The 109,536-nt window shown below is 48.6% G+C and overlaps 7 protein-coding genes across 9 annotated transcripts; 5 read left to right on the forward strand and 2 right to left on the reverse strand.

The window, feature by feature from the left end:
* Nucleotides 1–13,573: 13,573 nt before the first annotated feature.
* On the forward strand, nt 13,574–73,558 carry LOC131207240 (maternal protein pumilio). The gene is made up of 6 exons (XM_058199849.1): nt 13,574–13,705; nt 60,838–61,203; nt 67,098–67,308; nt 71,513–72,673; nt 72,747–72,915; nt 73,048–73,558. The coding sequence occupies exons 1-6, from the start codon at nt 13,574–13,576 to the stop codon at nt 73,556–73,558; spliced, it is 2,550 nt and encodes an 849-aa protein (XP_058055832.1).
* A 9,945-nt stretch (nt 73,559–83,503) lies between these two features.
* On the forward strand, nt 83,504–84,179 carry LOC131210936 (protein SREK1IP1). The gene is made up of 2 exons (XM_058204261.1): nt 83,504–83,647; nt 83,718–84,179. The coding sequence occupies exons 1-2, from the start codon at nt 83,543–83,545 to the stop codon at nt 84,135–84,137; spliced, it is 525 nt and encodes a 174-aa protein (XP_058060244.1). The 5' UTR covers nt 83,504–83,542; the 3' UTR covers nt 84,138–84,179.
* Nucleotides 84,180–84,252: 73 nt separating this feature from the next.
* Nucleotides 84,253–88,340, reverse strand: LOC131208829 (WASH complex subunit 4). The gene is made up of 8 exons (XM_058201732.1): nt 88,319–88,340; nt 87,688–88,250; nt 87,134–87,625; nt 86,497–87,060; nt 85,476–86,426; nt 85,141–85,393; nt 84,654–85,082; nt 84,253–84,587 (listed from the first exon to the last, which is right to left on the reverse strand). Exons 1-8 carry the CDS (start codon nt 88,338–88,340, stop codon nt 84,310–84,312), a joined length of 3,552 nt encoding a protein of 1,183 aa, XP_058057715.1. The 3' UTR covers nt 84,253–84,309.
* Nucleotides 88,341–88,838: 498 nt separating this feature from the next.
* On the forward strand, nt 88,839–90,157 carry LOC131207241 (ADP-ribosylation factor-like protein 13B). The gene is made up of 5 exons (XM_058199851.1): nt 88,839–88,888; nt 88,965–89,095; nt 89,166–89,242; nt 89,308–89,986; nt 90,051–90,157. Exons 1-5 carry the CDS (start codon nt 88,839–88,841, stop codon nt 90,155–90,157), a joined length of 1,044 nt encoding a protein of 347 aa, XP_058055834.1.
* A 1,348-nt stretch (nt 90,158–91,505) lies between these two features.
* Nucleotides 91,506–92,078, forward strand: LOC131212748 (large ribosomal subunit protein mL63). The gene is made up of 2 exons (XM_058206744.1): nt 91,506–91,706; nt 91,782–92,078. Exons 1-2 carry the CDS (start codon nt 91,536–91,538, stop codon nt 91,923–91,925), a joined length of 315 nt encoding a protein of 104 aa, XP_058062727.1. The 5' UTR covers nt 91,506–91,535; the 3' UTR covers nt 91,926–92,078.
* On the reverse strand, nt 91,958–98,095 carry LOC131212747 (apoptosis-inducing factor 3-like). 3 transcript variants are annotated; one of them, XM_058206741.1, is made up of 2 exons: nt 97,877–98,095; nt 91,958–93,760 (listed from the first exon to the last, which is right to left on the reverse strand). In XM_058206741.1, the coding sequence occupies exons 1-2, from the start codon at nt 98,088–98,090 to the stop codon at nt 92,091–92,093; spliced, it is 1,884 nt and encodes a 627-aa protein (XP_058062724.1). In that variant the 5' UTR covers nt 98,091–98,095; the 3' UTR covers nt 91,958–92,090. The 3 variants fall into 3 exon arrangements, with proteins under 3 accessions (XP_058062724.1, XP_058062725.1, XP_058062726.1); XM_058206742.1 differs by lacking the exon at nt 97,877–98,095 and adding an exon at nt 95,746–95,864; XM_058206743.1 differs by lacking the exon at nt 97,877–98,095 and adding an exon at nt 95,746–95,803 and having other exon boundaries at nt 91,958–93,739.
* A 406-nt stretch (nt 98,096–98,501) lies between these two features.
* LOC131210187 (anaphase-promoting complex subunit 7) lies at nt 98,502–100,619 on the forward strand. The gene is made up of 4 exons (XM_058203396.1): nt 98,502–98,635; nt 98,725–99,882; nt 99,960–100,234; nt 100,320–100,619. The coding sequence occupies exons 1-4, from the start codon at nt 98,567–98,569 to the stop codon at nt 100,561–100,563; spliced, it is 1,746 nt and encodes a 581-aa protein (XP_058059379.1). The 5' UTR covers nt 98,502–98,566; the 3' UTR covers nt 100,564–100,619.
* Nucleotides 100,620–109,536: the final 8,917 nt, after the last annotated feature.

Below are 109,536 nucleotides of genomic sequence, written 5' to 3' on the forward strand. Positions count from 1 at the left end.
TCTGGGCGCGTTTATGTTTCCAGCTGGCCGTTTCATGATTTATAAATTTTAATGAATTCAAACCCCAAGAAAATGTTCCGAACCTAGCGGGGGGAGAAATCAATGGCCTCACCGGGGCATTTTTAGAATTCTTTTTTACGTCTACGTGACGCTTCTCAACGTACCGGTTTCCAACCGGCATTATCCGATGCAGGGGAATCGCGCCGGTCTTGAGAACTAAGCAGCCGGTGCACATCGGGCTTCATCGACGATAAGATGGGCCGGACAGATCTGTCCCCGTGGATGATGTGTCACGTTTCCCACAGGGCCCGCCGAGCGTACCTTTGTGAATAAGCTTCATAAAAGATTCATAAACTGCCATTGAACGGAGAGAAGTTCCATCGGAGACCCGGACGTGTACCCCATTTCTTTCAACTAAAACAGCACCAACAAAAAAAAATCCGGATCCGGGTTCTCTCGAGACTAATCGACCGTGATGCCGAGAGGTGCGCACAGATTCTCTAACTTCTTCCAACTTTCTCCCAACCTGAGCCCTAAAATGGCTCCAGTTATTTCCTTTCCATGCTCGTCTTTCGTTCGTTCGCCTCAGAATGGCATGCCTCGGCTCTTTAGGCGGCTATCACGCGATGAATTAGTAATTATGTCCCGATACAATAGTGACCGTGTGTGCAAAGATCCCTGAGACGCGCGCAGGGCCCCCTCTCTTGTGTGGCGTGGCACATTGTGTGGAAATAGTTTTCCCCCGTTTTCCAAATTCAAAGAAGAATTGCTTTAAATGAGTTCGTTTTTACGTTGGAAACGGGTGCCTTTTTTATGAGAAGTTGTTTAAAACGTAGAAATCGCCAGAGTGTGGTCCATGTATGGTCGGTTATGTATGGAAATGAAAATGATTTCAGGTCACAGTTGGGGTTGATTGGAAAGATTGTTGCCTGGCAAAAAAGTTTCGATTGTAATATAAAACTTTGCTTGAGAGTTGCACCGTGTACGTCATTCAGCTTATTGTGTTGTGATAGTCCGCTTTGCGTGTAGTGGCTCTTGATAGTATGATGCCAAGCCCCTCAGGGCTTGTGTGCCTTTGCAAAGAAAACATAAATAACATTCCTCTCTTCCTTGTTTGCGGCTTGGTTGCGGGACCAGCTGAAAAGCGTATCTCAATTTTGTCGTCTTCTGCACAGCAACAGCCTTTACACTCTTGGAGTATCCCTTTCTTTTTACACACTCAAGGAAGGTAGAGTGGTCCAATATCCTATGCCTATGGTGGTGGCATCAGTAAACATGGGTTGGTTGGGGTTAGTGTCCTTCTATGGTCTGAAGCCTTTGTTGTGTCACCAAACAGCAATGAAAGGCAGTGATCGTTTGCGTTAGTTACACAGTGCCGTGTTTAGTATCTAAAATATGTAAAAAATCCTGTCGTTCGCCCTGACTGACAAACAACACATTGACACCGAAAAGGGAAGGACGGAACACCCCGCACAACACAGGAGGGAAGCGCCACACCGAACAAACTATCTGCGGGGATGATGTTGCCTAAGCTTTCCATTAACATCCCATTACGCTTTGGCTTCTGTGTGTTGCTGGAAGTTTCCCAGCCAACAAAAGCTGGATGGTTGACGTGGCAGAGAGTTTGAAGAGCTCCATCAAAATTTATCCATAGTGCATTGCATAAATTATAACACGTTTGATTGAAGATACTGAAAATCCTCCTCCCCGAAATTCACCGTTTCTTGTTCCATACGGAAGGCACTGGAAGTGTTACAATCCACCAGGCGCCTCCATTGCTCATGTATTGAAGAGGAGAAAGAGGAATTGCTATCAATTTTTCGAAAGCTCCCATTATTGGATTAAACCGAATTACCTCTTTCCGGTTGTTGTTTGTTCTAAGTAAGGTTGACTTGATTTGCCTCTAGTTTTACTCGTCCGTCGTACACAATTCTCTCATAGTTGGTGCACGCTACCAGAGTTTTTGAACTGTTTTCCAGCAAATCCATTCCAAATTGCCAATTACAAACTTTGGTGTTGAGAAATCTTCATTCACCCATTCAAATGCCTCGTTGCTTCGGAGCGGGTTTCTACTTCCTCAACTTTCCTAAAGCGGAACCCCACTTTTCGGCGAATCGAAGTTCACCAAACCTTCTTCAGTAACTCTTCTGTCAAAACGTAACATCGCCGGAAAGATGCTTATCACACACCATGCTTCAAGTGACGAAGTATCATTATCTACGGGGGAACTAATTTAGCTTTGGGAACCCATTTTCCGAGCCCACATCTATCGATCGTGGACGGGGCACTCCCTTTGCTAGGGCCGGCGATGATGATGATGATGATGATAGGACTCGCGAAACATCATTCTTATGCGCGCTCCCCAAAAACCTCGCCTCAGGCGGTAGTAGTGCAGTGGCGCGCAGGTGGCGAAGGAGTGTCCCGTTTACGGTGTTATTGGGCCCTGAGTCACGTCGAAATTTGCCTTCCGATTATGGGTTCCGTGAAACAAGGGCGGGCAGCCCGGGTGCTGACAGGGGACCGTTGTTTACTTTTACTCTATAGTTATCGTATAGCCCTGTCGTATTAGCCAACCTGGGTGTGGTGTAGGCCGGAACCTATGGGGCTTTTAAAGACCACCACAGACGGCCACCGTCACGAGAGAGGTAGTCGATAGTTGCCTTTATACCGTCGAAAATTGAACTAGCGAGAAATACAGTTTCCGACAAGGATATTGTCTCAATGTTGTCTCAATTAATGCGCTCAGCATAAACAAAGGAAGAGTTCGAGTTTGGGATGATGTGCCTTTTTTGGACTGCGTAACATTTGAATGTATTACCGGTAATCATTAAATCTTTATTAACTAATTAACTCCAATCCAACCGGAATGGACCCGGCAAATTGAAATCAACCTCCATGCCGTTGATAAGAGCACCGTTAGAGGACAAGAATTGAAATGTACAGCTTTTGGGGACTTTTTTCAACGAAATATGTCCAATTAAAGGTGAGGCTAAGCGACACGACGGTACCCATTCGCTACGGTGAAACGGTGAAATGTGATTCCAGATAAGCGAGCGAGCATACTACGAATCGTCACCCAAAAAAAGTAAGGGTTTCAACCTTCGGTATCCGGGGTCTCTCTGGGGACGACAAAAGCGACCGGAGCGGAAGAGCCATCGACGTAAAAAGGATCTTGCCAAGATAATGATGTGCTGCTCGTTCCCTGCCGCCGCCGCCATCGAACGACGCTGCGTTTTATGCGGCGTGAATTATGTTCAGTCAGTTCGGTGTGTCCTGTATCGCACCCGGAACCTAGATACCGTGTTTCCGCTAACAATTGTACCACCACCGCGCGCTCGGTATTAATGTATTGCCACGATAACGACGGGACGGTGTCTGTGTGGCCGTTGCGCTGGCATATTATCATCGGTACAGACCAAGGGCGGAAAGTAGAGCGACATAATAGGCGACAGGGAAGGAAAGACATCAGCGATGTTCCGATTGTTATTTTGTGGCAATTGATTGGGGACCTGCTGAACCCCTCCTGTGCACCGTGACTCACCGTGTATCGGTCACTCGCACGTGCAAGACGGCCGGACGCTACATAACAATTTTATGATAAAAAAAACCTCGCCAAATTCCCCACCGCACAACCACAGTAACCGGTAACAACACAATAATAATGTGTACGATAAGCCGCGGCGCTTGGGTAAGCCCCGGGATTAGGGCAGAGCTTTGGCCGAATTGCTGCGATGCGACCGCGGCGCTCATCCGGTGGGTTTACGGCGGTCCCCAGTCGTGGGGGCGCGATAAGGGGGCCAACAGGGGACCGAATTTGGTGGTAGGCACACGCAATGTTTGTTGTGGAAAATTGAATCCCTGCGCCGTCGTCGTCGCCGTCGAGTGGAAAATACTCACCGATTTTCCGAGTTGATAGAGCCAACGGTGTTTGTTTATTTTTTTTGTCGCTTGTTTCTGCTTGTTGATCGCGTGGTTCGATGTGTTTATGCAATTATAAACCACCGACGGGTTTTAATGAACCTTTTTTTTACTCGAAAATTATTCTTAATTTATGTCATCAACTTCCGGGGGCGGTCGACGCCACCGTGTGGTCGCGCGCGGCGCATTATTTAAAACGCCGGAAAGCCGTTTTTGCACTTTTATTAACACGCATTAAAAATCGTAAGCCTCCTCCCTGCTACTACGAGCGAGAGCAACCTGTTGATAGTAGTCAAATGATTTCTGCTGGGTCGTGGAACGAAACAAATGCTCAGCCGTGTAGGGCACTGGCACACGCACCACGTGCCCAGGGTAGATTATAATACAGACCCCCTCCCCCCGAGTGAGCTCCTGTTCCACCGAATTGCAGTACAGATCCGGCTTGTTCCCGTTCCCATTGCCCGTTGTGTGTAGCTTACTCCTGTGGGAATGGTGAGGTCCACCGAATAATATCCCTCTGTGATTTACGCGCGGACTCTAACGAGTACTTTAATACCTGGGAGGGGTTGAAATGGGACGGCGCCCCCCCCCCCCCAAACATCGGTGCTTTATGTTTCACTTGCAGCTTGAAAACATAACCACCGAGAAAGAAAATGGCTGCATTCACACGGCTGTCTTTTTTCTCGAATGCCCAAACGGTTGGGCACTGGCCGGAGTATGAGCAACAGTCTCTCGGTGCCATTTTTAGGGTGCACCGAGTGGAGTGAAAATCACAATAATGGCTTTTCCACTTCGCTTCGCCTGCTTTCTCTGGAGAGGATTACCCACCGGCCCTAGGATCTCGTCGTCGCCGGTGTCGTCGTCGTCATGGCCGTCAGCAACAAGTAGCTCGCTGCTGCGCGAGCCTACCAATTCTCCGAACGGACGTACGGAACGAAAAGTTTTCCTGAAGAGGATGAGGATGTTCAGCTGGAGGAAGCCGAATGTTCGACATGCTGCTGTCCTCCGGTGGTTAGGCGACGTCCGAGGCAGTTTAATTCTAGTTTCAAATGTGTGTCGTCCGCGGCTGTGTGTGAGCTTTATTGCAATTGTACTCCTCAATGTTCTACACGCCAAGAAGATATGACTAAACGGCGGGGTTGTGTAACATTCTTTTTCCTGGATGTGTTATGGGCAAGTCTGAATTTTATCTGTTGCAGAGGCCAGTTGACAAATTTTCCAGGCCAGGCAATTGCTTGTAGGAATTAGTGTGTAGCAACATGACGTTTGTCTTTTCGTACCAAGTAGCGATCTTTTTAGCGCATGCTTTTGATGCATGTTCATTTTTATCGAGTGCTGCAGTCGCCAGCACTGCAATTCCTGCTAAGTAAAATTTTTGCATAAATTGTGTGTAGGCATCATAGTGTGATGCTAAACAACTTGTTGCCAATGGGGAGAGTGTTTTATTTCGGAAAACTTGTGAAGGTCCGAAACATCTGGTGATACCACCTCCGCACCAAGATGATGTTACCGCGCTGTTGGTCAACGGATATCGCATTTCCTCCTTGTCGGTGCTTCGCAGTGGACGATGTGTGTCTAGCACATGAAACCCAAGACTGTCTGTTTAGTTACTTCACCACCTATCGTTGGTTCCATCGTTGCTCTTATCTCCCTCCGTGTGCGTGGGGATTTATATTTTGTCTTCAGAATAGTGGCTTATTTTCCCCTGTCGTCCTCGTTTTCAGTTGGGAGCGTAACCAACGTCGCACTTTTCCCTCCCATTGCCAGAGAAATCGGGGCCAAGAAACAACGCGGCGGTGGGCCCTGCAACAACAGATGTGTTGTGTATCGTCGGCGGCGGCTCCGGTGTAGGCGAGTGAAATCGGACCTTCACGTAAAACAGCACACGGACGGGGTGGTGGTAATGGGTATCTAGAGCGCACCTACATATGCTTCACACACATGTGCGCGAGAGCGTAAAGATGTTGCATTCGTTGTGTGAGGCGTTTATGACTGACGTAAATCGGAGCGGAAACGGCCCCGTTGGAACCGTGACCAGAACGAAGCACCAAAACTATGCTGAGCAGCAAAATGTGAACAGAACTAATTTTATTTTGCTCAATCAATCGGAATTTTTTAAATCAATTGCGAACTGCATTCCAATGAGGAATGCTTCTTTTGCATAGCCTATCTTATCGGTTTATCGGTTTAAATTTAATTAACATAACCGACAGCAAGCCACAATGAATACTGGTACGCTCCATTGCTTCTCGGTTCAACTGAATTCATTACCCAAATGGTGCAAATGTAATCTACGGTAGAGTCGTTTGTTTTCTACATAAATTACGCGCCTTCCGTGCGTTGCCAAAGCCGAGTACGCATCAGCGCACAATCCATCTAGCGTGAGATAGGAAAGTTCAATCATCAGCATGAAGACAAGCATCGTAACACGGAACGTTTCGGGTATTTTTTTTTTTTTCATATTTTGGTTCCACGTGGAAACTGTTATGTTTGCGCTCAGCAACAGTAAAGAAGGTTAGTAAAGATCAACACCGACACTGACCGACGTCATGATGAGCGGCGGCTGGCCACTGCCACATGGTGCACCATTTGTGTTGTCTGTTTGGCCCTCAACTACGATTCCGAATTTTCGTGGCTACACAGTTATGGAGGCAGATCTCTTTCTCTTGCTCTCTCTGTGTTCCGGACTTTTTTTAACTTCTTTCGTTGTATTAATCGAGCGAGTTTGGGCTTTTCCTCCTCGTACTTTCTCACCGACTCGCTGGTTTAAGTGATTCTCATGAATATTTTCCTGACCGTGTTTCCACACCGTTCACGGTGCAGCAACTCTCAAGTCCAATCCACTCCACGTGAGCCGTGCGCACTCGGCATGGAATTGAATTAAGTTTGGTGAGCCGGGCAAAGTTTGGTGATTTTTAAATTGGAAAATGAATATCCTGTCACGGTGAAGGGTCGCGCGGAAACCGCCCGGCTGCTGTCGGTAGCACAGAGCGCATAATTTTACGTGAATAGGTGCAGCAATTTGCCGCCTGCCACAGAGCAGCTTGCCGAGTGAGAGCGAGCAAATTGGGACGCATTGAGCCGTGCTAACGGAATTAGCTTTCTTTTTTTCGTTGGAACGGTCAGGATTTTTAGTGAACAGTAAAAAACAAGCAGCCAGCAAAATACGACTGAGATATAAAGTAAAACGAGCTAACAACATCCGACAAAAGTACCGGCGGGGCAGGTCTTCCGTTACAAGCGCACACCGGGAGCGCGCACGGAAAGAAAAATCTTTCTCCGAATCACGCGGTCTCTGGTGGCCAGTGGGGCTGTGCCGGGGCTGTGCCGGGGCTGTGCCGGGGCTGTAGATGGGCAAACCGTGGCAAAATGCATACTCCACCTACTTTGTGTTTGCATTTGCGCAGAGAAGACCCACGGAAGAGCCACGGGTTGTGTTTGCATCGCTGCACCCGCGCTCTGGGAATTTGCTGAGTTGTTTAAACCGGAAAAAACGTCCGTATGCAACGGATGCACTTCAGCGGCAGCAGCTTGGCTGTGGCTGGCTGGCTGGCTGGCCGGCGGACTGGAAGAAGTTAATGAAAATGTCTGAAAGCACTTTTTTCTAGCAAATATAATTATTGAAGTCCGTGCCTTGGTGAGGGCCACCGGGATATTCACGTTGGTCGATGCTGTGGTGTAACGCATACGCCAGATTGGCGCAACGTGGAGTTGATGTTACTCGAAACGAGATTAACGTAGTTCAACTATTTAATCTTTAACTGCTCGAAAATTTTGCCTACTTTCATTAGATTTCACCCTTAAAAGAGATGAAATTTAGGGAACACGACTTCCTCAGATTTTGACTGATATTCCAAAATGGGACACAGTTCTATTAGCATTCAGCCGTTAGGTCCGTAAGTCGGCAAGAGAGTTGGTCAGTTACTCTCCAGCGTCTTGCTGCCAGCTGATTCTGCGGAGGTCTTGCGGAGAAGCATACTGCCATTTTGTGGTCGTTACCATTCACTGGCCGATGGTGCTGTGTGTCCCCCGTAAGTGCTCAATAGTCGCAGCAGCAGCAAAGAAGATCCCAACAATCGGATCGCACCGGCCAACCGACCCGGAGTCGCCGTTCGGTGTGCAATTATGCCAGGGAAAATTATCGGTACCACCCATCCCCGAACCAATCAACAACTTACCAGCACCAGGACGGGGTTCACTGGAGATGGTCTGTGTTGGCTCTTAGGGTCTGTTTCATGTTCTGCAAGCGGCGGATGGTGGTTTGAAAATCACTACACCAGGCGGTTGCACCCAACTACAACCGGTTTATGCTTCAGTTCCCGACCGTCGGGTTGTTCTTCCCGAAGGAAGACGGCGGCACCGGAGCGAAAGATGTTTCGTGAAAATCATCTCTACCTGACCGCAACCGCGTGCCAGAACCACCCTCCTACCAGACTGCTCAGCCCCCTCAGACGGTGTAAGCTTTTCGTGACCGTGCAGAAATCCAGGAGAGGGAGCGCGCTCCAGGTCGGTCGCGGTAATCTAATCATAGCCAAAGAAGAACTAGCCATGGGAAAAGTCCAATGAACCCACCATCATCATCATCGTCGGCTATGTTTTCTGTTCTTTTGTGCTGTGTGCGCCTGTTCCGTGTCCCAAATGGTAGCTGCTAACCTCCAGAGCAGCTACCTGTTTGCCATCAGAAAGCGGTTCTATTCTGTCTTTGGGGCGGTCGCCACGGCGGAAGATTTTTTTTTCTTCAGTAACTCGAGCCACTTCTGAAGGGGGGGATACCGACAAAAACTGCAACTGAGTCTATCGAGGTCCCCACAAATAGTGGTGTCCTGAAAACGTTGGACGTTATTTGTTTTTTTAAAGAGGACTATTTTGCTATGATTAAGACGAATCGAAGTCTATGTTTTGCGGTCCGAATGGTCCCGGGGGACAGCGCGAAACTGTAAGTCATGATCAAATTGAATTCTGTGTGCCTCTCTTCGCGTTAGCTCTGTCGCCAGCCAGCCAACCAGCCAACCCAGAAGATGGCTATATTCAGAATTACCTGCGGCCATCGTCTGATGCCTTCTCAAAAACATCAATCGTTATTATTGGCCGAAAACGTTTCATCCAACGATTTTTCCGAGTATCCGTTCCGAGAGCTCCATTTTCATTCCTTCATCGTCCCTAACCGTCCACTGTTTTTGCCAACATTCGTCGGAATGCCGTCGTCACTTCATCAATACCTTCGGAGACCAAAGAGACCGCTCCCCCGGGCCACCGGACCGACCGATCAGAGGAGCTTATTTTATGCCCTTACTTTGTCCTCGCCACTCGAGCAGCGAGCGGCAACATAATCGTATCAGCGCCGCTCTTCCCCGAATGTGCTCTACGCAACAGCAACACGGTTTGTCGCGCAAAGCAATCGAGTTTGTCGTCGTAAGTGTTTCGAATACAAAAATGAAACACCGTCCGACGGCACGCAATCAGTAGTGGTGTGAAGATGAGATGGGTCGTAGGGCACAGCGGACATGATCCTGGTCACAACGTGTCGGCAGTCCCTGCCAGGCATACGAGAAAATTCGCAGAAATGGCTCGCGCGCTACCTTTTGATGCTCTCTCATCAAAATGGCAGTATTTATGGTCGTAGCCGTTCTGTTTGTTGCCATGTGGCCAAAGCACGCGCACACGGCGCCACCTTCTGTTCACCTGTTTGGGTGAGTTTTTTTTTTGCTGTGGTAGGACGAGGGAGGATACCTTATAAGCGCTTCGCGTCAGCCAAATTACGGCCATTCGGTTCAGCGAGCTGAAACCATCCGTTACTAACAGGCATCGGTATAATGGTGGCCCTAGTCCGGCGTTCCCTAGCATTGCTTTCCCTGTTGTGTGATGACGTTAGCTTCTATCTGGCTGACGGCAGAGGTTTCTCCGGGTCCGGATGGCCAACGTCTGGTTCGTCTTGGGGTCCGGGGTGTAAGTAATGCCTTTTTGCTGCTTAATTCTGTCCTTTCCTATCCATCCGCGCGCGGAGGTAGCTGTTGACAGCGATGCTCCTAACGGCATCGGGGGACCGCCTTTCAAATTAATGAAACTGGAAATTAATGGAGACAGCTTTCGATTCTGGGCTCTAGGTAACATTAAAAACGATAGGATTTATATTTTTGGCGAACGCAAGAAAACCAATCTGAGAAGTTCTTTTGTTCATGTTCATTAATCATCACAGTATTGATGGAAAATCTGTGCGCAAGGCTTCTGATAGTATCAAAGAAATTCAAGCACCGCAGCAGCAGCACCGATTCCCGGTCGGTCAAGAATGAAAAGACGAACGGAACGACTCGAAAAGGTGTGGACCATTTGCGAGCCGTACGTTGTTCTAACCTAAAGATTTAACATTTTCCAGCACATCCATCGCCCGGGAAAAGCATGTGCTGGGTATAATATGCTCTGTACCTGAGCGCCAGCAACTGACCGCGTCGCACCACAGTCATCCCAGAACGCCTAAAAGGACGAATATCCACCGATATCGCACAACACGACCCGCGCTGGTCAACCATATGCACCAACAAACGCACCCGACCCGTTATCGGGTGTGTATAACCTAAGCGAGAACCGCCGATAAATGTGGCTAAAAAGCACCCAGCAGTCGAAGCAGCTGCGTCCGTCCGTCCAATCGGTCCAGTTGTATGGCTGGACAACATTGAGCACAGATTTGATTGCCTCCAACGTCGTAGAAGTTGTGTTGTAATGACCTATGCTCGATGAGAACGCGCCTCTACGCTCTGCATTTCCCCCCCGTGGTTCGGGAACACCAATCGAGGAGAGTTCGGTGATAAGACCGTGATGATAGGGCATTAAAAATAGCGAAGGAGAGAGAGAGAGAGAGAGCGTGTGTATGTGCAGCCGAGTGGTTCTCGGTTTCGATAAAGAACGGAGCGCTGGTACGACGACGATATCTGCACGCCACAAACACTATCGGCTTCTGGAAGACGGACGACCGCCACCGTTCGGACGTCAACAGGCGACAGCAAAGGGTTGCGGACGCGAGTGCGAAGCAAGAACACCCACAAAATCCCGAAAAATTCCCAGCAGAATCCGAGCGCTGTAACCGCGTTTCCGCTGTCGTTCGTCAGGGAAACATGTGGTCCCGAGAATCGTGCGCATTTACTCAAAAAGGCAGCAAAAATCACTACCCCTTTTAAAGGAGCATCCTATTTAACTCAACCGTTCTAGAGAGAGGGTAATTCCTAAAGCCACCGGAAACTAGAAAAGGCTACCTAAAGATTCGAGATGTTGGCCAATTAATGTAAAGTTAATGGCAACCACAACAACGGCAAAGCCGAAGGGCGATGCTAAACGATGCTGCGTAAGAAGACATCAGTCAAAGCGCACTACACACAACCCCGGCAGGGATCTAAAGAGCTGGGTAAAATCTGGCCCAAAGCCCGCGAGCACCGGGGTGTTGTTGTGCCGGAAGAAGAAATCTCGTCCGTGCGCCGATGGGGGGTCCCGTTTAAACACGACATGGAATTCGTCCACCGTGACGTTACGCGGCGGACGATTACACCTGCATGTCGTCGCGTAGCAGCACCAGGACATCATCGTAATCGCCGAAGGATAATCGGTTTTCAGTATACTGCCGCCGCCGCCATCAGGAGCAGCGGCGAAAGCAGAACTAGAGAAGCCAGGCTCTCAGCAGTGTCCGGACAACTTTCGACAGATTTTGTAATCTATATGCAAAGCGCTGGAGGTACTGTGGAGGAGAGCCCACCCTTAGCCAACAGGGGTGCGCGATGTTGTACAGAGTTGCTGAAAATCTAGGTGCGAGATAAGCGATCTAACATGGCGATTTAAAAGACCCGATAGAGAACGTGTTGTTGGGCGTGTGTTGTTCTCGGCCGGAGGCAGGACTCCCCCCGGTTCTTTGTGTCCTGTAACGACGATGTAAGAATCAGCAGTACATGTTTTGCGATATCACCACCCTGCCGTCCGAAGCCACAATCGTTGCAACTTCGTACACAACACACCCAGATATGGAGGAGAAGGTTGGTGTGGGACGTGCCAGATAACTGCCGGATGTCCCTTGGGCGATCGGCACCATCGTCTCGAAAGTCGGCCCCCTTGTCCACTGTCAGAGGCAGGCACCCCGGAAGTTCCTGACATTTTTTTAACATCGCGACGCCCGCAAAACCCCGGGGCCGCCACCGCGCTCGGCTTCGGTCCGACATGAAGTGGCAGAACTAATAAAAGATAATGAACGGAAAAAAATAATCACTAACACGCAGACACCGCAACGGCGACACGCTCGCTCTCTCTGGTCGACCGACGATAATGGCACGCACTCCTCGCGGGGACAGTTCTCTCTCCAACCCTGGAACCACCGGGAACCGGGACCGGACGACAGTTTGTTGGGAGCAGAACCCGCGCACAGACGTATGGTGACACAGACTTCGGATGCCTTCGGTTCGCCACGTGCCCTGGATACTACAGGACACCGACCCACCGATAAAACAGGACACGCTTCTGCTCCACTGCGCCTCTCTCTGTTACTCCGGTGGTGTGCTTTTTAACAAGGCAGTAGAACTCATCTCGACACACTTCGTCGCCTACTGACTTGCTTGCGTGTGTACGGTGGTGGACACTGGAAAAGGATCTCCATAAAAAACAGTTCAACAGTTTGGACCGTGCATTTGTGTGCGTGTTGGTTGGGACGGCAATCCTAGTTATCCTTGGCGTTTCGGTCTCGAATGATTGGTTGTCCAATCATCTCAGTAGACGACGGCACCTCGAATAGCGCGACACTTTAACGAGGCGGAAGCCTCGGCAAACGAAGGAACGTTCTTCGGCCGCACGCTTTGGGCTATTTGTTTACATTTTATTTCCCGTTTTATATTTTCTCTAGTTTCGGTGATAAAAAACAAAGTGTCGTAAAGCGTCTCTAAATTGTGTGTGCACACTAACGGAGCAGGATTCGCCGTCACCCGAGTCGGTCAATCGTCGTTCGTGTTTGTTAAGGGGGCGTTCGCGATCCGCTAATACTACTCTTCGCGTCAGCTTAACGGTTTCATTTCTCTAACAAAAGCGCTCGCCACGCGATTTGTGGTTTTTCGGCTGTGAAGGAAAGTATCGTTTTGGCGAAGTGTTAACAGTGACGTGGTTAAAACAGGAAAGGAAAAATAGCTTTCAGTTCAAGCAAACAACAGCGGCCTCCTCGGTAGTGCCTCTCTCTATAGTATAGTGTGGAAGATGATGATGTGGTGTAACGGTGGTTAAGTAGTCAAAGCAAGCCTGAAGCAGAGAAGTAGAGTTGTGTGGTGTTAAAAGTGCGTCATCGCCGACGACGACGTCCGTCGCTTACAGTTCCCGATGGTCGTCACTCAAATGTTCATTGTTAAATGTGTGTTGTTTTGACCGGGAAGTAAATAGAGCCGTTATTAGTTTTTTTTGTTAGTCACCTTCCCGTGTTTTGTTGTTCCGGTTCTGCCTGGGAGAGTGAAGTTTTCGTGTTCGTGGGGAAACCACATCCATACGCCGCCGCCAGTCAGTAGTGTGTCTTCGTTGATAGCAAGAAGTTGCAATCCCCATTCTCTATCGTCTAACGGAGTTGGTGTAGAGCGAAAGCGCGCACCGGGCTTCGAGGAAAACGTCGGCCAATCGTACGATGGTTGTACTGGAAGGTGGCGCGATGGGGACATCATTGCTGGGCGGACCGTACGCCCAAGGGGCGCCGGCCCTGAAGATGATGCAGAAGCGCTACGTCGGGTTGCACCAGTGGCTCAGTCCGATCTGCGCCAACAAGGACCTGAAGGAGCATCTAGTAAGTCTGTTAGGGATTCGACGATTCGAGTGTTTGGCCGCCGCCGGGTTCGACATGTTTCAATTAGGGAAATTAACCTGTGTTCGTCTTCCTGGTCTGCTCTGGGTGGGGCCGCTCAAACCGTTTTGATCTCGCTTCGGAAGACACTACCTTGACATTGTGATTATCTGACGACAAATTCGACACCTCAGCACATGGGCGCGCACCATCCGCAGGCGTCCAGCAACTACTATTCCATTAGTGTCAGTGTTTTAATCTCATGTCATCGAGCGTTGCTTCCTTTGCTTCCTCGGTCGGATGATGGATGCGTGTAACTAAAGAGCCACACTCTAATTTAGTTTCAATATATCTTCTCACTCCGCCCATACCCTGCAGCGAGAATGGCGGCCAAGGCCGACGAAATCGTAAATCCTTTTATGGGTGCACTTCTGGAGCACCTTTCCGTCGTTAGTCTCACACTAGTGTCCGGCATCGATCGAAGGTAATGGGCAAAGTTTCAATTGATGAACCAGATTCGCTGCGATAACTTTGAGACGCCAGCCGAGACATGCTGTCGGACAACACGTGCCGACGATGGTCGAATTTTGCCATGGTCTTCCAGATCTAGGAATGCAAGGCCAGACCTATACAGGCAATATGACAGTCAGACAAACAGAACAAAACCACCCGTACCGCAGAAGCTTACCATTTTCTGCTCCGACAAATTGGTTCTCAAATTATAAGGGCGTTTGGAAGGTGGAATGAAATGAAGAAGACCGGTACCACGTGATCAATTTCCTGCCAAGATGCTCCGAGAACCCCACATCGAACCTTTCGAAGCTTCTGTCTTCCGTTCTTCATATACGGAGTTCCGGTGCACGTTGTAATGCTTTCTGTGATGGTTGTGCAAGATATGCTTGGCACAACATCATCCTCTCTGCATCCACCAGCAGAACCCGGAGCTTCTATCCTTTTTCCTACGGTGGAAGTGGACGTACCGAACTCGGGTGTTGTTTACTCGACCTTATGATTTGAACCCCTAGCCGTCTTCTTCGCCGTACGTCGCCGTGGCCATTGGGAAAGAAATCAATTCTCTCTGGTGATGCATGGCTTGGAGGATGTCTCCTTCCTGATGATTCCACTGATAAGACCTGGTGGTGGTTGTTACCTTCAGTACGTGTTCTATTGTCTTGTCTCAAATCAATCGATAGTATATAGTGGGATGTTCTCATCAACTTCCCGGACACAAGAAGAAGGTTACCCTATCGCAAGGAAGGCGCACTGTACACTGTGTTATCGGCCGCGTTCGATGCCGGCCAAGGAAGTGTACGGAGCTGCATAAAAACGTTTGAACGTCCAACGTCGTCTCGTGTATACATCACAGAGGAAAGATCAATTACCGAAAGTGGTTTGCCTACCGTTGTGTGGTGGGTTCACCCTTGATTTTTTACAACACAGATTGTTGTCTCGAAACCCTCTCACTAGTGCTGTGTTATCGGCTGCGCCTGTGTTGTAGATTGTCGTCCCTCGTGCTCGTCTGTGGACACCAAAGTGGCCCGGTGGTTTTTGGATTGCAACCCCTACTAATTGAATGGTTCGCGATAACAATCGCACCTCGAGGCCAGTACCTAGCCTACTTCAAGTGGCGCGCTGTGAGGCGAAGAAACGGACCTCTGATACCTCTGATTGATTTCATGCCCAACTGTCAGTGCGACATTTTTTCAGTTTCATCACATGTTACATGTGACGCGGCATGTCTATCGCTCTACACGCGAGAAACGATACGCGTGTTTCATGGGAAATTTTTAGCCGAGTTTCGTGCTCTGTCCTCTAAAGTAGCTATCGGAGGTCTGGCCATCAAAGATACGGTCGATACGTTCCGCTCGCGCGTACGATGATTTACTCACCGTCGGCATCCATTATCGCAGAGTAAACACCGAACGCCCGAAGAGGGCCCCACTTCTGTTTAATGACTTGATTTTCAAGCCATGTTCGACGTCAAAATGTCGTGGTCCCCAGCTGTTATCAACTCGGACTTGTTGTAGTTCGTTTCCAGCGGTGCACCAAGACTCTGCCGACCGCGACGTGGAAAATATGCCGCCTCTCGGATGTTGTCGCGAAGAGAAATGATATTTTTCTATGCGTTTCGCCCGGCGCATTATCCATGTTCCCAGGACTGTACAGGACTGCGGACTGCTTAATGTGCGGAGAGGAATTAATTCAATTGCTTTCCGTGTTGGCGCCCGGACAGAGGTAGGAGAGTGGACGAAACTCGAGGGCGGGTCTCTTCTCTGCCCAAGTACTTGTGTAACCAGCAGGAGCTCTAAACTGCGCGTAATGCAATAAAATCTTCTCCGAAAAAGAAAAGCAAGGACGATCCGGTCTGGAACTACTTCTCCAGCTAACAGCAACCGAAAACAAGAGTTCCATGAAGAATTTGCCACGGAATCCCGGCATCCAATTGCGTTATAGGTCATAGCAATAAGAAATCTCTGTCCCCACCGTCGGAACTACCCCACCACGCGGTCGTCCGTCGGAGAAGGCAAAAGGAATGTCGCCGAGGACACCAGCGCGCAGGTACTTCAAAACACAAATCTAATTGAATTTCTCTCTCCGATCCCTTGCTCCCCTCCTCTGGATGGGAGTTTGGAGTTGTTTAGGATTGTTGTTGTCTGTCGATCGTTAGCCCGAAGCGGGACTACGTTAGTGTGGGATGCTATGAATTTCACTCGAAGGTGGCCCATTTGTGTCAGCAGAATTGCTGATCTCGCTGCCTCACTAATCGCCGGTGTTTTGACGTGATCTCCTTTCAAATATCTGTGGCATGTGCGGAGCGTAAGCGGTGTTGGTATTCTTTGCGTAGATCTTACATCGAGAATATCGATTCATTGAACGGAAGTCGTCTGAATTCAAAGAGAGAGAACGTGGAAGGTCGTGGCCTCTCTGCGTATTCTCTGCGATAAATATCCGATTCATCCGGATATTACTCGACAAATTGACGCTATTTCTGTGATCTGTGATTCCAGCTTCCCGCGCTGTGTAACGCACTTGGGTCTTCGAAACTTCCACTGCAATTGCATGAAATGGGGGAGTATTGCGCTCTCGTCGACCATCATCCTTGTTCTCGTCCTATTTGCATTTACGCAGCAAGTTTTCATCATTTCACCACAGAGAGAACTTCTGCCCTTGCCCGGATGCACTTCGAAAACTTTCTCTCGGAGAACAAAAAAAACGGTAATAACTATTACTGTGAATGCAAGTCCAAATGAAACCCTCCCCTCAAGAAGGCAGATGAGAGAAGTTATGCTTAGAATTCGCCGTTACACATATGACGCTGAAGTGCAAAAGTTTTTCAATCAAGCGCCTCGACCATTCACCACAATGCGGCTCTGTTCTATGCACCTTGCGTCGATAACTTTTTCCAAGGCTTCTGGTGGTCTTCAGCAACTCTACAGCGCGTGAGGGAATCATAAAGTATCGGGCAAAATGCCATCAAACCCATCACACACCGCTATTCGACCTGTTAGCCTGTCGTCGAGCGTTCGTGTGTGTCGCCACCCCGCTGCCCAGACGGCAATCGGTTTTAATAGCAGCAGGATCGCTGTGCTCACGAGGAGCAGTTCTTTGGACGGCGTCGGACGGCTTGGGGCCAGATGGGGATACCGAAACTATCAGCGCAGCGCGCAAGGCCATTCCGGCGAAGCACTGATTTCAAGTGCTTTTGGGGCCGCCCCATTACTTTCGAAGCAAGAGAGTTGGGCGAAACTTGGGAAGAATGGTTTTTATGGGTTTACTACGACTTGCGCGCCGCGCTCTCATATGTGCGATTATGATGATCCGTTGAAGAAAACGAGAGACTCCCTTGGTTTCTCGGGGTCGGTCGAACTATATGACCGGTGGCACGCAATGTTTGGGTCAAAATGGGCCCGCCCAAGGCACTGGGGATGAGGGACCACCAAACACTGATGACACTTTCGATGCATACAATAAAAACGAGACACACACGACGTTTTTTGCCATTATCATCGCGGCCGCGCGGTCTCCATATGGGCGCCGTCTACTTCTTGGCAGGTTCTTCGCGAAGAAGTCGCGTGTGTAGAACGCGCCGGCCCCGACGATACCCAAAATTCAATTCTCCCGGCAAATCTGGCCGTTCCGGGTGCCTCGGAGGCGCGCGCCCTCTGGCGGGGGCCGCTGGTTATGGTCCGTGCCAAGTATCAACAAACCTAACACATAAAAAGGACGTGGGAAACATGTCCCTGTCTCTACGCTCTGCCTCGATAGCTACGTTCTCTGTCGCCCCATTGTGGATCACACATAAGGCAGAGAGAGGGCGTATGAGTAGTCGACCCCCCCAAGTTGTTATCTGCGCAAATGGAGGGCGCGAAGTTGGTCAGCGGCTGGGGTGGTGTAGTTAGGGGGTGGACGGATGGGGCATGTGTGCCGATATCTCCACGCAGAACTGGTAATATGCTGCATGCATATGCGTTTCCATTTTTTGTTTGTTATCATCGACTGAGAGCTGGGCAACGATTGTGGGGTGGTCTCCTCGCCAACTTCGGTCCTGCCCAGTGCACACCACTTCTTCCTCGCTCTCCCCTAGATCAGCAAGAAGGCCGGGCGGGGGGAATCGTTATGTTATATCAGTTCCCTTCGCTCTTTTTTCTGCCATTTTTTAGAACCTATGCTTCGTTCCAGCAAACAAACGACATGCAGACGGTAGCTGGTTGGGACCGTCCAGGAGCCGGAGCTATACGATTACCATTTTCGATTGGTGTGTACTAAAACCGCCCCTCCCAACCCGAACGCGTGGTCTTGTACAGGGGTGCGGTTTCAAAACTCGGCACGGCTCGGCGTTCTTCGAATGGTGGAGACACACTCCTCGGATAGAGAAAGCCAGTTGCCGCACCAGGGTTGGAATGATGGTGGCGTGGCGGTCGTCTATTGCTTGCTTGGCCTATTATCTGCTCGAAAGTTTATGCTGGTAACGCAAAAATTGTGCTAAAAATCAGAAAATGCGAGCGCATGGCGGTGCGCAAGCAGAGCAGAACAATAGACGGAACGGAAAGAGCGTGTCAGATGACTTCGGCCAGGTCGAGCAAAATATTAGAGTCCATGGTTTTGGGAAGTAGAGGGACCTTAGCTTAGCTGGCAACAACTCGATCTGGGTGCATGATGGTGGAAGTCCTTAAGTAGTATAACGCCACCCGCCCAACGATTGCGTGGGAAGTGAGCTGCGCCTGGCTGGCGTCTCGTGGCGTTTGTCAATGTCCGACAGAATTGTGATATCATGCCTGGTCTGCCGGCCGAGTGTGTATTTCTTCTGGGCTATCGCCGCTACGGCCAAGACTTCTAGGTTTTGTTTCACTCTTATCGGCATTCCGTTTCCGGTGGCCATTTTTTTTATCTTTCATTTGTTCTGCATGTTCTCGGTCGGAGACGGCTAACTACACAACTTGATTTGGAGTATCACTCTTGAACTTACAACGCACATTACGGCGGCCATGATTTCAGTGCGCCCTGCTGCAGAGGTAGCAATAATTATAAAGCAGCACATCGAGAGGCAAACCATGTCCTCTGCAACATTGTGTCCCGGGTTTGAAATGAGCTCTGGAACGACGACCAAACTTTGGTGCCGATATGGTGGTTGGCGGAAAGATGAGTAACACAAGGGGAGGGCGCGCGTTATCAACAGCAATAACGAGGCGGCAATGGTAGTTCCATTAAAATTGACATGATATTGCTTTTCGCGTATCTACCGTGCCGTGGTGGTGGAGGAGAGCCATTGCGGTGTGTGCATTTGCCTGTCCCATTACTGAGGGGACCTCAGTATTCTCCGGGATTTCCGTTTACGATCACCAACCTCTCACCATGAGACCGGCGAAAGTTTTAATTTTGATAAAAATGAGAACCAGCGTCCCAATTTGTAAAAAAGGAATGTTGGCCAACACAGGCCCAAGTTGGATCCCAAGTTCAGCAGATGACGAGGGCGCACACGCGCCCCGCGTTCCGGCTCTTAGTTCCGGTCGATGAAAATCTGTTTTATGGCTCAAAGTTTTTTTTTCAGATTTTTCTGCTCCATGCTCTGGCGCCGCACAGCATAAAAAAGATCACACCCAATCGACGTTATAATGGCACACGATGCTCGGCCTATTAAAATAAAGTAAGACCATATTCGGGCTGCTAAGCTTGGTGAGATGATCGCACACAGCAGATCACACACTCTGACCTGCCCTGGGGGCACGCGCGTTGTAAGTTTAATTGTTTCTGTCCGGGACAAAAAACTTGGTCCTTCCGGTTTCGCGGGAAGCAGCCGATATCGAGTAGCAAGCCGCGGCAAGTTTCAAGCCAAATTTTCCGCTCTTTTCCGGTGGCTGGGCGAAGATAAAACCACCATTCCCCCTCTAAGAAAGGGCGCTTCCTTCCGGCCGGTCGCTCGGTGAAAGTTTGCCAAAATGGGGACACCCAAAGTGACCCAAAGTTTATCAACTCCTCTCTTGTCTCCGCCGGCAATATTATGCTACGGCAGAGAGAGAGACAGAGAGTGAGAGAGACATCAATAATACCGTTTTGTCGAAATTATGTGCAAAGTAGATCGTCGGTCGGTGTCGTACGGAGCGAAGTTTGATAAACGTTGGTCGGATTGCATCCCTCACAATCGCAACCCTTTCCCTCACAGGGATGTTCTAAAGGATTTGTCTTGTACCGTGCGCAGGGAGGCCACAGTGGACGGGCCGGAGGATCCTTGTGGGCAAAGTTGCATCACCAAACCACCGGGGGCCCGCCGACCAACACGAGCAGTAGTTGAACGAGCGACGAGCCTAAACGTTGACATCCATCTTCTTGCGCGACTTTTTAGCAGCGGCGGCAATGTAACGAAACGAGAACAGCCGCCGCCCTGTCGGGCCGAAGGGATAGGACAACCTCCTCCAACGTCAGCCGCCGTTATCCGTCATATCTTCTGCATCCGTAATCCGTTTTATCTGCTGCTGGGCGTGCTTTGGGTGTGGGAGCTGCGCCATCCTGACTTGAAGTTGGAACAAATTGAACTTGCACCACCACCGGTTAGGGAGCGGTTGGGAGGTCCCTGGGAAGCGGCGTGTACGGTGATGTTGTTCGTGGGCGGTGAGCAACTTGTAATGATGTCAACATTTTTTTTCCTTGCTCCTCGCTCTTGCCACCGGCCGGGCGTATGTTTTTAATTTGTTTCACTTTAGTTTACACTTTTTCTTGTTTCGCTCCGCTCCGCTGCGAAATGTTGAATGTTTTATATGCTTTTTCACGTCTGTTATCATGTTTGTTTGGCAGTGTTCGTTTAACTTACTTCTTATGCTATTTATGTTATTTTTTCGCTATTTACATATCTTTTCTAATATTACCATAGCAACATTGCTTTTATAAATAATATCTCACTAATTGCTATTGCCTTTCATTACAACTTTTTACAAATTCAAATCACCGTCAGGAAAGTAAGCCACTCGCAACTTTTTGAAGTAACCCTCACAAAAAATTAACCTCAATTTCATCCACAAACCGAGTTTAAACTTTCAAGCAAACCGAGCCCGGCCCACGTTTCCTCGTCTTAATCTCTCCTCTTCAACATTATTATGCACCCAAAAAAAGCTTATGCTCCACCACCCGGTGGGAGAGACCTGGTCTGGCCGCCCCGGTGGGAGGGTCGCCTCCTCGTCGCCGCTGTGAAAGTATTTGTTTGGGAAAATATGCCGACAGTAAATAGTTAGCAACCAGCTTTTGGCCGCCCCTCGAGGGCCGCGGCGCGGCTTGATTGCGGGGGAATTTAGCCTCAAAACCGCCGTGAAATGCCTCCTCGGTGGTTTCCGGAAGGGCTGCGGAAGAGAGAGTCCCGCCATCGTCGTCTCGTCTCGCTTCCCCATCAAAATGAGGCGAGGAGGAGGAAGTACAGTAAATGAGAGAGCGTCGTGGCCGGCACCCCGAGTCGGGCTAAAGTTTCGCAATCTGTTGATGAAACCCAAACTCGACCATCTCCCGGTCGAGGAAGTTTGATGAGTGTGCCTGTGTGGGAGGGTAGTCTGGGGGGAGGCCTTGACTAGTAGTCCAGGAACTGAACTATTTTTGCATGGTGTGTGTTAGTTAGTGCTTCCGCCGGTTGGCAAATGCCATGGGAGCTTCCTGCTCTTTGGGATTTCTGACCTTTTTGAGTTGAAATAGAGCGAAACTCTAGGAACCAGGAGACGCTGCAGAAGCCCGCTGCAACACGACCTTTGGTCCTAATCATCCTCGTCCTGAATGGCGTATCAATTCGAAAAGATTTGAAACAATTCCTGCTCCCCTGGTTCAGATTGAACTGTCAGTTAAAAAAAAAAAATCCAAAATTTGGTCTCCCAAGAGCTGCGAAAGATTGCGACGAAAGTTGATGTGGATCGCTAAGCGATTCAAATAACATTAACTTCTCCATTTCTGCCTTCTCTCGTTACCATGACCTCTCGCATCGAGATTCCGATTTTGTTGAGGGGCGGCAACCACGCGGGCACCGCTTGTGGAAGTATTTCGTCAAAGTTTTCCAATTACTATCCATCACTTGGTCTTAATTACGCGGAGCACATCGTAACGACTGGGTTTTTCATGTGGACGTTCGTTTATGCTGGTTTATGTAAAATACCGAAAGGAAAAGGGAAACCACCCCCAAATCCTAGTCTCTCTCTTGCTGCGTTAGGTTCGCGATAAAGGAAACGAGGGAAGTCGATAGGATTTTAATGCCACACTGACGCGCCACCATCGATCGGCGATGAAGTGTGTGATGATGCTGTTTGTTCGATTTGCGAAACGAAACTTCGATTTGTGTGTGGTTTGCGATTTGCCAGATCACCATAGACAGCCCGCAACCGCACATAGTTTAGACAAGATCGTGATTTTTACGATAAACCAAGCCCACAGCATCTCCTACACTAAGCCTACGTCATCCCACGTGTTACAGTGGAGTGCGCAAAACTAGAATTAATATGCACTCTTTTGCACTCTCTTTCTTTCATCTTAACTCTCCACGTCGATTTGCTTCCACAATGAGCCTTGATACCTCAGTCGCGCCTCTAGTTTCCTAAGCGATTGACTATTGCTCCCTCACAGCACAGCATCCAGTCGTCGGTCGTCGTCAATCTTTCACATCTCAACGGTTACAATCACACATACACACTCCCGCGTTCGCGTTACGAAACATCAGACGATGCTAAAATTGTTTCGATAAACAAAATCATCGGTTCTTGTGTAAACGGAACAACAGAAAGCGGGTGCGTCTTCTTACATACGGTTGGCGTGGTTGGCTTGGCACATCGAGCGTTTTGCGAAGGCGGGGACACTCTGGACGTCGTCGCCGCCGCCGTATGATCGATCGATGTCTGGCTGGGTGTGTTTGATGTGCTCATTCCATCACCACCATCACACCCGTCAGCCCACAAATACACCTTCAAGCGCTGCTTGCTGGAAAAATCCGTTCGATATTTTGAACACGCTGGCTGATTGGTTCGCGGAAAAATGAGCGCGTCGTTTTTTGGCGGAAAATTACATTACGACGACGCGGGCGAGGACCCAAATGGCGCGGAAATTGCGACAGACTTTACAGCGTTTTTAATTTCGCTCACGTTGGGGAAGAAGACAGACAGTAAGAGAGAGACGACGACGAGCCTTCTTGTCGTTTTACAAGAATCTTCATCGAAAACACATTGCTAGGACGGCGTGGCTTGACGGTGGATAACCTGTGGGGGTCGGGTCAGGGGTCGAGATCGAGATCAAACGGTGTGTTATGTGCCAATTGCCGGTAGAAATGCTGATAGATGAATTGATGCGAGGTATAACTATATTTATGCTGCGCAACGGTTCAATGTTTTCCTCGTTGAAGTGTTCGCGATTCGTTTCACATTTTTCCGCGACTTTCCGATTTCACGAATCACTTGATTTTGTTTGACACTCCTTGTTGCGGATCAAAAGCCCCAGCCCGAGCTGCTGGCTTACCAACAACGGTTTTAAAATTTTATTTTTATGTTTGCTTTACTCTACCGGTCGTTAGTTTGATCTGTCTGTTTTCTTTCGTTTCCTCTGTTGCCTGTTGACATGTGTAAACTTGAGTTCGGTTTTACCATGTTCAATGTTTTCCTGCTTTTCTGCTGTCACGTAGCAATAGAGAAGAGGAACACAGAAAATGGCGCCGGAAATGCTGTGTTTTACCATATGATGCATTAAACATAAAAATGGACGGCCCTCCCCATATGTGTTTACGCGTGTGAGATAAAGGCAGAGCTGTCGGTGTGTCGTTGAGCCGCGCTGAGTGAATCTATTGATTTGCACATTACAAGGTTACGCGTTGTAGTTACATATACGCGTCTGATTGACATTTACGGGGCATCTGCTGCGTGCCCAGACCATCATGATTGTTACTCTTTGACATTTGTCCCCCTGCACAAAACGCATATCGCTATGAAATGTTTTACCACGCCGGAGCTGGCGTGTTGCTAAAGGTCATTTCCGCCCAAGTAGAAACAGAAGCTCTCGTGTACCTCCTCCTTTCAAGAAGCGATTTCCGTTCCCCCCGCCGAGTCAGGCTCTGCGGGTGGTGGTTCAGCAACTTAAGGATGGTCGCACGGAAAACGAGTGTATGAATCAGCTCACCACCACCGAGGCAATAGTTACAGGGCGAATAGTGCAGCGTAGTTGCTGAGGACGCAACAAACAATGGCAACCAAATGTCATTAGCAGAGAAGGGAAGGGTGCCAGTGACATTGCATCATGATGAGGAGCTGCAGTCGCCTGCTGCAGACGCGCAGAGCAATAGAAGGAAGGAAGGTAACCGCCTGAACCCGGCAAAGGTTAAAAGGAAGTTGACGGCAAAATGGTGGGGCGTGTACCATCTGCAAATAGTGTGTCCTGATGGGCTTTTTGTGAACTTTCAATTGACTCATCAAGAGACACTCGCCACTTGCCATCACTGCCTCTCTGCAATTAAGTGTGGAACCTCGAGACCACCCCCGACATCCGACTCTGCTTTAGTGATCGTAACAGCGCACTAACCACGAACCAACACACGGGACGATGACGGGGCCAATATTTTGTGTGCTGCGCCGGCGAAAAGCAACGTCCTTTTATCGACCGGAAATTGAATTATCAAACACACAGCGCTGGCTGGCTGGTTGGTTGTGTGGTGCTGTTATGGTGCGCACAAATTCGTGACTTACGTCCTCTGGGGGCCATGAGTGACATGCTGTCATCCTGATCTTGATTGGAGAGCGTTTTTTTGTGTGTGGGGCGCTTTAACGATCGTCAACAATGTGTCTGGCCTGTAGCAACGCCGCCACCAGAGCGCCTGCCTGTAGGGATGGCGATAACGTTTCGCTTGAGCTCTACCGAAGAAAATCAACCCATAAACCCCTTGAATCCAACAGTGTGATCCCCCTTAGAGTCTCCGTGGAATGGCATCGTCCGGAGCGTCTGGCTGCCAATTACACATAGCTTTTCGCTTGCGTGTGTGCGTGAGTTGATTGACACCGAGCGAGAAACGGCAGCAACAGAAAATTAATGTGTTGCACCCAAAAGCTCCAAGCTCTCTTTTCTTCTGCCTCTCACGAACGGTGGCTGTCCGTGTCAGGTGTTTCGGGGAATTCGATGTGCTTTTGGGGCCGCGAGATTTCCAGTGCCCGCCTATCGTACTTCTTCGAAAAGGAAATTCCCTCACCCGGCCCAGGCTTATTAGAAAATATCTTCAGCAGACAGCTCGCTGTCAAGTTCCAGCTCAGCTGACCACAGCCACCAGAAATAGACAAACTTCAAGCTTCAAAGAGCATTTTCCTCTCAAAACGTGTGCACTAGTTACTAATCGATTCCCTTCTTTTCTTCTCGTTTTAGGTAAGTTCCACTCGGCGACAATACTGCGTAAAATATGGATAACATGAGAAAGCGTAAGGCCCCCGCCGGAAGTTTCTCTATGGCCGAGAAAATGAAGCTGTTTCCCCTGTTAACGAATGAAGAATGACTGCAAAAAGTGAGCTCCTCCCCAAGTGTACGACACAATTCGCGATGCGAACCCCAACGTGGGTCCTTATCACCACGCGGCCCGCGCCAATCCGCGTCATTGGGAAGTCCATTTCCTGCCACGTGCCGGCGGTGTCCGTAACTTCTTCTTCTTGTTGTGACCCTTTCGTGGTCTCCTCGCGCCCCACAACACATATGCCCTTCGGCAGAATATGGAACCTTCTCCGGCGGTAGGAGATTACGTAATTTCCTCTCGTCATTATCCAGTAGTGAGAGTGAAAGAGAAGGCGCGCGTGCATGATCGCGCGCTCTGACGTAGATCCCGGACCCCCGGTTCAACAATGCGAACGGATGATGAGTTTCCGGTTGAAGGATCACATTCACGCATGGCGAAGAAGAAAGGTGGAGCAAAAAAAAACGGAGCCAGCCACCCAGTCTCCTGGACTTGGCTGGACGCGCCCCGAAGAGGAGGAGGGTTGGTCCTTTTTGAGCACACAAAAAATAATCACCAAGGCCCATCACCAGCGCCCGTCGTCATCATGTCGCGCTGGCGATAGTTAGCGTGTGGTTGATGGCGGGTTGTTGATGGCTAAAAAGCGCTGGCCGGCTACATGTGTGTGTTGGTTGTCTACACTGAAACTCGACAGAATCTTGGAGACTCGACAGAAACGTGGAGATGCCCAACCAAGAGAGGTCCTGTGTCGCAAGCTTGGGGCAAGCCCCGCCCCACGCAGACACGCTGCCTCAAGGATAACGATAATGACTGGGGCATGTGTGTGGCTGTGTGTATAATAATGAAATGTCGACGACGATGGGAAAAAGGACCCCGTTGTTGGGCGTTGAATGATGCTATTCACACCCTAAGCGTTACCCCGTTCCTACGCTACGCGTGCCGGCACACCCCGGTGTGGTATCCTTTTTTCATCCTTCCGGTCGCCCCCCCCAAACCCGTTGTTTGTGTGTACCGTGTTTAATTTGTCCAACGGCAAATGGTGGCAGTCATCGTTGGCGCGTATGTTTTTCGTACTGTACATTACGTCAGACTAGTGGCGGCGGAAACGACGGCACGCGTTGTTGTTGCTGTGTCCTGGCTGGTCCCAATACAGACACACACGGGCGGCAGGCAGGGCCGGCAGTCAACTTGTTCGCTTTTTGGCGCACCACGAACACATGCTCCTCCTGTCAGCCACACTCCCAAGTGGCGTGTCGGCGTGGGTCCTGTCATTAGTGATGTCCACTTCTCCATTTAGGATTTGTTTTGTTGCTGCATTCTAATCTATTTCTTCAGACAGAGACACAAAAGTAATATGGGGGCGAGCAGAGAACTGTGACTTGTGGGGTAACAAATCCCGTAAGGGGCGCCGTTTCCTGTCGCTCTGTTAAGATTAAGGAAGCCAAGTCTCATCGTAAGCAGCAGCAGAAGCCCATTGTTGGCTGATGTGCAGCTGACGAACGAAGTCTATGTCTGTGTTCTATGGTCGAACCTGGCCGCGGTGATGTCAAGCGGCATTGAGAGATCCGCGAATGATTGGATTCAGTGGCCCGAAAATTGTGCCCAATTTTCTGCAAACTTTCTTCACCCTCGGTGACGCCCAGATAATGGACCCCTTTTCGTAAGGATATAATTGAATATGGACGTTTTTTTAGCAGCCGATGGATGGCGCTTGGTTTTGGTTTCCTGCTGCGGACGTGTCTCTCACGCTGCATTAGGCGATAACACGCGCTGGGCAACGGAGTACGGAGGAGAAAGGTTATCACGGTCTTCCTTCCGCATATGATGCCGCCCAGGCCTCGACGGCGGCGAACGTGGGCATTATTGTCACGTCCCCGTGTTCCGTGGATTTTAAACGTTACAAATTGGACTTTAATCCGCATCGACGCAAACGAGTAGATCGGGGATGTCCGTCCGAGTTGGGTTGGGATGCTTGCCGTAGCCTTTGGCCGAGAGGCGATTACACTCTCGACGCTATGTGTGTCCTTTTTCCGGTTCCACGGCTTGATAAACAGCGGTCCGGGTTTTCCGGAGGACCGAGACAAGAGTGATGGGGCGACCATTAGTCATAATGTTATCGGAATATTAGCAAGACGGAGGAGGATCGCCGTACAATCCTTGCCCAGGATGCGGTGGCCTATTATTAGGGAGAGATCGTCCCGGTCGTTGGCCCCCCGGAAAAGGATGTGTTTCCGAGCGAATGTAATATTTTCCCATAAAACCGTAATTTTTTCAACCAACCGAAAGGGGCTTTCCTAAGAGAGGGGACTCTCACTACTCCCCACACAGGATATGGGGATGAATTGTTTATTTTCCTTTTCCCGAATGTCATTATTTGCCTTTTTTCCCTTGGATTTGCTGGATGCTTGTGGTTGGGTCACACACGCACGTGTTGTGAACACATTTCGTTAAAGGACCGCCCGATAAAGGAAACAAACGGGCTGCCGCGCGTGCGATGCTGCGCTTAAAAATACAGTTCAATAAAAAGGGATTTCCGGTTGCTTGAGAAATGGCGTGTCAACAGGAACCCCAGGGTGCTAGGCACTAAACCATAAATTGGGATGGAAGGTGAGACACGCGAACGCAGGCGGCGCTGATGGTGGTACGGTAATGGATTGTAATGGCCCTATTATGGGTGCCTCAAATCGGGAAACCATACGGATGGCCGTTTTTCGCAATGGTGCAAGGCACCACTGCTCCACACACCGTCCACTTGCGAAATGCGCCCTGTGCCGACGGAGTTTCCCGGAAATTTAAACTCCCCAATTTAAGCCCAAAATCAGATCCAAAAGCCGCATTCTCTCAATTGTTGGCTCTTGATTTTTAAGGATCCTGTTTGTGCTGCTTGTGTTTGTTTTTGAAAGCGTTTCGCTTATTTAATTTTTCCCACGCGCCGCGCGATGTGCTTACCGTCCAACGCCCAGGCGCGTGTTTTATGTGTTTTCCATTTGCATTTTCAGCTTTTCACGCCGCAGGCGGGCGGACTGCTTTCTTCTGTTCTGTGTGCCCCCCTTTTTTTGGCCAGCCGATTGGTTGGAAGTCGTTTATGTTTTAGCCGCCCTTATGTGTGTGGGATTGATTATTGCAAATTTCCTATGCAGATCGGATTGTTTCAGCTCTCTCGAACCTCGAGCACGACACTCGAGATCCGACTATCAGCAACGTGATTTGATTGCCTCTTGAACCGGGAGCGGCGGCGTCCGTGTGCGAAGTGTGGAACGGTTTGGAAAAAAGCTATGAATATTTTACCATTTTACATCACACGACATCCCGACGACGGCCTGCCGGCGGTAGTAGAGTCCCTTTCCTAAGGCGACACCAATTTTACTCGGAGTTTCCCCCAATGTTATGTGTGCGTGTTTGGGTGGGTTAGACTTCTTCGCCAGCGCCTTTTTTGTGGCGGCTCCCGTCGTCGCGATCCGCCGGCCACACTCACAGCTAGACAGGCGCATAACGTTGACTGCATAAGTGGATGCATTGTAAAACGCTTGTTAACGCAAATGCCCATTTAGTCGTTCTTCCTTCTCGTCATCTGAGGTACCGCCGCGCCATCCGTGGCCGTCTCTCTAAGCCACCGGTGCCACTAAACGATTTTGGCTTTTGTGGCCAGAAGAAAGTGAATTTCTTGTGGCATTTTCTCTGTGTTTACGTGTGTGTGCTTGTGTCTTAAAGGTCAGAATGTCGTTCGCGCAATTCTTCCTCGACGACCCACTTTTGGTAGTCCATTCTTAGGAGTTTGTGGAGTCGCCTTTGGGTCTCCGTCCTTTTTTTCCGTCCCCTTGTGGGCGGTGGTGGTGTGTGACACGTGTACGAAAACACGTGTTTGCGCGTGTGGTGAGGTTTACTTCCACAGCGTGCCTTCTCATATGCAAGTTCTTATCTCTGTTCCGTATCACTGCGCTCGGGTCGTCGCCACGGGAGTCCTAACTGTGACCACCGCCGCACCGGGCAATGCCTGGATATGCGCACTGAGCCAAACGGGAAAATTATGCTCATCATGTTTCGAGCGTGACCCCAATGGGGGCATATTTTTGAAGTGCGCATATCACAGTGAAGTTCCTTCCTCCACACGGGATTTATGAATCGCGTGGTCTTTATTGTGCTGCGGCACGGCGGCCGGTGCGCAACGGTGCGTAGACGAGGACAGGCTTTTTTAAAACACAGGGCACAAGACGAATGGAGACGAGTTGAATTGGGGATGGAATTTAACATAATTTTCGTGATTAACTCACGAGGATTAGCATAATTTGCTCGTTGCAAAGAATCGCACAACGAAAGGTGTTTGTTGAAGATCTCACCACGCTGACGGTTTAGATTACTATCGGTCGCTTCGCTGTCCAAGTCCAAGGTGGGTCTTTCGCTGCTACTACACCAACAATTGAACAGACTGTGGGGAGTAATCTCCAGTAGCGAGGTCACTGGCAAGCTCTCACCGACCGATCCCCCCGGGGGTAGCACACCGGAAGCCCGCCCGCAGTGTGGTGTCTTCCAAGAGATGGCTACTGTGAGGAAGTCCAGCACCCCGGGGGTCGACTTGGGAACGATCCCGACTAATTAAAATCGCTATGCTCGTCCCAGCTTTAGCGCGCTGGGTGGGAAAACACCTTATCTCATCCGCTCCAACGGTCTTTCAGGGGCATCCGCCAAGTTCGTTGCTGTCGGAGTGCTACTCCAGTGCGAGGCCCGAGTGGTGTGGCCCCGCTCCAAAGACGCCGATCCCCGGACGGGACACACCGGCGGAGACTACCGTAGTTTTCTAACGGGGGTTTCTCTGCCCCCTCTCTCGAACCAGTTCTCCGTCCCGTAACCTTCCCGCGGTGTACGGCTACCTCCAGCATGCCGAGACGACAAACGAGGCCAACCTGTGAGGCCGGCGTGTGAATGGTAATGATGGTGCAATCTCGCTCCCAAGTACAGTTATTTTTATGCAGTCGCTTATTATGAAACGCTTTTCGCCCCCGCTCTCTCTCTGCTCGTTAGGGGGTCTCTCCAGGACCCTCTGTGTGCTCCAAGAGGTGCAGGCGAGGCAGGAGAGCACCCAGCAACCAACAACCAACTAACTACCCACCGTCAATAGAATATTCGAAGGAACGAGCGGTGTGCCCAAGACAAGAACCGCTTGCTCACTCTCTCGCTTAGGCTGGGCGAGGCAGTTGGGTTCTTCTTCGTGTCTTCGAAGCCTTTTTCGTCGAAGGTGTGCACAGGCTAGGTGTGTGGCTCCTCACGGTCGGTGCCCTAAACCGTTTGAAATGCATATTTAGGTTGTTTAACCGTGACGGTAGATAACCTACACTAGCAAACCACCACCAGAAAGACAGGGAGAAGGCGAGAGAGACGGCTCTCTGCAGTTACAACAAACAGGGTGGGTTGCGCCTGGTAGGTCGGTGGCCGCCATCATCATCACCTCCCAAGGGCAGGAAACCCTCCGCCCCGACGCGGGGGTCCCAACATCTCGACGCCGGGAAATCGAAGCGGAGAAGACCAAAAAAGCTCATTTAAATTGAAGCGAACCCCATTAACCGCAATATAACTGTGACTCGCTCTCCCGGTTGAGCCGCGCTGTGAGCTGCGACGACGGATCTCTGAGGGCTTTCTGTGTAGTAAGGGGGAAGAAGGTGTCGAAATGGTGGGCAAGGGCCCCGCGGTGGGCCGTTACTTCTTGCGGAACACTTTGTGTCCTCATTCTTTTGCTGCTGCTCCCGAAGGTGCGCCTCTGAGATGGAGCTCTCGGCCAAGGAGATGAAAAGCATTACCTCGCTTTTCTTGAGGTTGAGGGCCACAGCGCAGGTTGGAGGCTGGTTGGAGCAGTGCCCCCATCGCACACCCTTCGCTGGTCGCTTGGCAGTTCACAGCTTCAATTGGTCGACATTAATTCCTGTGGCAGGCTTATGCTGGTAAAATATCTGTGGTGGTGCGTGCTGCATCTTCGACGTGGAAACGTGGTAATTGGGCTTCAATTAGAGATGGTGGTGGGGGAATGACAGGAGGAACAGCGACCACGTTTCCTCCAGGTGGGGTTCCAGCCTTTCCGGGCCATACGACCGTTGGTGTGCCCGTGCCAAAGGAACGAGGAAGCAAATTGTTCAAATGGTGGATGAAAGCAGTGAGACACTCTCCACACGGGTTCAAAACAGGTTTTTCCTTCACTGTTCGGTTACTTCCCTCTGTTGTGTGGGTCCGAACTCTCTCCGAGAACAACTTCAGAAGTTCTACGCATCCCCAAAGAAAGACCCCGTGCCTTGTTCGCTGTCTGTCAACAAATGGAATTAAAACTCCAAAGCCAAGACGAGACTAAGACTGTTGTTAAACGGCGGCAGCCTATAGAGACAGAGAAACCATTGAACTTGTGGCCAATAACAATTGTTCCAACGCGCAACATACAAATGAGTACGCCATCGGCATTGGAAATGAGGCAGAGTGTCGCCGGCCGGCCGGTTGCTAGATCCGGTCGGTCCGGCCTGTGAAGTTCGTGTTGAGCAAAGCTTACCTCACAGAGCGAGAAAGAGAGACCCATGCAAAAAGGGAAGGACGCGTGGACGTGCATGCAACTCCGAATCTTGGTGCAAAAGTCGACGCTCTACCGATGATCATGAAACTTGCATACTCCACATGGAAGAAGCTCACGGTATGCTCCGAGTTCTCTCGCGGATCTGAAAGCTGCTCTTATTTCCTGCTTCGCTCGCTGCTGTTGCTGCTGGTAAAGTTGTTCTGCAAGTTTCGATCTTTCGTGTGATGGCTTCCACCTTTCTTCTGCCGGTGGGAAACCGCCATCAACCCACTGTTGTTGTTGGTGGGTGTGTGAGTGTGCGTGACACACTCTGGCGAGAAGTTTTACCGTTACGTTGACCGGATTATATAACGGGTTGTTGGGAGTTGGGCGGCAGCGGGTGACGGTGGTTGTTCTGTTAGCGTCGTCTCTTCGAACTTCTTCTTTCGGACGTGTTTCTCGGGTGGCCACCACCGAGAGTCCACCCTGCAGCCAATGCAAAGAGAGTTCGTTCACCACGGTTGGGAAACTGGAACATTTTCGTAGCTTTCGAATCCGCGCCGCCCGTTTCCTCTCTGTTTGGGTGCGGTTGGGTGTGTTGCTGTTTTCATGTTCCGTTTGTTCACTTCTTGATGCGGTTCAGTTAGCTTGTTTGTTGCTTGCTGTGTGTGCTTTCCATTGCCTTACTTTCGGTGCCATTCGCTGCTGCGACTTTCTGTTTATTCTGTGATGCTTTTCGTTTTGTTTCTGGTGTGCTTCTTGCTTATGTTCTTCATTTCATTTTTGAATCTTTTGTTTTTATTTGTACTTCATTATGTATGTTGTTTAAACTATTGCAATGCCTGAATCTCTTTTCGCGTTTGAACGACTCTGCCCAATATGTTACGGTTATCGGTAGTCTTCATTAAGACAAGCATTCATTTGTGCTCTTTCTTCTCTCCTGGACTTCCGGTGACCTCGCTCGCTCGCAGAAAGACGGCAAGAATTTGAATCACGCATACATTAACGCCCTCAGCATCATCGTTTTCTTCTTTCTCGCTTAACTTAACCCACTCTGCTGTATGACGTTCAAAACGCTACGGGGCTGACCTGATTTCCGGGGGTCTGTTTCCCAAGAGAATGTGAGAAAGAGAGAGAGAGAGAGAGAGACCGCTGTGTTTATTTCATTGAATTTATTTATTTATTTGGGCCTTTTTTTCACCGATTCGGATATTGTGCTCACTACACCGCTATTCGTGGTTGTTTGGTCACTTCAGAAGTTTGAACTTTCTCTTCGTTCCGGCCGGTCGGCCCACACTGGAGGACGGCGAGGTCCCAATTTCGGAGGTTCCGTTAGGTTGCCCTCGCGAAATGAGCTCACGATTCTCGATCTTCTGACGGATGTATGCGTTCCACCTGGCGGGGAGCTCTCTAGCTTGTTCCTTCCAAGACCGGCTGGATGAAAGTAGCCCACACGCGGCAAATCGGTACGGAGCTGTGCGGCGAATAGAGCCCAAAATCAACAACTTTACCACGAAGAAAGCCCGTAAAAGGAAGGAAACTGTGTCAATGGGAGGCGAAACTCTCCTATAGGTAATGATGCTAATGCTCTGTGGGTCTCTTATTTTTGGAGGTGCAAAGATTTTTGGGATTTCTATTTTTGGCGAAATCAAGCAACATTCCTCACTTCTATCTATGTGGGTTCTGGAGTTGCTCTCAGTCGATCAAGTCGGTCAAAACTCCTGGAACATGTCTAGATTGGCGTCATTTTTTAACGGTTTGCTTCACTATCTCTTGTTATAGTGTTTAAAAACTGGTTTAAGTTATTTTAAAATGAGTAATGTTGAACTTTCTCACTTTGAACATACGTGTTCTATTTGCGTTGCGCGTTGACAATTGCGTGCCGCGAAAGTGACGTTAACAAAAAAAATTTCTGAACTTCACCTTACATCTTGTTGCAATGCGCGCACGTAGAATTTTGAATAACACACACTCGCTTGTGACCAACAAAAAATGATCTATGCGCGCTTTGCATATTTAGATATAGATATTTAGAACAGCATGCGAAGATCGCCGCACGACGTAGAAGACCGTAAGAGTGAGAGACCTCCGGTTGTTAGTCTTACGTTCGACGGTAACCGCTGATTGATTGATGTGTGTTCGTTCACCGTTGTTCTCTCGCCGCGAGATGGACGAGTTTTCCGAAAGGTGTCTCAACACAGCACCCCGTCCTTTCGGAAAGCCGATCGTCGAAGACAAGATCTCATAATGTGCACGCCGCCATTTCGTCGTTTTTTTGCTTTGCTGACCACAAAAAATGTCGTCTCTCGCATGACCAATATCTTCGGAACCGCACATTTTTCAATGGTTGGAAAATCCGTTTGAGGCTCGTAACCGGGTGACCGCCATCGATTTGCTCCCGGCTAATGTGTTTGCCGGGCGCTATCCCTTATCTGCCCTGCGGATGGTGGGCCACACACTGTTTGTTCAAATATTATTTTCTCTTTTCATCCATTTCCTGTTGTGGCATTGAAAATGGTGTGTTGCGTTATGCGGTGAAGAATGTGCGTACTGTCGCCGTTCGAACGTCTCTATTGCGTCATCATCGATCTTCATCGGTGTGCCGGATGGTGTGTGTCCTCTCCGTGCTAGGCGTTCTGCGGGATGGAAAAGTTTGTAGAAAATTTTCCAACTTTTCCGTCGGTATTGCTTCATTCTAGAATCGAAACCAACGGGAAGGAATCACTGCCGCCATATGTTGGGTTGTGATGGTGTTAATTTTCGATTTTTTTCATGGATTTTCGATGAAACGAAACGGTCGAATGCGCAGACATGGGCCTTTTATGACGGGAAATTGACGCCAGATGCGCCTGTTTGGGAACGGTGAAAAAAAAAAAAAGGTTCAAATGCTAGCTAAAGTTTCTAAAGCAATAAACGTGGGCATTGCAATTTTCTTGCGGATGTAATTTTTGTGGAATAAATCAAGACGAAAAGACGATACTAAGTTCTTCGCTTGGCTGCTTTCTTTCCAATCATTGTAATAATTTTATCAAAGACTACTAACAAAATAAGTTATCTAATGCCCAGCTAAGATAAAATAAAGTCCCACAGCAGCTCCGTTTGTGACCAGTATTATTACCCTTGTTGTGACATTGGTTCTCCAGTTAGAGCAGTGGCCCAAATTAAACTCATCTTTGACCTGAAGCTGGCCCAGTGTTAGGGTCCCGCGCCCGATGTTTATTTCTCGACCGCTTCACCGAATGCTCGGCCGAACTAAATCAACTCAACAGCGGGTGCAGCAACACATTTCTCAACAGCCTTATCATTAATCCTAAACATTCGACGATTGACTGATGGATGGCGGCGAGCGGCAGTGGAGTTGAGCTGGCCACACAGTTTAGCTGCCAAGAAGAGGTGCGTACGACGAGGAGTTCCGGTGTTAATGTAAGCTAAGTAAATAATAAAAGATACCCCGCTCTACAATGGAACCGCTTTTGGGGGGTGATTAACGGGTGAAAAGTGCTGAATTCGCGGAAACGTGCGAGTTTTCATGATGCACAAACGCTATCCAGCCCCACATGTTGATGGTGTTTAATTTGTGCCGCGAGTGAACGACGCATTCGTTTTTGATGTTTTTCAATCTTCGTTTTCTCTCACAGTCCAGCTACCGTGGGTCGGTTGATGGACTTGGTTTTTTTCCCCCTTGGAGCCGCCGTGTATCGTAAAACAGGTCGTTCCAGCTTTTCCGTTAGCAAGAAAATTAATGTTCCAAGTGAGCGCCTCTCAGATGGTCATTAATTTATCGCAAACGCGCATCAAATATATTGCGGTAAAAAGTTCACATTGTGTGTGAACTCAGCTTCAAGAAGTTTCTGGTTAGTTATGTTTTACTTCTTCCTCTAGTTAAATGAATCAATATTCAGAGCTGTTGAGCATTATAACAGCGTGTTTGTTGAGTATGTTTTAACGTCTTTATTTGCACTAAAAGCAAACACAAAAGAAGTCGACAGCCAAAAAGCATTCGAAAGGCCAAGACTGTGTGCTGTATCTTGCATGAGGGCAGAGTCTTGGCCCTCTGTTGGGGAGGGCCCCGTTAGAAATCAAATATCCGTTAAAAGAATGTCACGTAGCTTTATCTCATACTGTACATTCAGCGCATAAACTTTGGTGGCCAGATGTTCAACAGGAATGGCGGGAACGCAAGGTTTCGAAGCAACAAATTCCGTCTTCCGAGGAAAATATCAGTTGGCGCTCATGTTGTTTTCCACTAAAGTTGATGCCACAGTTTGCTTCTAAAAGCAAATGGTCAAACAAGGATGGAAGAATCCAAAGAAGAGCACATCCTATCCTTGGAATGGGTTTTTGGTGATTTTTCTCTTTGGCGCTTGCGAGACAGTTCTTTCCCTTTCGGTCAGCACCGCAGCGGTCACCGACGACGCGTGTCGGTTGCTCCGAAGCATAAACCTCTGCTTCTCACTGGTCAGCTCGCAGCATAGCTGCACCATTTATCACATTATCTAATTTCAAATATCCGGCTACATTCGCACGGTGTTCCGGTCAAAAACCGTTGACCAACGAACAAAGCACGGCACGAGTCTGTGGCCAGTTTTCTTAGATTTATCTTTTTTTGGTCTACATTTTTTACATTCTGGCATCTACCAGTTTCCTGGACGCGGAATAAGAGAACTGTTGTCTTTCTAAATAGGCACCTTCAACAAGTCAGGTTTTTCGAACTCCTCTCGGTGTTTGGCTTGAAAATGCCAGTTTGCATGTAGATAAGCGAAATGTTGCAAAGAACACTAATTTCCATAGTTAAGACCACAAAGGTGTAGTTTGTGTGTTTCGTGTCCATTCAAATAGAGCTTCCGTTCTGAAAACTATAGGCGAAGAACTGGAATGTCTTCGCGTACGTTTGCTAGCGACGGTAGTCTCTGACAGGAAATAGGAAAGATGAAAACACTGTATCCAGCCAACAAACTCGGTTATATTCCCTGCTGGCAGCTTTGAGATGCGAAAGGATTGAACCGTGGAAAACCGCACCATTTTTGGCAACAGCCAGCCAGCAATCGCTGGGGTAGACTTTGGTTAATAGCCTAATTTATTGTCAGACCTGGATCCTAGAGTAAACCTTGTTCAACACGCGCTAACTCTATTTACCAAAATTTAAATTTACGATCGCTCCGCGGAGTCTCGGTGGCCATTTGTCATGTTTATGAAATCGGAATCTTAAGATTAGCCATTTTACGAGGTCTATTATTATTAGGTCGAGATATTTCGTTCGTGTGTTGACTTTCTCGGACCCGCAAGAGAGGGTCGCAAATTCCATTGCCCCAAATTTGATCCCTTCAAACTTCAAGCCGCAACTCTCTAATGGGCATGAACTACATTCTTTAAAACTTCAATCACTGCCCTCTTCTACCGAGACGGCCGGCCGGCCGGCCCGGTATGTTGCGGATACCACCTGCTCACGGGGCACGGGAAGAAGCACCTGTCGGAACGGTATTTTTCCCGCCCAACACGCGCGTACACCAACCTCTCCTCTGCATGGACTTGGGCTGGACTTGGCTGGGCTGGGCTGGGCTGGGCTGGGCTGGGCGTTCGTTTCTTGGCATAATTTCTCTTCGCGAGACGATGGAATAATTTGGAATTTTACGATCGCCCATAAATTACTTTCAATCGTCGCACACACCCGTCAACTCCCCCCGCCGCTTGCTTTTTCCACCGTCGATCGAGTTTTCCGTACCTTTCCATTTTCGGCACGGGAAGGTGTTTCGGTTGGACCCACTTCTCTTCTCCCACTCGCGGTTCCGTTATAATCGATAGCGCAAACTACGAACGGGGGAGAGAAGGTTGGCGAAGAAAAGGGTGTTCCCCGAAATGGGTTTCCTTTCCATCGCACACACACAGCTGGCGCGAGAGAAAAGTGTTCGGAATTTCCACGCTCTTGTTGGTGGTTGGCAGCGCGCGACGCACGCAAAGAAGTGGTTTTGGGGGGGCGCCAGAGGAAAACCCGTATGAAGAACGGTGGTGGTGGAGGCAGACAATGCAAGGTACAAGAGAATGTAAACACGTCGCGTTGGGGGGTGGTCTGGTGAACTCCTATTCTACCGCACGTCAAACGTCGCTTACCCCATCGCTCACGTATGCCGATGGCTTCTTCACTCCTAGAATGTCAATAGGCAGGCAGCGTAGCGTGACGGAAACACAAGGTATGCAGAACATGCAATTCTTAGGGTTTTTGGGAGCGGACGGGAACGTTTGTCCGTCCCCTCTTCGGTACGTGATGTGGAACACACATTCATACACGGAGAGGTTAGTGGCGATAACAATTTTGAATGGATTCGTAATGCGCCCGAGGCGGGAACCCGACGAGTGATTTTTCGAAATTTTTCCGTTCCAAAATCCCCTTCGAAGAGAAGGATACGAAACGAGTCCTGATCGTAGGGTAGTTTTTCGCCATATAGCCCTCAAAGCCCCGATTTTCAAACATAGTATAGGTGGGGAGGATACTTTACTTTTGGAGATGACCGTTACCGTATTTTGAAAGTGGCCATTTTTTGTGACGGCGACCGAACTCGACCGAAACGCGCGAAGTAAATGATTTCGCTTGTGGAGTGAAAAGTTTGACTAGCAGGAGCAGGAAACTCTCGCCGCCGTGGATTGGGTGTGGTTCACTTCACTTTCACACAAAACTCGCCCCGCCATTTCGGTTGCGGGGGCGAATAAAAAATCGTCCAACTTCGACAAACGCGCTGCAGTTGACAGAACAATTTTCGGCACCGAAACTAGTTTTGGGTTATCCTTTGGGGGTCCTTCCGCCGGTGCGATGGATTGGCGCAGAGACCAATGGATCGTGGTTTCCCGTTAGTCGATGTGCGCCCTTCTCGGAGGTATGATTGTGGGGCCCCGGGCTCCGGTTGCGGTCAAACTGTTGGTACGAACCCCTTTCGCCGATAGTTCGGATTGATTGTTTGTTGCTGTGTGATTGTGATTTAATCTGCGGATTCCCGTGACGTGAATTGGAACCCACGTCGCTCCAAATTACAAATCCGCATCACACTCCGCTCTCTCCGGCGTTGTTGCCGAGGGTGGTCAATAGTTGCTGCTTCATTACACCGTATTGCAATTTACGGATCAACGGCGCCCCGAAAACATGCCCATCGCATTAGCAATTTTTGGTGTTTTTCCCGCTTTTCTACGATGACGCGCGAATTAGTGGTGTACAACACTCCTGTGATTCAATTTTCCAATCCCTACCCAAAACTGGGAAATGTTAGAGTGTTTGAGGTGGCCTTTTTTGGGCTATCAACAAATCGGTTAACCCAACCAACAGCCTCCGGATCCATTCGGTTAATAAATCAAGCCCGGGGTGTATGTGCACGCGTGTAATCGCCAGGAACGCCGGAAACGTCGCCTGTTTTCGCTGCCACCTTAATAATTGTCAAACCGGTTCGAGCGTAAAATGGCATCTGTCGCGCATTAATTTGTAATTTTCCAGGACCCCGGGTCCCCCGTCCTCCATATCACATTATCAGCAGTTAGGGCAGGTAATTATCATCCGAGTTGTGATAACACTCCACCAGCAGTTTCCACCGCATCCCGCAGCAGCTTCTCTGCCTGTGGTAACTGTCCTCGACACCACCGGGTCCTGATTGAGTTGATGAACTTTTGGCACCTTTTGGCAGGACACAAGACCCGATCTGCCGCGTGCCCTCTTGGAGAGGCTGATTTTAAGGACCCCTCGGAACACTCGCTGGTCCATAAATGTTGCTTAACTTTTACGCTATAGTTGGCCGACGCCCGACCAATTCGATTAGGTACTAATTTAAAATCACCGCTTGGATGGAGAACCCACTTAGAATTCGTCACAAACTGGCTGGCTGGCTGGCTGGCTGATGAAAAGTACACCTCTCCCTGCTGATGAGCGCCGTCGCCGTTGAATTCAATGTCTGGAATTTAATTCAATCACATCGTCGTCATCTGCCGCGGGCCGCCCCAAACAGCAAGAGAGACCCCTCTTCGAAGGATACGATTTTCGTGGTACGCGTTGCTTTTCACGCAAGGTTCCTGGTAAACTTCCCTCTTCTCTCACACAGTTAATTGGGCACGCGTTTGGTCTGACCTGTTGCCGCCTTCGTCACGGCGCAACGCTTTTAATGTGCTCCGGAGACCAGACTTCCCACTTTCGTAGAACAATTCATTTACGGACAGTTTCGCATTGTGTCACGTCGAGGAAGGTTCTCCAAGTGCTGTAGTACCTTTATCAAAGGATAATGGGGCACCCGTGCGTGTGTTATAAGTTTCCTTCGACCGGTTTGAAGTCGTCAACTCTCACGACGCTACACGTTGGGTGCGCTGCACCTCCCCGAAGGACGACGGAGTGCTGGGCCGATCGGTGTGTGTAATGGAGTTGAAAATTGAAAGTCGATTTCAGCGTAAAAGTTCATCAAATGCCTTTCTTTCCGGTTCCCCAGACTTGAAAGGCAATCTCACCGCGAGGGGACCTTAAAACAATGGGTCTAATTTATGGTCGTAGACGGTGGGACATCCTTCGTAGAAGTAGTCGGCAAGGGTCTACAAACCATGCGCGATGGACAAAGTCGCATTTTTATCACTTGCCATGCATTAACCTAACGATGGCCGGCGGGCACTGTAACGAGTCAGTGAGCCGTTAGCAATATTTTGTCACCTTTTACTCCGAGCAGTAAGATGTTGTTGGTCTGTAGTGGGAGGAACTAGAAAACTCGCGCTGGATGTAAAAGAGCCCAAACGACTTGGCTGTAAATGCTATCTGTACGGGCATCTGTGAAGCCATAACCATTTGCCATCACGGGGGCGCGGATTCTTGATGCCTCTATCTATAATGCGTTGCATTTGGAAGGAAAAATCGTCCGCCACGCTGTGTGATGCTATCTTTCGTTGCGTAGGAGAGTGGCTTTAGCCTTCTTCAAGACTTCGTACCTCGACCAAAAGTTAGAGAATCCTTAAAGGTATACGGAGCAGAAAACTCTAATCTTCCTAAACCTTGTTATGAGTTTGACTTTGGTCGGTGTTTGGCGAGACCGTGGAAAATCCCCCGCGGGTTAGTGTGGATTGTGGAAGTTGCGAAGAACGCCTCCCGGGTATCGACGTGACTGCACCCAATCAACCGGTTAATCCTACTTCCTTCTCCGGTCCACGTGTGGCAGTCCGTGGTGGAATCGATCGGGAGGTTTTCTGCTATTGTTTCTCACTTACGCCGCCATTCCGATTGGTTGCCGTGCGAGAGACGCGAGACGTTGATTTGGCAAAATCTGCAGCCAGAGCTGATTTTGGGACACAGTTGGCACGAGTTCCGCTTGTCTATTAAATATGTACGCTCAAGACCCTGTCGGGGCAGTCCGATTACTTACAACCCAGATTACTGAACCCAGAGATATTCCTATTCAAGTCCGTCCAGCCAACAAGAGTCAGCGCGCCACACCACCGAACCACCAGAGATACTTCCGTGAATAATTCAAAGTTCAACAACGGCAAATCAGGTTGTGCAAATATGCATTGTGGTGTGGTGTGACCCTCTTGCTGGCTAGTTGTTAATTCATTCCTGGCGAGTACGTCCTTTCGAAATCCATCTAAACTCGAATCGGGAGATTCGACGGAGACTTATATAGTTCGTTATCCAATTTGCAAATTCCAATCTTGGAATGCCTGAACTCCTCTCCTGACTCGGATCGGAGAAACCCCTTCCTTCGGAGAACAACCCATGGCATGCGACCAATTCGTTTGCATCAAATCACCTTTGGGGCTGCGAGTTCTTTCTGGAAGAAGGATTCGTAGGCAGTGTAACGCCAAGCCACCGGAGGATATCGACGTGTCAGAAGTGTCAGAAAAATATGTTTTCTTCTTTGTCGTCGCTCGGTAGCACATTCCCCACATCGGGGTTCGCTCGTTGATAGTCATTTGTCCATCAACCGAATGTTACACATCCTTCCGAGAGGGGGACCGGCCATCCTTGTCAACGTCAGGTTCTCAGGAGCCCCCGCCTCAGGCTTCCCAATGGCCGGCCCATCATCATCTTGTTTATCAAATTTTGACAATCGACGATGTCGTTTGTCGCCTGGTTACACGTTGCTCCTGTTGGGATGACCTCGCTCCTCGTGGGGACGAACGAGAGTGTGCTGATGTCCAGCGATATTACTGAGGTGTGTCATCAACCTCTCTCGCTCTCGGACATTGCGTTGATCGGCAGTGACTTTGGTTATGGACGTGGCCATGGTTGTAGAGAGAGCGAGATGTGCGCTAGGTTATGTGTGTCAATATATTGACATCTCCGTTGATTCCCTGGGGCGCGCAATATTTTGGTAATTTTATTTCTATTCTGGTTTCTGGCGTGCTTTTTTGTTTTTCTTCTTTCTACCCTATATGTCAAGGATCGTGGCACCAGCAGCATGTCCAGGGACAATGTTTGCGTCAGACGCACGTCTATATGACGTGCTTCTATATTCAGCACGTGGCCTAATGACGACTTCGGGGCTGCAGATTTCTTTCTTCCTACTTTTTGCCGTTTCCGCTTCCATGTGACATTCCTTTCATGACTCGGCTCTGTGGCTGGTCCCGTTTTGGCAGTAGTTGGAACTATTTTTAAATTCTCGTTCCTCGGAGCGGCCGCGCCAACATTAGTAGTGCGGCGGGAGTCTGTGCGCTTTCATTTTCTGTCTATTATTTCCCCCTTTTTTGGTCCTCTCACTTGCTGGTGGAAAAACTCCCGCCCCGGCCCGTGTTGTGTCGCCCAAAGCAAAGTTCCAGAGAAAAGTTGCAAACAAAAATTGGAAAGAGCCACTACGGGGCACCGGAAGATAGGTTTGCACGATCTATTTTTTATGCTTTCTTTCCACCAATTTTTTGTTTGATAAATGAAACTGTTATTTCCGTCCGACGGACGAGGAGCGCGAGACGGCTCCGAGTGATGCTTGGAGCGATTTGTTGTCCACCGGTCCAGAGAAAAGAAAAGGAACACTTGTCGTCTCGTCCTCTCCGTGGCCGAAAGCCGAAAAAAGATCAAAATCTTCCATCGCCGGAAGTGTGCCCTTGTTTGCTGGGATGGGCCGAAAAAGGACGGAAGTGTCGCTCTTCATTTTCCCTCTGCTCTTCACCGTCTGTGACATGCTTGACCTGAATGGAAAAAAGTTACAGATTATCAGGGCAAAAATTTCCAATTTGTCCAGCGCGAAAAGTTGCACCGCCCCGTTGCCCGGGAAGAACCAGAACATCGGAGAGTAGTTGGGCCGGAAAAAAGAGTCAGTAAAGAAAGTCGTCGGCCCGGCGGGGAAAACAACTGTCTCATAGACTCACAGCAGCACGGACATCTCATCCGTTTTGGGTCCGCCAAAGGAGCACAAAGCATGTTATGAAGCCTTTGAGTTATTGGGCCCCTCTGAAGTGTCTGTGTGTTTGATGGCATACTAGTGGACACTGATTCGTGATTTTGGCATTATGAAATGGCTTCTGTTCATTGCTGTGGGTGGGTAGCTTTCCAATTGGTCGTACTGTAATTCTTGCCGTTATAAGGTGACCGATTTCAGTCAGAAGCCCCTGGAGTCCACCTATATAATTCTTATGATCTACGATTTGTTTGGATTCCAACTGCCATCAATCCTTTCGAACTTTAGGAATTTTCATTAAACGTCGTCAAAACCAACGTCGTTCCTCTGTTTACTGGGTGTCGGTTTCCGGATACCACAGGACGGGCTGTGTCGGCGCAACAACAGCTGTGCTCGTCTGGGGAATCTCCCGGTTGATCCGACCTTGCTTGAGCCAACACTTTTTCAACCCCCTCATCGGCCCACCTCGACCCTAACGGCCAAGATTGTTGTCCTGTTGCTGCCTGTTGAAAAGCGCATCATAACACAGCGTTTAATGCGCGCACCCAAGATACACTTAATGCCACGCTTTGCGCTTGTTGGGATTTAAAGTTTCACTCTCGTTTGCCATCGTTTGGACAACAATTTGTGAACATATAAAGTGTATAGCCGACGCGCGCCACCGATGGTGTGCCATTTAGAATTTCTGGTAATTTATTTATCGCCCTCAAGCTATAAATTCTTCAATACGCGGACTTCCCCGACACACAGGGCGCCGGTGATGCCGCGGCTCCGTCGTAAGCTGCCGCCGGCGAAGGCTTTATTTTATGCGATAAGTTTCGAGCACATAAACTCCTCGCTCCTCGACTCTCTGGTTTGTGGGGTGCTGGGGATCTGTTGATGAAGCCAACTGATGAGAGATCCTTGAGACGCTTTTGGAAGATGATCATCATCCCAAGAGACGCCGGACCGAATGTGGCAGCTTGCGCACAAGAAGTTTTCAGCTTATTATCGATATCATAATAAGCGGCGAAGGACCCACTTGTGTTTCGGGGGTGTTCCAATGATAATAGGGATTTGTTTGATGAAAAATTGCCCCCGATGATGGGAAAATACTGTTGTTTGACCCATCGCAACAAACGGCAGATCCCGGTTTGCCGTCCACCCACTCCCCCCCCCCCCCCCCCCCCCCCCCCCCTACTTGGGCGTGTGGTGGGTGACTGAGATTAAGAAAATTAATTAGCAAATGATGACGCATTTTATCGAACTGCTGCCGCCAGTCGGCCATTAACAGCCCCTCGGGCTGAACGAATTTGTAGACTGCCAATTGTGTACCGGCATCGTCTAATTGGAGCTAATCTCTTTGTGATAGATGCCAATTGGCTACTGAAGTCAGACGTAAGATGGGCTGGGATCTCCGATTCCAAATCCTAACGTTCGCCGCCGAGTGGATGGATCATTCCAAATTTAGCGAGCAGACACTTTCTAGTCGTGTTCCGGCGGTTACTTCAAACAGGGAATCTTCACTGTTGTTTGTGGTGTGAATCTCCGCACGAATGTGTCGATGTTGTAATTAACGTAGAACCATCGCCGAAACGCACAAAGACCGTGGGTCTTAAATGAATCACGTGGCCAAGTGTCTTCCTAGCATCAACCATCCATCCGGTTATATCTTCGGGCAACAACAACGGTGAACTACTTGACGCGTCACGGCTTTATGCGCTAATCCTGTGACATAATCAGCCCCGAGACCCCGGAGACACCCCAAGGACGCGCTCTTTTAGCGCTCCTTCCCGAAGCCCGGCTCGGCTGCGTTGCTCCACGCAGCGTTTGCTTGACTTTCAATTAACGGCTTATGTCCTACCAACTGGAATCAGCATACATAAACCCCACGGTGGCATGATGCCCCACATTATGAATGGGTGCGGGAATGTCACACTGACGTGGAACAATATCGCACACCAACTGCCCCCTTGCTGATGAATGTCTGCCGCGTCCTTAAAGGGGGTTGAGTTCCCCACCACACACACTCCCGAGTAAGGTGAGTTTGTGCCACCAGAACGAGGTGCTAAACACACCTCTAAACACCAGTTGGCAGTTGGCACGACTCCTGGCAATCTGTCAGCAGCTCAGAGCGTCTTCTCTGGTGGTGTGTCGAGTGTTGTTGGTCCGCTAGCCGAAAAACTATCTCAAAATGTGACTGACAACGTGGTGTGTTGTGCACAGCCTGCGCCTTTTCCCTCCGGTGCTTGGCCGCGGGATATGGGCGCTGCTGGTGTGCTTCGTTTACGTGTGGTCTAAGACGAATGACTTATGCACCGGCTTGAGTGTCTGCGTCTAGTGTGCCTTTCGGATAGTTTCTCGGTCGAGACAGCGTGACACTCGGACGTGGCCCGCGGCGGAGGTGTGCACTTTCAAGTCTGTCGCGGTTGTCTCTCAAGAGAACGTGCACCCCTCGGGAGGTTGATGGATGTGTGTTGATTTAGATTGTTCAAATTTGCACACCTTTTCGCCCTTGGCGGCGGCGGCTGCTGCGCAACGTTTGCGCTCCTTTTTTGTGATTTATTTCAGTGGCAATCAATCTTTTTTTGAGGTTATGGAAGCAATGATGGCGCCACGTTTGGGAGATCGGATGAATAGCGTAAAAGTGTCAATAAAGCCACCAAGCAAGGGATGGTATGGGATCTCTGGGCAGGATAACGATTTCTTCGTCGAACTGCCATATCCTTTTTGTCTTGTGGCCACGGCGCAGTTGCAGGAATTCGCATTGTGCTATAAATATAACTGCTTATCGCGCACTCTCAACATGAAGATATGAGCACGACTGACATTTCTGCCCTTTCGAAGGCAAGCGAATGTGGTGTGTACTACTTTCCAGACACGCAAACGATGCTCCAGGTTACTAGGAGGGCAACCCAAATTGTCTGCCGTCTCTCGGAGACAATAATGAGATCGTTTTCTCGGCGGGGGCCCCCAACATCTTCAGAGACTTTCTTTTCCGAGACATATCGGCGTTCGTCGGGGAGAGCATATTAATATTGATTAGACACCGCGGGATATGATGGATGAATGATTCTTGACTGTGCTCCCCGAAGAGAGCGAAACAATTTGTCAAATTTGTTTGAAAATCGCACCGAAAGTTATGACAGCGACGCATTAACATCATCATTTTTTTCATGGCCGGGAATGTGATTCTCTCCCCGAAACATCGCCAAAGTTCAGAAGAGAGCATCGAAGCAATTGCCTGATGGGCCGCCCGCTACATCTTTCGGACTCGGACGTCGATTGTGACATGAAATATTTATGTCTCTTTGTTGTACAAAGAAGAATCTTCTTTCAACACACTTTGGAGAGGGAGGCACACAATCGATGGTGTTAGAGGACTATTAAGGACCTTCATAAAAATCGTTTAAAATTGGCAAAATGTTCCATTTAATCCTCCTGCTGGCTGCGCTTGTTTCGAAACAGGTCTCCGAGGGATTTTACTCGATTATAAATATTTATTGGTCCATTTTGAACGGCGCGAAGCCGAAGAGAGGAATGACTTTTCACTACCGGGGGGAACCGTGCGCGAACCACCATGGCGCTGAAAAATGCAATCCATTCCATCGCTTTTATGCTCCCGCGCGCCCACCGGGCCGAGAATCCTACCCACAGATGTAATACATATTTATTGACCATCGTTCAAGTTGTGGCCCACGGCGGCGGCGACAGACACCGTGGAGTTTAATCCGGGATCTCATCCTCTTCTTCCGGGGACCGGTGAAAATCTCTGGGGACCACCGACGTGTTCCCGCGGTAAACGGGAAGTAACGTACGTGACCGACCTCCACAGGTGGTTCCTTACACAGTTTCTTGGGCTAGCTAGCTGAGCTCTGAGGGTCTAGCTGTAGCTCTAGCTTGATGGTGGCCGGGTCCCACCTGTTCTTGGAAGCGAGGGCACATTATGTCTGTTGGGACGTAAACTGAAGAAAATTGTGGAAAACATTTTGACGAGCTCGCGTCGTCGTCTTCTTCTGTAAAGATGCCTTTTTTGCCGCTTTCGCATTACCGTTCAAGTTAAGACACGAATCATGGCCTCGGTTGGTACCTCAGTGCGCCGTTTTCCGAACGTGTCTGATTAAGGCGGAAAAATAATGTGCTGAGGGCGGTCGCTGTGCGGCCGCTGTGCTGCGAAGGAAGTATGATTGGAATTTATATTTTCCACCCTTCTTACCTTACGGCGTTTGAGCCACGGAAAGGTTGCAGAACGTTTTGCTAGGAAAGGAAAGCGAGAACCGAAGGAAAAATCCACTGGACGCTACTGCTGAGGAGGAAGCGGCCCGAAGGAAAAGAAGATGATGTGCGCCATTCGCGGGTCGCTTTGAAGATAATTAAAATTCCAACCGTCAGCCAGAAGCAGCAGCAGGTACAGCACCACCAACCGACCCTGTGTGTCATCTGGTAATTTATTTAATTTTATTTCATTTTTACACCCCTGTCTAGGATGACTGCGCGCACACACCACCGTGTGTTGCGTAACGCTAACGAATTTTAACGCATCATGTGGGGGTCAATAAGTTCGAAATGATGGCCCCAAAATTTACATGATTTGATTTTTTATTAGTTTTTATTTAGCCGTGAGCCCAGATCCCGGCAAACGTTTTGGAAATAGACATTCGTTACAGCCAACAGGGATTCTTTTAGTGAACATGGTCGAATCATTCCTAAACTATGGAATAGGCACCGTTACAGCGTGTCCATTAGAGTAATTAATTGAGTTCTCCGAACTCAAGCTTGCTGGTTTGGTTTGAAAATGTTGTCAGACTTTTTGTCCCGCTTATGACATGACGCGGGACGTATGACGTTTATGACTGATGTTCCAATAGTGATGGACTGAAAATTGACGATAGTCAAACATTTTAAAGGCAAATTAAGTGAACGGGTAAATTATTCTTCACTTTCATGAGGTTCATCATGCATTTGCATTGTTTATCATTGCATTAGTAACATTTTTTATCTCGATTTTCAATTGAGCTTCTGTTTGCATTGAACTTCTGTCTGTACCACCGAACCATCTGTTAATGTTTTATAACTGCGTGCGGCTGTGGCGTCGATCTGTTTGATTGATTAGCAATTTGACCCCAGTTGGCTTTTATTATGTAGATTAAGTTTTTGCTCTACTATCTACTATTTTGCATTAACATTTTTTAATGTAGCGTCTGATAACCGTCGATCAGCAACAAAAATGTGTCGATGATTTGGAGCACTGTTCCAAGCATAAGTAAATTAAAAGGAAGTTTTTTTTGTCGATACATGAGAGAGGATGAATTTTATAATCAGAACTACATTCCAGAGCATACATCCCAGAACATCATCGGGGAGTGGCTGAAACACGACTAAAAGAAGAAAAGCCTCCAAAACAATGTATTTTTTCTAAAGGATCTCTCGGACTTATTGACCTACGTAGTCCAACACACATCGAGAGTGTTTGAACAATTTTGCCAACCTCTCTCCGTGTGCTGTGTGATAAGTGAAGTGAGTTTTTACGTGCTCTGTGGGCGAAGAAGATGTAATTTTAAACCACCGTCCGTACTCGCCGCGGCCAATGGCCGCCGACAGAGACCACCATCACCCCCCGGGAAACCTGGCACTTCTAGTCCACGGGCTGGTGAAACATTACTTTTCTTATTTATTTGCTGCGTAACAGTCGGTACGGCCTGGCCGCAGCGGCGTACGCGTAACCAGTGTTTGGCCAGTGGTGGCGTCGCCCGCGTTGGCGGCCAACGGCTGCTCCAGTTCCAACTAAAAGCCTTGATTAATGCACGATATTTAGTGCTGCGCGCCGCTCTGGGGGCGCGCGCGAGCATATCGTGTTACTTATTTGCGTGCGATTAATGGTTTTATTATGTAGCCGCTGGTCGGTCGGCCGCGAGTGGGTGGTGGTGGTCGGTTCTGTTCTGTTTTCGCCACCCGCCGCACTGAAATCGATGCTTCCTGTGGTAGCCACCAAACGGAAATGGATCAACTCTCCAAAGCCGGACGCGGACGTTTTTGGGGATGGTATCCTTCTGGGGAGCAGCGTGTGGAGCGCACACTGGTGAACGTGTAGAAAACAGGAATAATTATATATACACCACACATACACTCCATGGCCCATACCCTGCCCCGTTCTCTATAAATATCTTGACCCCGCTATCGGAAAACGTGGAGCAAAAGCCAGCCCATTGGAATGTGCACTGTTTTTGTGTGTGCTTATCATCAATCTTCGTAATGACTTTCCCGACCAATCTTGGCCCCCTTGAGTGGCCAGCCAGGGGTCACCCATAACTTGTGCACCATTTTTCTTTTTATGCTTCCTTCACAGAGCAGTAGGGTGGTGGAAGGCCAGAATGGCCAAACGGGGCGGGGTGGGTGTGTCAGGATCGATGAAAAACAGGTATTTTCATTATTAATACCCATCCGTTGGTGGTGCCGTTTGGGGGTGATAGTTTTCACTTGTTCTCGCCCGACCGGTTCATGTCCTGAATTTTGAAAGATTTTGGATGGTCCCTCAGGTGTTGTTGCTACTACTTGCTTCGTATTTGCTTTCTCTGACCGAGGGTGGAAACATCTTTTATTGATATTTGGCTGGATTTATGATCCTGCCCGGTGGCGGTGGCTTCATTTATCTCGAGCCTCCCTCTCGACGAAGGAATCGTCTCGTCCACTGAAGAGGTTCTGGTCTCCTCAAGCGCGCGTGTGTTTGTGAACAGCTAACAGCGAGGACGTTAATCAACCCCTAACACTCACAGGATCGACCCTACCACCTGCCGCGAGGAATCCTGTTCGGGCGGGAAACTTTGTGCGCGCTTAATGAGAACATAAAAATGTACCCCTTTCGCCGGAGGTGGGTTCTCAAGGTCCAGATAGAGAATCCCACCGACTTGTGGTCGATCCATATCGTGTTTTTCTTATGAAGAACTCGATTCAAATTCGATATAGGGATTCTTTCGCGGTCATCATCACGACCTGTCCGGTTGCATTAATGAAGCGAACTCCTTTCCGACCAAGTTCCCCCGGGCGGGGTGCCTACCGGAATTAGTGAAATGTTGGAATTTTTTTCTGCGGCAGGAGAACGTCCTTTTCTTAACCTTCTGCAAGGGCACGCCGGCCGATGGGTGGACTTTCAGTCAGCAGACGTATGAGTTTTGTGGCTTTGGGATTCCGCTCGATCAGGGACGCTTTCTTATGCTTCCTGCCGTTGGCCTTCGATTGTTATTTCTATTGTTCACACAGCGATCCGAGCCCTCATTTCTCCGACGGTTTAATATATGTGCATTTTTGTCCGTCCACTTGACACGCAAATCGCCGGGCGAGTCTCTTCTGCTTCAATTCATTTCGTGGCATGTGGTGCGCTTTATTCTGCTCCAATTAATGTTGGTCTGTGGAGGCTGTCGGTCATAGGCACATACTGTCGGTCGCGGCAAGAAAAAGGACAGATCGAAAGATTTTGCCATAAGCCTTTTTTCACTACTAGAAGCCACCGATGTTGCTCCAACTAACACCACCGAACCACGAGCCTCGTGCCCGCCACGTGATGACTGGTTCCTGCAGGATAGGGGTGTGAAACTTTTTCAATTTCTAACTTTACCCATTAAGTGAGCTGTGTGTGCGACATTCTTTTTCCCTGGTTCCTGGTTTTAGCTTCCAAAATTGAATTAATGGCAAATGATCGACGTGTTTGGTCCATTTCAGGGGGACGTTGCGCAAAAAAAACATCGATCCTAATGCAGAGTGTTGTGCGATGGGGCGAATATATCGAGGCCACCGGAGAGGTGTGTCCGCTGCATTCATCCATCATCATATTTGTTGGGTGCCACCCAACATAAAGAGAGAATCTCTACGCACACAACCCGCTGTTCACTCCTCTCCCCGAAAGTCCGTGGCGTTTGTGCTTCGGACACTTTTATTAAAAGGCGCAGCCCAAATTAAAAGTGATGCATGGATGGCAACTAATCTGATTTGTAAACTTTTTCCATTCGCGCGAGACGCGCGCACTGATTGCTTCTGGCAAGCAGCGCTTTGGGGTCTCCTCCGGAGTGTCCTCCAGCTCTCCAGTGTTCTAGTGGAATTGGAATTCTCGGAATGTGATTTAGAATCACAGACGCGAGCAAACGAAACATCAAAACGCACACGACGAGAGCGCGCGGTCATCGTTTCACAGTAACCCCAGTATTGGAGATCGATTTTCGACTACGAAAATTCCCGCGAAACGCACTCAATCAAAGTTAGATTGTTGTTGGCGTAGCGCGGCACACTCATTACGGCCATATTTATGGCGCTTCAAGGATAACGACGAAGCACCGTTCGACACAGCGATCACAGCTCCTAAATCGGCATCATTATCACGGTGCGCCTTTCGGTTTCACCTTCTTGCGCTGTTACTACCATTATATATCCGGGTCACTCAATCCGGGATCTCGTCACTACTGTGACACGTGTCGACCGGCGCGGGGCAGGTCCAGGGGAAATATTGGTTTCTTTTGGGTTTTTTTGTTTTGTTTGCCCACGAGACTTTTCCGAGGAAATATCGCGGTAGGATCACCAAGCTCGAACGATAAACGATGAAGTGACTCAAATTAAGGCACAATTTATTCGGAGCATTCGGAGCAGCAGCGGAGAGAATCCACTGCACAGCCCCAAAAGTACATTTTGATGTACAACACCCTATTGCATAATTGATTGGATTCCATTAAAGGAAACGGAATCTAATTTACTCGGGGTCCCCTGCGGGGGGGCATCTGTACGAGAATCATGGAAAATTAACACTCTTATCGCTCGGTGTGTGCGTCTGCTCCATAAAGTGTGTGCTGCGTCGCTTTTTTTAAAATCTAATCGCGTATGTGAGGTGTCGGCGCTTAATGTTACTAATTTCAGCTCGCGCAACTTGAGACGATTCGCAGCTCAACTTCCGTTCCACTTTCGGGTGGGTTTTAGTGCTTGACCCTGGCTGGTTCTCCGTGTCCCGTTAGTTGCTCTGCCGGCCGGCGCCTAGCCGGTGGTTCTCACGATTTTTATGCTCGCGTTTGTGTCGCTGCGCTCGTCATTGGCCAGTGCACACCTGGAACCCAGCGATCGTACGGAAGTGCGCTCCGCGGTCAACGACCTCTGTCTCGCTCGCTCTCTCTCGCTCGATGCTGTCAAGCCAGGGCAATAACAGTTTTTTTTTTGCCGTGGCGGTGCTCGACCAACATTGGAGCATAAACTCGTCGCACCCCCCGCACACCCGGGATTTCTTCGTTCGCCTCCCAAAAGTGCGCACCGAAAGAGACACGCATAAAATACATGCAACAACATATTCCGAAAAGAAAGAACCAACCAGGTGAAAGATTGCGAAACCACCCAACAACCGTTATTCGTTCTGGGGGACTCTCTTCCAGAAAGTGGGGAAAGATAATTTGAAGAACTTGCATCAGCCTCGGCGACGTTCGGTTTGCACGGTTGCTCCGGTTTGCGCAATGTTGGCTTATGCTCTGCGCCTTGGTACTACGCCGCCGCCGTTCGCGTCGCGCACCGTCTCTTGCGCAATGCTGGCTGCTTCTTCTCGCAGCCTGTTTTCGTTCGTGGCTTCGGTGGTCCCATTCCTGTGCTTTCTTCTTCTGCTGCTGCTGCTTTGGCGAAGCTTCTTCCGCCAACACACTCACAGCCAGGCGCGCGTTATGCACTTCGCCTCGCTCTTCGGTTGCACTTCTCTAATGCTCGCTCTGTCTGTCTCCCCCAGTCCAGTTCCTTTACGATTGTCCCGGTTTGTGCTCATCCACACGCGGCCACCACCTTTTCCGGGCTCCGCCGAAGGATCGGTGGTGTGTGGGACCGCGCATATACGCACGTTGCATTATGCATTTTTCGCCAATTGCTGCTTCTCGTGCTACGGTGCAATTTTGTGTTGTGACCACTGCAATTAGTCCGCCGTCCTCGCGGCGGAGATCGGGCGGAGGAGGAGTGCTACGGCTTTCGGCGAAAGGTGAAATAACGGCGAATCGCGCTGTCTTTGGGTGGTTCCAGTTTGAAAATTGTTTGCCTGGGCTCTTGTTTTGTTTTTTTTCCGCTCCACTTGACGACACTTCCGCGTGCGACTTTCGGCAATTCGGCCGTCGAAGAATAAGGAAATTATTGGCTCCAGATGAGGGTAATAATCGATAATGGGGCGGGTGAAGCGTATGTTCTTGTGGGGTTTCCATTAGTTTCCCAGGGGTTACTCACTACCGGTCGCTGGACGATAATGATAATTACAGTGGTGAACAGCGAAGAAAGGCTTTTTAAATTGACCGTTTTTTGGCCAATTTTCTCCAATCGAGAAGATCTCGTTTGACAGTCACTCCGACAGACCATGCTCCTTGTGTGTTTGCCAAATGTAGAATGGGAGCCTTTCGGAGCGAACGCCTACTAGGGCGGTTTCCTGCATCAGGCTAATCTCCCCGGAGGTTCGCTCACGTGTCAACCAACTGTCAACGACGATTAAGTCATCGATTATAGAGAGCTCCTCTCGTTCCATACGACAGCGGCGGCGGCGACGTCATCATCGCCCCATCATAACTGTCAGCGACACACTTCGGGCGGCGGGTTAACGAAGGCACGACGGGTCCAGAAGGCGTGTTACTGGCACCCCCCACCCCCCCCAATGTTTCTCGGTAACAAAAGTGATGAACTTTTTATACCCAGCATTTCTCGTCCTTCTGTGCAATCCAGCCTCCGGGAGCCCTTAAAAGAGAATTTATTAAGAAATGTCTAGGGTTGCCCGTTCCGCGGAGGATCGTTGTCGCCCACAAGGGCCGTCGTTTTGCGAGTCAAAAACCGTCCCAAAGTTGCCCTTTGCCTTCTATTCGGTGGCAGCAGCACTACTTGTGCTCCGTGGGTTGTTTGGCATCTGGCGGTGACAACGAACGTCTCGACGGATGTCGTCGTCGGCGGCATCGTTGCGGTTATGGCGTTTTGTATCTACAACGCTTCCTCTGGCGGCATTCCTTCCTTCCGACAGAGAGAGCGAGAGAGCGAAAGAACGAGAGGTCAAAGGATGTGTCGATACTTCTGGGCGCAGGTAAACTCGGTGCTGGAATGGACTTTACTCTGGAAGGTCCTCTGGTACTCGTGAAACGGTCTCCAGCCTCGGTTCGGAAGCCCTAGGAAAATTCTCGGTCCGGGCGCGATTAGGGCACCCGTGTCCGCCCAATCCTTTTCAAGCTTGTACGCCTCCTGCGGGTTTAGAAGCGGTATAAACGAAGCATAAAATGTGACGGGAAATGTCGGAACGGAACCAACCCGCCTCTCGTGTGGTGATAAGAAAGGAAATGGTACACGGTTCGTCAACAGTGCTCGAAACCTGCGGAAATTTACCCCGGAGACTTTCCTAGCTACCTGCACTCTCCAAGGAACTGGATGGATGTCCCTACGTTTGTACGCATTTTTTTCGTTCTCGCGTCTGTTTTCTCAAACGTTTCGGGCGCAAAGTGTGTTTTATCGTCAAATAAGACGTATCTTACGGCGCGCTTCTGGTCTTACGTCTTTCTAAGCTTCATCTGCTGTGCCCGCAACACGAACTCCTCTCGCCAACTAAAATAGGGGCAAATGGGGTTCAATTCGTTCCGAAAAAAGACCACTTTGTCCCACCTGGTCCAGAGTGCTTCTCGACTTGACTCCGCACCATGACTGCCGGCTGCAGATTTTCCAACTAAAACCGAAGCCGGGGGTCGGGTAAGAGAGAGAACGATGGGTGGATGAGTAATTGGACTAAAATTAAGTTAAGGGGCTCGGGAAAACTCAATTCCTTTTCTCGCATTGCCATCATTCCCTCGGGCAACCACCACCACCAGCATCGCACCACAACGACTACGGAGTCCAATGGACTGCGTGAGCTCAGCTCTTGGAAACTCAAACTTTTCTCCCATAGACAGGATAGGCCACATGTTGGCGGGATCTCTGGCCCAGGGATATGGGATTTATGGTTTGCAAAAATCGGATTAAATATCCCTTGGTACGTCGGGGGTCAGTCAACACGGACAGACGCCTGTTCTTGGCGTTTTTGTACAGATTGAGTCGTCGATGATGATGTCGACGAGATGATCCCATAGAGATAATCACAAAGTGTTTGGTAGAAATATTTTTCTTCGCCAACTTTTCGTCTCGATTCGGGACGATTATCCCGCCGGCCACGTGAAGTTTTAAATGGAATTACTACATAAGGTCCTTTCTGGGTTTTGTGTCGTTCTCTGGTTCAATTGTTATTTACTTTTTGCCGTTTTTATAAACATATTTACATAGCTTTTTTTTTTGGCAAACCTTCTAACTAAAACGAGAAGCAAAACGACCAACCGAGTCTGGAGCCCTCCGAAATGGTACTTATCCCGAAGTAACTGGCTCTCCGAAACCCAGCGCGCCGTACAAAGTCTCTTAAGACCGTAACGTATTGCCGATCGTGTTAAGGGCCCATTTTTGTGTGCCATTCGTGGGACCATTTGCTGTGCAGAGCGTCGGTTGAAACGGTAATTGAAGAACCTTTTAACGGCCATCGGTCCGGGTCCGTCCGAGCACACCACCACACACCACACCCAATCTGTAAACTTATTTCCTTTATGACATTCCAGAAAAGCACAGTGTGCCGTTCGCTTTGGCCACACGAGGCGGGGCGGGCGGTACGGAGACACGGGATGTTGGGTTGGTTCACTTCCGTTCAGCGCAAGTGAGAGCTTCGCCTTTTAATCCTTTTGCTTCTAAAATCCCCGATATTCTTGCTGTTTGAAGTCCGCCCCGCCGCGCCATCCCGTCTGACGCGGCCACTTCTTGCTGGGCAAATCGGTGCAAATGCTTCCGGAAAATGTCCCGCACGATGGTCCATCGAATGCTTTTACTGTGGGGCGGGGCGACTACAGTAAATCCTGCCGATACGATGGTGGTGAAGTTTCTCTCTGGCCTAGCCTGGTTGTGGTCTCAGCTCAGCGATAGATCGGAAGGTGGTCCGGTGGTCCGGAGAATAGATGGTCGTGAATGGCTATTTCGGAATTTCCATTGCAATAAGCAGCACGGAGCAGAGAGAGAGAGAGAGAGAGAGAGAGATAGGGTGGGGATATGATGAGATATGGGGACAATCAACGGAGTCTAAGTCCTTTCCGATCGTATTTGGTTAAGGATTCGACATGCATCGAGCAGTGATTTGGAGTTTTTGAGGCCAAAATCCCTCCCAATAGTTCAGGATCGTGCGGGGACCACACAGGTATCGACTACAGTGCATCTCTTTCTGAGACCTGGACGCCAGTACAACATCGACCGGCTTCGGTTTCCACCACCGTGCAAAACCTGGAATTCTTACCTGTGATTTGCCCAACCAGAAGTGAGATATTCCGTCCGTGGAATTTTAATGACGGTTTGTTATGAACCATTGGGACGCGAATTCCGCATTCGTTGGTGCATTTATCATGCGTTAATGCGTGTAAATTATGTGCTTCTATTCGATGGGCAGATTGCTTTCATATGGCACTAGAAAACTAGCCGACAAAACTTAACCCCTTAAGCCACTGGACTGGACAGGCCACTGGACTTTGCGAATAATTCATTTTAGAAGTGAATCTGCTCACTTCAGGATAAGCTTGTTCCATTTTTCATTTACTTTTTCGAGAGTCGCGCCCATTTAACGATCATTCCCCGCAAATGGCTTCATTTTGGGAACAATCTCTCAGCATTCTCATCGTATGACCATCGGCAAGGCAGCAGCGTGCGGAGCGAAATCGAAATTTCGCCCTTTCACTTCGACTTTAATGGTAATATTTTTGTCCATAAAAGCCGAGCGAAAGGAAGAGTAGTGTCCCTCCGTAACTTGAGTATCCTTCCATTATGAAGACATTCCGCGAGCGCCCTCGAACGGCAACTTATCGCCCTCTGCCGAACGTTTATATTTATCCAATCATTTTCATATCTCCACGCTTTCGCTTCGAAACGTGTGCAACGATCATCGCTTTATGTCATAAATATGCTCTACGCTACCGTGTGGTCCAAAATAGACGGACAAAGGTCCAAATATTTGACAGACTCCGGATCATCAGCGTCCCCGAGCGTCGTGTGACAAGTCACCATCCCGGCCGTCAGTAGGTCCCCCAGCAGTGGTGTAAATGTCCTATGGCCAGATTCGGTAATGATGCTGACATCAGCAGCATGCATAAAACTCCATCACATCATCGGAAGCACCGTGCCCTGCAGCACACGGCGCACTGTGCCACCGAAGTGCATTCGGAGAGCTACGCCAACACGGCAGCGAACACATTCTCCCCGGAGGCCCTGTCACCATATCCGGAACGGAGGAGGATGCCGTCAGAGTGAAGGCCGTCACTCGACCAGAAGCACAAATCTCGCATCTCGCCCAACTGATTTGCGGCGGAAGCGAGAGTTGCAGGAAAATCGTTGCACGATAGAACTTTGATGCGATTTCCGTCAACAGCGCAAACTCTTTCTCGTCCTGCCTGGCCGGCGTCCAGGAGGGAGGACCAGATGTCGTGGTCCTGGTGCTGATGGTGCAGTTCTCTCTCTACGGAGCGTGTCAGGGTTTGGCGTAATGTCGAGTTGGGCGAGTCCAGGCGATGCTAAAATGCACAGAGCGAGTTACAATCCACAACCATTTTCCGGCAGGCCGAGCGACGAGCCCCCGAGGTGTGGTGAGGTCACCCCACCCTTTGACTTGATTGGCTCCGGAAGGAAGAGCTGGTCGTGAATGTCCCAATCGCAGTCTCGGCGGGACCTCGGGAGAGAGGAGTGTCCTTATCAGCCATCGGCATTGGCTTGGCGCCCATGAAATTTGATTGCCACCGTGGTTCGTCTTGCTGACGGCGCGCACTACTCTCTCGCGCTCTCTTTTACTCTCTTTGGTTCCAGTGGACCGGAAGTTGATTAACTTAGGGACCGGAGTCCGGAGTTTTATGTGGTCGCAACGCGGGTGTGTCAAGCGCATCCAGCCGGACGAAGTGTGGCAAATAAAAACATTAGGACCAACCAGCGAAGCGAGTTAGCTTTTGACATTCCCGCACGAGTTACGCGCTGTTTTTAGGGCTTTGGCAGGTCATAAGTTGTCATAAATCTCATCCCCGGCTCCCGGCAGTGCCGACGTATTGACGAGACTATTACTGACGTGGTTGATTACCGTATTTGCAGTTTATTGGAACTCCTTTCCAAACGTTCCTCGTTGTAATACAATGCGGTTTTTTGAAAGATGGTGCGGAGGTCCTTTTTACATGATTTAGCTCACCCAAACCGCCAATTAATTCATAGCTCTCTCTGTTTATTGTGGTCAGTTAGCGTGCTTCGAATCCTTTCTATGTATTTTGTTATCCAAAAGGGAAGCCCTACTATCATCCAGCTGCTAATGAAGCCGTAATTGAGTCAAATTAATAGTACAGCCCAGGCAAGAGGGAGGCACAGACCGAGGGCAACAAACAGAACTAATTGTGGCTCCGTACTTGTCCCCCCGTGTGGTGGTTTGACCCGGTTCGGGCCAGCGCCGAGGGTGCTCGAAAAGGAAACGAATGGAAAATCAGGAGCCAAGGTTTCCACAATTACACTGCTGACAATTGCAGCCGCCAACTTGTTGTGGGGTGTGTTGTTGCGCGGAGGAGGCCGTCGCTACTTCCGCAAGGAACTGATTACATTTCATGCGAAATCCTACCGAAAACCGAGCGGCACTGCCTGCCGGTAGGCAATCTACAATGTCGGTTCCTTCCTACCGTTTTTGTGCCTGGATAAGTTCTCGGCGAAAGAGTTGTACGAAGATGTACGTCCCGGATTACGAATGCGCGCTGTTTGACCTAATTTTAAACCAACCGGGAGAAGAAAGGCGCACGTGAAGGGCGGAGGGCTCCACACAACAACCAACAAGCGGGGACAATTCAAATCAATGTTTTTGTCGTGCAGAAATGGAGGACGAACGGGTATATCAATGGCGCACCGTTCGCTTCGCTCTCCAATCCTGTCTGTCAAATCATTACTGCGCTCCGCCGACTTTTCCGTGGAAAAACGAAGAAAAATGAGAAAAGCAAAGAAAAGCCGGGGAGGGCGATGTGTAATCAGTCTTCACGATGTGGTGCCGCTCATTGTTTGATTAGGTGATTAGCTGAGTTTGATTTCTGATGGATGAAGCCGGTTCTGGTCGGCGGATCCGACCGGCGAGAGCACCAGCCACACCAGGCAGGGAGGGCAGACTTTCCGACGCGCGCGGCTCCATCTTTCTTTGGGCTGTCAGACGGGGAAAGCATGACAGATCGAGGTTACACAACCTCCTCGAGGTCGAATTGCGCTTACTTTCCGCCCAAATCGTGTGCGGTCCATCGGCTGGGGGCGGCGCCCAGCGCACGGTGTCAGTTTCGTTCCCAGGAAGGAATGTGGACAAGAGGACCATGACAAGATGCCAACACAAATCTGCACGGACTCCCGATGCTTCGCTATGGAACAATAGTTCACTGTCTGCCGACAAACTGTCAAAAATGTGGTGTGCCTCCTCCACGGTGACAGCGTTTCGGGCTTTCCGGTACGCGCGGTGAACGATGGATTTTGTGTCTGTGAGTGTGTGAATGTGTGAGAGAGAGATATATATGACACAGGAAGGATGTAAAAGAATCCGGCACATTTCACGCCCCCTGGCTTTGGGCAAAATGAATACATGTGTCGGCGTGGTCTTTTTGTCGGGTTGCCCCAGTTTTGGTACGTTCCGTAAAATTGGCTTCTGAAACAAACCCATCAAACAGATAAGATGTTGGGCTTCCGGAGGCCTTGGATGTGTCTGGTGGCCACGCACTCCATCGGATTGGGGTGGACCGGCACCGTTATCCAAACACTGCTCGTCCCGGCTTTCGGACATTGTTTAAAGAGAGACAGTGAGAGCCTAGCACCGATCCACTTCCGTTAGTTGGGTTGTTCGCTTTCTTAAATATTGCTAATGGACACACAAACTACGCCTCGGCTTCGAATCTTCAGCTTCTCTTTGCCCGTTTATGTTTATCTTTGGCCGCCACCCCCAGCCAGAAGGAGGGGGATTTTGTGTGGGAGACATAAAATAAGAAAAAACTAATAAAGAGAAGGGTCTGAGGGCTTGGGATAGCTGAAAGCAATCACCGTCGTCGTCAGGTCCCGCGACTAATTTTACTAAACGTCCCCCACTATTGTTTCTGTTTTGGGTCAATAGACGCCAAGGAGCCGCCGGACATATTATATCGCCAAACTAGAAACCGTCAAAGAATTGTGGAATACAATAGAACGTAAATAGAGGGTGTAGCGCGCATCTTTTACATGTTATGGCTTATAAATTACGGACGAGAATAATGTAATGTAATGTAATTTTCTAACGTGACGTCATCTGGTTTCGTTCCATTTACAGCAACTATTCCGCTCGAACCCCGGACTGACGGGACCCAACTCGGCCGTCCCTGGTGCCCCGAATGGTCAGCCACTGCCCCAGTCGGCCTTGTCGCTGTCGGCGGCCCAGCAGCAGCAGTTCCTGCAGCATAATGCTGCGTACGCCGCCCAGCAGGCGGCACCGTACGTCATCAACCCGGGCCAGGACCCGTCACAGTACATGGGGGCGCTAATTGCGGCCGGCGTGCCACAGTACTATGGTGTGGCGGCCGCCCCGTGGGGCGTCTACCCGGCCAACCTGGCCATCCCGCAGCAGCAGTCCCAGCCCCGCCGGCCCCTCACCCCCTCGCAGCAGGGTGCCGAGAATCAGCCCTATCAGGTAAGCATCGGCCGTCATTCGGCCTTCGTGGTGATAATCACAGCTGCCGAGGTTTTTTGTGCAGGACATTTCCCCAATTCATTCGCGACACCTACTCAACACGATTTCCTTTTCCCACGTCCACCCCACCCCACCCCACCCTAGCAAAGCTCGTTGGTCCAAAAACGATTACTCGAATCTTGCTGTTGATGGATGGATGGTCATCCTTGATTCCGAACGTTTCAATATTTATTTTGAGTTGCAAAACTATAATTCGGAACACTAAAACACGAACGACGATCACTGCAGCATTTAAACATAAAACGGTGGCAATTTAAAATATCATGTTTTTTTATTCATAAACCATTAACCAACTCCGAACGGCGGACCTTCGCGCCCAATCTCTCTCCTCACTGGTTTAGACCACTTTATTCGGTGAATTATTCAACCATGCCGCGTCCCTTTAGGCTATCGCACCAGAGAAGACTTTCCGTCACAAATTCGCCGCACGGACGGCATCATGCTCTGCGCACCCCAGCATCATTTCGCCATGCTGGGGATTCCGGGTTACCGGAAGCAGATTGTCCACTAGCAGCAGCAGTAGTCGCCCAGTGGCATCCCGTCGTAGATCGAGCGACAAAAGTCACCCCCAAAAAACCGAAAGGAAGTCGAGCAATAAGAGGAAGCGCTTCACCGAACCTCTGCTCGCTGCTCTGCTCTGTCGGGCCCGTGGAGCCCGACACACGACGGCACACGATGATGAGGATAATTAATAATCCAAAATGTCCTGAGCGATGAACTTCGCTCTCGGGTAGCCAGGGAATTTTCCGCCGCCAGGACAAACGAGGGAAGTTCCCCTTTTCGTTCTCTCTCATCCACACCACCAACCCGGCTGGGCTCATTCGCCTGTCAGGAACGCTTCGCCACCTTTCGGTGGGTAAAATAATTACAACTTCGTAATTGGATTAAGAAGTTTGTCCCCAACCCTGGCCCGGGCGGCGGATGCCCAAAAGGGCGGCCAAAATTCATTTCCGTTTTTTTTTTGCTTCGGTAGAATGATTTTTTGTGTCCAATCACACGGATGTACCGCTTAAATGTGTGTGTGTTTTAGTGTTCGAAATCGAAAAGTATTTCACCATTTGACCCTCACCCAATTGATGGCGCCCGTATCGGAGTCGTCTCGTGACAGATATTTCGGATGATGAATTTTTAATCCCCAGTTCTGGATTGGGTATTTTTTTGCTGATTCTTAACAGGAAGTTGTAATGAAAGGACGGATATGGTTTATGACCGTTGTAGCCGGCTGCCTGTTGATGACGCACTCGAAACAAATTCCCAATGCCCATTCGGTCCGGTGTAGGAACCAACGTTGAGTTGTGTAGATATTTAGCTCCACGTCCACGTAACAGGTTGCAGCACGGATGGCTCAACCGTGCTGACACCACCGTGCAAGAGCAATGTTTATTTAATTTGCTATTAAATTGCTTCATCAAAACAGCAGCCGCCCCGCATTTTGCGTGGCGTGGCCATGGTTGGTTTTGAGGTTTTTTATGTTACTATTTCTGAATGGCCGTCACAGTCAGTCATTCCATTTACCTCTGGACGATAGTGTACGCCTAACGACATGCCGCAGTGTGTAATCATCGCACCCTGACCCCCTGCCCGACGGGATTTGTGGTGGAACTGGATTTAATAATGAATGCCAAAGCCTCATCCTCTGCCCCAAACACGGCGTTGCATGCAGCATAATGGGATTATGCTACCGGGGAGCACCGGATGAACTGCGTCCTCTCCGCCCGCAAGGAGTCCTCGTGGCGCGGCACACCCTGTACCGGTATCTAATTGGTATTAATGATTCATTAACACCACCCATTCTCTCGTCCGCGCGTGTGTTTTTGCAAGTGATTTTGCGTTGTTCCTTTCGCCCAATGCTTAAGTGTCTGCAATTTGCGCCCCACACACCGAGACACGAACATGAATAATGGAATCTACGGTCAGTTCTCCCAAGAAAAGGGTGCGGCTCGCTTCAAGAGTGCTTTCTTCAACTCTACACCCTGCTGGAAGTGCCGAACTGTGACTAACGCGCGTACGCGTCTAGCCTGCCCGAAGCAACCCACGGGGAGGACTCTTGGAGCAGCACCTCTAGTGCATTCTTTGTTACCCTTGAGAGAGAAGCAAACGGCGTTGATAAGAGATCTCCAAGGCTGCATCCTTCAACGGTCCACTGCACACGCACACAATCCACGCAGAGTTACAAGAAATAGTACAAGGTTACGCGCTTACAAATAAGCGCTTAACTCTAGGGTTGTGCTACTACTGTCTGAGTCGAAGGATGCAACATCTATGAAGGAAAATTAATAAACACCTTTTTCGCGATGTGGAATTCACTGCCGATGGAAGCACCGTCGACATAGTTTCCGCGAAACGTTTTTTTTCTATTTTGGCCATTGTTCCGTTGTACAATCGGCGTCGAAAGTCATTGTCGTCGTGATAATTAGGGCTCGCTTGTGCGCACTCCGTCTTTCGCTGGTTGTAATTTCTTGACCTTGGCTAATAACTCCAAAAGGCGAGACGTTATGGATGTCTGGGATAAGATTGTGGTCCCAATTCCCGAACCCTTATGAGGATGTCCGATATGCTGCCGGAGATGCCGCGGCGGTATGTGACCCTCATTTGCCCGGAAACCCGTCTAACCCCTGGATGGCATCAGTCGCTACTCCTGAAGCGGTTTGCGTGTGTGTCCAACGCGATTAGGTGATCCTAATTCTTATTAAATTGTAAGGCGTTCCAGTTCCCCCGCCGGAGGTGGCCCGCTGGTCATTAGCCTTCAAAGGAGGGCACATACGACACAGTAAGGGGTTGGTTACACTAAACTGTCAGGATTGCCGGTCGCACATTGTATTCTCACCCCGAAACCGATCACGCAAATACACACGCGTTGCGAAATTAAAAGTGAAAGTTCACTCCCCGTGGGGAGTGGCTCGTGGGGAGTGTGTGCTGCAGAGGTCCTATGTGCCGTGGTGCGGTTTGCGGGGTTATGCTAATAAACACATTACTCATTGGTCCGTTAGCAGCAGGCAGCACCGGGTGTGTCGCGTGTGTAGGTACGGCTTTTCGGATCGTCACTCGGCAACGTCAACGTGGCCTCCCGGTCAGACCTTCGCCAAATGCGAAGTTGAAGTTGAAGCGCCGTCCCTGTTCTGATGGAATTCTTGTGGCTAGGGTCTGGCATTCCAGCAGTTAGAAGTTAGACGATGGTTGCTAATCACCTAGAGGTAGTGAAAGAGAGAGAAAGATTGTGCGATGGCGTCCATAAGCAGAAGCTGGCGAAAGTCCAAACGCCACGGGGGTCCAGCCTCGCCCAAGGCCGCCGAAAATGTCCCGACGAGAACCAGTTTCAACAGACCTCGCCACGCGGGAATCAGAAACGAGCTATGCGGTTCAAAGACTCCATCGAAGTCTTGGCTGGACGGGTGGCAACATTTACATATCGACCCCCTCTCTAACAGCATTGTTTGCAGTGGAATTTGAGGGCCAACAAAACGCCCATAACCGGCCCGGACCCCCCGGTCCGGTCTGTGGACGTGAAGATTGACAGAAAGTGGTTGCAAATCTGTTCAATTATGGAATCGAACCTCTTCGAGAGCTGAGGTGTGGTGGTGGGCCCTCCAGTCCCAGCTCCCAGTTGTGAAAGTGCACGTAGAGCTTGGTGAAGGTCCAATTACACGGCGACCGGTCAATTATAAGGTTACAGGAATAGCTCTCTTCTAGTGGCCCTTCTACTGGTTCCGTCCAAGTCCGAAGCGCGCGCGCACTCTTCAAGTGTCAAACCATCTGCTGAGAGGAGTGCGCCCACCAACCACCAGCCCACCACAACCAGGTTGGGTCTATGTTTCCGGTTGTGGGCGCTCCGATTGATGGCAACACTTTTACTGTCGCCGATTATCGATTATCACACCCCGATAGATAGACAGTCCGCGTAGATAAGAGGGTGACCTAACTTGCGCGAAGTCGCGGAACGGAATGGGTCCTAAAGGGTCGTCCGCCATTTCCATGTTGCATTGTAAACAAACACCGGCGCAACGCCTCTTGCGTTGGAACTGTAGTTGGAGCTGTGGAGCGCACTCCGCGGCTGTTGGGTGAGGATGTTGGCGACTACTACCGGTTGAGGAAAGTTCATTAAATTTTTACTCTTCTCTATTCGTCCGGACGATGCTCTCTCTCTCTCTCTCTCTGGCCTGTTCCTTCCGGAGGGAACAACCACTAATGGCATTCCAGAACACCGAGAGAGGACGCGAGAGAGAAGAGGGTGGAGCGGTGCTGCAGCCACAGAAAATAAATCCGAGTTTCGATTTTTGCAATGGCGGTTCATTATCACCGGTGGCCGTGGCGGCGGCATGTAGAACTCCTCTGCTGTTGCTGGAGAGCTGGCTCTCGGTAATTGCAATTTGCCGGCGATTCGCATGCAATCAGCGATCGCTTCGGTACCCGGAGCGCGGTCTAGGGCGTCTTTTGCGCTACTTTGGCCTCTTCTTTCGCATTCACATTCCAGAAGGTAAGGCTCCCCCGTGGTGGTGATGGTGCAGGAGGTACTCAACCCGCGCCCGCTCCGGTCGGTTGGTCTATTTTCTCCGTTCTCCGGCTCCCCAATCGGTCGCGCCAAACTAAATTATTGCCTCGCATTTGCTTTCTAGAGACCCCGCGAGCAGAAAAAATCCCCAGAGCGCGCGCGGATTACGTTGCGCCTGCCTCTTCTCCACGAGCGGGCCGGGAAGAGCCATCAGCAAAATGTGTATTACTTTTCGTACAAAAGTATTCACATTTAACATCATCCAATGGGCGGCTCGCCGTCCTTCCCGTGCTGCTACGGCGGAGGTGAGCCTCCTCGACTCGGTTCAGTGATGCACCTTGTCGGGAACCGCACCACATCTAGCGTGCCTAGTTTAATGAGGCTCCTGCCGCCGCCGTGCCTTGGCCAACAACCAGCGCTGCCACCGCCACCGCCTTCGCCAACTGGTCTCCATCACCCTTTTCAAGCTGATGCCGTGCCATGCCGACCACTCCAGAACTATCTGCGTGATAGGCCAACACGCCGAGAGCCGTGTGTGTTGCTGTGGGTGTGGCGTGTGGGTCACCTCTGTGGGGTTTGGGTTTTCTTTTCGTATCAACACATACCGTGCTAGACGTTCATTACATGGGGTGGCGGTATGAATGAAATATGGTTTTTCGTCGATATTTTATGATATTTTTAGAAAGTAAAGAAAAAGTTGTTAAAGAAAGGTTACCGACGACTGGTAATCGAAAAATTTTGATTTCAACTGATAAAATGAATCATTAGAAATTTGGTTCACCGAGCTTTTCTCGTTCATTTTCCCTACTTCCTTGCGATCCAATGGTGTTATTCTTGATCCCTTCATCCCTCCCCTTCGATATGTTGTAGTTAATGTGCATATATGTAACCACCCGAAATTGTAATGATAGTGATAATGATGAACCCCAACCACGGGCAGCCCCATCGCAGACAGAGTGCGCCTTCCGTTGATGCTGCACCGCGATAAACATATTCTTGTACCATCATCCTAATCGTGAATGTTATGCTAATGTATTTTTTCGTATTGTACATTTCTCTTTTCCTCTCTTTCTTTCTTTTTCTCTTTTTCACGTTTTTCGTCGTTCTGTCCAATGATTACCCTATCTTTGTATTCCACCGAAAATACACACTATTGTAACAAAAAAAAAAAAACATTAAATTAAAATTGATAATAATCGTGTGTACAAAAAATCGTGAAAATTATGTAAAAATACCGTCAACCGATCTCGGGCGGACGCGCGCGCTTCATACATCATCCTCTCTGTCTATCTGTGTACCCTCTAAAAACAACCCAAAAAATCCACGTAATGTCTCTGTGGTACAGGTGATATCGGCCTATTACGACCAGAGTGGCTCGCTGGTGATGGGACCGCGGACGGGCACTCCGATGCGATTGGTCAGCCCGGCCCCGCCCGTCCTCGTGCCGCCGGGCGCCGGTGGACCGCGGGCCCCACAGGCTCCGCCGCTCTATCCGCCGCAACCACAGACCGCTCAGCAGAACGTCTACTCGGCCCAGAACGGATCCACCGTCGGAGGTATGTATGTAAATAAATGAAGCAGAATGAAGGCGAACGAAACGAAACGCCCCCGGGAAAAGAGGCTTAACAGACACCAACACGAACACACATACAATCATTATCGTACATCCGGTTGTAAGGATGGGACGAGTATTTCGACTTCCTGTAATATTGTAATGTGTAACACCGTGTTGCTGCCCGTTGGCAGATTCATTTCAAGTCCTTTGTCTCGTGTTCTCTCATCGTTTAAAATGACCAAACATGCAATTTGCAAGCCAACGACACACACTTGCCTGTGTAGAGATATTATATCGGCTAAGCAAAAGTCCATCAACAAACCAACAAGCACTGTAAATAGTTTCGTCGACCTTTTGTCGCTTATATGTGTAAACTACAACCTCTCCAAAAATCCGTATCTGTAAACATATTATGTAAATTTTTAAAGTAAGAAAAGTGTCTCGTTTTTCCCAATAGATGGTGTGTTAATCATATTTTGGATAGCGAGCGACTTCGTGAAGTCCAATGTTGTTAATCTTTTATTAAATGTCTACTAATAATACAGTTCGTCAAATAAGATCTCCGACTGGAGCTCTCGTACTCAGTAACCGTAAGGCCGAACTAATATCAATGAATTGACTACTAAGGCTATCACTACGCGTCCGTCTCTGAGCGTTGAAGGGGGGCGTTAAAGCCGAATCTGATAACTTCGTCGTAGTCGAGGACGGTTTAGCTTCACTTAGGAGCACATTTCCAGAGCACAATGCCTACTGACGGTGGACCACTATCGGCTGGTTCGTTTCGATGCACTTCTCGGAGCCCCGTAGGACCGGAGCACTGAAATAGGTCAATATCTGCACTAAACCGGGCAAGCAGGTTAAAGCAGCGCCGCGAACGCTTGACTTGATTGAGCCGAGACCGGTTCTTCCTGCGCTGATTGGTGCCGTCAATAGTTGCCATCGGTCAGCAGCAGCCTTTCTTTTTGCGGTTGTCTTTCGACATCCGATCCAACTGCGATTGAGTTTCTAATCATATTTTTCTGCGTCAGAGGGGATGGAAAAGGGCTGTTGTGTGGTGGTTGCACTGTAAACGACCGGGAACCGGTCAGAGCATCTCATCACAGCAGAGAGGGCCTCGTGACCCACGACGAAACCGCTGCTGGAAGCGGTCATCCAGGAATGAAATTATATGCAGATCCTCTTGTGCGATCCACTGGCGACCGTGTCCGCCGTGGGCAGTGGCACAATGATCCACCTATTATGATCATTACAGAGTGACCCTCCTTCTATTGAGTGGCGGTGTCTTGTTGGTAGAGCGAGACTCTCTTCCACTTTCGACATATCGGATGTCCAACCGCACACCACGGTTACCGGTTTCTATTCTCTCTTTCTCTCTCTCTGTCGTGATGTCGTGTGATGGATGGCCATCACATGACACTCAGCATGTTTTAGATCCTGTCGCGGTTAACTCGGTTAATTGCATGTTGCATTCCACACACAGCAGAAAATCCCCTGCACACGGTCTGGAGTCGCGGTTGTCATCGATTCAAAACATCTCACCCAAAGCGCGCCCCACCACACTAGAGATTGTTGTTGGTGCACTCGTCCTCTGGCAGTGTCACAACATAAATGGTACGATCCGCCCGCTCCCGCTAATGATGATGATGGGGTGGTGGTTGCCGTCACGACGTTCGACGGCCCGTTTCGCGTTTCTTTTTGCATTCGCCAATTTCCACCGTTAACATCACCACTCGGTGGTGGAAAATGCTTCGGTTCACTTTTTGTTTTACGTGTGTTTGTGTGTGGGTGCCGTGCGTGTTGTGTACGAGAGAAAGCTTCAGAGTTTCCACAGGGAAATCTTGCCCCGCTTCGAATTTAGCACACGGCGAAGCCGATGAAACGCGGTTGAGGCCGCCGTCATCCCATCGTCAGCCTCTTGGTGTATCCATCATAAGGAAAGCGCATAAACAGGTGGCAATGGCCGTGATTTTCTTATCAATCATGTAAAGAGAAATGACGGGTTGTGCCGGCGATTCATTAAGTGTGTTTCCAGCTTTAATAGGTCTTTTGGAGAGTAGAAAGGGGGATCGTTAGCGCCGATCCCGCTCTCGGGGTCTATCAATGATGATCGATCATCGTCCACAATAAAGTGTAACGAATCGATTATAAGATCACTGTATTTGTAGTGTGTTGTTAAAATAAAATGAAGGGCATCAAACAAATTACCCCATCTCTAGCTTTCGAGCTCAAACTCTAAACTAATTAAAGTTGTACAGTCCACTTATGCAGTTCTGTGGCATGGGTCTAGTTTGCGGTTGTCAAACAACCCAAAAATTAAAATAACTGTTCTAGGAACGAAACACACATATTATGGCCCGTGAAATGTATCATTATCATTTGTTTCTGGCACCATAATTTTACGCCCTCGTTGCCGGCCAATCGGCGCTGGTCGGCTATGGTTTGGTTGTGGTGCGGTTTGCCACACCTTTCCGGAGTTTCTACCCGTTATCGAAAGAGGAGACGCAAAAGCAGGAGAAAGGAAAACCAACCCGTGTGGCATCAGCGAATGTGTTGATCAACGATCGCAAAATACTTTTGTGAAAGAAAACTCCCCCGAAATAAGTTTTCTTCGCTAGACGCCGTCGTCGTCTTACTGTTCGGGTACAGTTTGTTTTTTTAATGTTAAGGGAACGGCCGGAGCCGCATTTATACAGGTACGCTTTGCTAGAGTGACAATCGCGAAACTTTTCGAAGCGCTTTTTTTCGTTTGGAATGTGTCTAGTTCTTCTTGCCAACAAAGACATTCACAGGTACACCGGTGGTGTCACTAATTAACCGTATCATGCGTTTGATTCCATCTCTGTCTCTCTCGCCGGTAGTCTATAAAAAGCACCCTTGGCTTCTCTTTTTATGCAAAAGGTTCGAAAGTAACATTCCTCGGGCCCAATTTCGTTCACAGAAACGACCGCGAAAACGAGACAATTTTCTATTAGTTTGGATCTATGTTTGTACACAAGGCATTTTTGGTCAAGATTTCGATAAAGTGTTATAATAAAAAAAATACAATTCCCAAGTCTCTTGATCGGTAGTTTCGGTTGCCAAACCGATGACCCACTTCGCGTGCATTACAAATCCAGAGAGCCCTCCTTAATCGCATTCTCCACAGCAAATTTGTAGCCGACCACGTCTCGACGTCTCCAGTGTTTATTGAAACGGAAAATCTGTTGCCAGCGCGTTGGCCAGCGTTTTGATTATCGGTGTTTCGTAAGGAAAGTATTTTCTCTCTTTCTTCGTCCGTCTCGTCCCAAAACCTCAACCAGGACCGGTATGTTGTTTTAAAGCCGGGACAGACGCGCTTCGATACGCTGCTCTGTGGAAACGTGATGAAAATCCACTACAACCCACACAACGAGAGAGAATAATCGATTCGATCCGCGGGCGGTGGGTGGCAAATGTCTCCATCCTTTCGCTGGGTTTTTCCTGATCGACTTTATTGTTTGTCGGGCCAAGCCTTTGAGTGACAGCAGATTCTTTCCGGCTTACGATCGATTGGGTTTGGATTATGTAAAATGATCGGCACGTGTTTAGCGCGCTTGGTTTTGCATAATGGGCCCACGTCAGGTTACGCTCTCGAAGCTTGCGGTCTGTTTCGGTGTATCAGGCTTTGTTGTTAGATAATTATTTCACCACTTTCGCATGAATGGATTTCCCGAAAATTACCGTAAATATTGTCCATTCAAGAATACCCAAAACTCATTCATAAATTTTTCGTAGATAAAGCCTCTCTTAAGATGTTCCTTTTTTGCCTGGGACAACCGTATTTCCGTAAACCCTTGGACCATTACCTGCTTACTGTCCGGCATGAATGGAACCAGAACATCTCGTACCTCTTGCCGGCAATGATCACGGGATCTCTATCCCGTGATCATTGCTCTATCCTGGTACTACCCGCAATGAGTTCGTTGTTGGGATTCGTTTTAACGATGTGGTCATGCTGATCATACTCATAACATTGCCCGCCCATCCAACTATCCTTGCTTCCCGCACGATCAGTTAGGATAGTTGGGCGGTCGTCCATTCGGGGTAGAGCTTTCATTCATCATATTAGAGCACACGATCCGCGCACGCTGTGCTGCTGCCACCATTGACAATTTACCTGAAAAGTAGCATATAAAGACAGCCATTTAACGACCATTCGTTTCATTCCGTTTACGTTCATTCAACAGGACTCGGTGCCTTGAACACATCATCCATGACGACCCGTCGGGACTCGTTTGATCGCAACACATCGGCCTTCAGTCCGTCGTTGGACTACACCTCCGCCGCGTCATCCACAGCGATGGCGACGAATGCGGCTGCAGTCGCTGCCGCTGCCGCGGCCCGCAAGTGGCCCGTCGGCGCTGGTACCTACAGTGGCCTTGGAACGGTGGCCGCAGCCTCGGCCAGCCCGCTCGGACCATCGCTAACTCCGCCGCCCGTGTCCGGACTGGGTGCGCTCGTGACGAGCCGTGCGCCCGGGGCCGAAACCAAGTTCCGCCAGGTGAATCCCGGGTTGGTGCCCGGCATATCGACGGCCAACGCCATGTTCGGGTCAAGCAACTGCTCGGCTCAGGCGCTGTTCTCGCGGATATCCAGTGCCGTCGGTCGACCAACGGCGGCACCAGCAGCGGCAGCGGTCGTGCCTGGTGCTGCTGCACCCGGCCTGGATAGGCCTCCGGGTCGATCGCGCCTGCTGGAAGACTTCCGCAACCAGCGCTTCCCGAACCTGCAGTTGCGCGATCTGACCAACCACATCGTCGAGTTCTCGCAGGATCAACACGGGTCGCGCTTCATCCAGCAGAAGCTGGAGCGTGCGACCGGCTCGGAGAAGCAGCTCGTGTTCAGCGAAATCCTGGGCGCAGCGTACAACCTGATGACGGACGTGTTCGGGAACTACGTGATCCAGAAGTTCTTCGAGTTCGGGTCCCCGGAGCAGAAGCAAGCGCTGGCACAGCAGGTGAAGGGTCACGTGCTTCCGCTGGCACTCCAGATGTACGGCTGCCGTGTGATACAGAAGGCCCTGGAAAGCATTCCGGCCGAGCAGCAGCAGGAGATCGTGCGCGAACTGGACGGACACGTGCTGAAGTGCGTGAAGGACCAAAACGGGAACCACGTCGTGCAGAAGTGCATCGAGTGCGTCGATCCGTCGGCCCTGCAGTTCATTATCGATGCGTTCCGTAACCAGGTGTACTCGCTGAGTACGCACCCGTACGGCTGCCGCGTGATCCAGCGAATACTGGAGCATTGCACCCCGGAGCAGACGGCTCCGATACTGGCCGAACTGCACGCCAACACCGAGCAGCTGATCCAGGACCAGTACGGGAACTACGTCATCCAGCACGTACTCGGTGAGTTGCGGTGTTACTGAAAATGCTTCTTAATCTCACAGTTTCTTCCATTTTATTCTATTCTAACATTCAGAACACGGCAAACCGGAGGACAAATCGGCGCTGATTGCAAGCGTTCGTGGGAAGGTGTTGATACTGTCGCAGCACAAGTTCGCGTCGAATGTCGTCGAAAAGTGCGTCACTCACGCTACCCGCGGAGAGAGAGCGCTGTTGATCGAGGAAGTCTGTTCGTTTAATGACGCGTAAGTTTTGTGTGTCAGAGAAAAATCGATTTCGATCATACAGGCGGTCAGGCGAACTCGGTGGTTCTACTCTCGATTCTACTCTCGATTCTCGGACATTAATCTTTCGACACCTATTCGTTCCCATTCCAGTGGCCTGCACGTGATGATGAAGGATCAGTACGCAAACTACGTGGTGCAGAAGATGATCGACGTCTCGGAGCCCACCCAACGCAAGGTGCTGCTGCACAAGATTCGACCGCACATGAACTCACTGAAGAAGTATACGTACGGCAAGCACATCATCGCGAAATTGGATAAATTTTCGCTCAAAACCCCGAGCTCCATCGGCGGAGGTGGTGGTTCGGCCGGCACTGGTGGCGCGACCGCAAACCCCAACTCCACAGCTGGGGCTGGCGCTTCCGGTTCCGCAAGTAATGGAGGAAGCGTCGCGGGTGTAGAAACGGGCGTCACCAACGGTCCTTCGAACGGGGGAACTAACGTTGCGAATGGTAACGCTGGCGCAGGAGTAAGCGGCAGCGAAGTGGCGGGCGACTCTGGCACCTCGAATGGCGGAGTCACAGCGAACGGCAGTGGAAACAGCAACGGAACCGGTACCTCGGCACTGCGTCCAATCGGACCACCGACGAACGGCGTAATGTAAACGACGGTGTCGTGTGGACCCCAGGAAGGGAAGTTCCTTTTGGTAGAGAAGCGCTCCCAGGGAACGCGCTCCAGCATGTAAATATTTTTTTTTTCTAACATAACGTCTGACGGTTATCGTCCTTGAAAACAAAGTAAAATCCCTATGAATGACGGAAAAGAAAGAGGAAGAACGAAGATGCAATGGGCGAACGAATCCCTTAATGAAATTAAGTTTAAGGAGTTTAACATTTTTTTACAAGACGCTCCTCGTAATTGTGTCTCAGTTTGGACCAGTCTCTATCCAATTTAGGAGTAGTTCTATTTCATAACGTGTATAATTTGCGTGTACTTTTTTCGATTGCATTTACTACCACAGGAAAAAAAATATAAACCCCCAAATCACTAAGTGCGAGAAATAAGGTAGATCCGCCCGGCGTACGCGGTTCAACTGAGACGAAAGCGAGGAATCCTTTTTTCTTGTAGCAAAAGTGTGATTCCGCCTTTCCGAAGTATGTACATTTTTTTGCACCATCGAGGTGTAAAATAACTCTTTCTGTTTAGATTTTACTTTAAAGAGAACATTGTCCGATCTCAGTTCAACAAATGCGGTTCCGAAACCGAGAACCAGTGTAATAGCAGAATGTAAACACGCTTAAAGCACAGTATGGTTACGGGTGGTTCCCGATACCAGCGTCGTCGTCATCGTACGCACTCAATGGAAATAGCGGTAAACGGAACGTTTAGTTAAAATGAATGGAACCAATCGTTAGAGGATCTTTCTGTGACAAATGTTGCACTACGTTGGTAATCGAGATCGAGAAGATGCTTTTCTAGTTTATTTTCCTACTGACGTAAAAGAATGTTGTTAAGCGCGTTGCAAAGAGCAAAGGCGATTGATCATACACAGGAGTGATCGACGAACAGGAAATTTAGCGTAAGTGATGAACAAATGATGAATTCATTGGAGAATTCCCTCAACCTTTACGTTATTTTTATACGCATAAGTAGAGTGATCGTGCCCCGCCCTCTGGTGTTCAATGTTTATCCAAAATCACCAATGTTTATCTTCTCACCATAAGATAGCGGCCGAAAGATATGGGATACGAATTTTATTGAGAAAAAGACAGTCCCGTGGCGCAAGAAATTCAAACTACACGACGGAGAAACGCATTGGACAAACATTGTACCCGGAGGACAGTGTCTTAAGATTATGTTAAGCGTAAGAACAACATATTTATATAACACTAAAATGAATATAACAATGAGGGAGAGAGAGAGTGCGCGTGTCCTGTGTTTAGAGATTGTAACGGCGGATGCAAGCGAAGCAAAGAGGCGTACAATTCGATCATGCGATCACCGCGTATACACGATCTCTTGATGAAGCGAGCTTGGCGCCTACAGAAACAATTCTGATTGGTGGTTGGTTTAACAAAAACATATTTTAACTCTTCTCCAAACGGCAACAGCATATGCTTGTACCGTTGTTTTCGAATGAAACTGATCATCGAGCTGAGTATGGTCATGTTTTCGTTGGAAGGAATCTTTTGACTAACATGACTTCGGGGGGAAAATCTACCAACCATTCCGATTCGCTTTTCAAACCCGCCAGTGCCGAGAGTGGTTTTATTGTGATTTATACTTCCCATACTCGCACTTTGACGGGGAGCCACTTTTGTCTTGGTTTATCTTGGTTCATCTGTCCCTCTGAAAGTCCAACCACCAACACGGAAACGTAGCACTTTGCGTCAAGCAAAACGTAAACACAATCTCTCTCCGCTCGTGTAATAAATAGCAACCCTTGTCCCTTAGTTCCCTCCGGCGGATCGTTTGGCAACGGAGGGAATGATGGATTTTAAAAAATGACAAATAAATAACCGTGTGTGTGCGCACACGCACGCGCTCCATTTGATGTTGATGCAACGCGATGTTGTTTTTAAGTACATAGAAAGTAACCTTACAACTATCGTACAGCGCGTAAGGAAGCAGTATCAATTATTTTTAATTAATTACTAGGAAGAAGCTGGCATAGGGATCATTTTTTCAAGAAAACTTAAAAAGTAGCGGCAGAGGAGAAAAAACATCCACACATCAAATAGTAAACGAATATAAACACACAAATGACTAAACATTAAAAAACGTACCAACATTTAACACACGCTAAGCGCGGAACAAAGGAAAGGAGCACGAACTCCCTTCGAGGTTATCTCGTGCAATCGGCCCCTCAATCCTTGCTCGGAGCGGTGTACTTTAGAGTTAGTGTAATGCAGTTATTCTAATGAACACGGCAATGGATATTCTCATAATTTGGCAAACAATGGGCTTGCGTATGGACAAGGTAGTATTTACGTTATTATAGTTTGATTAGTTTTTTCTTAGTTTATTTCATCCAATACGTGACAAACAATAGAAAAAGTGACAACACGTCACAATATTATTGGACTCTTTAAATTAAATTATTTGAAGAATGCGTCTGCTAGGAAAAATTAAGTAATTTTTCGGAGAAACAGTCCGCAAGTAAAAAAGCCAATCTCAACGAAATATGTTTCGAACGATTGCATCTCACTGGCCCAGAAAAAAACATGCATGCATTTGCATGTTTTTAACGCAGTGCATTATCCTTTCTTAGACAAGAAAAGAAAACCAACAAATGGAGTAGTAAAATATTAACCAGAAATTCTACGGTGGTACATGGAGTGACTAGGTACGAGAGATTAAATGTATTTTTTTTCGAAATTTAATATAATCGATAGGAATAAATCGAGCTCGTGGCTGTTGGTGACGAGAGAGTGTAACGGTGGAACGGCCAACACTTGCGCACATCCAGATAGAACTGAGATAGTGAAAGGCAGTAAACGTGCGAGCGATTGCAGCATCGTTGCGTAATTGTGATTGAGAAATCACGGGCCGGTGATTTTAACGAAAATTTCGATGCAATTAAGACACACACACATACGCTAGTTACTGTATAGCGCACGAGTTAAAAAGGCCAGTCGCGCTGCGCTGCTTCGCTAACATTTTAACATTATCTAGCGTTACCCGACGGGATTGCCTATGCTCCCCGTTGGAGGTGTGTAGCTGCGTGCGGAGTTAGAAACAACTATTAAACTGAGGGGAGTATCATTTTCTATTAACAGGCTCCGCATGGAAGTTTGTGGCGCACCCCGTGGACCCCCGTGGCGCACCAAGTGGAAGTATGTATCATTTAAGGACGTACAAGAGAAAGTGTAATAACATAAACTGGAAATCAATAGTTCGACCAGCGAGGAAGCACATTAAAAACATTTACAACGTAAGAAATACGCAACCAATATGGAGCGAGCTACATTCTCTCGTTAATTTATAATAACCTGCCTCGTGCATTCTGTCCCCCCAAGTTCTGATGCTCCTCTTTTTTGTGTTGCTGCTCACGGAGCCAGTTTCTTATATAGTTTTATTTTGCTTAAGAAATATTCTTATTTGTGAAATAGGTAATTGGAATTTTCCAAATCTCCTCTATGGAGGAAATGAGTAATTAGTTGAATCCTCTGCGCTCGCCACGCGTTCTTCGTGCTGCTGCTACGCACGCAGATACAGAACATTTGTCCTCATCTTCCCCTGGCCTTTTAGGTGTTAATTTTATGCTTTATATGGTGAAGTTTCGTAATTGAGCTGAATGTGTTGAAATAGTAGTGCTTGTATGACTGGCAGCAGAGCGCTACAAGAATTGGGCATCCAAGCCTAGAGAACTTTGTATTGTGCTCCCATGGTATATACATATACATATATATATATATATATATAAACAAAATCCTGCTCGTGGATAGACGTTTTTCTTAGAAACAATTTTCTAGAATTTAATATGAACTATTAATAAAACTGGCATTAATAATGCTGGCAGAGCTAAAAAGGAAGCTAAAAACTGGAAAAATAGAAACATACGATCAAAAGAAGAACATAGCGCAAGACACTTAATGCATTTCGAAAAGGAAACTATTCTACGAAGAAGACAACCTTGGTAAAGCTTCGAATTAATATACTAGAATACCTAGACCCTTGATATCAATTCTCTACATGAATTTCTTACTACAGGCTACAGTAGCAACATTTTCGAGCAAGGCTGACAACCATAAATTGATGGATTAACTTTGTTTGAACGAAGAAACAAGCTACAAAATGAATAATCCAATATGGAAACACACTCCTAGGACAGATACAAACACAACTCTCATACAGAAAAGGCAATGTTGTATATCGCTGTACAAAATTTAAATAGTTATTTTATACTGACACACAAACGGCCCCCCCGGGATGGTGAAAACTCCACAAATCCACTACAAACACACGTTTCTTACAAAAACATAACGCAGATAGGGAACCCAATAGAGAGCGAGATTGATCAATGATCGAAAATTCGGTCGGAAAAAAACTGTGTCAACAGGGAGAGATCGTCGTTTCGAAGGATGTGGATTTTTTAAACGTTCATCGGAAATTAAAGGAGATTACCACTCGATACATTTTTTTCTTAACAATAAATGAAAAACCACACAACACACACAAACATGATGAAAGAGAAAGGTGATTAGAAAGAAGGAGCATTTTGAATATAGTGTTTGATTGTAAATTAGAAAATATTAGATACAAAAGAGCTGTAGAAATCATTCGTACATATTGTAATCATGAGTTACTTTCGAGGATATGAAGGTCCTAAAAGCTAAATCAAACTTACGAAGGCGCGCGGATTAAGCGTGCACGTCTGTGTGCAAGACTTTTGCGATAATTAGATGGTAGAATTTTGCTGAAGGTAACAAGAGCAGTGTTGCAAGCCCTACGAATCATCGCCCCCAATACGTCAAGGAAGATCTCATGACTGTGCTGAGAGAAGAAACGAAAAATCAAGATAATGTAAAATCGAAAAAGCATGAAAAACGTTCTGTAAAAAAACCAAACCAATGATCAACGATCAACAATGTAATATCAACACGAAACACAAGAAAACAGCAACACAACTAAAAAAAGCAGATCACACGGAGGATAACAAAAGAATATCTGAGGAAAACCAAAAGAAACAAATGTAAATACATCGGCAAAGGTAGCGTAGGGCACATTAAAAAAAGAGAGCAAAAAGAACCCACGAAACAGAATACCAATGTGAAATTCCCAGGCTGCCTGTGCAAACGGAAGGATAGTAGTAACACCTGTGTACTACCATTCAGTAAACATTTTAACACACACTTGCGAAGCCACAGCTGTAAATTACAAACAACCACCAACCAGTGATGTGTACAGTAACCAACCGAGACGGTGGAAAGTGAAGAACTGCAGCCCTCTGGAGTTAAATTTGTTTTCTCTATAATTCTACAATGTACTTGAATGCTTATACCAGGCATTTTGGCGACAGACTACATTCGATCAGTTTTACGTGTGATTACCGAACTGCTGATTGCCATCGCCATTGGTTTGTGATGTCTTACGGTATCATACTGTGTGAGTGCATTATCTTATCACTTATGATGTTGAACAACAACAACGACTGAAAGAAGGAAAACAGCGATTGAAGCACACTCGGTAATGCGTGCGTTGCCGACGTTGCTGAGGGAAAGAGCATCGCGTCTTTGTAAACAAATGTATTTATTGTTTTTGTTTGGTCATTTTTGTACTAAAGTGCGCGAATCTCTCACGCAACACACAATAACAAGACGCAACGGTACAGTGTGTTTCAAACACACTAATTTCTAGGCCCTTCATTGTTGTACAAATCAATCCCCGCATGATGCAGCGCTTCTGATCCAGTGCTTTCCGTTTTAGATTTGGCTCTTTAATTGTAAATTCAATCGCAAGGGAGATAAAAATGTGTATTTCGTGGAACTTAGGAAGTGTAGCTCCCAGCTCTGTACAAACCAACATCAAACAATACAGTTTTAAGAAAAGAGAAACAAAAACATACAAAACACTATATTGAGTCTCAAAAACTCTTCAGGATGCCTTCGATTGTTCATAGAATATTTGATAACTAAAGATAATTTGTTTTTATTTGTCTACGGACGAAGAAAAACCAGAAGCTATGTGAAATTTGTGAAAAGTAAATTGTAAAGCAAGAAGCAACGCAAGCGTAAGAAACAGCACATCCTCACCTCGCCGAAAGGAGAGCAGCAAACCCTTAAAGCATAACGCATGTTTTGAAAATACCTTATAAGCCAGCGATACACGCAACCGAACAAACAACCCACGCGCGCCCTTACAAAACACACAGACGGTAGACATATTGAACAGCGAAAACAACACAAAATCAGATAAGAAATACGGTTGAAATAATTTTCAAAACAACCCTCATGAAAACAAAAAGTGATATGTACAGTGAACCTTACAAACACGAATCGGGCAAGCGCGCAACAAGAGAACACGAATCGAAGTTAGGACAAACCAGTGCCGTCGCATGTCATTGCGCTGAATTTTGTTTTTATGAAAGATGCTTTAGTTGTTGGTTTCAAAATACACATCAGACTTTTCACGGCGGGCCAGACAGAGGAAGTGCTGTGTGCAGTTGTGGTTTGGTTGATAACGATCCTTAATGCGAAACGGTGAATGCTCCTCGTCCTCATTCATCTGGTGATTGTCACCACTGTTTAGAAATTGATTTAAAAAGTACAAAGAAACTAACATCATTCCTTTGTGTTTCGAGCACAATCCTAATCGCTCGGCATGTTAGAAGAGCATGAGCAACTTGACAATTGTTGTTGGATCATACCTCCACCAAATGTGGAAACGGTCGGTTAGCTGAAATTGAGAAAAACGAATAAGATGAACACAGAATCACCATTATACGTTTCGCACCAACAAATTAAACAGACACCGAAAATAGATCTGTGGAACACTGATTACGATAGGAGCAAATGGATTGTAATTGTTATCACCACCACGGCATGCCCCAAAAAAGGGGGCCACAGAAAGCCTTCTGGAATGTCGCCGTCGTTTGACGTTGATATGTGTGAGGAACGATGGACACAAGTAACCTCAGCAACACTTGCTTTCATCTTCTATCCCGCTCTGTAAAGTGTAAATTTTTAAATGTGAAATAAGCTACATTTTTACCATTAATTTGCCACAATCGATTCCTTTTCGAGTTACGTTCATCTCCTCCCAGTACAGGGTTACTAAAAAACGCGTATTCAAAAGTACTAACCCGCAAAAGTATTAAGACACCTATGTGACCACGAAAAACAAAGCAACACGGGAATATTAAAAAAAACCAATCGAGGTAAAGAAAAGTGAACAAAAAAACACATGCACACCACAGATCCATACAAAATCTAACAGGCCGGATGATCGACATAAACTGGAAAGAAAAGGCAACAGTTGCTAGGAAGAAAATGCCACCTCAGAAAGGAAACGGTCGGTTTTAGTAGAATGTGTTATCGTTTACTGTGAATAACAAAGTGTGTATATTTTGTTTGTTTAGTGTACAAACTACTAACTCTTATGCCCCTGTCGAAGGAGGCGTTTCCTGTTTCGGTTGTACAGTGAGAAGCAAAAAAGGATAACAATGTAGTCGTGTGTCGATCGTGTGCTGCGTGCATTGCGTTCATCAAGCATCTTTGGTTTGCACATAACCTCACGCTCCCGGACTCAGCAGAAAGTGAGGCAACACTAGGGAAATGAGTGACACACTAGGGATAGAACGATCATCATGGTCCTTAAGTGTACATATACATCCCGTCGTATAGTAGGACCAAGTGTTTGGCGCGGTTCTCAACGAAGATCGGTTTGATTTGTAAAAATGAATGTTTTGTAAAAAATCACAGACCAGTTAAGTCCGAATCGAACCGCGTTCCACGATGAGCATTATCACCATCTTTTGTGGAATTGGACATGATCTGGCTTTTACGAAATGGTAGTAACAAATTAAAAACACACAGACAAACACATGAGAAAAAACCAACAAACTGCCGTAACTACTAAAAAGCATACTAGAATTGCGACGCTCTTACAGAGGGAGATTTGATCCTCCTGCGGTTCTTTGCTTTGCTATGTTTTGCAATAATTTCCAAAACAGACAAAACCGAATTCTCGCTCCCTTGCACGCAACAAAAAGTACTTTGCAGTAAATGAAGGAGCTATTATAGGAAAAACAAATTTAGCTTAACAACACCAGTCACAAGAGAAGCGCAGAGGGTGATAAAGAACATCGGTAAAATCAGCTGAAAAAAGAGCCGAAAAGAATCGAATCGTGTTGCTGTTGACTGGAAGAGCGATGGAAACGAAACAAGAAGCAACCCCGTAGTTAATGGTGACTCCCTCGTCCTCGTCGATCACCTAATATCGTGATCGTGCATAGAAGAAAGTGTGATTTTGATGGCTGCAAATCATAACCACATGTAGCAAACAGAAACTGCAACTATAGAATAGGAAGGGGTTTTCAATGACATTATTTCATTTGATTATCAGCATTTCGATGTCAGTACTGCCCGTTAACAATACCGTTAATAGCAAGATGAATGTGTTTTCGGTTTCTTCGAAGACATTAGGAAAACAGAATACTTTTTCGTTTATCAGACTTTCATTTCGCTCATTTATAAATAACAAGTACATGCATATATATGAATATTTCTTCGCAAACGTACGCTCGTATTATGGGTAGGATACAGTTTATTGTGTATTTAATATTTGTTTCTTTTATACAAACAAAAACGAATCATGACCCATTTTCCTGCGTCGATTTAGTTACAATAAGGGCGCGTGAGTTTACTGTCTAATCGATGGAAAAAATATCCAACCCCGGGAATGGGAAGAAAGGTCAATACAGTGTTGATAGAGTGTGTTTTTTGAAATCCTCTTTTTATGAAATCATCTCGCCAAACGACATAACGCGAACAGAACTATACTATTTTTGTTAAAGAAACGACCACGTAAATGTGAACGAACCGATTCTCAGATTAGGCAAGCAATATTCGATCGGGAAGGTTTCCATTCAACTGCGCCGGCCTGCGGGCAATGTAAAAGATCCTCAATTGTGAAACAACGTATGGATGTAACGTTGTGCTGTAGCGTGAATCGAAGCACTTTGTGAAACCACAGCAAATCAGGAACAGAACAGATCAGAAAGATAAACGAGAAATACCTAAAGCGCGAAAGATGACAACAAAACACACTCACACACAATTATAAATAATGCATTATAAATATTGAACTAATATTAATTTGAACATACATATAAATATTATGATACTATCAAAATAAATAAATTTTCTGTAATATTGAAGAAATAATAACCTTTGCGGTGTTTGTGCTTTATTCCGCCTAGCTCCTCAGCTTGATGACAAATGCGAAAGAAATGGATTTTTAAGGATAGCGGCTACATTTTTATAACTCGAATCACAGTTCCCTTCTGTTCGTTCGTGTGATGTTGCAGCATAGTCGAAAACATGTTTAAAAAATGGTCCGATATGTATTTTTAACAGCCCGAACCGTTTTTTGCACGTTGCACTCGAATGCGCGCACGGTTCGAATCCGTTTTTCGTGTCGGAAACGACCAGCTTGCAACGGCGGACAGGAAGCCCGAAAAGTAACAGGGCAGAATACTAGCGCAGGAGGTAGCCCGGAAATTCCCCTAAAAGTGGATGTTCGCTGCCGGAACACCAAAAGAGAACTCCGCAAGGTTCTTATACATGACGGTGAGACGCGTCAGAACCGGTTCGAAACGGTTCGGAAAACATCTTTTTATTGTTTTTCTTTCCAAACCTTTGATTAGCAACCAAACGAGGGATTATTGATATTTTAAATTCCCCGTTTGATATTAATTTCGACCTTCAAAGCACTATTGAAGCACAAGTACGTTAAAATGTTTCATCGAAATTCAAATTTTACACGCATAGTGCACACCGGTACCTTTACCCACCTTGAGCCGGCAAGCTGACAGGTAAACACGGTTTTGTTTTGTACACAAAACCTTTTGCTCCCAAGCACTTCAAGCAAGCAGTGGATACAGAATACGGCAAAGAAATTGCCCTATAGATCGGAGCCTGCGAACATGGAGTACCTGACCGGCCTTTCGCAGAAAGAGAACGTTCGAGCGGCGTGCAAAAAGTGTGGCTTTCCGGGCCACCTCACCTATCAGTGTCGGAACAATCTTACGGTATCTTAACTTCCCAGCGCGTCCCCTTTCCGACAAGCTTGTTACCTGTGTTTGATGTACATTCCTTCAGGTCGATCCTCAAAGCCACTCCGTAGTGCCGGGACAGCAGCGACCCGGTAGTGAATCGCCCGAACACAGCTATCTCACGCCACTGCAAGAGCTGCGGCGCGAGGAAGAAGAGCGTGAGAAACGGAAAGAAGAGAAGGCTGAACGCCGTGAACGATCGCGACGCGCCAAGGAAGCTCGACGGGAGCAGAAGAAGAAAAAACGATCCAAGCACCGTTCGCGTTCCCGATCCGTATCCGACAGTAGCGACGAATCGGATAGTGACAACAGCAGCAGCAGCAGCAGCAGCAGCGACAATGACAAGAAGCGACGAAAAAACCGTGATAAGAAAAAGCTCAAAAAGAAGCTAAAAAAGACAAAGAAAAGCAAGCGCCGCAAGCGAAAGGGACGGGGAGCGATGAGCAGTTCCGACAGTGACGACTAGATTCGTTCCGACAGTGATGAAAGTGTTCGCTGTAAACTAATAAAATTTTCAAAATTTAACAGACTTTATGTGGACTTGCTACGTATTTCGCAAGAAAGACACTAACGGGAAATTAACAGTGAGCCCGACACATCAGAGCAATGGTTGGAATGAAGATGGGTCACGGTCGACGTTATTTGAAGAATATTTTCGAACTAGACAGATTGTACTGCAGCAGTTGGAATTCGTGCTGGATGGCGTTCAAACGCTTCCGAGTGAGGGCCACCGTCGGTAGCATCTTTTCCTCCGATGCGTCTGCGGAGTGCTGCAGCAGATGAGCTGCGGTGTTCGAGGCCGTCTGTTGGTTCAGTTTGGCCATTTCGCGAGCATGTTTGGCGTGCACCTCCTTGAACCAGTGCAACGAGTTGAAGGCTGCCGTTTGATTGAGCAGCGTCAGCAGATACGAAAGTCCTACAAAAAGGGGTGGATTGAAACGGGAGCGAAAGACACTAATCTTTCTCGCAGAACTGGCCATACCCATCACGAAACCATCGTCGGTCGGCAGAAATGTACCGTGGCGGTCCTTTTTGGCGATGGTTTCCTTCGCCTTCAGCATTGCCTCTACGTAGCTGATCGTGAGCGGTGGTATTATGAGATAGAAAAGCTCAAGATGGGCAAAGCTGTCTGCCGCGTTGCTGCCGGATGCGTTGGCCTCACTGGAAGGCCGTCGACGGCGTCGAAACCCTTCGAAGGCGTTGATTAACAGTCGGAAAAACTCGTTCTCTAGTCGCCAGCTGCTCCGAACGGCGGCCATATCCTGACGCCAAATACCAACGGCCGACGAATCATCATTCGCCTGTCCCTGTGCGTGGTCTTCTTCTTGATGCGAGAAGAGGAACTCGGCCGCTCCCGTACACTCGTGTAAGGCACCAGAATGCAGCAACCGAACGAAAGCCATAGCATTGCCTAAATGTAGAGGAATAGCTAAGTATCCTCCATAACAAGGGCCGTGGCACTAGCTTACCAATATGACAGATCAGTTTCCGGAACAGATCAACGTACGATTCACCATCGTCGGAGAGACCGAGCTGGCGAATACGCCGATTGAAAGCCAGCGCCCGCTCGTAGGTGTAGCTGGGAGCGCTGGACGGTTCGGTACCTTCGGCGGTGGCCAGCTTTTTGGCATCGGCCACCAGCCGCGATTGGATCTGCTCGTCGTACAGGAAGTGAGAGAAGGTAAACAGCTTCTGACGCAAAAACTGGAACGCGTAGTTGACCTTCGTGGAAACAGGGAGATCAGTAAAGACAAATACAGAGGCAGGAGACCACGGATTGGAATCGGTTCCAATCGGAACTTACCACTGTGCTGATGATGCCGGGTCCGTGCCGTTTGATTGAATTGGCAATATGCTCGATTTTGACTACGTTCACAACTCCACCACCACCCCCCGTACCTCCAACGGAGATACCACCACCCTGCTGGCGTTCGATAAACAACTGTCCGTGCAGATCGTACCCATACGAACTGATGAACGACTCAAAATCCTCCATCAGTGCCAGAATATCATCATCCTGGCCGTGTCCACGTGGACCGCGCCTATCTTCGGCCGTTGTACGCGGCAATTGATCTTCCACCAGCCTAACTCCATACTTTCGATCAACGATCGTGCGCATCTCGCGGTAAATACGCCACTCGGAAGGCGAGATCGTCGATAGTGTGTAAAACACGTCGCTGAGATGTTGCGCAACCGCATGCGGTGCATTGAACCACCCCTCCTGGTCGCTTCCTTCGAGCCGCGCGGTTCGGGTGCGCAAAAACGCAAACACAAGCCGCTGCGTGTGATCACTCGAAACGTCGCTGTCACGAAACGGATCGTACGGTTCAATCTGGGTGCACTTGCCATGGAAATCCCAGCGAATGAACGTTTCGATACGATTACTCATTGGCACAACGGTCGCCGGTAAGGCCGTCATGCCGGTAGCCGCACTTCCAGCCAACCTGGCAAACTTGGCAGTGACGTCCGACCGTGTACATTCCTCCTCCCATTTGATCAAAGTGGCAAGACGATCGAGCAACGAGTCAACCTTTCGGTACGCATCGTCCGACAGAGGCAGTAGCAGGGCTCCGGCCGGGCTGTTCGTAGCCTCGCCGTGGCAGAGGGCAACCGTAAGCTTCGCCAGGCCCACCCGGTCCGGTGTGGCCGGTCCGTGAAGACACTTTTTCAGCACATCGATGGTGGCGAGCTTCTCGAGCCACAGCGAACCTCCGGCGGCTGATTTGGTGTCCTTCGCTTCGCGGAGCAATTTTTTCTGCATAAGTAAAGAAAAAGTGACTCTCGTGGTCCACATGACAACGTCGTCCCGACGCCGAGAGGCTTACCTCGGTACCGCAGATGATGGAATAGATTTTGTGTTGTTGATGTTGAACGATAAACTGCAGACAGGGTACGATCACCGAACGGCGCGTAGAGCACAACAGAAACTCCACCAGCAGTCGGCGGTAAAGTATGAGTCGATCGGTCTGATCCGTTGGTCGACTGCCGTACAGTGCGTAGAGCGCACGCAGCACGTACTCCATTTCCCGAACCAGCCGGATACCTCCTAGCAGCAGGCTACACTTGGTGCGGAGTGTTTCGAGAGTAAAGTTGGTCGCATCGGATGATGCTGCCGCGTTCGGGCGAGCTTGGAAGCGAAGTTGAATGTGTGCCTCAACCAGCCAACAAGTGGCGTGCAGACAGAGTGTCTGAGCCGTGCCCAACTTTTCCCACTGCACCAACATTGCGTCCCGCGCCTTCTGGTAGTCGAAGATGCCCGCTGCAACTGGCGTACTGACCGGAGTCGGTGCCGAGCTGACATCATAGTCACGCAACAGCTTGTGACCCTGGTCCCGCACGAACTCGTCCGGCAGCCAGGGAAAGTTGTGTTCTAGCGGAATCAATGGGAACTTTTTCCAAAAAAATTACCTTAAGTTAGCTTATTTACGCTTCATTTCTCTCACTGAATTAGCTGCCACCCACCTTTAGGTTAATTTCAATCAGATTCTTCAACATCCGTTGTTCGATGGGCAGAAACAGATGCAGGGCAAAGTTGAGAAGCACGTTTACGGTAATCACACCATTACTTTGCGCGATATCAATACAACCAGCATTGATACGCAGCCCCGCGACAAGTGTTGCCAATTGGCGCTTAAGAAAACGCAGAAATCGATCGCTGAACGCTTCTCCCGAGCTGACCGGGTCGAATTTCGTTTTCACCTTGTAGAGCGCCTCGAGCACCCGCTTTTGGCCGGTTGTTTCTGGGGTTGACTCATCTCCGATCCAAAACCCAAGCGAGTGACAGATCGAGAGCAGATCACGGAAACCGGGTTTGGTCTGCGAGCGCTGGCTAGTGGCCGGTTGACGTAACTTCAGGCTGAATGCCCTCCAGTGGGCCACGAGACTCGTTTTGCGAAGGATGTGATCGAGCTCTAAAGCAACGCGTAACAGTTTACCAAGGCATTCGAAGAGATACTACGAAGAAACAAAGCCGGGTATTTACAATGATCAATATTATTTATACGATCGATACTTACATCCACGTCCAGTGACGGTGGCGATTTGCCATCATATCCGTTCTTCTTCGAACGTTTGGTCCCACGACCGTACGCAGCTTCCTCGTCGAAAAAAGCTCCGATCTGACGTAGCAACAGGACACCGACATCCCGCAGTCGCTCGAAATGACACTGTACTTTGGCCATCAGATCAATGTTCTGTGCTATCCACAGCAAGGGTAGGCGATCCGTTCCGACGGCATCGCGAATCGATTCCGTTCGCTCTGAAATCGTGCGAACTAGCAAGTGGATTTCCCACTCGAGGCAATCGATTTCACGGCAAAGTTGGGCGAAAGTGGACAAAATCTTATTCAGAGGCACCGTACTTCCGCCTCCGGGCATGCTACTCTTTTTTCCATGGGTACCGTGGCTGTTCTCGATCATCCGAGCAGCCGGAAGCTGCTCATTGCCACACGCATAATCAAGCCGCACTATACTCGGGATAGGGCTTGTTGATGGTGCCGGAAGCAGCAATTGGTTCAGCTTCTGTTCGTATTCCTTTAGAAAGTGACCATACTCTTTAATTTGCGATGCGCAAAGATGACCTTCAAGAAACGTTGGAATGTGCCAGTAAGTACAGTAATCGCTCCTCTGATGTTATAGGAATAATTACTTGAAGATACTAGAGTTTCCATTTCACTGCTGGGTTACTGCATAGCAAAGGATTCCAAATCGTGTTTAATAACTAGTTTAATAAGAAATGATTCATCTCCGGTTTGTTTTGATCCGGACTGACAAATGTTTTCTGCACACTGTCAGATGAAACTACGACAGTTCGTGCTACGAAAAACCGATCAAGGTGCATAGATGTAGTACATTTAAAAATGTAACGAAGTAACGTTTAAAAACGTTAATTATTGTAACAGGTTTATGTTGTGTTTCTAGACTTTCAGAAGTTTGCACCGGCTTTCTCTCTGCAGAAGTCTTGCACCGGCTTTGTTTAAAACTACAGAAGCTTCTTCATCTGACAGTGTCCATTATAGTGTCTTCCATAGCAACCGTTGTTAGGCATTAAACCTGCAATCTAAACAAACGAATTTTTGATTCATGCGAAAAGTCCACGGTCGGTCAAACGTTGCAAGGTGAAACATCGTCGAATACACTAGCAGGGAACCATGTGAATTGACCGGAGAATGGGAACAGTTTGTACAAAATGCTGTAAAAAGACCAATCACACTAACGAGTGAGACAATTGATCGTCTTTCAGTTTCCAAAGCAATTAGGAAAGAGGTTACTGAAATGCTTAACTTTGTTTTCAGTGATGCGCTCAGCATTTTGGTGCTGGGCATTGAAAACGCCGGAAAAACGGAAATCGCTTTCAAAGTTTGTCACCGAAAGAGGGGCGATTTTGCACCCACCAAAGGATGCCGCCTGTTTGAGACTGTAATAGGTAAGATACGACGTGTCCTATCGTATCGATCAACTTCAATGTGGCCTGTTTCACACGAATTTATTTGTAGCCGATACCGATGTCAAGTTAATCGAAATCGGGGGTGGCTCAGACCTCCGGGATATTTGGAAGTATTATTTCTTAGATGTGCGATTGCAAATACCATGGCGGAGAGAATGTACCCAATAATAATCTAGCTCTTTCAATTGTAGGCACTAGCTGTAATTTTTGTAATTGATGCTTCCAACATAAACAACATCTGTGAGTCTTACAAAATTTTCCAAAACCTTATGGCGCATGAGTTTCTCGTCGGCAAGCCGTTTCTTATTCTAGCCAATAAGCAGGACCTTCCCGAGTCGGTTGATTGTATCGACATTTGCGAGTATTTGGACGTTGAGTACCTTGCGAATCGGTACCGATGTCCTTGCTTAGTGGAGGCCAGTGGTAATTGGATCAATGCGTCCCAAGAAGCCAACGAGTACGACGGATTAAACTACGGTGTACAGTGGCTGGTGAAAACTGTGTTGGCGCACCGTCAGTTTATTATGAATCGTATCAATTTCCACAAACAAATGATTAACCGAAATGTAACCGATGGCTCTGAGAGTATCAAAAGACCTCGCACTGGAGTAAAATCTGGACGAAGGAAACTATCGAAGGATAGTCGCCCAAAGACGGCACCTTCCAGCCACCAAGCATGGCTGCGGAAGAATGATAACAACTACTTGACCAAACGGAATAGTGTGATCTCCGTGAAGAGCATACCAAGTAGTACTACAACGGAACGGACATCAACCGAACGGACGATCAACTCTAGCTCCAAACCAACGACTGAAGGTGGTCTATCGGTAGTAGATGAAGCTTTAGAAGTTAGCCACAGCAGTAGCGGCGGTGAGTCGTAGTGTTTACCAACTTATTGGGAGACCGCCTAAAGTTGTACTCGTTTCTCTTTCAGACCGTCCACCGATTTTCATTATACGAAAAGAAGAAATGACATTAGAAGACCTGTCATTATCATTCTCTGTGAATGAGATGAATGGGAAAGCAGTAGAAATAAGCTAAGGTTTTACGCTGTGCCAATTATATTCGTATTTCGATGTGCAATTGTGTAATAAAATGTAGCTTCCACCAACGTACTAAAGCCCTCTTCACACCAAAATGAACTGAACGAAACGTAGCGAACGACGCGTTGTCTCATATGGGATTCTTTGCGACCCTTCACACCGCCGTCGACGAAAACTTCGTACGGCAACGACGAATCTGTATGAAAAGACAACGCTCCGTTTGCGTCGCTTAAAAACTTTGGCCAAGGTTCGTATACTTGGTTTTTGGGTGAGAGGGGCGAAATGGTTTGACAGTTGTTTGTTTTGTTTCACGAAATTAAAATTGATGTTAGTTTGAAATAAAATAAAGTATTTCTGTTGTAGTCGGGTATAAAATGACATTAAATATGAAACACTTAAAAAAGATTATTTGAATTATAATTTTAATTATAAGGCATCCCGGGATGATAATATAGGGATCGATCGCTTAGTTTGAGTAACCGCGTGAACATCTCCACTTATTTTCAGAAACAGTATTACGTACCAATGAATGATTGAAGTAACAGTTGGTTCTACGAGCTTGGATCGTTTTAACAGTACGATGACTAGTACAAACCAACGCGAGTTATTATTCTCTGGTGTAACTTGGTAGAGCAAACATTTCGGTAAGACGCGAGTTAGCAACGCTCGCTGTCTCAACGGTCAGCCAACGGATTTTTCCTTTTTTTGTTGGTTTCATGTACCCAACAACGTCTCGTTGATAACAAAACGGCACTAATAAGCACTACTGCCCCATCATCCATTTCGTTTACCATATTGACACGTAAAACAACGATGTAAGCGACTCAACGATTCAACTGATTTGAGAGATTTGCCAAACAGTCATAACACAACAACAAAGCATTCTTTAAATTTCGCCGCAAAATATTTTTTCTCTTGACAGATTAGTTGTGTTTATATACGCAAGTTCACGACATTGAGTTTGTGGTCGAGAATTAAAATAGTTTTTTGACGAATTTGTATTTCTATTACAAGTAATAATTAAGTGAAAATTTTCTTGCATGCTTGTGACACAAAAAAATGTCAAATGAGTAATCTTCGATTATTTTTGAACTACCCAAGATGTCTAATTGTTTTCGCCCGAACGGCAGGGCGAAAGACTTTTCCGCTGCCTGTCGCCGCCGTCGTAACCGGTGTGAAAGGTCCGAAAAAGCGTCGCGTCGAAACGCACGTAACGTTCCCTGTGTGAAGAGGGCTTAATTGAAACGATATTGCTCTATAAATTGTGTCACGGACCAATCTCACCGCCGTTCTACGAACCTTGGCAAAGCAAATCACAGCAATGCATGTTGACAGCCGCAGCCGGGCAACGAAAACATTGCGCGATACGTAACAAAATGAGGCTGACGGTGGTTAATTTCTTCAAAAAGAGTGTAAATGGACATATCTTTCGTGGTAAACATCGGCTGGTGAAACGGGTAACTCAAAGTTCCATGGCCACACTAATCCGAGAGTTCGAGCAAACCGAGGCAAACATGAGACTACTGCTTCATCCCTATCTCACGAAAGTAAGTCACACTTCAATGAGGTTGATCCTCTACAACCTCGGAACGTTTATCGACCCGGTTCTTCGGTCCTTGCAGGAACAATCGAGTGGCCACGCGAAGGAGCTGGGTAAGAAGGAGAAGATCGTGGTCAAGTGGCGCGAAGAGCAACTGAAAATGAAACCTCACGTGACGATAGCGGAGCGACTGGCGCATCTCGATGTGAAGAACGTTTGGGATTAGCAAATGCAGATCAATTTACATTATAGCACAGCTTTATTGTACAATTAGACTTTGCACTGGCAACAACAACAATGCGTTTAAATAATTGTGTATAACCGATAACAAAGGCAACGTGGCTCGTTGCACAGTCGATGAAATAGATATTGTGTACGCCAGTGATTCCATTTAATCTTTTTTGGCCGGTCCCGTGATTTCGGAAATCCATGCGAACCGGTCGGTTTCGAGGTCGCTCTTGTGTAATACTTTTCCTTGTGAAGAATATTCGGCAAACTGGGCCACAATCGGATCACGCTGGCACGAAGCCATCCCAACAACGCGCCCCGTTTTGCCAATGTAGAATGCGACGAACTTTAGCGCCTCCAGATCGCCGTCGATGATTACCTCCGCGGGCGTTCCGTAGCCGCTGTAGCGGAACGATTTTCCGAACAGAACCGTCCAGAAGAATGGAACCGCTTGTAGTGGTGTGACCTTTCCGACCATGTTAAATGCTGCCACCCGTCCATGAAACTGCGCAAGTGGATAGTGACCGATCGTGGCTGGCTGGCCGTCGTTTGACACGACTGGTGCATTTGCAATGTCCCCTCCAGCGTACACACCTTCTAAGGCCGTTTCCAGGTACTGGTTAGTCTCTACCGAACCGTTGCGGTTCAGTGGGATGCCCGAACCTTCTAAAAACTCCGTATACAGTGTCGATCCAATGCCGAAGATGCAGATGTCCGCTTCCAGGACACTTCCATCGGCAAGCTCTACCTGCTTAACGGCACCCGCTTCGTCCGCAATGCATCGTTTGATGCCCGAGTTCAAGATAAACTCGACACCTTTCTCGCGGAACATCTCCATCACCCGTCGACCGATGGATTCGCCAAATGATTCCTTCAATGGCACCGCGCCCCGTCCTACGACCGTAACCCGAGCCACTTTTCCCGTACAGTACGCGGCCGCTTCCAATCCAATAAAGCTCGTTCCCAGAATAACGACCCGCTTTTCGGGGGTCAGTTGACTGTGCACCTCTTTGGCGTTGTCCGCCGAAACTAGGACGCAAACGTTACGCAAGTTTGCCCCTTCGATCGGTGGCCGTCGCGGATTCGAACCCGTCGCAATGTACGCTTTGTCGTACTTAATCTTGTACCCATTGTCGAGCGTAAGCTCCTTTCCGGTTCCGTCCACCTTCGAAACGGCCGTTCCGAGTATCACTTCGATGTCGTTCGCATCATAGAATGTCTGCGGTCTCAGCAGACATTTTTCCGCCGTCATGTCCATCGTTTTGCTAACCTTCACCCGATCGTACGGTAGGTAGGGTTCCTTGTTGATCATCACCACCCGCCCGGCGAACCCTTCTTGGCGCAACGTTTCCGCACACGTCGCTCCCGATGGTCCGGCACCGATGACGACGAACGTCCGATCGTCGATTGCCGCGTTTCGACGTACCATCGGCTGTGTCCGCTTGTTGGTGGCCAATTCGGATCGTCTTGCCCGTACCCGTACCTCGCCTCTCTCGGTCACCGTCACCCGATAGCACGGCAGCGAGTCCATTCCGGGAAAATCTTCGATGTCGCCCGTTTCCACGTTGAAACAGGCTCCGTGCCAGGGGCACCGGACGCGCCCATCGCCAAGAGCACCCGTGACCAGCTGGGCGTTGTAGTGCGAACATTTGCTACCGATAGCGGTCAATTTACCGCGCTGGCGCACTAGCAGAACCTTGCCTTCGCCTAGCTCGAGCTGCTTCATTTGATTCTCCCCGATGTCCTCCTCCCGACACACGACGTCCTCGACGAATTCGTCATCGTTCGAAGCTCCCCCCGCCGTCGAAGTTACTGCCGAGGTCACTTTCGATGCTGTAGGGTTGAGGAAAGAGGATTGAACACGATTAGAAACTAAACAATATAACAATCGTGAGAGATGTGGGAGAAGTCTTGGGAGGAGGGCCAGGTCGACCGCGACACCAATGACTCTCTTTAATTCGAGGAAAGGCCACCCTTGAATGAATAGATCCGACTTCCCGGGGCGACGAACGGAACGAAACGAGAAAAATACCCTACCGAGGTATGAAATCATTGTGTGTGACGCACCGGACCGCACCGAAAACCAAGAAAACACGTTTGCACCGATCGAAGGAGTCGGAATTTCTGATGGATCGGGTTTTTCTGCTTTCCGTCATTCCGGTAATGGTTCGGAGTGTCTATCTGTTGCTGCGAAACGTCCGTTGCCAAGGAAACAATTCCGCCGGAACCAATACAGGCGCGCCCGTGCGATTGTCACCGTGCGTGACGCAAAAACCTGCTCCCCTTCGCATACCAAAAGGAATTGACGGTGGTGTTCGCAGAAGCAGATTCTGGCGGTAAATTCGGCACCGGTGTCGACCCTCACTGTCCCTGAGACAGCACGATATTTTGCGAAAGTAAAAGACTCATGCCAATCACAAAGGCATGATTATGTGGCGAAAAGTAGTAAAAAGACTGCCCTACGAGGCCAGTGGCAGTAACCTTCATGGGCTGCGAGACACTGTCTAAATCCTTCTGCACTGTCCAATACATAGTGGTCGCAACTAAAAATTTTAAATACAAATCGTTATTTCAAACAATTAGGAATCCTTGTTTGAGTATACATTTTATTTATTTTAGGATCCACAAACATTTAAAAATGTATTTGCATTAAAACGTTACACACAACTGAACACGTTAAACGAAGCGGAATTAATTTTCACATTATAATTTGTGTCTTTAGCAAATGAAATTTTATGTTAACCAAGCCAAACTACGTTAAATAATTTCATTTGATCAAATTTTACTTTTGGCCACGTGCTTGCCACTAAAAGCCTCACAGTGCCTTGCTCTCACGGCTCTTAGTCACGATTTCAAAGGGGTATGCCATCTGTCTACTACACAGTCGTAAAGAAAAAAAAAAGTGCCGCCAAGGTCAGCTCTCCACAAGTAGAGCGCGAAACCCCTTCTCGAAGTCAACGGACTAATGCTAGTGTTCACCCACACATACACATACGTATTCCACACTACAATGGTCATGAACGCGGCGTCTCGCGATTTACATAGTTGGCCTTCGCGTAGGACGCCAATTCTGCATCGTGGTTAACTATTGATTCCGAAGCCATGCTTCTTCTGTTCGTGGCACTAACGGCTAACATTTAACGTTTTCGATCGGTCGGTCTTTCGAGAAATCTTGACCGACTTTTTGATAGATTACAATAGAGCGACCGGCAACCGGAAATGGGGCCCGAGATAAGGTGTTCACCACTTGAAGTCCTCTACCGAGAGTTGCCCGCTGTTTAGTTTAAATTTCGCACAATTCAGGTGCACGTGGTGTGTTAAGCACGTGTTTCAAAGACTTTGGCCACTTTGTGTTCAATACGTGTTCTGTTTTGACGGCCTTAAAAAGACCGGGGTTTAACGAATTTGATTGCTAACAACGCTCTTTCTGCCGGTATGGGGCACAGGGTCAATTCGAAGGAACTCGTCGTTAGCAGATTACATGTTTTGTCAAGCATATCCTGGTAGACTGTGGTTCGTCTACCATAACCAACGGTACCCATAGCAATAAAAAAAATCACGCACACATTCACTAACATAATGCTTCACACTTTCACTTCTTCCGATGGAAGGTTTGAGCGGATTGGCCGTAGTTCCGCTCATCTACCGGTATGTGCACCTTGGGACCTTAGCCCAACAAACACGTTTTAATTTTTCATTTCTATGCTTGGATGACTGGGAAATATTGTTATTCACTTTGGAGCCATTCCGAGCGGAGGGCTTAAGGGCGCGGACGAGTTTTCGTATCCTTTCTATAAGAAGGTGGTCACAATCCTTACCTTTGGAGGGTGTCTCCTCTTTCGAGATGTTAACCGATTTCGAAGAGCGACAGCCCATAGTGCTTTATTAATGACCACACCGGTCAGACAGACACACAAACCAACAGCAGGTCAAGGATCCTGTTATAGTGTGGTCGTTACTTGCACCGCCGGCGACCTTGGACCAACCGAGGCTATACCAACTCAATTCCGATTTCAATCAACACGCAATGTCCCATTCGGAACAAGACCGGAAGAGTGCTAGGGATCTTAACCTGCTCTTGTTGGTACCGTGGTCAGCGGTGTACTGAAACCCACCTTCGCAGCAGCTCAACCCAACAGCTTAACAAAACCTTCGAACACCTGTGCCGCTGAGCAGAACGTGGCATCGTAGCGCGGTTAAGCCTATCGTTGTGTTTGCGTGTGTCTCTCTCCGTACATTCATCAGCGGCGTCAGTTGCACGATCGGATCGCTCCCTCCGTGATTCGATTCGTGTGGTACCGATTGACGGAATTACTATTGGGCGATCGTAGATCTTGGCACAACGATGGTGGCCGGACAAGAATGATTTGCAAATGCGGCCTTCGCGAGCGTAGTGCATAAATTCCTTTTCCAGATGCTAATGATCGTTATGAAGTCGGAACAAGAACATCAGGTTCTGTTTGATTCAGCAAGTTGTCCTTACATCCTTGAGAAGTCAACGTAACGGTAGTTACCTACTTCAAAATAGCAACAATTGCATTTAGTTTGAAGCGTAAAGGTTTAGTTTAAGAATGGTGAATTGGCGGCCACTTCAAATTGAGTGTTTCCTCGTTCGAAAGAAATCTGTTTAATCTCGTTTACTGAAGAATTATCCACTTTGTCATCACTTTATTGTACGGCCGATCGTAATGATTACACATTGCGGAAATCAACGCACGTTCTTTGTGTGCTTTTCGTTTTTTCCCTATCTATTGATCGTCTCTTATCACATGTGCACAATGGACGCAGAGGTGATAGAGTACCGAGACCAGAGTACCGTGAATGGCCAGATTATTTTTCCAACCCCGTTGATCTAACCGGTATGATGTCAATTGATTGGCGGAAACACATTAGTGACGGCACCTCATCGAAACGTATCGTTTATTCACTATCAGTTCACCACCGTAGGGGAATCGTGGCGAAATTACATAAACTTATCGACGTAGTGCAACACTTCGAAGCCCACTTCCACCATAATCAGTATGATTATCATCCACTCCAGCCGTACGTGATGGTCGTCATTTAGGTTGGAACTTATCAGGTCGGCCAGCTCGATGCAGTGGTTCAACTTTTCGTTCATCACACGCGTCCGCCGGCTGATGCTAAAGTAGGAACACGTCTGGTTGTAGAGCGTTTCCAGTTGCTCACGGTCCCAGTAAAAATCCGGCGTGTCCAGCAGGTCGGAGCTGAGGTTAATAACGTGCCGCAGTGCGAACAGTTCACCCGTTCGCCGTAGCATTTCCGAGCGTGTGATCTTGATCTTGTTGCCCCGTTTCAGATCCTCCGTTACGTACGCCATCGAGTCGATATAGCGTTCGAGCGAGGCCTCCCAAATGCCCAACTTCACCGACAGCGACATGGCATTCGCGAAGGTGTACTTCTCCAGATCGGACTCTTCTGCCTGTGACACGTAGAAACTGTTGTATTTCAGGCGCGGTGTTTCATCGTAATTGTACAGCATCGATTCACTCTCCTCCAGCACGGTTCCTTCGTCGTACGAGTCCTGCTCGAAGGGCTTCAAAAAGCGCAGAATGTTACTGTTCTCCAGATCGGTACAGTTCCACAGGACCACCGTGCCTTCGCGGAAAAAGTACAGATCACGACACTCGTCGCCCACCTTGTACTTTGCCGTGACGTGAAGCACGTCCGGTTCCGTCTCGATGTCCTCGCTCGAAAAGAACTGTTTTGGTTCGTACAAATTTTGCTCGCGCAATGCCCGCAATAACCGCTCCAGATCATACTCGTCCGCCGTGGCAAAGGCGGTCACCGTTTTGTAGCCTTTGGTCAACTTTTCATTTTCGTCTTCCCGGCGACGACGGGGACGCTTTTTCAGCTGCATACTTTCTTGCAAGCTGATGATCGAGGATGACGAAATTTTACTACACTGTTGCACCTGCGACAAGGGATTACCTCGGCTTATGAAGTACGGACTGGTGAAACCCGTGACGGGCGCTGCTGCTGCTGAGCGTGTCTTATCCATTGCCAACGTGCGAGTTTTCGCCACCCGCGAACCAGCCATATGGTTTGCAGATCCATTTCCAACGGTTCCTATCGTACGACATACACCAATCAACGGGGACACTTTTTGGTAAGTGAAACTGGTGAACGTGATAAAACTCTTCATTGTAACCGGACAACATTGCCGGTAAGCAGATTACTTAATGACGGAACATGCGCAATGTTTTGGTTTGTTTGGGACGACTTGACTAGGCTCCAAACCGACCGATCCATAAAGCACTCCTTTTGATATTTTGATTTTTCACTAATAAAATATTGATATTTAACTAAGATCAGCTAAAATAATACTATTCCGGCTAATTATAAATCTGTGAAAGATTATTTGTTGCTTGTTTTGTTCAATTAAACAATAATGTTAGATTACCGCTAACTGCTAATAAAGATTTTATAGCGGCAAATAGAAACACCGCTTCATCGATTATTTTTGATAGCTGTCAGAGTGACAGCACTCCGTTTTGAAAGAGTACGCGTCTAGGAAGGAATCACAAAAGATATCCGTGTACCAATTTACGTTCATTTGTGAGTGGAAGTATTTAGTGAAAATTTGTGCATTGAAGACTATTTTCTAAAGCCCTCCGCACAATGGGAACCCTTTTCGAACAGCTGAAGATTTTGTTCGACTATGAGCTGTACTCTAACGCAGCGACGTTGGTTCGTAGAGTGTTTTGTTGATTTTTTGCGTCTGCTTTCTTTTTCTAGCTTTATAATTGTTATTTTTTGTTTTCACTTGAAACACGCAGGCCAATCTGATACTGGCAGTCCACGAGACGAATCGTGCAATACTGAGTATGCAGGATCACCTGAGCACGCTCGTTTACTATGCGGAATCCCTATATCACGAGCGGCAGTTTCGCGAAGCCGAAGTCGTCTACCGACAGGCAATTCAGCTGCGACGCCTGTTGTCGAAAAACAAATCACCCAACTGCAAGCCGGCTCACCCGGGACAGGTCGATCTTCAGTCGGAGGTGGAACTGAAGTACAAGACGGCCAAGTGTCTGATCGAAATCAAACGCTACCGAGATGCGGTCGTGTTGCTGCAGACAATCCCCTTCAAGCAGCGCACACCGAAGGTTAATATGCTTCTGAGTAAACTGTGCCACAACCATGGCCACGAGCGAACCGCGATCATCACTTACAAAGAGGTGCTAAAGGACTGCCCACTGGCGTTCGAAGCCATCGAGGGCTTGCTGGCGCTGGGGATTAAGGGCATCGAGGTGAACTCGCTGATTGTCGATGCATCGCTTGCCCCCCAGTGCAGCGATTGGATGAGCAGCTGGATAAAGGCGCACGCCAACATCCAGGCACGCAAGTACACTGAGGCCATTCAAACGTTACGTAGCATCGAGGCGAACACGGCCCTACGCAACTATCACCAGCTGTTAGTGTTGATCGGCGAGTGTTACTACCACAATGGCGAGTACGAGAACGCTTACAATGCGCTCAAGAGAGCACACGGTCTGCAACCACAATCCCGGGCTGGTCTCCAGATACTTGCCATACTGACGGCAAAGAAAAAGAAGATTAACGAACTGGAGAAGCTCATTACGCCCGCGTCGTCCTTTCTGAACGAGTACTCATCCGAGATATGGTTCGTGATGGCCCAGTTCCTCTACTCCACGACCAAATACGACAAAGCGGTATATTTTGTGCAAAAGGCGTGCTTCATGAACCCGCGCAACCTTGAAGCGTTAGTTTTGAAGGCGGAGATCCTCTTGCAGCTGAAGAAGTACCAGCAAGCCATCGAACACCTGCGATACGCGCAACAGTTTGCACCGTATCGATACGAAATCCACAAGGTGCTGGTAGACAGTTATCTTAACATGGGCCGTGTGCGTGAGGCACAAGTGCAGGCACTGAAGGCGGTCAAAATGATTGGTGAAACGGCGCGAATGTTGGTGGTAAGCGCAAACCGTAGTTGAAGGTGGCATAATATGTTTTTCTTGACCAATCTTTTTCGCAACCAAATTTCTCATAGTTACTCGCGCGAACATACATGAAGGAAAAAGCGACACGGCCAAAGGCGAAGGCACTCTTCATCAAGGCGCTCGGTATCAACGAAAACTATCTGCCGGCCGTGTATCTGCTGGCGGAGTTGTACCAACGCGAGAATGATATGGCCAGCAGTATGGAGCTGCTGAAGAAGCATGTAATGCTGTCGCAAAACTGTAAATTACACGCCATGTTGGGCGACGTACTGATCAACGATAAGGACCATTCGGGAGCGTTGGAACACTATACGATGGCCATAAAGTGAGTAAAAGTTTCACCGTCACTGTTTCAATACTGTACACGCTTTCTAAACAATCCCAATCACTCTTATTCAATATTATTCTAGCCTCGATCCATCGAACCGTTGTGCAATGGCTGGCCTCCTGGCAATGGGACAAAACAATGGCAACACGAGCAGTACGTCGAACACTGGTGCAACCACTTCCTATCTTGAATCGATGGCAGACGAAGGCAGCGATATGCCGGATACACCACTGGAAATGATCGAAATACGAACCACGGGCCCGAACGAGATGGAGTCCGAGAGCGATGCAATGTGGTCCGATGTAGAGATTGAAATCAATCAGTAAACAGAGCGCGCTGCCGAACAAACAGCGGAATCTAGCAACGGAATATTCAAGTTTAATAAAACTCTCCTAATGTATCTTCAAATCAAAGTTTTATACATTTTCGTTAGATTTATAAATTTTAGTTTCAAAGACGCTCTATAGCAAACGATTGGATAGACCAGTATTTAGCTATTTAAAAAAGTAATGAAGAAAAACCATGTATTAAGGCTAAGCTGGTCACGATTGCTTCTCAACTAATGTAGCATCAGTGTTCAGTTCTATTCGCTCGTCTCCTCTTCAGCGTATGTGCCTATCCGCGATACGTCGGTGATGACAATCTGTATCTGGCCTAGTCGTAAGCCTTCTATAAAGCCCCATATGCCTGACGGGGCATACGTGCTTTCGCTTTTGCTGCATACTTAAGCAAAATTGGCAGGGTAATTTCGGAACGGCTTCGTGCGTATTTTGCATTTAAAATATTTAATTATCGGTGCACTTTCCGAAACTCGTCGTGCATCGTAAACTGAGCAAAAAGTCTGGAAATCAAGTGAACAAGTGGGGCACCGAGCCCGAATCCCGCGATGCAATTTACTACACAAGGAGACATGATACGGCGTATCCTATCCTATAGAGAAGAAATGTTTTAACCATGTTCGAATCTCTGGTGGGTTTAATGACCGTGTGCGGTTACTCCCGAAAATCAGCTTTGGGTCGAACAAAGTTTGCGGGACGAGGCTCGTTAGGTTATTAAACGAATCTCCTCATTCTCCGTAAGATTTTCATTAGGAACATTTTGAAATATTCTGAAACGACGAGTCGCAACGACGTTCAAAGGAATTTAAATTACCATTTTGATTCATTGTAGGTACACTTTTCAGCAAAGCAAAAAATCGCTGGCTCAGGCGACAGTTAATTGTATCGTTGCTGCCGTCGAGCTAAAATTCATCTACGCTCGCCAACTATCGGAACACTGTGCCCTGTTTGCGCATATTCTGTTATGATCTTAACCGACGGCTCATTTCCTTGTAAGGGCACCTGAAACGGGGCAGTTGTGGGGAACATAGTGCCGTGCGCAAACATTTCCATCCTTAATAGGCACCTCAAAGAGGCCTAATAAATGTGTAAGCGGTTTATGTGCACTTAATTAAAGGCCGGGGACGTATCGAAATGTGTGCGCCGTAGTCGCTCGATCGTTCGCCGCTGGCGAGGAACTGTTGATCTCAAGCCGGGTGTTGATCAACGAATCCTGCCCTTCACACGACAGGATGATAAAATATCGTCAATTCAACCGCTTCACTAATTTCCTGGCCGCTCGCGTTTGATGGAGAACCAACTGCCTTGTTTGAGCGGAAGCCAGTGTCGGGCGAGAAGTTATGATCGAGCATTTTAAAGCGTATCGGAGGCCTTATAAGCGGGGATTATCTTTTGCGAAGGGCAAGGATGTAATGTACACTCTGTACATGGATCCGCTTGTCTGTTTGTAGCTTCGTTTCGCTTAAGCTCCAGATTGGCGGCGATTTATTAATATGGCCCCAAAACCCATACAATTAAATCAATGCGAAGCAAACCAAATTCAAACAACTTTACGAGTAAGCACAATATTAAAAAAAATTCCCATAAAAAGCAAATTGATCCAGTTAAGCCTTTGGGCTTTTGATTAATATTATTACCGTGCACTTGAAACCGATCGTCCGCCTTCCGGAAGCACTGCTGGTGTGCTGCGCAGTGTCCCTCAACTCCGGTGACCTGACCGGAAGTAATGCGGCTGTCGGAGAGCATAATTTCATTCTCCTTGTTGGAGGATTTTTTTTTGTAGTTTGTTGATTTCGATTTCCTTCCAATCATCATGCCATTCCTGCCGAGTCTTGGTTTGCCGTTACGCGACATTCGGACGGTTGATCGGAGGACCAACAAACAAAAAAAAGGAAAAAATTAAAAAAACGAAACAACCAAACGTCGCACCGGGCACGCGTTATGTGCTGCGATCGACCGAGCCGTGTACATACGGACAATGCGGACGTCCTTTGCAGAAATTCGATACGCGTTCCTCGCTGTGGGCTTTACCATAAAAGGAAACCAGTGGAACAAACAACCATCGACGTGTGGATCGAGTCGCGGTCCGCCGCGATTCTCGTTGCGTTTGGAATTGGCTTTACGGTGGCCATTATCACGGGCCGACCGACAGCAGCAGCAGCGACCGGATCAATAACACATCTCATCGGTAGCATTGGACCAGACCTCATAAGTGGTTCCGCAGGCCGACGGGTGCGGTAAAGTTCGTACCCAAAATCAGCTGTCCACTATTTCCTCCTACGTCTTGCACGGTTCGGGTCGGCAACACCCGCTCGGTGGCGTTCAAACCTAACAGTTCTTGAGACCCTGAGGCAGGTTATACGCTTTTAACGGCGGCCTATCGCTATCTTACCACACTTTGATGGCCTGCCGTTCGTGAACACTATCGCAACCAGTTTTGGGCCGTTTGCCACGATGGGTCCATGGCTGCTGGAACATGAATATTTTAAAAGATAAATCGTGTCCCGCAGAAGTAGGAAACTTCCTACCAAACGGCTTCGATAATGAACCAGGGAGAAACAAGCGGAACCTTATTGTAAACATTGTTGATCAGCTTGGTGCCGATTTCAAAATGATAAGACTCGCTAAGAAAACATTTAATTACACTCTCATACTGAGCGACAGCAGGAAGCAGCGTATAGTTATTATTACAATCGACAGAAAGTATAAAACAACTCTAAGGTAGGTAATGATGATTTAATGTCCATTATTTTGCACCGACCGCTGTTTACCTTAGCGATAACGAGTACGGGCAAGGAAGTGGGAACCAGCTGTTATCCATGGGCTGTTTTATTTCGATTCGTCATCGCTCATCCTTCAACCCGCGATCGGAAGGACATCCTGGCGACAATGCCGGATGCCGGCCGGAACCTGGTCGCTCGATCGTCTTCAATTCTCTCGAATCGATTCCTTTACCTTACGTTATGGTCTCTATTTGGTCGTTTTTTCTCTTATTTTATCTCAAAAAATATGTCCTCCACGCGCGAACTGTGAACTCCTTGCCAACCGTTCCCATGCGCGGAGATCGTCCGAGAGCGCGGGGAAGGCCAGCATAGGCGCGGCGGGGTTCAGGTTAAAGCTTGCACTCGTGATCAATGATGGTTTACGACGCCGTAGCACACGATCCGCGGTGACCATCGGACAAGGGTGCTATTAATCTCGGGCCACAACCTTCGGAATGCCATATCGATCGCGCGCTGTTCGGTCAATTGACCCCTCGCCGCGGTGTGTGTGTGTGTGTGTCATGTTTATGGGAGGTTAGGTCAGCCGAACGGGGCGGCGGAAGGTTGGTAATCACTGTGACCTGCAGCGAAGGAGTTCCGACGGCGGCGGCAGCGGCAGCGGACAGCGTTACATCCGAGCAGCGAACACCGTCCGGGTCGCCATTTTTCCTTTATTATTTTCACTTCTTGTTAAGCGATCATGTACCGGGAGATTATTTTTATTTCCTCTTCCCTCGGACTGTTGGTTGGTCGGTGGGCTGGTTGGTGTTCTTTCGCGTTTTTTGGGCGGGCGAGTCCGTTTTCCGCAACAATTTATGCTCGCCTCGCCGGTTGCGGTGGCTGAGCGAAGAGACATAATTTATTCTCATGGTCCGTGCGGACATAAAACACAAATTATGTTTCCCGTTGGAATGTCCGCTGTCCGCCGTTGTCCGGCAATCGCAGCGCAATCAGTGCGAGCAACAACAGCCACGACAACCTCCAATATTTTTCTTGGAGGAACCGTGTTCTGCGGTTCAGCCTTGATGGGGCGCAAATGACATCATCCAGTCGCGGCAGGGCACAATTTGACTAAATGTTTTAATATTCTCAACACTGTGATGAAATTAGGTAAGGACGCGAAACAAGAGGTTGGCAGGAACTATCTAATTCCATTTCGCGAGGGCAGCGATCAGAACATTCGCACACCGCCTTAGTAAGTGAGGTGCTCCAGTTACGTCCCAAAACGCGGCCCTCGAGTGAATGTCACCGTCTGGCAGTGGCAGTCCGATAATTGGACCTAGACCCTGCCGAAGGGTTAACACAATTTTTATAATTACACCAACCAAAGCCAGCGCGTTGCTGCCAATCTGTCATGTTGTTGTTGTGCATTATGCTGTGTGCCTGTGTTGGTGCGCGTTGTTTTGCGTCTCCTTTTTCTCGCCTTTTATCCGTATGTAGACCTTCAGGCAGGTCAGTTCACGCGTGCGCGAGTGCGGCTCGCGCGAAACACGTTCCGCAAGCGGGGCCCATAATACTCTCGAGGATAACGCCATCGGTAGCGCCCCAGCTGTGTGCTCTGCTGACTCACGCGAAGATCACGCTCCGCCGCCGTCTGCCGACCGCACAGCTGGGTCCGGTGAACGGCACCGGAAGCAGGGACCGGGCATGGCGCCCATGTTCCCGACGGCGCCCAGTGGTGGTGGCCATTGACTTTTGGCGTTCTGCTCGTGCGGAGCAAGCACACGTTGAATTCGGAAGCAAAACTGATAGCCCCGGCTGGCTGGCTGCTCAATGTCAATGACGACGCGCCGGAGAAGCCTTTCGGGGCCGATCTTCCCGGCCGCGGGGCCGGAGCCTGGGGCTCTGAATATGGGCATTTCAAGATTTCACGATTATTTATATCCCCGCCGAGCGCGCCCGATCCTGTCCCGCGCGGACACCCCGATCGCTACGGTAGGCCGCTGGCCGTTCGTGACGCTATGCCATCGATCGCTCGGAACTCCGGCCGCTCTCTCTCTCTCGCTCGCACTCTCCAGTTTGGCGATCTTCCGCCATGATGTGCAATTATGGGGCTGTTGAAACTGTTGAACTTTGGAAGCCGGACCCCACGGCTGGCGGCGTCTCGAGCCGGGGCGGAAGGAACTGCGGCCGCAGAAGCAGAGCAGAGGCTCCATAAAGGTTGACAGTTTCGTGCCGCCGCGGCCAGCCTGTGCGGCTGGCGATTTCATCGATGTGTGGCGCTCGTGTCCCACCCCGGCGATCGGGTGCTCCGTGCAATATGGCGATGGAGCGTGCGAACGTGACGGCCATGATTAGCCGCACCGCGGAGCATATGCTAAACGTGTTTGTCGCCTCCTTTTTTCCCCGTTCGGTCTACATCCATCGGGTCCGCCAGCCGATAACTTCACCAACTGGCCGCGGGGGATCCGTTCCGGCGGACGACAGTGACCGCCGGTCCACTGCCGGCACTAGCTGTAGTAAATTTTGATTGCTTTGCTTCACATTGGAGTTGCAACTGGGATTAGTCTGTCATTTGTGAGCAACAGTAGGCATCGACACGTCACATCTCCATAGCTCCATACACCAAATGAAAATGGGGAATTCATTGAATAAATGGTTTTATAAGTTGTTCTAGATTTTGCAAGCTACAGTAATGGTTTTCCAGTGGCAATTGCTTTACTGTTGTGATTGAGCCTTCGGTTTCAGCCGTTCTTGGAGCATTTGCGCGAGGCAAGGCGTTGACGAATCGACGACCGATTTTAAATAGTAAACGACGACTAAACATTTACAATTAAAATAAAACGAGTGGCGTCCGCACAATTCCACTTGAAACATGTATTGTAGCCTTTTCGCTCCATGATTACACAATTTTGCCATCCTTGCCTTAGGTGACACTACATGTTGGGGCTGTTGTGAGCATATTCATAGACAGAAAGCCTTCAAATGAATAACAAACACAAATTAAATAACATACTCACTAAACAAAATAGATGCCAATGGATAGAGTTCATAATAGAGTTAATTACAAGAACATCTTCTGATTTATATATTTCGTGTAATTCAATTGAGATGTTTTTAATTTTATGTCACCTTAGCCACGTCCGGGTGGGCCGTGTTTAAATTTCCGAACAAATGCCAAACAAATCGGAAACAAGATTACGGGACAACTGGTGCGCTTCGCGTTGTGCGGGGTGCACTGTGGGGCGCGCAGACCACACGCCATCATGACATCGGTTCGGCATGAAAATAGACGCCATCAAAGGGGAGACCGCGCGCCGCGTCAACGACACATCGTCATCGCCGTCAACTGCCGCCTGCCTCGCGCCGCAGCAGCCACGTTGGCCGCCCTGGGAACTGCCGCCGCCATCGCGGGCGGCGGGGGTGTCGGTCTAGGGCCGCGGACGAATGATTTATCTGCCCCGAGGGGCACTCCGCTCGCAGGCCGCTCTCAGGATCGTTATGGACACTGGAGGGGCGGACGTCGCCGTCATCTCGAACGGTCGAGGCTCACATGGTCAGCAGTGGGCTCGAGCAAACACTGCTTCCCGGTGTTATGCCCTCCGCCGAACCCCACTGGCACCAACATGAGCATAACCACTCCGCTCCGCCCGAGGCCCGGACCCGGAATGGAAATGATCTTCATGATCCGTTGTTAGGCCGTGACCATAGCTGGGTGGGTGGCTGGGTGGGTGGTTCTTCGGTTGGCGCTGCCGGGCGGACGTCCATGCTCTCCCCGTAGCATAATATAAACATCGGAATCGGTTGTTTTGGTTACACGCTCCATAATGGACGGCTGGTTTTGGGGGGAGGCAGGATTACCGGGGGATCCGGCCCTCTCCTCTCGTGCCAACTGAGCACTCGGGCCCTGTAGCGGTCTTCCTTTTGCACACTGACCCACGCACACACACATAGTCGGGCAGCTACCTCAAACGTTCGAAAAATGACAACAGCTGGCAAACGACGACGAGACTCCTTGCGGTCCGCGCAGTCGTGCCGCATGGAAAGTCACGGATCGATCGCGATCACGGATTGGCCGTTTGGCCGCCCTTTATCACCCCTCACTCAATCACTCTCCCTTTCTCACTCTTTCTCTATTTTGCTTCTTCTATTTTGTTTGCGCCCGCTGCCTGCCTGTGTCCCATGCTGTGGGTCGTTATCGCTTGGGGCAACATACTCCGGCGTTGGCTCTTGAGGTTCGGCGTAGTGCGTAGAGCATAGCGGAGCTTAGCGGCGCATAGCGGAGCATAGCGCCGCATGCAGCGTGGCTGCTCGGTTTCGCGGCGATCGATTTACGACGACGAGCCCTAAACCTCAAACCCGAGACCCCAGCTCGTACGAAAACCCACAGAAATCGATCTGCGTACGGATACGGAGGCCATGGAGAGGCTCTGTTGCATTTCCCAGCTGCGCGCCACTTCAAGGTGGAACTTCTTTATGGGCGGAATAAGGGATTTACTGGGTTTGGGGAAAATAATTATCGCTTTCAACAACGCCTAGAATAATATCTTTAAAGTCGACTTTTACATAGAACCACATCATGGGTCATCGCTCTAACACTGTCCTCTGTGTCCCGTACCGTCCTTAGGGCTTCATGCAATGATCAATGATCGCCAAAAACTTTGGTTGACAAATTCCCCTGGAATTACTGTTCGTCGAAAGTAGAAAGATCTCCAGCCAACTTCCAGTTGTTCCACCTTCGGATCCCGGGAAAGGGCACTCTATGGGCTCCGTGACTTCCTTTTATCTCGCCAACCGATCAGTCGCGTATCGCGGGTACGCGGGTGCCGGCAGCTTCCTCCCCTCTCTCTCTCTCTCGAGTTCCCGCCGGCGATGCATGATCTAATGCTTCGGTTCTGTTTTCTCTCCTTTGTTGCTCGCCATACTTTACATATTTTATGAAAAGTTTTCCCGATTGTCGCTCGATACGGGCATCGGCTTACCGAGGGACCCCCGGCATGACTCAGTGCCCCCGCACCCTCATGCAACCCGGGGCCATCAGTTCTTCAGTTCCGCCGCCACAAAATAGAAGTCTTTTCCGCAGGCAGCATCCGCGGCTAGCATAGCTGGCGGCCACCGTAACCTTATACGTTGGCTCGTTTGTTTATTTGTTTTCTTTCTCATCATCTCCAAACATCATGCTTTTTGTTTGCGACCAACCAGCGCCCTCCGCTCCAGCTGCCGCCCGTGCCGCCCCCAGGCGGGTGACGAGAAGTATGATTGAATGGGCATGAAATTAACATTTTGCTCGTCAGTGCGACCAAACTCAGTCATATTTGGTTTCTTTGGTTCAGTTCGGTCGGGGGCCCTTTCGGTTTTCCATGTTGGGTTTTATGCGCCCGCAAAGCCGCCCCCTCCGTCCTTAGCGCTCCATTCGCTTCATTCCCGATTATTTAAGTTGGCCCCGCGCGAAGCAATCCGTTTCGTGTTGGGAGGTTGCGAGGGTTTTTTTTGTGGGCGATGCGGTCAAACCCATCGATGGATTAGGTTTTTTAGTAATTAAGTTAAATTAATGGCCGAAAATTTATCACCGTCGTGTGCTCTCCAGATAAGCGGTTTGGCCATGCTTGCGCGGTGCCGATTATGTAACGCCGTTATGTAGCCCATGCTGCTTAAACTATGTCATTTGGCACCTAAAATATGGTTAAAATAAATGTATTCCACTTCCGCTCGGACGGGTTGACAAACGGTCGGGAATAAGCAATGGCATCGAGGAAATAAGTCCCCCAATCACACACGACGGTATGCATGGCCAAAAGCAACACGCTTAAAAGCATTGCCAAAGCAAGCCAATGGCTCGCCTCTGCCGGAAGCGTTGTTCCTGGCAGACGGACGCCTCGACCGACCCGGGACAGAGAGTGCAGAAACCCAAAACAGAAGGCCACAAGAGATGCAAGAGAGCAAGTAAGGCAAATGGAAATGGAACGATGGAGCCATGGAGTCGAAGATATTAATAAATAGCGCCATCCATCGTCGGGGGCCGTGCCAGCGCGCAGGCGATAAATTATAACACCTCGCGCCGCTGCTCGTCGGAAGTTCCTGGCCGGCCCTCGGAACTCCTGCTGGGCGGCGCATGGAAGGAGGCTGATAACGCAGCGGAAGGTTAAACCGACGCCAGTATGCGCCAGTTCCGTGCGTGCCGTGATGTCTTCATAAGCAGCCGCGACTAACGATAATTCGTCATCCGAAGGCAAAGGCGAGTCGCTTCCGATGTCATTGT

This window comes from Anopheles bellator, chromosome 2 (assembly GCF_943735745.2).
Source record: "Anopheles bellator chromosome 2, idAnoBellAS_SP24_06.2, whole genome shotgun sequence".
NCBI classification, from domain to species: Eukaryota; Metazoa; Arthropoda; class Insecta; order Diptera; family Culicidae; genus Anopheles; species Anopheles bellator.

What these genes read in the sequence shown, in the direction of transcription:
- LOC131207240 (XM_058199849.1), top strand. Translation starts at nt 13,574, where the DNA reads ATGGGGACATCATTGCTGGGCGGACCGTACGCCCAAGGGGCGCCGGCC. An exon ending in CCGAGAATCAGCCCTATCAG is followed by an intron (nt 61,204 to 67,097) that starts GTAAGCATCGGC and finishes TCTGTGGTACAG; the next exon opens with GTGATATCGGCCTATTACGA. An exon ending in GAACGGATCCACCGTCGGAG is followed by an intron (nt 67,309 to 71,512) that starts GTATGTATGTAA and finishes TTCATTCAACAG; the next exon opens with GACTCGGTGCCTTGAACACA.
- LOC131210936 (XM_058204261.1), top strand. Translation starts at nt 83,543, where the DNA reads ATGGAGTACCTGACCGGCCTTTCGCAGAAAGAGAACGTTCGAGCGGCG. An exon ending in AGTGTCGGAACAATCTTACG is followed by an intron (nt 83,648 to 83,717) that starts GTATCTTAACTT and finishes ACATTCCTTCAG; the next exon opens with GTCGATCCTCAAAGCCACTC.
- LOC131208829 (XM_058201732.1), bottom strand. Translation starts at nt 88,340, where the DNA reads ATGGAAACTCTAGTATCTTCAA. An exon ending in CACCGTCACTGGACGTGGAT is followed by an intron (nt 87,626 to 87,687) that starts GTAAGTATCGAT and finishes GTTTCTTCGTAG; the next exon opens with TATCTCTTCGAATGCCTTGG. An exon ending in GAAACTGATCTGTCATATTG is followed by an intron (nt 85,083 to 85,140) that starts GTAAGCTAGTGC and finishes CTCTACATTTAG; the next exon opens with GCAATGCTATGGCTTTCGTT.
- LOC131207241 (XM_058199851.1), top strand. Translation starts at nt 88,839, where the DNA reads ATGGGAACAGTTTGTACAAAATGCTGTAAAAAGACCAATCACACTAAC. An exon ending in CCTGTTTGAGACTGTAATAG is followed by an intron (nt 89,096 to 89,165) that starts GTAAGATACGAC and finishes ATTTATTTGTAG; the next exon opens with CCGATACCGATGTCAAGTTA. An exon ending in TAGCCACAGCAGTAGCGGCG is followed by an intron (nt 89,987 to 90,050) that starts GTGAGTCGTAGT and finishes TTTCTCTTTCAG; the next exon opens with ACCGTCCACCGATTTTCATT.
- LOC131212748 (XM_058206744.1), top strand. Translation starts at nt 91,536, where the DNA reads ATGAGGCTGACGGTGGTTAATTTCTTCAAAAAGAGTGTAAATGGACAT. An exon ending in TTCATCCCTATCTCACGAAA is followed by an intron (nt 91,707 to 91,781) that starts GTAAGTCACACT and finishes CGGTCCTTGCAG; the next exon opens with GAACAATCGAGTGGCCACGC.
- LOC131212747 (XM_058206741.1), bottom strand. Translation starts at nt 98,090, where the DNA reads ATGAAGAGTTTTATCACGTTCACCAGTTTCACTTACCAAAAAGTGTCC. An exon ending in TCCGTACTTCATAAGCCGAG is followed by an intron (nt 93,761 to 97,876) that starts GTAATCCCTTGT and finishes TCAACCCTACAG; the next exon opens with CATCGAAAGTGACCTCGGCA.
- LOC131210187 (XM_058203396.1), top strand. Translation starts at nt 98,567, where the DNA reads ATGGGAACCCTTTTCGAACAGCTGAAGATTTTGTTCGACTATGAGCTG. An exon ending in AAACGGCGCGAATGTTGGTG is followed by an intron (nt 99,883 to 99,959) that starts GTAAGCGCAAAC and finishes AATTTCTCATAG; the next exon opens with TTACTCGCGCGAACATACAT. An exon ending in CACTATACGATGGCCATAAA is followed by an intron (nt 100,235 to 100,319) that starts GTGAGTAAAAGT and finishes ATATTATTCTAG; the next exon opens with CCTCGATCCATCGAACCGTT.